The following is a 123,754-nucleotide window of genomic DNA, read 5'->3' on the forward strand; positions in this document are numbered from 1 at the left end:
CTGCTATGGACATCCACGTGTTATTTTTAAAACAATTGTTTATATTATACAATAATGGTGAAAACTTTTCAATGGCTTCAATTAGGCTTTCGTTGCACCAATTTGCGGCTGTTTCAAACTAAAATAGTACCCAATAATAGTGCTAACATTGTTCCAAAAAATGACAAATGGCTTCAATTGGGCCTTCATTGTCCAAAGGTTTCTCACCTCTATTGCCCCTGGACGCTGGTTGCCCTGATATATCAGATTTGTAGCCCTTTTGTACTTATTAGCCAATATTTGACCATTTTCGTCAAAGTTTTCTCCCTTAAAAGTTGGCTTTCCCCACTTTGTTCACCCTCTGAAAAAGTGCTTGCTACGTCACTGCCTCTAAGGGGTCAAAAACCCTCTCAAACACCCTCTCCTCCCCCACTTTTCTGATAGGGTGGACGTCCCTGTTGGTGCCACATGCGACGGATTCGCCGGTCATTTGTCGGACGTTGAACGATTGAATATAAAACGCCTGCAGGATTATTAGCGGCCACAACGCATAGAGAGACGAACGGGAATCGGACCCCCAAATCCGGACATTTGTCGGACGTTGACCCCCAAATCCGGTCATTTGTCGGACGTTGGACGATCGAATATAAGACGCCTGCAGGATTATTAGCGGCCACAACGCATAGAGAAACGAACGGGAATCGGACCTCCAAATCCGGTTATTTGTAGGACGTTGAACGATCGGATATAAGACGCCTGCAGGAGTATTAGCGGCCACAACGCATAGAGAGACGAACGGGAATCGGACCCAAAATCCCACCGAATCTTCTGCCGGACTGTCGACTGGTGATTTTTCCACCGAATAAAATATTTTTGTATTCGGTAATGTACGTTGATCCAGTCCGTCGTAGTGTGACAGACCTATAAGCAGTGGATAAGAGCAGTGGGAGATCTAGCTGGTGACTGGTGGAAAAAATGGCATATGTGATTGATTTTTGTCAAAACCCCGAATGTTCCCTTCATCCAATCAAAAAAGTCTTTATATCAAACGAAAGCTAACACTTCCCACTGAAAACACTTTTTTCATTCCCTCAACAGAATGACGCAATTCAATGTTTATAGCAACGCGAGTGTGAAAAATCAGTTGAGAACGACCTATTGAAGTACAATTTTTGACCAAGATGTAGGTTTTAAAAATCAAAAACCTCAAGTGTTCCTAGCCTTACAATATTTTTCAAATTTAATGTCATTAAATGAAAGAGAACATTTATACTGTCCATATACTAGCTTCCTTTCAATAAGCAATGGCCAATTCTCTTTAAATTGCAAATCGTCTGCAAAAAGTTACTATTTTCGCCTGTTTTGTCATACGGTTGTAAATTCAATGAACTATATGATTTTGCTAAAGAGCGCTTACAAATTGATATGATCCATCAATTCCTCTCTGCTATTGAAAACCAGGGTGTGTCGTCTGCATATCTGAGATTTGTGATCCGCTGACCGCCAATGGTAACACCTCCTCGGAAGTCTTCCAGAACACCTCGCATGATACTCTCAGCATAGATGTTGAAATGCTGAGGAGACAAAATGCACCCTTGTCTGACACCTCTGCCAGTTTGGAACCTGAGTCACCTCTACTCGTCCTGACTGAAGATCCCTGATCCTGGTTTATCGTGCTGATGAGCTTCACCATGCTTCCCTCATTATGTTCCGTAAGTCTCGATGGCTGACACAGTCAAATGCCTTGCTGTAATCGTATAGTGCAGGGCAATACAATAAGTATCGCTACTTATCGCTATGGTATTAAACTAATCATGCATCACGCATACTACAGCGAATTGGTGTATTTTCAATACCTGATCCCTTCCAAAATTTCACTGAATAACAGTAATAACATAATAAAAGAACACACACAAAAATAAATGGAGAGGTTATTATTTATTTTTGGAAAAACGTAAGTTCGGCGCTTTGTACAAATGAAATATTGTTTAACCTTCTTTATTTACATGTGTAAAATAGTTTCATAATTTTCAAATATCGTTAATTTCTTATTAGTTCATGATAATATTCTTTTTCCTATCATTTAATTTGAAATACAGCTGTAATTCTATTCAATAAACTGCATATTATTATGTTTTGTACAAAGCCACACTTCGGGGTGTGTTTGTGTGTGGGGGTGGGGGGGGGGTGTATGTGTGTGTGTGTGTGTGTTTTTTGCTGTGTTCAATTTTTATGTCAGCTTTGTAATAGTCGATCATGCATGCGATTCCAAAACAAATTAAGTATGGGTCAATAGTTACACAATGGGCTATTCCAGAAAATAGGCGCACACCCCTTGTAGAGGAGTAACTTTTCAATCAAAGAAATGTCCGGATTTCCAAGTCTGCTTTCTGAGAACGACTGGAATTCCAGTTGCCAATGTCACTTGATAAAGCTTGGAAATCTAATTAAATGAAGGAAAAATCACGGAAATGTCCAAAATTAGCTCTCAAATTCAGGATTTCTGATTTTGAACTATATTTCTGCCGGATTTGTTTTTGCCTTTGGGCACTTTGAAAGTCTGGATTTGCAACAGTCACGACTTGACAAAAAGTCCAGAAATCCGAACTCCTCTATAGGGGGTGTGCATCTATTTTCTGGAATAGCCCAATTAAGCTTCATTCACCGTTGAACGTTTATTGTTGTCGAGCAAACTTGAACTTGAGAAGAACTGAATAAAAATAAAAATGATAATGAAGGTATGCTTTGTTGTTGTAAAAGTGCGAAAATGGTACGTTGAAACGGTTCAATTGATGTTATGTTGCGCTTGATTTAGCATATTATACTACGTTCTACTTCGAATACAAGAATTTGTTAATTTTTGCCACTGAGGCTATGTGGAATTTGTTTGACCATGTTGATGGTCAATTTATTTTTGACATTCGAGTGTATTCTTCGTTCATAAAATTCTCCTAATGAATCCAAGCTTTTGCAGAATTTTGAGTGACAGAAAAATACAGAAAACAAAGCCGGGAAACAGAGGACCGATCTACGGACCCGCGACCGCATCGCGATCGCGACTTGTGCGTTTCATAGTCAAAGCAGCGCTATTCAATCATGAAACGTAAAGTTTGCGTTATTGGTGCCGGTATGATTGGACTCTCCACTGCCGTTTGCATTATCGAGCAAATTCCCGACGTAGAAGTCACCATAATTGCCGACAAGTTTACACCCGAAACTACCGGGGACGGAGCAAATGGAGTATGGTCTCCGGTTCTATCTGGTCAGACTCGCCAAGACCTTATAAAGTAAGTATGGGTACTATTATGTTTTGGGGTCGTTACGAGCATGACAAGGGCAAACTGTATGTGGAAAAGCCCGTAAATGTTTTTGTTTTGTTTTGTTTTGTTTTGTTTTGTTTTGTTTTGTTTTGTTTTGTTTTGTTTTGTTTTGTTTTGTGTTTGTTTGTTTATTTGTTTGTTTGTTTGTTAAGAATTTAAAGAAGCAAGATCATCGTAGAGACTTCCAATAAGATTCAGTGTTTTGTCGATTTATTAACAGGCGTTGGGGCAGTGTGACTTGGGATCATTTGACTGACTTGTTACGTTCTGAAGACGCAGGACTTGCTGGTATTGAATTAGTTCTCGGTTATCAATTGCACACAAGCCAAAAAGAAGTAAGTCAGTACCGTTTATCATTTGAATATTCATAATAACCTAATAATGTGATTTAAGTCTACAATATCACACTGGCATCAAGAATTATAAAATAATATAAATCATATAAACCTAAATCATAATGTGGAAGAAAACAAGCAAAGTTTGTGGGGTGCGTATGTTTATGGGTAGGCAAGTGCGTCAATCCGAAGTTGATCGTTGGGGGGGCACGATTTTTAAAATATGACGGGGAAGCTGGCCTCTCGTCGCCCCGGCTCGTCGCGCTCAAGCGAGCAAGAGACTCGGTGCCCATGGACAAGGAGCAATGCGGGGGCCCCTTTAACATATCCTTTATCAGCCCTTCCTAACCCATATAGTCGTGAGTGTGATGTACCATGTATAATTGTATGAAATAGGGGAAGTTACCTGTATAATCATGCAATGATGGAAATCCACTATACATGCTATATGGAAATAACAACATCATTTATCAAGACTATCTATGTCAAGAGGAAATTCCCTGAGACTGTAAAGAAAGATGATGACATCACGGGAAAAACCCACAGGAAGTGATGTAAGGTGAAATGTTAATGTCTATTATTAGCACATTGGGAAAATCTGTTACGAGTCTTACTTCACTCAAGGCCAAAATCACCTTTTACCCGAACTCACACGAATGCACAACACAAATACACTGTTTGATTAAGCTAACAAAATCTAAGTCTTTAATTGAAAGCAAGTTATGATTGGTACAATATATGACAACAAATGCACATACACAATAATCAAATATAATCACTCTTTAACTATTTAGTACTTAGCCAGCATTCTTCTTCTTGGTGATCATAAAGAGTTCTTGCAATGTTCTGGACGGCTGATGTAATATATCCTTATTCACTTGTCCTGCGAAAATCAGCGAAGTCCAGTGTACACTTGCGTTTATAAATATCCTTGCATATGAAATCCGCACACAAAAATGGCGTTGCTTTCTACAACCCGTTATCTCCTTGCGCTGCCTTCTCCAAACGCTTAACTCCTTGCACTGCTTTCTCCAAAAATTGTGCTATTTCCATCTTTCACACAATATCTTCAGGAAGCCGGATTGCGATGCAGTTGTCCCCACTTATATTGACAGTTGTGTTGCTCCATTAACCAGACTTCAGCCTACAATGATGTTGGCCAGGAGCGTTGAAGTGATGCAGACAAAGAACTAATGATTTTGTAAGATGGGCAAAATCAGCATAGGCGTAGATCGCGGGGGGTGGAGGGGGGTACAATATTTTGATAGAGGGGATTGTCCATACAATCATCCCACAATGTTGACGCCTGTATATGTGTTTCTGCCCAAATTAACCCCATTAACATCATTTGTGGCCATTTTAGCCACAAAAGTGCTAATTAAATTGGTTCCACTTTTGCGCCATATTTGACCAGTTTAGTTTCAATATGGTAAAATTTTTCGCGCGCATTTGTACCATAAAGTTGTTCTGTCGCCATTGATCATTAGCACCAATTGAGATTAGTCATAGGGCAGGGTGGCAAGTCAGTCCTCTCCTCCTGCCAGGGGCGTAGCTAGAGCATCAGGGGCCCATGGACAAGGAGCAGTATGGGCCCTTTTAACCAGAGCGGGATTTACCTTATGGGGGCCCTGGGCCATGCCACAATTTGGAGGCCTCGAACTCACGTGCCGAGGAAGGCATGTGCACTCATGACATTGGCCAAGTTTTGGTTTACGTATAATATAGAGGGGGACTAAAATATTCTGTTCCAATGTTACTAGGACATTTGCGCGCAAAGCACGTGAAAAAATTCAATTTCAGACTATTTTAGTCCCAGATCAACATGAATTTCGTTATTTGAATGCGCGCGAAGCGCAACATTTTTTTACGATTTTGCCCTATTTTGGCCTAAAAACATAATGTTATTGAGGTTAAAAGAAAGATGCATAGGGCAATTTTGGTTCATCTGGCCCAACATGCCCAATGGTAAATCCGGCCCTGCTCTCCACTATCAGCCCTTATTTAATTTTAGCTTTTGTGCTCGGGGCCCCTGAACCCTCGGGGCCCATGGACTTCGTCCACCCTGTCCCCCCGCTTGCTACGCGCCTGCCTCCTGCTCAGTCGACAGATATGTTGTGACAAAATTTACGACATGCATCTTCCTTTTGGTCTATTTTAGGCCCAAAATTAACCCCATTTTGGCTCATTTGGTATTAAAATGCCAAGTTGCCGCGCGCTTCGCGCGCATTTATCCCAGTAAAGCCATTCTGTGAGTAGATCTGCGAGACGTACCCTTGAAATTCCCTTTCCAACATGAACACGAATCTCAAAAAATGAGAGTTATAATTCCATTCTTTCTATAATGTATATGAATGCTGGGGCATCAGCTCCTCCTATGCCTGGAAAAATCGGCATAAAACTTGTGTATTGGATCAAAATACCGGGAATAAATTAACCAAAAGTTGTGAAAGGCCTATGCAACTTCCTTTGGCACGATTTGTCCTCAATTGTGTTCATTTTAGTATTGAAATTGCAATTTTGCGCGCATTTGCCCCGATAATGTTCCTTTAGTAGCAGATAAGTGGGACGTTTCGGAAATTTTATCCCTGGCTCAGTGACTCCGGTACATTCCCCTTTGAATTTTAGCTTTGAAATAGCAAATTTCCGCGCGCTACATGCGCACTTTTCACATTTTTATGCGCTTTTCCCGATAAAGGAATTCTGGGGACAGTTCGAAAAACTTCTATCCGAAAAGCCAAATGTGGCAAATCATGTTGCCGTGCCCAGGGACCATCAAAAGGTAAATCCGGCCATATACCAGAAAAAATTATTCTTGCCGCCACCCCCTGAGAAAATGGTCTAGCGACGGCCCTGCTGGTGGCAGGGTGAGACTCTGAATCTTAATTTATATAGTCTCTCTCTTAAGGTCCGTTCATGCTACCACCCCATTTGCGATGCGTTGCTTTGCGATGCCGATATATCGATTACTTTCGCATTTCCAAGTTAAAATGTATTTAACTTTATTGCGATATCGCAATGCAGTAGTTTGCAATACGATGCATGCAGTGCGGCAACGCACCGCGTCGCAAATCAACGCATCGCAAATGCGGTGCTAGCATGAACGGACCTTGATTCTCGCCTTTTTGTCATAACTCTTTGGTTTGGTTTGTTAATTGTACTGACAAGGAACCCTTTTGGAAGGACATTGTACTTGGGTTTCGAAGGATTTCTAGGAAAGAAATACGAACGGTTTTCCCGATAGATTGTGGATTCACGTGAGTATATTTGTATTAAAGATATATATATCTTCGTAAAGGTGATTTTAAAGATGAATAATTTCCATTCAGTTGATGATCGAGGAACGGATGGCTTTAAATACAGGAGAGCGTTTTCTTTTTCTGAAAGCGCATTTTAATGGGGGGGACAATAGAATGTATAAAATTCAGCTCAAGTTCAACTTCTTGGACTTTCGGTGTATTATGACTTGGAACATGAATTGTACACGCTGACTTGTAATACACTGTATTCTATCCGCAAATAAGTTCATCAGGATTGTCAATAAAACAGATAATTGAAAGATTCTTGTAAACAAATCCTATATTTTGGGTTGATGTTACGTACCTCAATGACAGTTTCGTGCTAAGACTTAGCACTTTCTCAAATTGACTGACCAATTCCTGCACCATGAAGGCTGCTTCCGGTTGGAGCTGACGTTGGTGGCGCTGTTAGGAGTTGGTCGTAGATGTGCGGTAGAAAGTAGTTCCCCTCGTCTCTGTTGAGTGTTGAATACACTGTATTCTATAGTGCAAACTAGTTGACGAGGATCTGTTACTTCTTGTCAGTATTATTTTATTCAATCAATGGTAAGACGGTTTTAACACATCTTTTAATCTCAGGCATGGCTTTTCCTTTAATACCATCGTCACTGAATGGTCCAAGTATTTGCCTTGGCTGACAAAAAGGTAAAAGACATTTTTTTTATTCATAACAGCAAAACATACCTCAAAAATACATACGGCACCTTTATGAAGCATTCTCAAAAAATCTGTAACATGTTTATCATGTTTATTAAGGGATGAAATCAAAACTCAACCGGCGGTTGCCCGCCGGTTTCGCACGTTTCCGTCCGGTTTCCATTGTATAGAACAGTAGAAACCGGACGGAACCAGCGGTCAACCGCCGGTCGAGTTTTGATTTCATCTCTAAGCTAATAATCGCTGACCATTTGTTGCCAATGACAAAGGTAACCGCTTTACAATTCCTACCCGGTTTAATCTCTTTAATTTTACAATATAATATTCGTGAAATCATTCCGAAGAACTTTTAAAAGGGCAGGTCTATTGCAAAAACAAGTTTATCTCTATTCGAAGAGAATAATTATTACATTACAAGTTAACACTGGTTGCAATTTTTATGCGTATTTCTCCTGAAACAGGAGATATTGTGTGGGTAAAGTTCATCCTCGTACGTGTTCTTCCCCCGTTTGAAACGTACGTGTTCCCCCCCGTTTGGCTGATGACGTAGGTAAATGAAGCGGACACTATTATCATGCTCTCATCATGCATACAATCACAATCACTTTGACAAGTTTGACATTAGCAACAATGAGTTGTACTATCATTTACCATAACAATGCTGCATAACAATATGCAGACCATTGTTCTCATTTCGGGAACAAAGCCCACACAGTATTGTTACTATGCGTTTGCTTTGTAATATTTCATCCAACTGAAATTATAATAACTATAGCAGTGCAATATACAGGGTAATCAGACACGTGAGTTTGCGGACTTAACACGGTTTGTATGCTAGTCTCAGATGAAATTCTAAGCTCAAATTATGTATTTATTTTTTAGGCCTAGTATTTCTCATGATATTGATATACATATGATTTGTAATATCACAATTTACTAATATATAAAAAAAGAAGCGGCTGATTTTATCCATATGTTTAAAAACCATTAAATTTGTAATACTTAATTAGGCGTTTTTTCTGTGAACAACAACAGTATACGTTCTGTCCATTGAGAGTGTTTATAGTCCCTTTTCTCAAAGCGGGCACATCTCATTTCATGACGTCGCCTTTTTTCTAGGCCAAATCTGTCTCGTTCGAAAGAACTCACTGCTTAAGTTGTTTTTTGCGGAATATCAATTTTAAACGTCTTATTTTCTCAAAAAAGGAGTCATTTTAATTGTCCTCATAATATTAGCTTGCCAATGATATCATGTTGTTTTTGCAATAGACCTGCCCTTTAAGGTAATTAATGCATTCGCGAATCACATCAGGGATTGTCAGCTAAATTACTTAGCACTGTTTGCTATTCAAGACACAAGATTGCAGGTATTAAAATCGAGTTATTGCTGATCTGGACGAAGCTCACTCTCAAGTCTCCTGCTCACTATCAAGGTAAACTGAACAACGCCTTCCCAATTGACCTTTTCGGTAAATCCCATGAGCCTTTGCAAGTACACCCGAGATGTCGTCATTTGACGTCACGCCCCTGCGCCGATGTGCACATCGTTTAGCGGAACATCGTTCTGTGCATTACAAGTCGGCGTGACGTCAAATAACGACATCTCAGGTGTACTTGCAAAGACTTGTGGGATTCACCGAAAAGGTAAATTATATGAAGGTTGAGCCTCTACATTGTTTGGTTTTTACAGATTTCAACATAAAGGAGGTAAAATTCAGTGTCGTCGAATCTATTCCATTGGAGAGGTAATCACAACTAAAGACTTTCTATATTAATCATCGTTTAACCAAAAACAACGCACAGACGTTGATCCACAAGCCTCAGCACACTTTACAGGTTAACGCTGACCACTACGGTCCCACATTATTCCATAAACCATTTAACAACAATTCAGGGACTTTGCTGCTACAAGAGCGCACACCCTAGACATTCCACAAATAATCTTCGCAACCAGGATCAGCTCCCCGAGTTTCGTACGGGTTACAACGAGACAATTAGCAGTAAGTTCCTTGTCCAGGGGAATTTCAAGCTAACTCAATTTTCCACGAGATCGTACTAGGCACCGCCAGGGTTCGAACCCGCAACCTCTCGCACCATAATCGAACGCCTTATCTATTGAGCTAACTTGACTGCTTGACCCAAAGGGGCACTGACAATTTGCAACATCCAAATTTGCAATCCAGGTTTTGCACTAGGTCTGGTCCTAATTCAAACTTTCATGTTTGCTTATCCTATCTCTTTCAAGTTGGACAAGATCTTTGATGTTGTAGTGAATTGCTCTGGTGTCAACGCATATCATCTGGTAAACGACGAAGAGGTTACTGCTATAAAGGGGCAAATGGTTAAGGTATGATTTGAGAATAATTTATTGTTGATTTAAAATATATGGAATCTGTTTTTACGGCGTGATATGGACATAAGAGACCGTTCACAAACACTTGTTAGGGGGCGTGATGCAAAATGGGGGCCCTTAAAAGTTTTGACCCTCCTAAGGGGGCCCTGAACAAAAATGACCACAAATTTTCTCGGGAAAATTGAGTTTATATGCTTTTCTGTACAATTTTCACGTCAAAAAGGGGGGGGGCCTGAGATTTTTGAGATCTGAAAGGGGGGATGGCAATGAATTTTTTTTGCATCAAGTGTTTGTGAACGGTCCCTAACTAGATATTGCTGAGGATTCCGGTTGAGCACATGTATATAGTTCTCAGACTACCAATGCAGAGTGGCCGATTTTGTTTTTCTTCACAGTGACAACATCCGTCAGTGTTCTGAACGATTTTGAAGGTGCAGATGAAGATCACTTATTTAAATTGAAAAGCAAAGGCACAAGGACTGAGCCTTGGGGCACACCCGAAAGAACGGAAATGAATTCAAACTTATTACTGAAGAAAACATCCAATTGGAAATGGGCGATGAGATCCATTTAACTATGGAACCTGTAAAACCATAAGTGCATACGCGATCCCGAATTCATTCTATTCCGCTCACAAATGGCTTCATGTAATGTAGATGAACAAGGTCTCCGTCCCCGAGAAGAAACCATCAAAAGATGGTCTCGAATATGAAACAGCATGACTGCGGTGCAGCAACATGAGGATTTTAGGATCGTAAACCATTAGAAACGAGACTATATAATCGTTTTGGCTACGACAAAAGACGAACAACTTTGTTAATACAAGTAATCATTTTTGAGAAACTTAGCTTTCCAGTGAGCATCATAACTATGTTTGCTTTTTGGGATGATGACACTTGTTACTGAGATTACGGTAGTTGTCATTTGTTTATATAGGTCCAATCCTTCATATGTTTTGAGGTTTTTTCAGGAAACAATAATGTGCGTCGTTCTTTCCTTTAATAGGTTCGCGCACCTTGGCAAAAGTTTTACGCAAAGTCAGAGAATTCTGAAAATGGTGTGGTTACAAATGTGACACCAAAGTAAGTATAGTCCATCTTAGGTAAAGCAATACTGCGAAACGGCTAGTCTAATTACCCCGACTTATAAATGCTTAAGGGTTCGGATAGCTACGTTTGCGCAGCTTTTTTTGTGGGAACTGAGAGCACATCAGACACAGCAAATTGTATTCTGAATACGAGGAAAGTCCTTCCGATATCAAATAATTTTTTTTTTAATTCGCGATACAATACAAATGTTATGGCAAATTATTAAAAATTGATATTGTCGACATATTTTACTGTTTGAAGATCAGTTTTTGGTTGATACGATTTTGATTTAGCAAAAGTGTCTTGAGTCGGGACCAGGGCCGCCATAAACTTTCCAGAGCTTACAACTCCTTACTGCGTCAGTGCGAGACATGTGACTCAGCTCACGTCACGGTCCGGCGGTCTCTGACCAGTAATGAGCATCATTCACTACTGTCTGTCCAATTAACTTAGATACCCAGTTTTTGTTACTTATTTGAAAAATATCCACTTTCAAAGAAAGTCATGAAAGAAAAGTGTTAACAAAGCATTGAGTGAGAGTTTACCTGAAATTCTATTGAAATTGGAAGGTTTTTCTCAACACTTTGAAAATAATCGCGGTATTTGAATCTTCTTCTGTGCATGCTTGTGGCTTGGCCCAATTCTACAATAAATACAAATTGTATGCCCTATGAATGCTCTGATGTTATTGGTGAGGAGTATAATCCACAAGACACTCCAGACGCATAGTATTTTGCGCTATCATTTGTTATAATGCACCAACATTTGAGTTATTGTGAATTTGTTTTCCAAAGTGAAACCTTTTCGAAATAAATCATAAAAACCGGGCCTCTAAGTTAATTGGACAGACAGTAGTCCATCAACCGAGGGAAAAGGAATAGTGATACTGATAGGTCTACTTTCCGAAAGCTCTCAGGTCAGCAAGTTTATGCTTTGAGCACAGAACTGTTTAACTTTCTTCATGTGATTTTGATTTTGTTGGCTTCCTCCTATAGGTCTGGCCATGTTGTTTTAGGTACAACACGAGATTTTGGAAACTGGGATACAGACATCCGTCGCGATATCAGTATAGATATTTATAACCGTTGCTGCAAACTTGTTCCAAGTTTAAAGGTAGGCATAGTTATATAACTGGATTATGATATCTTTTCTAATTAATAAATTACCATGACTGTGTTGCTATTTTAATTGGCGCAGTGCAATGGTTAATAACGTAGACCAATGGTTAAATCAAAATACCTTTTTGGCAGATACAAAGACACATTATAAATACCAAAATTACTACCTTTTAACTCTTGAATTATTTTTTGTCACACGGTTGTTTGATGTGTTCATTTATTATTATTATAACGTTCAATTCTAGGCCTGAATAATCCCAACTGTTATTACACTGTATATATACACATATATTTTGTAGCAATTTTAACATAGATTTTCGTTTCTATATCAAATTATCCATCTTTTTCTGCTTTTTTGTGGTAATTTTTTTTCTGTGCAAATTGAGGGCGCTATTTACATATATTTTAAAATTCAAATTAGCCAAATAATATAAGTTATACCTTACATTTCGTGAAAAAAAGTTTTTTGAAAATTCCATTGTCATTTCTTAGTCTGTTTGCTGATGTTCTAATTCTATTTTACAAAGGGGCAAAATGAGATTTTAGGTAAATAGCGCCACCATTGTTCAACTTTTCTTTAAAATGACTCAGGTTTACATGCCATCAAACAACCGTGGTCACGCGAAGTTTTCCTAATAAGAAGATGAAAGACTGCAACATCAAATGTTAGCTGCATATCATATCAAATCACTTTCATCAATTGACTTTTTGGTGAAACATCCAACACAATTGGTTGTTTAATTTGAGAAATTACATTTGATGTTAACTATAGGGCACGTTGGCGCAACGGTACGGGCTCTGCCTTGTAATCGGTGGATTGCGAGTTCGAACCCCGGCGGTGCCATCGTGTTGTGCTCTTGGGCAAGGCGCTTTACCTTACTTGCCTCTCTCTACCCAGGGGTGAAATGGGGAGCTGTTATGAATATTGTCCATTGAGCGCCGCCCAAAGGTATGAGCATGCCTTGGGCATTGTATGGCAGCTGACATATTCTAACGACAGCGGAATAAATGTAAAGCGCTTTGGTACATGTACACATGTGAAAGGCTCTGTATAAATACCAACATTTATTTATTGATTGATTGATTGGAGCATTACATGTATAGTAGATCTATTCTTGAGACGGTAAAGGAGACGGTAAATACCCTACTTGATTAAAGTAATAAGATATAGAGTATAGACTATATCTTATGTCCAAGTAAATGAATTGTTGAGTTGCTTGAACAGTAATTTAATTTATACAATTAAAAACAGGGAAAATATGACACAACATCCAATGGGGGAGTAACACAAAATATATAAACAGAGTTAAAAACCCGACGTTTCGAAAAGACAAAACTTTTCTTTTTCAAGAAGTAAAAAAGGAGACCTGCTCTCAATATAGTGGAGACCAGCTCTGATCATAAAAAGAAGAAGAAAATAAAAAGCTGCATTGACTAAAACATTGATTAAGCAGCAGAAAATAAAAGATATCTAAATAACAGTAGAGCCTAGAGTGGGTTATAAAAACCATCACATTAGGCAAAGTATGCAGAGCCAAATGGGAAAAAAGACTGGGGAAAGGCACACAAAACATATGGTAGGCCAAGCAGCACAAAAAACATATGGTAGGCCAAGCATATGTTTTTACAGTCAACAGTCTCTATATCATTCTACATGTACCTCCTTTCGCCCTTTTGCAACATCCTCCCCTTTGCCAATTGGCTGCCCCCTTGATTGCGAAAGTCTAGTTACGCCACTGTTTTTGAGAAAGAAATAACAACATTACGACGTGACAGAAATCGTATATTATGGCTTTAATTTAAATTTTACATTATCATGTCTTCCCAAGAATGCAGAAATTATTGGAGAATGGTCCGGTTCGAGGCCAGGAAGAACATCTGTTCGGTTAGCAAGAGAAAATATGAAGTTTGGATTGCATATATTACCGGTAGGTACTTTATTAGAAAGATAATATCTTAGAGCCGGCCGGCCATGTACAATGTCAGTGATTCAGTAAATCACACCCCCACACCCCCACACCCTCACCCCGCCCCTCCACACACACACCCACCCACACACCCCCACCCACACACGCCAAATCATCAACAATCTTTTTTCATTTTTGTGGAAAGTGTAGATGTGCTAACATACTGTGCAAGTGAAGGGACCAAATGAAATTTTAGTCAATGTTGGAGAAGTTTGTACGTACGTACTCTCTAAATTTTTATACGCTCTCCCTTTAAGAATTGAGCACTTTATTCAAAAGATAGTCTACCTATGAGTAAAACGTTGTTATTACGCTCCAGTTTTGTAGTTGAGCACTTTCTGACTATCTCCGATAGACAAACTGACTCTGGGATAGACTTTGGCTGTGTTGACACCATGGAATGTATGTTCGTTCACATCCCCAAGAGATGGTAGTCCCTCCAAAGCATTTCATCGTGTTGTCTGACGATTACCCTTTTAGGCATGAAACTCAGAGTAACGACTACCTATACTGGAATGTCTGTTCTTTAAATTTTTATACGTTCAAATAGGGGGTAGAACTAAATTCACGGTTTTTGTTTAGCCACGCAAACCTATGACAAAATTATCATGAGAATACATTTGTACAATTTACAATAATTCATAAACCATTATTAAATGAACATTGATTCATAAAAAATATTACATAAAACACGTTTATTAATTCGCGATATGCATTGTTTTAATTTGTCAATATATAAAAATAAATATTCTATTTGGTCATATAAATATAATATTGACATATTTTCTTCATGTACATGATACTTCTTTTCAGGTCGTGCACAATTACGGTCACGGAGGTTCAGGGATAGCACTTCACTGGGGATGTGCGCTAGATGCGACTGAGTTGGTTAGACAATGTCTACAAGATCTGTCAAACTTTCCTTCGAAGTTGTAAATGAAATGATGTATATAAGACCGGGATATAAGATTAGGGTAAAGGCTAAAATTAGGGGTCTTTTAGTGAAATATGAGACATGTTTTCTAGATATTCACAGAAAATTGCATGACGATACGATTTTGCGAACGAAACATATGTACCGTTCTTGAGTTATTACCAAAAAGGTCGAAGGTCAAGCGTTGACCTCTAAAGACTTTTAAGAGGGCGCTAATAATATCTGCAGACAGAGCTTGACTCGAATTCTATGTTGGGTTAAATGCGCGATTAAATAGCTTTTAAATGATCGGCTTTCCATTGTATACCATTTCGTTATGAAATAAATGTAACCCTTCAATTTATTGTGTGCAAATTTCAAGTGTGTACGTGACTTTTTAGCATCTAATGTACCGAGCTCAGGTGAAATTTAGCTAAATCTGGTGGTGTCAAATTTTGCTGTATCAGCCCTTCTGAATGATAGGATTCTATTCAAATTTGAACAGATAGATGTGCATCAAACCACGATTTGTCATCATTTAAAATACTGAGATGTTAGTTAACCAAGATTAACAATCCGGGGGGGGGGGGTACTCAGTACACATGACCATACGGGGACGTGCCGCAAACATGGGTGGCATTTTCAGCCTTTTGGTATATCAATGACCCCTTTTTCAAAGCCTATTTTGGTATATTAATGGGTCCTTTTTTCAAAATTTTCTCAATTTTTTCGGAAAATAGCCCAATTTTTCCTTAATCTAGCCAAAATTTTCAAAATTGTCCCAAAATTTTGGGAAAATTTGTAGAAAGTAAGACAATTTGGGTTAAATTTGGCCGAAATTTTTGACTTTTGGTATATCAATGGGTCCAAATTTCTTGAAATATTGGTATATTTATCGGTCCACTTTCAAATTCTCAGCGGCACGTCCCTACCAAAACCAAACTTGAGTACCCCCCGGGTTAACAATCAAGTATACAATTGACAATTAACTATATGTAACCAGCCGTGAATCTTAAAATGCTGCCCCACGGATATCCTAGGAATCCCGGCCACGTCACTTGCCCAATTTTTTGGTACATTTGTGTCAATATTGTGTGATTTTCTTTACCTACCTATAAAAATCAACGATTCATGCTGGGATTGATATTTTTCACACGATGACACGAATACGAACACACAGACAAATACGGCGCCATGATGCAAGGTCACGAGACGTGTTAAATACGTACTGACTTGTATTTCATATCTTATACCATGTATACCCGTCATGCATTTTCATCGTATTATTGACACTGCTATGACAAAAAGACATTCCCTTATCAAATTAGAAGTCTTTCTTGGAAAAACACATCACTGCTGCTTGATGGGATCATAGTATTTGATCCATTTCTAGCGGTCGTGATCGTGCTAGAGGGCGTTTTTAGTCTCTTCAACAGGTTTGTGTCAAGAAAAAGTTGACAAAATAAGGGTCCGATTAAATTTTGGTGTACCATATTTTACACTAATAGGCTATAGCTTTAACAAAAGTGTACATGCATGTTGTCCAAACTAGAAACCAAAACGGCCACTATATTTTATATCCATATCACAAATAGACAATAATAGCCGACGTGGCACTAAAATAATTTTTAGGCGACCCCCCCCGCGGATCTTCCCCTAATAATTATACCGTGTGTCTTGTCTAGTTTGTGGAAAGCGAAGAAAAGGAGTGCAAAAAGGAGTCAAGAGATGATACAAAGGAGGAAAGTGGAAATAGAAGAAGAGACAAAAAGAGGAAAAATCTACATAGAAAAAAATTACATAATTTCGCCGCACCAGGAGCTACGACCCTGCTTGACAGATATAAAAAACGGCAATTATGCATGCAACATTTTTCGCAGTATGAGAAGCACTTTGAAACAATAGAGGCCGTCAGCGTGACGTCATATGCCGCCATCTTGTGGGTACACGCTGTGATGGTCGTTCGATCTCCATACATGCGTGAACAGCAAAATCACCGTGTCGATGCGTGATAACAGCTGCGTGGCAAGCTGCGCCCTACGCGTAGTGTCCGACGCATAAACACGCGTATCATTTGTACCCACAAGATGGCGAAAGGCTGACGGCCTCTATTGATTAAACAACTGCAATTACACCCAGAGGTGTATTGTACAAAAGCACTGTCATTTTATGTGTAGGGGTACGTCTGTTAAAAGATCTGTGAGAGCAGTATATCTCGCCTAGCACAGGCTCTGTGCTGTACTCTGGTACCTTATAGTATGGTGGTCCAACATGTCCAAGCAAGATATTCTCGCTGTTCGAGAGGCGTCGCGGTTTGTGAACGGGGCTAGTTCTAATCTCGCCCAAGAAAGTGCTGAAGAAGTGCCAAACCTGTGCTGGGTTATTTGCAGCAGGCTACCAGTTGCTACTGAATCACAGTATAATACACCTTTTGGCTGTTTGCACCATACCACAAGATTTCGACATTTTGGGGAAAATGCCATAAAACTTCGACATAGTTCAGTAGAACATTGAACTCCTCCAAATGGTCACCATAAGATTGTAATCCAGTCACAGACGCTGAAATAAAAGCCTGTGCAAGTTCATACTTTGACCCACTTATTGACTATTGTTAACACATCAAAGCAACTGGCCTTATTATACTCCATCCAGTCCATGGCTTACATTATTTATTAGGTTGACTTTGACTACACATTGAAAATGACGTAATATTCTTAACTGATTATGGACCAATTAATGTCGTTCACATTGACATAAGCTTGTGTTTTAATTACATGATGCAGTCATGTCTACAGTAGAATTCACCACGACCTTTGCAGGACTTAAATCCCATTAAAAGCTATTAAACCAAGATAACACTCATTGAAGACAGCTCAACTATGTTAACATGTTAAATCAGATCTTCTCTGGTTAAATCCACACTACACATGTTTCTGTTTTACCTGTGCAATGAGCTGGTATTATAGTTTCAGTTGGGTGAACGATTATAAAGCAAACGCAACGTAACAATATTGTGCGCGCCTTTGTGTACGAAATGAGACAATAGTGTGCATATTGTTAACCAGCATTCTTGAAAATGAGAAACATAATCGTTGCAGACTTAACACGGTTTGGAAATAATTTCTTCATATTTTTTGGTGCTGTCGTTTACATATCCTTCCTAAAACACCAAAGTGCGAGTATTTCCAAACACCTAAATTAGCTAAATATTTAGGACATGTTACAAAACTATATTTTCTAGAATTTCAGAGAATACTTTAAATATTGGCCGGTTGTTTTTCACACAGTGACGTTAACTAGGCAATGCCCTATTACCTATAACATACACTAAAACACCAAAGTGCGAATATTTCCAAACACCTAAATTAGCTAAAAATTTAGGACATGTTACAAAACTATATTTTCTAGACTTTCAGAGAATACTTTAAATATTGGCCGGTTATTTTTCACACAGTGACGTTAACTAGGCAATGCCCATAGGCTATAACATGCACTGTTTGTAGAGGTCACACGTCAATGGGGAGAATACTGTGTATTCATTATGTATATGAAAAAGGACAGAAACTGCAGTATGATCAATTTTAGTACAAATTGATACGTAACTGATTAAAATCGCTCAATTTTTCACAAAGTTGGCCCACTGACCAGTGATGTATCGTTCGAGTCCGTACTCGGACTCGAGTCCGGACTCGAGTCCACTTTTTGTTGGACTCGGACTTGGCTAAAAAAAAAAAAAAAAAAGACTCGGCTCGGCTCGGATATATTACATAGGCCTATATGCTGCACGCAGCCTAGTGACACTTCTCTAGTCCCTGAGCGCAAAGTTTACATGTAGTGTGCCACACACACACACAAATAACCCCACATGACTGTTGTCTGATACAGGTGGTCTGGTACATGTAATTCTTACCTTCGGGAGTTACCTGTTTATGGGTCTTTGAAGAATTAAAGTGTGTACAGTTGGATGGTTGAGTTGGGTTGAGTGGTGGGGTGAGTGGGGTGGGGTGGGTGTGTATAGGGAGAGCGGTGTATGGTGTGGTGGACATAGTGAGTGACCTTTGGTCAATGACCTTCTTTTTCTACAATTTTATCATCAAAATGCTATAAAAAAAACTTTGAAATATTCTTTTTTTTCAGCAAATTTGTATTGTAAATTTGAAACAAAATATAAAATTTTGCTCCATTTTCGGAAATAATGACCCATTTTTTCAAAATGTCATACCAAATGACCCCCTTCTTTCAAAATGTTATACCCAATTACCCCTTTTTCATTTTGTTATACCCAATGACCCATATTTATACAAATGGCTCCTACTAAGCAATGCCAGTAGGGTGATACCTACCACATTAAAGTTGAATGACCCCCGCCTCCCCCCCCCCACCTCCGGGCATGGACTCGAGTCCGGACTTTGGTGTTATTTTTGCTGAACTCGGACTTGGCTCGGACTCGGCACCCCCGGACTTGGACTCGAACAAAAGGACTCGGACTTGGCTCGGACTCGGATACAAATGGACTCGGCTCGGACTCGGACAAGCTGGACTCGGGTACAAGTCTGCCACTGACATATAGCTATGATATTAGTAGTTAACTTTTTAGCTACAGTAGTTAACCCCTTAGCTTAGCCTTTTAACTGGGTTTTTTTTAAAGACAGTTCTTGTTAGACACTTTGTACTTTTAGACAAAGTACAAACTCTTTCATGCGTCAAGATATGTCATGATTAAAATGCATCAATACTGATTTATCGCTTGATTGAAATTTATGTACAATATCATGCATTTTGCGAGATGTTTATAGTACCGGTACAGTATAACAGATTAATCGTGAACATATCATGAAATAATTTATTGTTGTGATGTATTAAAATAACAACATTAATGTTGTGTTTTAGTTTCCATTTTTACATAATACGTACATTTTTATGTACATAAATTTTGATCAAGGTTCTTCGTTTCATTTATAATAGTATTATTACATGTATTATTCATTTAATCACTCAACATATTGAGCAAAATATTATAGTAATCTATTAAATTAGGCTTGTACTTTCGGGTTTCAGCACTTTCATGAAGTTCATTCAAAATAAGAGTTTATACGTCGTCAAAATATTAATAAGGGTTGTTGTTTGTTTACACGGTCAAAAGCAGATCGGGGAAATGCCACTTCCTCTATAAAAAAAAAGGGGACATGTTTGTTCTACGATTTTGACTCGCATATTTGCACAGTTTCTGAATCTGAGGACCCCCCCCAATGATTAAAAGGGTCGTATTTGCCGTAAAATTTGGATCCGCCCCTTGTTACAGACGTGGGCCTACTCACTCAGACCAACGTGCAACTTAACCGTCGTACTGTGTTTACTAAATCCCTTGCCTCAACTGTGATAAATCATATATTGGAGAAACATCGAGACTTTTTGGTACCCGACTCAAAGAACACAAAACAGAAGCTGATAAAGCTTCAAAGAAAGCATTCACCAGAGCGCAAAGACGGGGAGAATATATCTGCTAGACCACGTAGCTGAACAAAACCATGAAATCGGATGGGAGGAAGACATAGAACAGAACAGAAAGAGGAGACACATACAAGAAGCCATCTGGATAAGAAAGAGGGGCACAAAACACTCAACAGAGACGTGGAGAACTACTTTCTTCCGCATATTTACGACCAAGTCCTAACAGCGCCATCTATAAGCCTGCTCCAAAATCGGAAGCAACCGACGATGTGCAGGAATTGGTCAGTCAATTTCAAAAAGTGCTAAGTCTTAGTTTTGGTTTGTATAAAAGAACTTTGAAATATCGGTTCCTAAACTGTTTTCATATGCATTGGGCCATGTGAAATGGTTATCACGAAAAGGAATGCTGAAGTGTCGATGAAGTGTTGAGTGCCCTCAAAAGCGCGAGAAAAATTTGATATTTTACCTGAAAGTTGGCGTAAGAAAGGCTCTACAAGCATCTCAACTGTATATGTTAAGCACGGATTTTCAATTGTCACTGCACGGATTTTTAATCTCACTGCACGAACGTGCCAGGAAGCACGTTAAAATAGCCCCTGATCAGTTGCGATCCTTTCACTGCCACCAATAAACACTAGATTGAAATGGTCCAGCGACGAGCAGCACGCTTCATCACTAACACCTATAGCTGGGACAACTTCTGTCACCACCCTTCTTCAACAACTTGGCCTACCAACCCTGGAGGAAAGGAGATACATACAACGCCTCACCCCCGGGGGGGGGCACTTCCATGACAGATATGCATCATGTGCCTCGGGATAGACCCCCTTTTTCAAACCAGCTTGTACCCAATGACCCCCTTTAAAAAAATTCATGTACTCAATGACCCCCTTTTCTATTTCCTGCTATACCCAATGACCACCCTTTTAATTCCCAAATTTAGGTGGTATTTGTGTTTTCCTCCAGAAATAATGAGATTTTTCACATTTCCAAGGTGGCCAAGTTGTTTTTACGCAGTTTGGCACTTATTTATGTGTACTTAATGATACTCTTTTGGCAAAACCTGTACTCAATGACTGACTCCCATTTTACTTTTTGTTACCCCAATGACCATCCTTTTTTCAAAGTTTCATACCGAATGATCCCATTTTTATTCAGGTTGTGTACTGAATGACCCCATAATTTTGTAATTGTACATTTGACCTGAATGCCCCCTACTTTTAACATGGCCGAGGCACATCCCTGCCATTTCAGATAGGGAGTGGCTCCCCGGGGCCTCACCAACTTTCACAAGATTATCAACAGCCAGATCGATGTAAAATTACCTCCAGAAATAGTCACCAGTAAACATAGGCGTAGATCCGGGGGGGGGGGGGGAGGGGGGATTTATATATTTTAATACTTTACCAGGGGGGATGCTCCCCAGCAAACACAAAACGTTTTCGACATCATTCACAAAAGGTTAGAAAAGATTGTCAGAAAACGTTTAAATGTCGGGTTATATAAAGGGTATATTAAGAGTATAAAACGTTTTCATAACCTTAAAAAACATTTTTTGATAATCTACTGCTCAGCAAACAAATATGTTTTACAGAAAACGTTTAAATGTCGGGTTATATAAAGGGTATAAAAACGTTTTAATAACATTCCAAAAACATTCTTGAAAACTTGATACAAAACATTCTAAACAGAATGTTATTTTGGGAGTTGAAAAAATATTTTGCGAAAAATGTTTGCCTAAAATATTTTCAATAACGTTTTAAAAACGTTTTCATGACCTTTATATAACCCGACATTTAAATGTTATTAAAAGGTTTTGAAAAAACATTTTAAGAACATTTCTGTGTTTGCTGGGTTCAAATATTTTAACATAATGTTATTTAAGTATTGACACAATATTTGGCAAAAATGTGTGCAAAAATAGTTTACAATAACATTTTTTGAAAACATTTAAAAAATATTGTTGTAGTGTGTTTTCATACAAAACGTTATGAAACGTTATCATGACCTTTATATAACCCGACATTTTAATGTTATTAAAACGTTTTTACCTAAACCAAAAGCCAAAATATAACTTATTTAAAACGTTTTTAAAACGTTTTTGTGTTTGCTAAGGTCCATACAATCATCCCCCAATGTTGACGCCTGAATATGGGTTTCTGATCAAATTTATAAAACCTCATATTTGCCCATTTTAGCCCCAAAAGTGCAAATTTTCGCGCGCTTCGCGAGCATTTATTCCGCTTTTGCACCATATTTCATCAATTTAGCTTCAAAATAGCAACATTTGCGCGCATTTGCACCATCAACTTATTCTGTCGCCAAAAAGTACTGCATTCATTATATTTCCAAAAAATTTTCTAACCCCATCCCCCCAATGTCAAAAAGAAATCTGCCAGGAAACCAGAAATCACAACTAGACGTTCAAAACCAAACTACCTTCAGGTACCCTTCACTAGCACCAAGACCCACAAGCACTCTTTCTTCATCCAGACCAGTCATGATTGGAACGATCTTCCGCAGCACATCACAACCATTGCCGAGACTAAACAATTTACTGAAGCCCTTAGATCCTTCAAATGTCAATAATCTGCTCATCCACAAGTTCTTCCAAGCTGAGTGTTGTTCCAATAGGAGCTAATCAGCATTTTATATCAATATCAAGACCTATATTCGCCGTAGAAGTGATGATGTAACAGGATTAAGTACCATAGGAATATGTTAAAACAATTTTTGAATATATCGCCCTGCACTATAAGCAGGTTGCACGCAGGACCTATGTATACCTGCAATTATAAATTGAATACAATACCGCTCTTTTCAAAGATACTAATCTTACAGGTGCGAGTGAGCAGCATGATATGAACATTATTTGTTTACATTTAATATTATTACTCTGTTGAGCTACTAGTGTCACTTGTAATCAGTTTCAGTTTCAGTTTATTTTCACCAACCATACAATATTATACAAACGAAATAATGAAAGAAAACATTGGTGGGGAGACCAAAAAGAGCAAGGCTCGAAATGTATGGTCACCCTAGAAGTTGCAAATGATGTTAATTATAGATTACTACCTTAAATAACTACTAAAAACATGACAACTACAAACACGGAACAGGACTGGGTAAGTGCAGAACAGGACCGGACAGGACATGTGCAATAAACACTAATGTGAAGGCAGTGATGATGGCATATATAGCAAAATTCAAATTAACTATAAGTTACAGGTATGAAATAAACAAACCAATTAAGTTACTGATAATATGACAACAGATATGACTTATATTTTCTTTTAAATAAATACAGTGATTTGGCATTCTTTAACTCATGTAAAATTGTATTCCAAATCAGAGGACCTTGTCTTCTAATTGTATTTCTTGCTAAATCAGTATTGAAATTATACGGACGATAAAATGAGGATATGCGGGTGGGGTAGCTGTGAAAGGACCTGTTTTGAATGAAATAATCGGCAAAATTAACAGGAAGGTTATTGGAAGCATAATTGTGCATAAATGTACAAAGGGTCAATTTGTGGATATCATAAATAGTCAGAGTATTAAAATTCTTAAATAAAGGTGGAGTATGCTCGAGCCAGTGAGAATTCGAGCAGATCCTCATAATTCTTTTTGTTTTAGATGGATTGAGTGGAGATTGGTGTTATTTGAATCTGCCCAAATTGAATTACAATAAGATAGGTAGGGAAGCACAAGAGTATTGTATAATGAAAACAATGTTTTGGAAGGGAGAACTTCTTTAAGGCGATACAAGATACCACAATACTTAGATAAAATATTAACAACATTTGAAGTATGTTTTGACCAAGTTAAAGACTCGTCTAAGAGAACTCCAAGGAACTTTGTTTGGGAAACTCTGGAGATTTTGACTCCGTCAATGAAAATATTTAAATCATTATACACACGATTACTATACCTGTTTTTAAACATAATGTAATTTGTTTTGTCTACATTTAACGACAACTTATTTGATTTAAACCATACAGAAAGCTTATCTAATTCCTGGTTAACAATAGTTATTAAATCAGGGAGGTTAGCATGCGAAACAATAACATTTGTGTCATCTGCATAGGTTACAAAAGCAAGTTTATCAGAAGAAAAAGCAATGTCATTTAGGAAAATGATGAAAAGTAAAGGGCCTAAGACTGAACCCTGGGGCACACCACATGTTATATTACGATATGATGAGTTACATTCATCTAAACAAACATACTGAATTCTATTGGTAAGGTAACTCTTGAACCACTCGAAGGCACTTCCTCTGATACCATAATGATGTAGTTTATCAAGAAGAATGTGATGATCAATCGTGTCGAAGGCCTTCGAGAGGTCCAAGAAGATGCCCATTGTATGTAATCTTTTATCAAGGTCTGTAGCAATCTTATCATAGGCGGTAATGAGTGCCATGTAAGAGGAGAGCTTTTTTCGGAAACCAAATTGACAATTATGAAGCAAATTATGACATTCAAGAAATTTATACAATATTTTATGAATAATACTTTCAAAAATTTTGGAAAACACAGGTAAAACAGATATAGGACGATAATTATTACATAAAGTAGCATCAACAGATTTGTAAATAGGAACGACACGTGCAATTTTAAGTTCATCTGGTACAATACCTGAGCTGATAGACAAATTAAAAACATGACATAAGGGTATTTTAATTAAATCAATAACAATCTTGACAATGTCTGGTTTAACGTCATCAAAACCACTGCTAGTACCAGCTTTAAATGAAGAACAAATATCAACGACTTCCTCAACATCAGTTGGAGATAAGAAAAGAGAGTGCATAGGTGATGGAACTGAATTGAGAAAATCATTGAATTTTGTGGGAGTTGAAGGAATATTACTAGCTAAATTAGGACCAACATTAACAAAGTAATCATTTAAACCATCAGCAATTTGCTGTGAATCAGAAACAATAGAACCATTAATGACAAAAGAATCAGACAAAGGCTTCTTCCTTCTATTACCTAAAAGATCATTCAAGACACCCCAAGTCTTTTTAAGATCACGTTTGTGGACATCAAGTAAGTTACAGTAATACTGCTTTTTAGATGCACGAATAACAGAGGTCAGTTTGTTCTTATAATCTGACAAGGCACGCTTGTTAGAAGCAGTTGGTGATGATCTATACTTTCGATAGAGTTTGTCCTTTCTGCTGATAGACCTAAGAATTGCCTTGGTGATCCATGGTTTATGAGGAATGCCTTTAGCCTGAGAGGTACGTTTGCGCTTAACAGGAAAAGAGCGATTGTACAAATCATTGAATTTTGTAACAAAATTGGAATAGGCTTTCGTAGGTGATGAATCATTCATAATATTATCCCAATCTGTGAGCTGAAGATGATTCTTAAAGCAATTAATATTATCTTGATTAAATGTGCGACAATTGATAAATTTAGGACTATGTTTATGTAAATCAATAGCACCAGTAACTTGAAATACGGGATAGTGATCGGTAATGTTATTAACAAAAATACCCGACTTAATCTGCTTACTAAGAACATTTGTGAATATGTTGTCAAGAATACTCGCAGAGTTATTAACAATACGTGTAGGACGGTCTATAAGTAGAAACATATCATGAGAATAAAAATTATTGACAAATTCATTAACCTTGTTGTCGGTGTCATAATGAAGAATATCAAGATTGAAGTCACCAGAGATGTAACACAATTTATTTTCAAGTGAAATACGATCGAGACAGTTAGACAAATCAGAATTAAAAGAATCAACATTAGTACGATGGGCACGGTAAACATTACCAACAATGATGTTTTTGAATTGTGGAGAAATGATTTCAACAAAAATGGATTCAGAATGATCAATATCATTACGATCGGCTTGAATCAAATTTAAATCGGGTCTGGCTTTAAAAGATAATGTATTATGAACATAAAGAGCAGCCCCGCCACTTCTCCTACCTTGACGAGAGCTACTTATCAAATTATAATTGGAAATGTCAATCAGGTTTGAATGATCCTCCTTGAACCAGGTCTCGGACAGGGCAATAATCGAAAACGTGAAATTCAAATTTGAAATGAATGCATTGATAAAATCCTGGTTCTTGTTAAAACTACGTACATTTAAATGCAAAATAGAAAACCCAGCTTTAAGGGGGTACTACACCCCTGCCCAATTTTGTGCCTATTTTTGCATTTTTCTCAAAAATTATAGCGCATTGGTGACAAGTAAAATATGTATATTATAGGGGCAAGGACTGCAACTACTGCACTGGAAATCTTATTTCAGCACAGACAAGGCAAGTAGTTATTGATTTATTTAATCAATAAATCAATAACTACTTGCCTTGAGTTGCTGAATTTTCAGTGCAGTAGTTGTTGTCTTTGCCCTATAATATACATATCTTACCTGTCACCAATGTGCTATAATTTTTGAGAAAAATGCAAAAATAGGCACAAAATTGACCAGGGGTGTAGTACCCCCTTAAACGACAAGTTAAAGTCAGATGAAGGATCAAACACATAGTTGCAAGAATTTAAAATGCCAAGGTTTTGAAGGTAATCATGCGATTTGTCATTAATACCAACTTCAAATAAGAAAGGATTGAATTTTAAATCTAACATCTTATTATAATCATAAGAATTATTGAAATAACGAATAGTAAACAGAAATTCACCATCATCAAGAATGTGATTAAATGGGAAAATATCACCAGAGCATTTGTAACAGAACCAATTGTCGTCTTCAAGATTACCATAAACACATCTTTTATGATACAGCTTTACAGAACTTACATTGAATAGAATTGCAATTCACCTTATAAATAAATACACTTATTACATTGATTACACTCAGCCATCACACTACCAACATATAACAAAGAAACACAAGAAACAAAGAAACAAAAATATGGTACACAGACAATAGACGAAAGAAATAAAAAAATGTGTGCAAATTATATGACAGGAAAACAAATTAAAAAAAAAATACACGAAGAAAATCGAAAAATCTAAACAAGAATATGAAATAATAAGAGAATAAATATATGCAAAAATAAAACTGGGTTGGCGGGTCGGGGACACGGCCAGCACAAAAATGTGGATGATTGATGAAATAAAATATGAACTAGTGGCAAATGGTGGTCATAGACCACAAACCTAGCTGGGGCATGTTGGTGTTGTGGAGGTATCTGACCCCTACAAAATGTTCCAAAAATGCTCCCCTGGTCATGGGGTTTGTTTTCACCGAGTTTGAGTTCCGTACTCCTAACAGATGTCAAAAAATTCAATTCTAAGATTTGACCCCAGATGACCTTTGACCTGACCTATGCATGATGTTCCCTAATGTACCCCCGGTCTTGAGGTTTGTTGTCACGATGTTTGAGCCCCGTCCGTACCTCTTACAGATATCCAGAAAATGAAATTCTACGATTTGACCCCAGATGACCTTTGACATGACCCTTGCAGTGTTCCAAAATGTTCCCCAGGTCAGTAAGTTTGTCGTTGTGGAGTTTGAGCCCCATACCCCTAACAGATGTTCAGAAAATGCATTTAGAACGTTTGACCTCTACATGACCTTTGACCTGACACCTGCAAAATGTTCCCCTGGTCATGAGATTTGTTGTCACTGAGTTTGAGCCCCATACCCCTTGCAGATATCCAGAAAATGAAGTTATAAAGATTTGACCCCAGATAACCTTTGACCTGACCCCTGCAAAGTGTTCCAACATGTTCCCCTGATCATTAAGTTTGTTGTCACCAAGTTTGAGCCCCGTACCCCTTACAGATGTCCAGGAAATGCGTTTCTAAAATTTGACCTCTGCATGACCTTTGACCTGACACCGCAAAATGTTCCCCTGGTCATGAGATTTATTGTATCGAGTTTGAGCTCCATACTCCTTACAGATGTCNAGATAATGCAATTGTAAGATTTTNCCCCCTTAATGACCTTTGACCCCAAGTCTGTGTGCAAGGTATGGGCACTGGGTAAAAGCCGATGCACATGTGTAAGTGACGTCATTGTGCTATGTAATATGTGGCAGAAGAAGCATTTTGGAAGTATTTGGTTAAATACCGGAAATGCCCCCTTAATGACTTTTGACCCCAATTCTGTTTGCACCCTATGGGCACTGGATATAGCCGGTACATATGTACAAGTTACGTAATTGTAGGGTGTAACATGTAGGAAGAGAAGCATTTTGAAATTTGTTGACAGAAGAAGAAAGAAGAATCGGATAGCATTACAGTACCTAGCTGGGGGTGTAAACCCCCCAGCTAGGTAATGAATGAATGAATATATAGAATAACGATCCGGGTACCACGGGAACGTACTACTAGTACTACGGTGTCTGATCTCCGCCAAATTCCCCCATTTATTATTTATTCCTCGATTTTTAATTACCCCACCCCTTTTTGCAAAAAGGGGGGAAGTCAAAAAAGGGGAACTATTTTAAAAAGGGGAAAGGAAAAGGGGGAATGAATAAGAAAAGGGGGGATTTGGCGGAGATCCGGGTACCACGGGAACGTACTACAGCAGTACGATATATTCAAAATTTGTTTTAACCTTTTCCTATGGTAGTTAATCCTGTTACATCTTCACTTCTACGGCGAATTAAACTAAATCTAATCTGAAAATCTGGAGGAATTCGATCAAATTTAAGCAAGAGACAACAAAAAAACGAAAACGATCTTGATGGTGTTTAAACTAGTTTACATCGTGTAACGTTCATTTGTTTTTACGACAAGGCATAACTGGGTATTAACAGCAGAGACAAAAATCATTTAGAAGCTGCTAACGAGGAAGAACCCAGAAAGCGATTAACCTCCCTGCTGAAGCTGGCCATCGGTCTAATGGCTGGGATTTTGGCAGGAAGAGAATTCCATAATTGGGCTGTAGATGGCAGAAATGATCTTTCATGGCTGACAAGGTTTGATCTTGGGTCTGGGACCTGGGGTCATGGCCATGGATGTCTGGCATCAGCTGGCATAATAACTCAGGGGCCTCCTTGTAGAACATACGATGGAAGAGGGTGGCTGCTCCAACTGCCCTGCGGTGGTTCAATGGCTGAATACGATGATCTTCATACTCATTCGTTGGCAAATGACACGCTTAGCTCTACATGATGCAGTCATGTCTACAGTAGAATTCATCTCGACCTTTGCAGGACTTAAACCCCATTAAAAGCTATTAAACCAAGATAACACTCATTGAAGCAGCTCAACTGATTAAATCAGATCTTCTCTGGTTGTGCACAAGTGTCTGTTTTACATGTGCGACATCGCAATAAAGCTGGTATTATAGCTTCAGTTGGGTAACCGATTATAAAGGAAAGGAAACAATGGTATGTGTACCTTTGTTCACGAAATGAGACAATGCCCTGCTTTTTGTTAACCAGCATTCTTCAAAATGAGCAACATAATGATTGTTGACTTAAGGGCTGGGGTATGAACGTTTGGACAGTATTTATTTTGGGACACTAGAGCACATCAGACATATCGAATTGCATTCTGAATACGAAGAATGTCATTCTGATATCAAATATTTTAATTTTTGAAATTCGCAATTTAATACACATTTTATGGCAAATCATTAAAATTGATATTTTTGATATTTAACAGTACTTGAGTAAACTTTATAAATCTGATGATTTATACTTAAAGTGTATGTAGGTGGGATGAAAAGCCGACGATCAATTGAAAATTTTGACCTTTCGTATTGAAGATATGGATTTTTTTTCCCCAAAACACCAAAAAAATTATGTCTTTTGGGGAAAAAAATCCATATCTTCAATATGAAAGGTCAAAATTTTCAATTGACCGTCGGCTTTTCCTCCCTGCTACATACACTTTAAGAATATATCATTAGATTTATATAATTTACTTCGAGGACTGTTATATATCAAAATTTGAAAAAATATCAAATTTTTATAACTTGTCATATAATTTGTATTACATTGTGATTTTCAAAAATGAAAATTATTTGATATCAGAAAGACATGCTTCGTATTCAGAATGCAATTCGATAGGTCTGAGGTGCTCTCATGTCCCACAAAAAATACTGTCGAAACGCAATAAACGCTCATTTTAGATCCCTTAACACGGTTTGGAAATAATTTCTTCATATTTTTGGTGTTATCTGTCGTTTACATATCCTTCCTAAAACACAAAAGTGCGACCCTCTCCAAACATCTAAATTAGCTAAAAATTTAGGACATGTTACAAAACTATATTTTCTAGAACCTATTTAGAATAGTTTAAATGTAGCTTGTACCGTTTTTTTGTGGCATCCTTCAGAACGGAGCGGTCCGTTACCAATATAGCTCAATATTTTCGGTCAAATCTCCATTCAATTAACACGGGGAGTTGGCTAGCTATGAGCTAGCTATGCTTTGCCCTCACTCATATTCTACGAAAGTGCGACCCCTTCTGAACATCTAACCTAGCTGTAATTTTAGGTCATGTTAGAGAAATATATTTGCTAGAAGTTTGGAGAATAGTTAAAATATTGGCCGGTTATTTTTCACACAGTGATGTTAACTAGGCAATGCCCATATACCTATAACATACACTGTTTGTAGAGGTCACGCGTCAATGGTGAGAGCACTGTGTATTGTGTATAGAAAAACGGACAGTAACTGCAGTATGATTTTGGATGGAGTCAAGCTGAGCTAGCTATACGCTAGTGAGGTGCTGCTTGCCATTCAAAATAAAAAAAACCGACCTTCACATCATAAAATGGCCATAGTACATGTACATCGTTTGTGTATTTATGGCGGCTGTCTTAAATTTTTACGTCAGCTTTATAGTCGATCATGCATGCGATTTCAACAATTAAACATGGGTCAACGATATAGTTCGAATGTTGAAATATAATTATTTTTAGCAATACCATATAATTTTTACACTGACGCCATATACAGAGTGTCCAAAAAAAACATCCACAGAACCCTCATTGTGACCTCTTTTTCTCCTATTTCATAAAAGTTGATCAAATATATTTTGGTATGTAAAGAAACCGCTAACTCTAATTAAACCGAAACAAATATTTCAATCGACTCACAACTTTTGAAGATATGCCCTTTTTATGTACCCGTTTTTCACTCTGTCCACGGAGGAGGTTTAGCTACTCGTACCATGCACGAATATTAAAGATTTCTTATGATAACTTTATAAAATAACTTTATTTAGGGAATGAGCTTTATCGGTGGGCTTATGGGCTATGGATTTTGTTAAGTGTCATTAATATGTGGGTGTGGGATGGGACTTCTTTGGCTATACTAGAAGTTTTTTCTTGGTTATTTGTGCCTTTCATAGTGCAGTTCGCCGTGACCTTCCCAGCCATAAACCCGCTTAGTGAAGATTAAACCGAGATATGCAGTACTAAACCATTATAGTAATTGATTGTCCAATGCAAATTTATTACCACGTGATAATATTAATCCAATGAGCGATCGAATTGTCCGCTAAGGTCGACTAATCCAATCGATAATGACGCTATTGACATGTACGGGCGGAGCTCCACTGACCGAGTTTTGGGGTATTTTTCAATGGTTTGCTGTTATTTACTCATCAAGGCGGTCCCCCGTTATTATAAGGACTATGCTAATAAATGATATAAAGATTGACATTGTGATGTGCCCTGAGTAATATAATTTGATGATTTATCTCTGTTTACAATTAAAATCTATTTTATGAGACATTTTAGGGATTCCCCTTTCTTGCATCAACTTGATCAAAAACAAATCGAATCATTTCTAATTTTGGATCATATGGGAATACCCCTAGAGATTGTAAAGTGAAGATGGTGTCACGGGATTCCCCTCAGGATGTGATGTCAGGGGATTCCCCTCAGGAAGTGATGAAATGTGAAAGGTTAATGTTATAATTAAGACTTGGGAATTTCCCAGACTGCAGAATAATAGTGTGAAGGTAGTAATAGCCTATTGATAGAATGGGGTTTTTCCCAGTGCTTGATATATAAGAAAATGTAAACACAATTATTGACACAGTTTATAGTGTAGATCTGGGCTAGCTAGCTAATATGCTTACAGTCCAATTCCTTCAAAGAAAGGAAATTGCTAACCAGAAATATTTTACGTAGTGAATGCACTACTGCCTGCCAGTGTTGTCGGAGAAGATCTAGAATACGTCAAAGAACGTACTTCTTCCAAGAAAGGAATATATATTCTTCTGCCGATTTGCTGAAGTCTGGTTAATGGAGCAACACAACTGTCAACTGCATCGCAGTCCTGCTTCTTGAAGATATTGTGTGAAAGGTGGAAATAGCACCATAGCAGCGCAAGGAGTTAAGTTTGGAGAAAGCAGCGCAAGGAGTTAAGTTTGGAGAAAGCAGCGTAAGGAGATAACGGTTTGGAGAAAGTAACGCCATTTTTGTGTGAGAATTTCATACGCAAGGATATTCATAAACGCAAGTGTTCACTGGACTTCGCTGATTTTCGCAGGACAAGTGAATAAGGATATATTACATCAGTCGTCCAGAACATTGCAAGAACTTTATGATCACCAAGAAGAAGAATGCTGGCTAAGTACTAAATAGTTAAAGAGTGATTATATTTGATTATTGTGTATGTGCATTGCATTTGTTGTCATACATTGTACCAATCATAACTTGCTTTCAATTAAAGACTTAGATTTTGTTAGCTTAATCAAACAGTGTATTTGTGTTGTGCATTCGTGTGAGTTCGGGTAAAAGGTGATTTTGGCCTTGAGTCAAGTACGACTCGTAACAACATGTAGAGAATAAACCATACTTGATTGATAGAAAGTACTAAATATGTACCTATTACGGTTTCGTGACACCCCTCATCCAAATGCGACCAAGCTAGGGCGGCCCGGTGAAGCAAAATGTGCATTGGAATAACATGGGAGTTTGGATATAACGGTAGGATTTCTTTCTCATACAAAATTAATGTATGGTCCCCCGTTATTAAAGCTTGTACCGGGTTGAAAATTCAGATATTTTGAAAAGAATAAGTAATTGAAACATAGAGCAAGTACTAAAATCATAGCTTTTATACTTTTTGATATATGATGCTAATTTGTTCACCTCCTATATCTACAACACAGTGTTGTGTGCATACATGTAGGCAAAAATAACTGCATGATGATTGTTTAATTATGTTTCTCACTTTCTTACTTTGTTGTTTCTTGCTTTCTTTTTATCTACAACATAAGTTATTATTCTTTTGGTTTGTCTTTGGTTCTTCTGAGTTTACTGTGTTGCTCTGTCCTTTACCTGGCTGCCTCCTTGGCCAAGTCCTAGTCCTAGTCCTCATTGCATCAATTACGTTGCGGACCGTCCTTGTGTGTCGGATACTTGCAAATGCAGCAAGTAATACGTTTGCAAAGATCTTGGAGGCTAGCTGGTGGTCCTAGCTCATAGACGTCGCTTTGGGATTTTGGTCCGACCAAAAGGAAGAAATCAAGTGGTCTGAGGTCTGGTGATCTTGCAGGCCACTCCAAAGCATGATCCATCCCAACCAATCTGTTTGGTATCCTTGGACAGAGTGAAAAACGGGTACATTGCTTTAAAAGGGCATATACTCAAAAGATATGAGCCGATTGAAATAATGAATTGTTTTGGTTTATTAAAGCTAACGATTAAAGGTTTCTTTACTTACCAAAATATATTTGATCAACTTTTATGAAATAGGAGAAAAAGAAGGCGCAATGAGGGTTCTGTTTTTTGAGGGCACACCCTGTATATGGCAGGCCTTGCCGTTTGAGGCGAGCGGTCGCTCTCGCTCGCCACTGCTCGTCCAAACTCGATTTCTAGTGAGCGATTTTCCACTCGCCATAGGCACTAAATATCACTCGCTGCGAATCTAACAAAAAAAACAGCCATCGAATCAGCCAATTCAGCATTTAATCGATTCTGTGCCCCCTCCAAGCGGATAAAGTCACAATTTATTCTCTACTTGACGCTAACACCCTGCCGCCATACGGCCAATACGCGCCAGCGAGCAATAAACCAACACGGGGATCCTTTGAAATATTTCGGCCTTGGTAAGACAGATTCTTCGCCGGCTGCTTTTGTCATCAAATAGCAAGATCACGGGACGGTCATTATCCCAAATAACCGGTTAAACATGAAGATAGATTATTAAAGTATGAATATCTGCAATTGATTCTTGTATTGGACTCTTATTATGAGTTTGAGGGCCAATTAAAAAAAAAAGATAATTTTTTGCCCCGGGGGACCCACTCAGATATATTATGAGCTACGCATCCGCTTTTAATAAACATGTGGGAAAAGGATCGGATTTTCGCCATCGCACATCGTTTTGGGAATAAGGGGTAAATTTTGCACTGTTTTGACATTAATGGTGTGTTCTTTGAACAACGCTCATCGCCATTTAGGCCTAGGGTAATGTTTTTGGACCTTCATTTAACATTGTCACTTTTGATGGATTTTACCCCAGAGCGTTCTGCAATATCCGCCTCATTACGATTTTTATATCCTACACCACAAGACCTTGTGACTTTGTATATATCGTCGCTGTGCGACGTGTATATATAAAAGCTATTGTTGAGATTAATTTTTAGTCTACGCACTATGTTATGATATATATTGAAAGTTCCACGTACTTTTAGGTTTTCCAGCAAGGGCCGTTTGGTCTAGTGGTTAGCTCTCTCGCCTCTCACGCAGGCGTTGGGGTTCAATCCCTGACTATGTCAGTAATTTTTTCACAATAAGAGCTAAAAACGCACCTCGGCTCGGGAAAAATTGCGTCCAACGTCCAGGCAGTGTTGCCGTCATATTGTCTGTTTTGCTTACGATATTGACTGTTGCCGCATTGAATGACGTCGGCCACCGTCGTCTGGCAAAAATGATGCCTACCAAACCTAATACCCTTGAACATAGACCCCTGGCTATGCGCTCTGTAGCCAGACGCACCTATAGGCCCTAACCCCAAACCACCCCTCACCACAGCCCAAAAAACATTTCACATCTGGATTATACCCAAAATAAGTAGTATTTGTGACAAAAGCGGCAATTCGACCACTCGCCTAGCATCATGCTAGCGAGAGTTAAACACTCGCCTTTAAAATCTAGACGACAAGACCTGATATGGCGTCAGTGTAAACATTAAAACTTATAGTATTGCCAGGGATGCAAATTGTGCGGGAGCGGGGAGCACCGCTCCTAGGAAATGAGAGTCAAAATTGAGGAAATAATGCCATGAGAAGAAAAAGGAAAGAGAGGAAAAATGAGGGCGCTAGAGAGACGAAAAGAAAAGAGGAGAGGAAGGAGGAAAAGAGGAAAGAAAAAGAAGCAGAGTGAGATACAAGATAATAGGGAGAGCTGTGAGGCAGTGGAGCTACTGATTGGAAGAGAGGAAATCTTTAACAACGCTGGTTGTGCAAAATTTGGAGGAATTCACATTATTGTTCAAGAAATAAGATCAAAAAAGAGGAAGTTGTTGGTGTTAGAATATATGGAAATGGGATATGAGGAAATTTACAATTCATCACCATATGAGATTTAATGTAATTAACAGGAAAAAAAAGTCAAGTTGGATGAAGGCAGGTGGAAACAGGGCAAATATCTGAGGAAATTTATAAAGAGGCGGCAATCATATCTGAGGAAATCTATAGAGAGGCAGCAATGTGGATTTTATGAGAACATAAGGCATGAATGAATTCAGTGTATCAATACTAATGCTACTGAGAAGAGGACAAACTGGAAAATATTGAGGAAATTTAAAAAGAAGAACCATAAAACACTGAACAAGTTGTGCTCCCTTTGACAAAAAATGAAAGAGAAAATGGGGGGGGGGGTAAAGAAAGGAGCCTCCGTCCCACCAATATTGACCCCAAACTAGTGTAAAATGCCAATTTTTTTTGCGCGCTACGCGCGCACATTGTCAGTATAAGGCCTTTTTTGGAAGCTCAAAGACTCAAAGACAGCTGTGTACTCTCAGACATGCATGTAGTAAAATTGCAATAACTTTGTAATTATTTGCGCAAGACATATAAAAGTATACATTTTTATGAAGACAAGACATCAATAAATCTTAATATAAATATAGATTTGGGGTAAAAACAACAATTATGAAGAAAATCACAAAAAAGTGAGTTTTGGCAATATTTGTTAGGTACATCATAACAAAAAAACACTCTTTCCAAAATATTTTATTTTGTTTTTAGCTCAATCTTGAGGCTCCATTCCAAAAACGGTTTTTTAATTTTTTTGATAAATACATCAATTATGAAGAAAATCACAAAAAGTGAGTTTTTGGCAATATTTGTTAGGTACATCATAACAAAAAACACTCTTTCCAAAATATTTTATTTTGTTTTTAGCTCAATCTTGAGGCTCCATTCCAAACACGTTTTTTTAATTTTTTTGATATTGGCCTTATTTTTTGAGATATTGACCATATAAGGCATCAAATTGAACTTTTTAAAATTCACAAATGACTATTTGCACAAAATGATGCCTAAAATCGGAAATAGACCAAAATATAAAAAAATGAGAAAACCGTTTCTTGAGTCGATCATGCTTTTACGATGATCATATTTGCTTACCTATAGATGCTGTATTTATTGAGTTATCGTGTACCTAAATCGTCATTTTACCGAGAAAATGAACATTGAAATAATGGCCGTTGAAGTTTAAAGTAGTCACATTTTGCACTTTCATCGAATCTCACAGGAGAATGCGGCAGTTTTCGTTTTTGTACCTATTATTACGTGAACATCGGGTAAATCCACAGCCCCTTGAGAAGTTTGAGCGAAATCCATTCATAACTTGATATTTAAATCGGGGGAAAGAACTTGCAAAAACCCACATTTTATCAGCTAAAACGGAGCCATTTGACCGCTAGGTTTTTGTGAAATCAGTGCTTCCGCGGTGCTTCCATACGATGCGCCGCGCATGCAGATAAGCGTCGCGTATGCGTAGCGTATTTGTGCGTTAACAAATTGCGCGATTCGCAACGCGATGCGCTGTTGCGCGCGTGTACCCTGCTGGTACAACAAAGATTTTCTTTCCTTTTCAATTTCAAACACGAGTGGAATAGTGAAATAAAATCCTTAAAATATTGCAGTTGGAGTTTACAAATCTGGATTTTCATTCCTTGTATTTATAAAAACATAACAAAGTACAAACATATAAAAAAAACTCAATTTCGCGTAAGAAACAATGTCTAGAGTACACAGCCGCGTTAAGATAGAGTCGCTCTAAAAATACACGTTATGTTTTAACATTCTCATCTTTTGAAGCGCAGAATAAAGCTATTTTATGCATGGGATGATTGAGGAAATCTTGAGCCTAAAAACTTTGCTCCTGAGGAAGAAATCACAATTTGCACCCCTGAGTATTGCTAAAATTATCGTTGATCAGATTCTCCTTGTGAAAAATTAAAATAGATCATGCATGAGATCAAGAATTAAACATGGGTCAACGAATTTTTTAATAATGAATTCTAACAATACCATATAGGCCTATTTTTAATGTTTCCAATAAGACCATATAATTTGTGTGATGGTAAATTTATTATTGACACTCGAATGTATTGCACTATTATATTTGACAAAATTCTCCTGGTGAAAAATTATAATACGTCGTAGATGTATGTGATTTCCGGGTCAACGATAGTTCGAATATTCAAATATAATTAATTTTAGCAATACCATATACTTTTTTAATGTTTCCACTGAGGCTATATAATTTGTTTGATGGTCAATTTATTATTGCCACTCGAGTAAATTGCACAATTTTATTCTTCGTTAATAAAATTCTCCTATAAAAGCCCGATTGGGCTTAAACTTAGCACAGTAAAGGCCCAATCTACCGCGATCGCAACTTCAACTTCAAAATCTGAATAACAAGCTCATGCGCGTTTTGATGGTCAAAGCAGCGCTATTGAATCATGACACGTAAAGTTTGCGTTATTGGTGCCGGCATCATTGGTCTCTCTACTGCCGTATGCATTATCGAGCAAATTCCCGATGTACAAGTCACCATAATTGCCGACAAGTTTACACCCGAGACTACCGGGGACGGAGCAAACGGAGTATGGTCTCCAGTTCTCTCTGGTCAGACTTGCATAGACGTAATGACGTAAGCGTGAATACTATTAAGGGGTGGGGTATGAACGTTTGGCCAGTATTTATTGTGGGACATTAGAGCACATCAGACATATCGAATTGCATTCTGAATACGAAGAATGTCCTTCTGATATCAAATAATTTTGATTTTTTGAAATTCACAATGTAATACACATTTTATGGCAAATGATTACAAATTGATATTTGTGATATTTAACAGTACTCGAAGTAAACTTTATATGATTTAAACTTAAAGTGTATGTAGCTGGGATGAAAAGCCGACGATCAATTGAAAATTTTGACCTTTCGTATTGAAGATATTGATTTTTTTCCCAAAACAAAACACCAAATATGAAAGGTCAAAATTTTTAATTGATCGTCGGCTTTTCCTCCCAGCTACATACACTTTAAGAATATGTCATTAGATTCATAAAATTTACTTTAAAGCAGATACATATTTTTTTGTTCTTCTTTTGGGTGGGTGGATCTTTTTTTAAAATTATTATTATTTATTTATTTATTTTATTTTTTATTTTAAAGAGGCAAGATTATAGCAGAAATCTCCGATAAGATTCGGTGTTTTGTCGATTCATTAACAGGCGTTGGGGCAGTGTGACTTGGGATCATTTGACTGACTTGTTACATTCTGAAGACGCGGCACCTGCTGGTGTTAAGTTAGTTCTCGGTTACCATCTCTATACAAGCCAGAAAGAAGTAAGTACCGTTTATCAATTTAAATTATTATCTGTATAAAAATGTGGTTTTACGCTACAATATCACACCGGCATAAATAAATATCTCTCTTATTTTCGCCTCTGTTATTATAACTCTTTGGTTTGTTAATTGTACTTCTGGCATTCTGAATGTAGCCGCTGTCTCTCTTATTTTCGCCTTTGTTGTCATAACTCTTTGGTTTGGTTTGTTAATTGTACTTCTGTTCTGAATGTAGCCGCTGTCTCTCTTATTTTCGCCTTTGTTGTCATAACTCTTTGGTTTGGTTTGTTAATTGTACTTCTGACATTCTGAATGTAGCCGCTGTCTCTCCTATTTTCGCCTTTGTTGTCATAACTCTTTGGTTTGGTTTGTTAATTGTACTTCTGACATTCTGAATGTAGCCGCTGTCTCTCCTACATTCGCCTTTGTTGTCATAACTTTTTTGGTTTGGTTTGTTAATTGTACTTCTGACATTCTAAATGTAGTCGCTGTCTCTCTTACTTTCGCCTTTGTTGTCATAACTCTTTGGTTTGGTTTGTTAATTGTACTTCTGTTCTAAATGTAGTCGATGTCTCTCCTATTTTCGCCTTTGTTGTCATAACTCTTTGGTTTGGTTTGTTAATTGTACTTCTGTTCTGAATGTAGTCGATGTCTCTCCTATTTTCGCCTTTGTTGTCATAACTCTTTGGTTTGGTTTGTTAATTGTACTTCTGACATTCTAAATGTAGTCGATGTCTCTCTTATTTTCGCCTTTGTTGTCATAACTCTTTGGTTTGGTTTGTTAATTGTACTTCTGACATTCTAAATGTAGTCGATGTCTCTCTTATTTTCGCCTTTGTTGTCATAACTCTTTGGTTTGGTTTGTTAATTGTACTTCTGACATTCTAAATGTAGTCGATGTCTCTCTTATTTTCGCCTTTGTTGTCATAACTCTTTGGTTTGGTTTGTTAATTGTACTTCTGTTCTGAATGTAGTCGATGTCTCTCTTATGTTCGCCTTTGTTGTCATAACTCTTTGGTTTGGTTTGTTAATTGTACTTCTGACATTCTGAATATAGTCGCTGTCTCTCTTACATTCGCCTTTGTTGTCATAACTCTTTTGTTTGGTTTGTTAATAGTACTTCTGTTCTGAATGTAGTCGATGTCTCTCTTATTTTCGCCTTTGTTGTCATAACTCTTTGGTTTGGTTTGTTAATTGTACTTCTGTTCTGAATGTAGTCGATGTCTCTCTTATTTTCACCTTTGTTGTCATAACTCTTTGGTTTGGTTTGTTAATTGTACTTTGACAATCTGAATGTAGTCGCTGTCTCTCTTACTTTCGCCTTTGTTGTCATAACTCTTTGGTTTGGATTGTTAATTGTACTTCTGTTCTGAATGTAGTGTCGATGTCTCTCTTATTTTCGCCTTTGTTGTCATAACTTTTTGGTTTGGTTTGTTAATTGTACTTCTGACATTCTGAATGTAGTCGCTGTCTCTCTTACTTTCGCCTTTGTTGTCATAACTCTTTGGTTTGGTTTGTTAATTGTACTTCTGACATTCTAAATATAGTCGCTGTCTCTCTTACTTTCGCCTTTGTTGTCATAACTCTTTGGTTTGGTTTGTTAATTGTACTTCTGTTCTGAATGTAGTCAATGTCTCTCTTATTTTCGCCTTTGTTGTCATAACTCTTTGGTTTGGTTTGTTAATTGTACTTCTGAGATTCTGAATATAGTCGCTGTCTCTCTTACATTCGCCTTTGTTGTCATAACTCTTTTGTTTGGTTTGTTAATTGTACTTCTGTTCTGAATGTAGTCGATGTCTCTCTTATTTTCGCCTTTGTTGTCATAACTCTTTGGTTTGGTTTGTTAATTTTACTTCTGACATTCTGAATATATTCGCTGTCTCTCTTACTTTCGCCTTTGTTGTCATAACTCTTTGGTTTGGTTTGTTAATTGTACTTCTGTTCTAAATGTAGTCTATGCCTCTCTTATTTTCGCCTTTGTTGTCATAACTCTTTGGTTTGGTTTGTTAATTGTACTTCTGACAAGGAACCTTATTGGAAAGACATTGTACTTGGATTTCGACGGATTTCAACGAAAGAAATACAAACGGTTTTCCCAGTAGATTGTGGATTCACGTGAGTATTTTGTATTAAAGCTATAATTATATCTTCGTGAAGATGACTTTCATGAAGCTGAATAATTTACATTCAAGTTAATTAGCGAGTAACGATTGACTTTTTTTTACCAATGAAGGACGTTTTTCATAGCGCATCAGAGTGCACTTTATCCTATTGGGAAAAACATTTAGTTGAAGTCCATCTTCAGGGACTTTTGGTATAAGATCCCGATCACTGAATAAAGCATTGTGAATGAAGCAGTGAATGAAGATCGTCTTCTTTAGTGGCGTGGTAGGACTGTTTGTCAGGGGCCATTAATTCGGCCCAATTTTACCGGGATGATATCTGCGTGAACATTTTCGGTTTCATACTACACTAAGCCAAAAAAGAAACTTGTAGTTTTTCACAAGGTCATATCTTAAAATCCTGTGCATCAAAATGAGCCAAAATTACACACAGGACCGGGACACATGATTACTTCAATACTCTACTATAAACAGGCAATTGTCCAACTGTGTGTAAATCCTGTGTATAATTTTGGTTCATTTTGATGCACGGGATTTTCAGATATGACCTTGTGAAAAATTACTATAAGTTTCTTTTTTGGCTTAGTGTATTTAGAGTAGCCTAAATGTTGATATAAATAAGATCATTTACATTGTTTTATACCCAATTCCAGGTGTTTACAGAATTTGTGCATATCTAAACAGTACTCAGAATGAATATTTACGGTTTTATAAGGGCACGGTGGCGCAGCGGTACGGGCTCTGCCTTGTAATCGGTGGATTGCGAGTTCGAGCCCCGGCGGTGCCATCATGTTGTGCTCTTGGGCAAGGCACTTTACCTTACTTGCTTCTCTCTACCCAGGGGTGAAATGGGGAGCTGTTATGAATATTGTCCATTGAGCGCCGCCTAAAGGTATGAGCATGCCATGGGCATTGTATGGCAGCTGACATATTCTAACGACAGCGGAATAAATGTAAAGCGCTTTTGTACATGTGCACATGTGAAAGGCGCTGTATAAATACCAACATTTATTTTTTTAATAATTATTTTAACACATCTTTTAATCACAGGCATGGCTTTTCTTTCAATACCATCGTCACAGAATGTTCCACGTATTTGCCTTGGCTGACAAAAAGGTAAAAGAAAATTATATTGTACTAAAGAAAGTTCATGGCATTATAGCAGCAAAATAATACTTCAAAAATGGCACGTTTCACTATGAAGCATTTGGAAAAAAAAAATATTTTAATCAATCTCTATAATCAGAGATTAGCCCGAAGAATTATTTTCATAACTAAACGCTTGTTTATGCCCGAGGGCCGCTACATTTCAGAATATTTTGTGATTATTTATTATATGATCATCAAAATAATACCCAGTATTAAACGTCTATTTTGTTTTCCCTTGCCCCGCGATTGCACATACGGGCCACCGGGCATTACCTTGCTTATGCCCGGCTCTCGACCAATCACGTGCGCTGTTATATATGATCCACTTGTATTGGACGATCCATGTCTGCTTTTCAATACATAAGGTTGCAAGTTATTCAATGGCTGATCTGGTCGAAGCTCACTCTCATATTTTTTACTCACAATGGTAAAATGAACAACGTTTTTCCAATTATGTTGAGTCTCTACATTGTTTTGGTTTTTACAGATTTCAACAAAAAGGAGGTAAAATTCAGTGTCGTCGAATCTGTTCAATTGGAGAGGTAATCAGAACTAATCTTCCTAATAACTTTCGTTTAATAAAAGGGACATTGCAAATTTGCAAACACCGTTTAGGCCAAAATAATGGGTTCGGTTGCGCATCGTCCATCATGTACGCTTTTACTGCCTCAGGCACATTATTTAGGTGTGAAGGATTACCCTTTATTTTTAAAGGCAATACACCTCATGAAACAAACCATCCTGGAATATTAAGAATGTTCTATCCTGCACTCATGCCCATTTAAACTTTAATTTTTGCTTATCTATCTTGTTAAAGGTGGACAAGATCTTTGATGTTGTAGTGAATTGCTCTGGCGTCCATGCATATCATCTGGTAAACGACAAAGAGGTTACGGTTATAAAGGGACAAATGGTTAAGGTATGTTTTAACAACAGCTGCAGAGCATGTGCAGAGTGGCCGATTTTATTTAAGTGACAACATCAGAGTCAATCTCAATAGATATAAGAATGATGTGTCGGTCAGTGTACTGAATGATTTTGGAATGAAGGTGAAGATGGAGTTCATTTACATAAATTGGAAAGTAAAGGCACAAGGACTGAGCCTTGGGGTACACCTGAAAGAATGGACATGAATGATTAAGACTTATAAGAATGATGTGTCGGTAGTGTACTGAATGATTTTGGAATGAAGGTGAAGATGGAGTTCATTTACATAAATTGGAAAGTAAAGGTACAAGGACCGAGCCTTGGGGTACACCTGAAAGAACGGACATGAATGATTAAGACTTATGACCGCAGAAAACATCCCGTTGTTTACTAGAATTGGTAAAATGACTAACAAATAATTAAACCCACTTAGTAAATCCATCAGCAATAACAGCGAGCCGTCAATAGAAAACGAGAATCTATAATAGAGCACGCTACTGACAAAAGCCCAACAATATTTTAATAGATGCAGTCATTTTTGGAAAACTTAGATTCCCAGTAGTTTTCAGTGAGCATTATAATAATTATGCTTGTCTTTTGGCATAATTAAACTTGTTATTGAGATTACATTAGTTGTCCCTTGTTCATATTGGTCCAATCATTCATATATTTTGAGTTTCTTTAAGGGGGTACTACACCTATGTGGTAAATTTTTGACTATTTTTGCATTTTTCTCAAAAAATAATTACACACTGGTAACAAGACTCAAGACAAGCGGTTCAGTATATATGATAGGAAACGAGGTACATCCTAGCTGTACCTTATTTCTGGTCATAAATAACAAACCGCTTGTCTTGGGTCACTGAAATTCCAGTGTAGTAATTGGATTCCTTGCCCCTATAATATACATAACTTTTGTTACCACTGTGTTATTAGTTTTGAGAAAAATGCAAAAATAGACACAAATTTATCGAGGGTGTAGTACCCCTTAAGGAGACAATAATGTGCGTCGTTCTTTTCTTTAATAGGTTCGCGCATCTTGGCAAAAGTGGTACGTCTCAGCAAAATCTAAAAATGGTGTTGTTACAAATTTGACACCGAAGTAAGTATTGTCTATCTTCTAGGTAAAGCAATACTGCCAAACGGTTAGTCTAATAACCCCTACTTACGTATAAATACTTAAGGGCTCAGATAGCAACGTTTGCACAGTATTTTTTCTGGGACATAGAGCACATCAGACATATCAAATTGCATTCTGAATACGAGGAATGTCCCTCTAGTCTGATTTTTTGAAATTCGTGATATTATACACATTTTATGGCAAATTATTAAAATTTGATTTTTTTTTTTTTTTTTTTTTTTTTTATATTTAACAGTCCTCGAAGTAACTTAATTAATCTAATGAATATGTACTAAAAGTGTATGTAGCTGGAAGGAAAGCCAACGATCATTTACAAATATTGACCTTTCGTATTGAAAGTACACATTTTTTCCCCAAACATTGTAGGTCTTTTAAATGATCGTCGGCTTTTCCTCTCAGCCACATACACTTTTAAGTACATATCATTAGATTTATAAGTTTACATTGAGGACTGTTAAATATCAATTTTTAATAATGTGTTGCCATAAAATGTGTACTATACCGAGAATTAAAAAAAAAATCAAAATTATTTGATATCAGAAGGGCATCCCTCGTATTCAGAATGTAATTCGATATGCCTGATGTGCTCTCATGTTCCAGAAAAAATACTATGCAAACGTTGCTATCCGAGCCCTTAAGTATTTATAAATAGGGGTAATTAGACTAGCCGTTTTGCAGTATTGCTTTACCTAGATAGACAATAGACTTCCATAGTAAAGACTTGCGACTAATGGAGTTCCATTATAGAAGAGCCCCTCGGGGCATGAAAGTAAAGTGAATGAAATGACGGACTGCCCTTAAGTATAAAATGGGTGAAGGATTGTTTGTAATGAAATTTTCATATTTTCATCCCGTCACCCGTTTCATACTTTTAGATTTAACAATTTATTCGTATACATTTTATTGTGTCAAATACAGCTTAAAGGAGTATTTCGTGATCCTAGCATCCTCTATTTATGTCATTTGTCATTAGATATCCACGAAAAAAACCTATTCCCAAAATTTCAGTTGATTCCGATTTTGCGTTCGCGAGTTATGCATGATTATGTTTATTACACTGCTCCATAGACAATGCGTTGTAATTTCGTTCTGGTGCACCAGAACGAAATTCAAATTTCACGATATCTTTGCTAAACGAATTAATCTGCAAGAAATATTTTGTACATAAACATTATGTAGCCAGAGGTTTACAGTGATGTAAAAATCTCAACTTTTTTTTGAGAAAAGTGGGGGGATGAGGCTGTGGATCACGAAATGCCCTTTTAAAACGTTTTATATACGGCATAAACTTAATAACAAGAGATGGTGCTATCACTGCACTAAAATGATTCATATGATCATTTTAAGACCATTCGGATTAAAATGTTCATTTTAGGGAGACTGTGTTTGGTTTCCTCCTCTACATTTTTGTAGGTCCGACCATGTTGTTCTTGGTTCAACCCGGGATTTTGGAAACTGGGATACAGACGTCTGTCTCGATGTCAGTATCGATATTTATAACCGTTGCTGCAAACTTGTTCCAAGTTTAAAGGTAGGCATAGTTAAATAACTGGGATATGATTTTTAAGTTCCTTATTACAGACTTGACATTTAATATGGAATATTTTTCGCAAAATTCCAAGACTTGTCTGGACGGAGTCTGCATAGACCGCACGGGCTAAATAGTAATTGGGGTATGTCGGGAGATGGTATCAAATAATTGTTTGATAGAAAATGTGCTTTCCATATGTTTACATTATGGTGCTCATAATGTAGTGAATTTGCCTAAAATGGCGGATTTAGGGAGGCTGAATTTGAGCTTTGTGGGGACACAATTTCGTACTTTATGCAACATGGTTCTGTTATTATCAAATTTATAGGGGTTTGAGGTGATATTTCTTAAACTTCGTCAGCAACTGGCATTCATCACAGTTGAAATACACTTACAGTATACCAAGTTTTTGAAAAGGGGAGGAGCTTAAAATTAGGGCTCTTAAAAACTGTACGTACTCAGAAAGTTTGAATGGCCACCTGCGGTCAAATGTTATAAACTTACGGTACAAAAACAACTGTGCGGATTCCTGATTGTCCAATGAACCCACACTGTTTCTTTGTCTACAGTAAGTTGATAACAATTGGCCCCAGGGGACCATTCAAACTTTCTGAGTGCGTACCACTTTTAAGGGCCATATTTTTAAAGCTTCTCCCCCTTTCAAAACTGGTAGATTACAAGTGCTTTTCAGTTCTGATGAACTTATTGGTATTTAGGTTCAGTAAAATCGACTCAAACCTCATTAAATTTGCTAATATTAGAATAATGTTGCTCAAATTAAGACATTTTACCACCACACAAATCAAATTCAGTCTCTTTAAATCCGCCATTTTAGGCTAATTTACTACATTATGAGCGCCATAATGCAAACTAATGGAAAGCACATTTTCTGTCAAACAATTATTTTACATCATCTCCCGACACTCCCATTAATATTTAGCCCGTGCCGTTTATGCAGACCTCTACCAGACCAGTCTTGGAATTTTGCGAAAAAGTATTCCATATTAAATGTCAAGTCTGTAATAATTACTACCATGTCTGAGTTGCTGTTTTAATTGGATCAAGGTTAATTCGCCGTAGAAGTGACGTAATTAATCGGATTAACTACCATAGCAATAGATGAATACAATTTTGATATAAAATTGGATCGATTGAGCCCATATTTATTGGTCGAGCTATGAGTTTTAAAATATTGGACGAGACGTAGTCGAGTCCAATATTTTAAAACTCATAGCGAGACCAATAAATATTGGGCGTAAAGCATCCAATTTACTTCTGAATCGAACGTGGGGACATGGGTAAAGCCTGAATATAGTAAATTATAATTACCTTCATTTAAATATTTATGATACTTTTATTAAAACAAAATATTCAAGCGATGATAGTGTGTAATATAAGAAATATAAAATTTCACTATTTTCAGAGAAAATAGTGTTTTTAAAACAACGATAATTTGTTTTCTGCATAGAGGTTGATTTATTAATTGAATTGAGCATGCGTGTTGAGAAATTCGTTCGTTTGGGGCACTGAAAATTCCCTTTAAAAGGAAAGACCGGAGGGAAAGCTTAAAAGCAATAAATATATAGTATATAGTAACTCGGGAAAAATGATCCCTGACTCTTGGGGAGTATGAAACCGCAAAGGTCATGTGAGGTCAAAGGTCAGGTCAAATTTGAAGTTGCTCCGATTGGGCTGTAACTCGGGGGAAGTGATCCCTGACTCTTGGGGAGTATGAAACCTCAAAGGTCATGTGAGGTCAAAGGTCAGGTCAAATTTAAAGTTGCTGCGATCAGGCTGTAACTTTGGGAAAATGATCCATGACACTTGGGGAGTATCAAACCACAAAGGTCATGTGAGGTCAAAGGTCAGGTCAAATTAGAAGTTGCTCTGATTGGGCTGTAACTCGGGGGATATGATCCTTGACTCTTGGGGAGTATGAAACTGCAAAGGTCATGTGAGGTCAAAGGTCAGGCCAAATTTGAAGTTGCTCCGATTAGGCTGTAACTTGGGGACAATGATCCCCGACACTTGGGGAGTATAAAACCGCAAAGGTCATGTGAGGTCAAAGGTCAGGTCAAATTTAAAGTTGCTTCAATTGGGCTGTAAGTCGGGGAAATGATCCCTGACACTTGGGGAGTATAAAACCGCAAAGGTCATGTGAGGTCAAAGGTCAGGTCAAATTTAAAGTTGCTGCGATCAGGCTGTAACTTTGGGAAAATGATCCCTGACACTTGGGGAGTATCAAACCACAAAGGTCATGTGAGGTCAAAGGTCAGGTCAAATTAGAAGTTGCTCTGATTGGGCTGTAACTCGGGGGATATGATCCTTGACTCTTGGGGAGTATGAAACTGCAAAGGTCATGTGAGGTCAAATGTCAGGCCAAATTTGAAGTTGCTCCGATTAGGCTGTAACTTGGGGACAATGATCCCTGACACTTGGGGAGTATAAAACCGCAAATGTCATGTGAGGTCAAAGGTCAGGTCAAATTTAAAGTTGCTTCAATTGGGCTGTAAGTCGGGGGAAATGATCCCTGACACTTGGGGAGTATAAAACCGCAAAGGTCATGTGAGGTCAAAGGTCAGGTCAAATTGGAAGTTGCTCTGATTGGGCTGTAACTCGGGTAAAATGATCCTTGACTCTTGGGGAGTATGAAACTGCAAGAGTCGTGCGATATGTCGAACTTTTCCTCCGGTCGTAAGGAACAAAAAGGTCAGTGGCCGCATATCTGTAGGATCATTGGTTAATGAGATATATTCACTTTTTGTACTTAGTGCACCTAATCCTGTATCTTTTAAACCAACTATCCTAAAGAGTCTTGGAACACGAATCGATTGGCGCGAGGTTCATATTGGTGCGTATGCACCAAATATGTATCTTGTTATGTTTGGATCCAAATTACACACTTGGATTCAACAAAACATAATAATGAATAATAATGCCCTGCACAATGTACATTGGGTACCTATGCATTGAACCACAGATGTCAAAGAACAGGGATAACTCGCACCTGCTTAGTATACTGCGCCAATAAAGTATCCTTACACTTGAAAAAATAATCACAATTTCTAAACTGAACAATATTGGGGTAAATTAGTTTTTTTAATAGATGCACTATCCAATCCTGCACATTATGACACCACATTGAATCCAATGTGACCTCAAGAAGTAAAGTTACAAGCAATTGAATAGACGAAGGTCCAGTTTTAAAAGTGGCAAACTATAAACACCACAATTACAACCTTTGCATGTTTTGCATCACCTTTTCTAAAATATTTTATGAATGTTATCAAAACGTTTTAATACCCTTAAGGGATCTGGAATGAGCGTTTTGAGCGTTTCGACAGTATTTTTTGTGGGACATGAGAGCACATCAGACATATCGAATTGCATTCTGATTACGAAGAATGTCTTTCTGATATCAAATAATTTTCATTTTTTGAAATTCAAGATATAATACAAATTTTATGACAAATTATAAAAATTTGATATTTTTCACATTTTTGATATATAACAGTCCTCGAAGTAAATGTTATAAATCTAATGACATATTCTTAAAGTGTATGTAGCTGGGAGGAAAAGCCGACGATCAATTGAAAATTTTGACCTTTCATATTGAAGATATGGATTTTTCCCCAAAAGACCTAATTTTTTGGTGTTTTGGGAAAAAAATCCATATCTTCAATACGAAAGGTCAACATTTTCAATTGATCGTCGGCTTTTCATCCCACCTACATACACTTTAAGTATAAATCATCAGATTTATAAAGTTTACTTCGAGTATTGTTAAATATCAAAAATATCAATTTTTAATCAATTTGTCATAAAATGTGTATTAATTGCGAATTTGAAAAAAAAATCAAAATTATTTGATATCAGAAGGACATTCTTCGTATTCAGAATGCATTCGATATGTCCGATGTACTCTCATATGTCCCACAAAAAATACTGTCGAAACGCTCGAAACGCTCATTCCAGATCCCTTAATTTAACATTTACCAATCATGTCTTTCAAGAATGCAGAAATCATTGGAGGATGGTCCGGTTTGAGACCAGGAAGAACATCTGTTCGGTTAGCGAGAGAAAATATGATGTTTGGATTGCATATATTACCGGTAGGCCCACATAAAAAAAAAAGTAATTCAGTAAATTTTAAGGAACAGCGTTGCACACTGGTTTAGGTCTTTGCCTTTGGTGCGAGAGGTCCCGGGTTCAATTCCCCGCAGGACCAAAAAAAAATCCGCTCTCCATGTGGTTCATCTGGTAGTGGCGGGGCAGATGATCCATGATAAAAGATCTCGTTACAGTTGGTTCCGATCAGGGTAACGGCCGATTGTCGGCTACACTTGCCTGTCCTGTAAAAATACCCCGACCAGCTATAGGGGGGTTGCAGTCTAAGCGGGAGGATATAAAGACATGAACAAGGCGCTCGGTGGAGCTCTGATCCAATTATTTCCTGAGCTTGCCAATCTTATACACACCATAAGAGGTAGACCGACACACATTGCGACAATGTTGTTTCATCGGTAAAATACTATCTATAATGACAACAAGGTTTTTAGCTGAAACTGAGGAAGACTGTAATTCAGCACCTCCAAGTAGGAAGAGGTGATGACTTGCGGAATTTCGACCTGACATGTATTATTTCAGTTTTGGTATCGTTAAACTATTTTAACGTGCCTCCTTTCGTGCAGTGAGAATAAAAATCCGTGCAGTGAGAATTAAAATCCGTGCTTAAAATATTTCTACACAATTCAAGTTTCAACAAGATAAATGACCAGTAAATTAAAGCAGTTCCTCCACCAAATGACAAAGTAAGACGGATGGAGTCGGAAAATCCTATGCAAAGGTTTAGTTTGTGGTAATCAGTTAAGGGGGTACTACTGTCACCCCTGCCCAATTTTGTGCCTATTTTTGCATTTTTCTCAAAAATTATAGAGCATTGATGACAAGTAAGATATGTATATTATAGGGGCAAGGACTACAACTAGTGCACTGGAAATTTTATTTCAGCACAGACAACAGTTGTGGAGTTACAGTCAAAAATGAGGGAAAACCAATATTTGATCAATAAATCAATAACCCTTGCAAATAAAGAAATATGATTTTGGATAAATAGCGCCATCTATAGTTTGCATTTAGTTAATAATGAAGCCAATTCTATATACATCAAACAGCCGTGATCTATACCGGGTGGAAATTGACCAAAATTATCCTGTGCATCTTTTAATTCTTGCCAAAAATATTGAAAATGGCTCCATGTTAACATTTAGTTCATAAACAGTGTGTTTAATCTTTTATAATAAAATGTGTATGCCACTTTGTCCAAGTTTATAACATAATTTGCCGATATCTTCTATTCACATTTGAGTCACTTAAGTTGCGGATTTTACAGAAATCTTCTATCAGATTTTTCAGAATTTATACCACTGTGTAACATTTTAAGAAAGTGACATTATAAGCGCCTGTGTGCATTTTATGCAAGTTTTCAGAGTTTGTATGCGTTTTTGTAGTCTGATTTTTTTAAAAACATAATACTGTTTAACTTGATATCAGTAAACCAATTGTGTACTTTCATCGAGCTGCAGCAAGGTAACAAAACGTCAATTTAATGGATTGACGTTTTAAATGAAAAGAAATTAATTTTACAAAGACTGTAATTATATGAAATTGTAGGCACATTTTGCATTTTATGCAATTATGCACAGTTTTTCTTCGTTTTTACATTCTCATTAACATTTTTAAGCATAATACCGCTAACGTTATGTAGGGCTGATAAGACCCCTTTTTCAGCGTCGCTCTCACCCAAAGACCCCATATTTTTTTTACGAACACATGCTCTGTCACCCGAAGACCCCCTATTTTTCCATTTGATCTGTCACCCAAAGACCCTTATTTTTCACAGCAACTTTCATTTTAATATCACTGATTTGTTACTTATTATGAAAAACAAAGAAATTTGAAGCCATATAGAAGTAGAAATTCGATATTCGAGGTTTCTGTGGTCCTGTTGCGGCTCTCACCCAAAGGTTCATGTTCTCACCCAATGACCACATATTTTTACATTTTGCTCTCACCGAATTCCAAAATCATGCTCTCACCCAATGACCCCATATTTTTTACATTTTGCTCTCATCGAATTCCCCTTACTGCGAAAGTGCCAGCCCTACACCTATATCCATTTCATATTGAAGTGCCCCCCAGATGAAAACTACATTTTTTTTAAAGTAACTCCAACCAATCTATTTTCTGATTACCATGTTATAAAACACAATACCGTTAATTTGACATGTTTGTAAACCTGGTGTACTTTCATCGAGCTGTAGATAGGCTCATAAAATGACAATAAAAATTGAGTCATGCACTTTCAAAATTTGATGCAGCTATTTAGTTATGATAGAAAAATAATGGGAATGTTGGTCTAACGAACCGTTTGGTTAACATGTACGAGTATTATCATTTGCAATATTCTTAATTGTGTGACCAAGCAAGCTCAGCTGCCGAGGAATGATCAGGCATGGCAACAGAATCAGAAGAACTGAGTTGGTTAACAATGCGCAAGGCTCTTCTTGATGATAGGAACACTTGGATTGCTGAAGATTAAGAGATTCATTGAACAGTTTACACTGGTTCTTTGTAGAGCTGCTTATCAATTTCAAGACCACTCTTCCTCATTTTGCGCTCAAAACGTTGTTTTTATCTTTTAGATTCACGAAGTTCCTCTGTGAACCACGGAGCTTTGGGTCTGATAGTCATTTGAAGATCTTTGGAAAACACATTTTCTAATATCTTTTATAATTATTATTAAAAGCAAAAAAATAAATAAATAAATAAATAAATAAAATGAGCAAACTCAAATACTCCAACATTGAATGGTTAGACCTGTGCGAAGTCTCTGAATTTTCTGACTGCATTAATTGTAGAAATCATGCACAATCTTTGCATGTTTTTGGCCCATTTTCACTGAAATTGCAAAGCTAAAATAAATTAATATTTGTTGCCAGTTAGAACTAATTGACTTAATTTGTCAATATAATTGTTTACAAGAATAAACATTTACAAATGTTTTTATTTTTATATTGACAAATTTTCATTTTGCACTACTTGTTGCTGTTCTTTTCAGGTAGTGCATAATTACGGTCATGGTGGTTCAGGGGTAACGCTTCACTGGGGATGTGCGCAAGATGCAACTGAGCTGGTTCGACAATGTCTCCAAGATCTGTCAAACTTTCCTTCAAAGTTGTAAATGAATTGAATAAAATAGACAACTAATGACTAAGATTTGATTTGATTTTCATAACTGACACATTGTATTGATCCGTCCTCAATGTTGAGGCCAATAAATGATCGGATTCACGGACTAGCTTTAAGGGATCTGGAATGAGCGTTTTGAGCGTTTCGACCGCATTTTTTGTGGGACATGAGAGCACATCAGACCTATAGAATTGCATTCTGAATACGAGGAATGTCCTTCTGATATCAAATAATTTTGATTTTTGAAATTCGCAATGTAATACACATTTTATGTCAAATGTAATACACATTTTATGTCAAATGTAATACACATTTTATGTCAAATTATATTTTTCACATTTTTGATATATAACAGTCTTCGAAGTAAATTTTATAAATTTAATGATATAGTCTTAAAGTGTATGTAGCTGGGAGGAAAAGCCGACGATCAATTGAAAATTTTGGCCTTTCATATTGAAGATATGGATTTTTTTCCCAAAAGACCTAATTTTTTTGGTGTTTTGGAAAAAAATCCATATCTTCAATACGAAAGGTCAAAATTTTCAATTGATCGTCGGCTTTTCATCCCACCTACATACACTTTAGGTAGAAATCATCAGATTTATAAAGTTTACTTCGAGTACTGTTAAATATCAAAAATATCAATTTTTAATGATTTGCCATAAAATGTGTATTACATTGCGAATTTCAAAAATCAAAATTATTTGATATCAGAAGGCCATTCTTCGTATTCAGAATGCAATTCGATATGTCTGATGTGCTCTAATGTCCCACAATAAATACTGTCCAAACGTTCATACCTCTTCCCTTAAGGGTATCCCCAGCAAACACAAAACGTTTTGGACATCATTCGCGAAAGGTTATAAAAAGTTGTCAGAAAACGTTTAAATGTCGGGTATAATATATTGAGGGTATAAAAGGGGTATAAAATGTTTTCATAACATTAAAAAACATTTTGTTAAACACTTACTGCAAATATTTTAACATAATGTTATCAAAGTGTTGACAAAATATGTTTGCAAAAAATAGTTTGCAACAACATTTTGAAAACATTTTAAAAATATCGTTGAAGTGTGTTTTCATACAAAACGTTTAAAAATATTTTCATGACCTATATAGAACCCTACATTTTAATGTTATTAAAACGTTTTACCTAAACCCAAACCTAAAATATAACTTGTTTAAAACGTTTTTAAAACGTTTTTGTGTTTGCTGGGTCTAATGTTTTGCGTACAGTGAAGAAGGCCGGGAGGATTTACTTTTATCATAATAAAAAATGTATTTAAAGAAAGCAAAGACGGTTTGGGGAACATTTTAGTGTAATGAATGACTGACGTAAATCACGTAATTGTAAACAATGGAAAAAAATCATGATCCATAAAAAACCCAACCTTTTATGTCAATTGTAAATATAGCATAAGTACATCAAAAACGGTTAAAAAAACCCGTACCATGATCTGTTTTTCTTGTTTGTTTTTTTACAAATGTGTGCCCCCCCCCAAAAAAAGAAGAAATAATTTCGTCATTTATCAAAACCAAATGCAGCATCGATTAAATTTTAGAAGCGCGTTTTGGGGGGAACATTTTGGCGAATCTTGCATGACAAAAAACTGTTTTGTTATAATATCGATATCTTGATTGATCTATCTATGCCCACATTATTTCTCAACTTTCTGCCACTCGCTATCCCATTTTAATTTCACTCCAAATTGAAGCTTCTATTGCAAAAATTCGTTTATTATAATAGCCTAATTGCGGACGTGGTTAACGCGGCTGTGTACTCAAGACATTGTTTCTTTCGCGAAATTTAGTTTTTTTGATATGTTTGTACTTTGTTATGTTTTTTATAAATACAAGGAATGAAAATCCAGATTTGTAAACTCCAACTGCAATATTTTAAGGATTTTATTTCACTATTCCACTCGTGTTTGAAATTGAAAAGGAAAGAAAATCTTTGTTGTACCCGCAGGGTACACACGCGCAACAACGCGTCGCGTTGCGTATCGCGCAATTTGTTAACGCACAAATACGCTACGCATACGCGACGCTTATCTGCATGCGCGGCGCATCTTATGGAAACACCACGGAAGCACAAAACCTAGTGGTCAAATGGCTCCGTTTTAGCTGATAAAATGTGGGTTTTTCAAGTTCTTTTCCCCGATTTAAATATCAAGTTATGAATGGATTTCGCTCAAACTTCTCAAGGGGCCGTGGATTTATCCGATGTTTATGTAATGTAAGGTAGAAAAATAAAAACTGCCGCATTCTCCTGCGAGATTCGATGAAAGTGCAAAATGTAACCACTTTAAACTTCAACGGCCATTATTTTAATGTTCATTTTCTCGGTAAAATGACGATTTAGGTACACGATAACTCAATAAATACAGCATCTATAGGTACGCAAATATGATCATCGTAAAAAGCATGATCGACTCAAGAAACGGTTTTCTCATTTTTTATATTTTGGTCTATTTCCGATTTTAGGCATCATTTTGTGCAAATAGGCGTTTGTGAATTTTAAAAGTTCAATTTGATGCCTTATATGGTCAATATCTCATAAAATAAGGCCAATATCAAAAAAATTAAAAAAACGTTTTTGTGGAGCCTCAAGATTGAGCTAAAAACAAAATAAAATATTTTGGAAAGAGTGTTTTTTTGTTATGATGTACCTAACAAATATTGCCAAAAACTCACTTTTTTGTGATTTTCTTCATAATTGTTGTTTTTACCCCAAATCTGTATTTATATTAAGATTTATTGATGCCTTGCCTTCATAAAAATGTATACTTTTATATGTCTTGCGCGAATAATTACAAAGTTATTGCACTTTTACTACATGCATGTCTGAGAGTACACAGCCTCCTTAATTGTAGTCACGTTATTGCATAATTATGATAATCGCTTTTTGAGATCAAGTCATTGCCTAAGTTCTTCCGTTGCCTTGTCGAACAGGGCACTAGACTTTGAATTTTTCAAACCTGATGGGTTCGAGTCCTTGTTTTTTATTCAAATCTGATGGGTTCTAAGTTTTGTATAATATACACATGGATTTTTTTTTCTCTAAATTCGCCTGGAAACCAAGGGAGAACAGTCAGTGTATTGATTGGTCACCCCAGGTTAAATAAGAAACAAACAAATAAATAAATAAATCGTTTTACAAATGTATGTTGTTTAATTGTTGTTGTAGTTATTGTTGTATATTATTATGTAATCAGGGTAATAATAAAAGCATTAGGCAACGAAAAATAAACCTGTTCTACGGGCCCGATCGACCCAGAATTTGCGTTTTGGAGACTTCTTTTAAAACACAATTTTTAATAATGTAAAATCAGCCGTTCTATGGCCAAATTTTGGCTGAATATTTTTTTAATGTGTCAAAAAAGATTGTTTTCAGATTCTTCAGATTTTGGTGATATTTTAGGGTAATTTCAGCATCCAGAAAAAAATGTATACTGTTTTGTGAGGCGATCTTTTAGGAGAGAGAAAAAAATCTTAATGCTATGTTTTATTTTGTGAGTGGTTTTCTTTGTTTTATATTGTTTTGTGAGGCGGTCAATTTTAGGAAAGAGAAAAAAATCTGTTTTCTATTATTTTGTGAGTGGATATCTTTTGTTTTATATTGTTTTCTGAGGCGATCGTTTTTAGGAAAGAGAAAAAAACCCTGTATTTTATGTTTTCTATTATTTTGTGAGTGGTTTTTTTCTTTGTTTTATGTTGTTTTGTGAGGCGGTCATTTTTAGGAGAGAGAAAAAAATCTTAATGTTATGATATGTTTTTTATTATTTTGTGAGTGGTTTTCTTTGTTTTATATTGTTTTGTGAGGCGGTCAATTTTAGGAGAGAAAAAAAAATCTTAATGTTATGTTTTCTATTATTTTGTGAGTGGTTTTCTTGGCTCGTTGGATTCGTCTATAGACGAATCCAACAAGCCAAGTGATGGTCAAAATTTATTCGGCCATTATACGCTGGTGAAGTTACGAAATTAATCGGATTAATTACCATAGCAATAGGTGAAAACAATTTTGAACATATCGCGCGGTGCTACAAGCAGGTTACACTCATCACCTGTACTAGTGTGTATGTCTGCAATCATAGATTGAATACAATACTGGTCTTTTCAAAGATACTAATCTTACAGGTGCAGCATGATATGGTTCAATGAAGGTACCGCCTGAACGTATCAGTGTATAACGCGGTATAAAAATTGTTTTCACCTATTGCTATGGTAGTTAATCCGATTATTACGTAACTTCGCCAGCGTATTGGAATAAAACAGGAGGATGTGAGTTCATAAGGGCAATGTCGGGGATTATAGGTCACAATCGATGTGGAGAGATGAGAGGTCCGACCAACAGCCATAGCGAATGGTTCATGTTCAACTAATTCCAGCGGACGGTCTGTGGCTAGTAAGGAATCGTCTTTGACCACATGCGCAGATCTGTCTCGTCAGGAAGATATTTAATATCCCGAATTTATAATAGGCCTATGCCTACCAGTTCCATCGTATAACCGATCTGCTAGAGAATATTTGTTACCATGTTTAATAAATTCGTATTTATCGTATAATAAAATGTAGCCAAATGTATATTATGTGTCACACGGTTTTCTGCTGAACCACTAGCAGGCTATGTTACCACATCTATGACAATGACAAAGGTGAATTTTGATGATTTTACGATCGTCCGGATGAGCAAATCACTGAATGGGTCTTTAGTTCCTCCTCTCCTTATCCTGCCAATATTATATGAATCAAAGAAAAATAAAGAAAAAATAAAATTAAACAAGAAAAAAAGACAAAGAAAAGAAACAATAAAAGAAAAACAATAGAACAAATTAAACTAAATATGAAAAAAAAAATGATCACGAAAGGAGTCTTTAGAAAATGCAAGAAAATATAAATGAAAAGTTTGAACTATATTTTGTTTGTGTGACCGTGATGAGGCTCGAACTCACCATCTTCCGATCTAAAGAACCAAAGTCTTATGCCTTACCAAGTGAGCTATGCTCGTGAGATGCGAAATAAAGATAAAATAATACATTGTATACCTGCTTGTGTCGGTAAATGATTTGCTCAAATTCCATAATGATATAATATTGTGGAGGGCGCTAGCGTGAAATATGCTATCATCACAGTCGCTACTATTCCTTGTAGACGGGTTTCTACGGTATTTTGTTTTGGTTTAATTTGGGACTATATGCGTTAATTTGGGACTATATGAGATTCTAAATGCTAGGCCTATCTTCAGTAGATATAGTGAAAAAATCCTAAAACGCGCAAGGTTACTCTGCGCGAATAAAAAAAATCGGCAGTAGGCCTATATGCCGCGCTATTTAACGCGGCTGTGTACTCAAGACATTGTTTCTTTCGCAAAATTGAGCTTTTTTGATATTTGTTACTTTGTTATGTTTTTTATAAATACAAGGAAAGAAAATCCAGATTTATAAACTCCAACTGCGCCATCTTATGGATTTTATTTCACAATTTCATTCGTGTTTGCAATTTTAAAAGAGAGAAAAACTATGTTGTATCAGCGGGGTACACGCGCGCAACAACGCATCGCGCTGCGTATCGCGCCATTTGTTAACGCACAGATACGCTACGCATACGCGACGCTTATCTGCATGCGTGGCGCATCCTTTGGAAACACTAATTTCAAGTGGTAAAATGGCTCCGTTTTAGCTGATAAAATGTGGGTTTTTTTCAAGTTCTTTCCCTCGATTTGAATATCAAGTTATGAATGGATTTCGCTCAAACTTCTCAACGGGCTGTGGATTTCCCCGATGTTCACGTAATATAAGGTAGAAAAACGAAAACTGCCGCATTCTCATGTGAGATTCGATGAAAGGGCAAAATGTGACCACTTTAAACTTCAACGGCCATTATTTCAATGTTCATTTTCTCGGTAAAATGACGATTAAGGTACACGATAACTCAATAAATACAGCATCTATAGGTAAGCAAATATGATCATCGTAAAAAGCATGATCGACTCAAGAAACGGTTTTCTAAATTTTTTTATATTTTGGTCTATTTCCGGTTTTAGGCATCATTTTGTGCAAATAGTCATTTGTGAATTTTAAAAAGTTCAATTTGATGCCTTATATGGTCAATATCTCAAAAACTAAGGTCAATATCAAAACAAACAAAAACCGTTTTTAGAATGGAGCCTCAAGATTGAGCTAAAAACAAAATAAAATATTTTGGAAAGAGTGTTTTTTGTTATGATGTACCTAACAAATATTGCCAAAAACTCACTTTTTTGTGATTTTCTTCATAATTGTTGTTTTTACCCCAAATCTCTATTTATATTAAGATTTATTGATGTCTTGCCTTTATAAAAATGTATACTTTCATATGTCTTGCGCGAATAATTACAAAGTTATTGCACTTTTACTACATGCATGTCTGAGAGTACACAGCCACCTTAAAAAAGGAGGGGAAAAAGAAGTAAAAATAGAGAAACAGGCAGATGCGAAAAGTGATGAGTCTGTAATATCGCTTCAAACTTTCTGATCGGCACTGATGTATTGAGAAAAACTCGCCGCTACATGATGAAGTAAAATGTAGAGAAAATAATGTAAAACATTACTTCTAGAGTAGAAAGATGCAATGAATCGGGATGAGATTCTAAATGCTATCTTCAGTAGATATAACGAAAAAATCCTAAAACGCGCACGATTATTACGTAATTTCGCCAGCGTATAGGCCCGGGCGTATAGGGGTCGCGTTTTGGCCATAAGTCGAGTTAGATCCAACTTTGAAATATATATTTGGTATCATCTTAACTAGAACAAAATTCTGCATAACATTTCTGAAAATGACTACACATTTTAGGTCTACATTTTTTGAGAAAATTAGTGCTATATAAAAAGGCCACATTTTCCCGTGTTTACATCCGACTGCTAACCGCGTTCTGACCTCGTTTGTTCATGCGCACATAATCGTAAATATCACTCAAATTTTCGCATTTTGTTTTCAAATTTGTAGAGATCACATTCATAAGTTCTAGTAAAACACGATTTTCAACACTAAAATTGTTAATATTGTGCCGATTTTCTAGAATTTTTATGCAAAGTTTGGGACTATAGGCGTGATAAACCTTTACGGGAAAGCGCTTCACAGGCGGATTTATTGAACCCTAAAGCGATATATATATAGAATCATGTTACTGTGCTATCTTCTGAAGATCAAATTAAAATTTCAAATGTTGCTACATTTTGTTTTGTTTTATAATTTTAATTGCATGTGGTTTTTTGTTTTACCTACTGAATACTAGTATATAACTGAAATAAAATGCAGGCCTATGCTTTCATTGTCCCCTGCGCGAGATGTATATTTTCGAATCGAATTAGGCCTACTGGTGCTATATCTACTGAGAATCAAATTAAAATTTCAAATGTTACGATATTTTGTTTTGGTTTAATTTGGGACTATATGCGTTAATTTGGGACTATATGAGATTCTAAATGCTAGGCCTATCTTCAGTAGATATAGTGAAAAAAATCCTAAAACGCGCAAGGTTACTCTGCGCGAATAAAAAAAATCGGCAGTAGGCCTATATGCCGCGCTATTTAAAAAAGAGGGAAAAAGAAGTAAAAATAGAGAAACAGGCAGATGCGAAAAGTGATGAGTCTGTAATATCGCTTCAAACTTTCTGATCGGCACTGATGTATTAGAAAGAAAAAACTCGCCGCTACATGATGAAGTAAAATGTAGAGAAAATAATGTAAAACATTACTTCTATAGTAGAAAGATGCAATGAATCGGGATAAGATTCTAAATGCTATCTTCAGTAGATATAACGAAAAAATCCTAAAACGCGCACCGGCGGCTACTCTGCCGGAATTTAAAAAACCGGCATTCGGCCTATATGCCGCACTATTAAAAAAAAAAAGTGGCAAAAAGAGGTAAAAATAGAGAAACAGGCAGATGATAATCTCTGCTTTATAAGTGCCGTTTTAAATTTTGGCTAGCTTCGTCATTTTTACATTTCTTTATAGCTCTGCAGACGGCCTAATGCTGATTTTTCTCTGAACGCGCAACCCCGTTTAGTGTAGTTTTGCCGTTTCGCGCCGTACTGAATCATCATCTACAACGCATGCTCTAGGCAATGGGTTTTTATTTTTTTAATTTTTATTATTATTATTTTTTACTTTTTTTGCTTGCTATCTTCTGAAGATAGCAATTTTGGTCAACTTCGTCTTTTTAACATTTCTTTATAGCTTTGCATTCGGCCTAGTGCCGATTTTTATACCAAAAGAAAATGTGGCGAGACATGCCGTAATTTGCTCGATTCTGGTGCCGGTGTCTATAGAGCTCCTGCATTGATTTACATGGGTAATATTAAAATTGAAATATCTCAAAAATAGAATACCGTATGACGCTGAAACAAACTTTGAAATAAAGCTTTTACATTTCTCTATCTGTTTTATGTCTTTTTGGTGTTTGTCGGATTCGTGTGATTTTGCTATCAACTGCAGATAGCCCAGATTTAAATGCCCGTTGGTTGTCGTTTTTGTCTGCTGAACGAGATAAAGGGTACAAAAAGATTTCCAGAGGCTTTACGTGCTAAATACGCCGTAGAAGTGACGTCATAATCGGATTAACTACCATAGCAATAGATGAATACAATTTTGAATAGGCCGCCCTGCACTACTAGCAGATTGCACTAATCACCTATGTATGACTGCAATCATAGATTGAATACAATACCGCTCTCTTCAAAGATACTTATCTTACAGGTGTGAGACACACCACTCTTCGCCATACATACATTCTCCCAGCCACATTTCCCTAACATAATATGAAATTTAAAAAAAAAGGAAATTTAATTTATAGGCAGAGGCGAGGCTCGAACCCACGCTGCATTGCGCCGCTATCACGTATGCCATATGACCAGCGCCTTAGACCGCTCGACCACGAAGGACTTGATAGTGTCATCATGAAAATTTAAACATATAATATTAATAAATCCCAACTTCATTACTACATCATATTTTGGAATTTTATCTGCTTAAAACATTAATGTGTATTATAATAAAGCTACCATTATTTATATTGTTGAATTCTCAAGCGCATAGAGACAATTAATACGAGGGCTATATATACATGCACAATACATAAAATCGATTTTGATATCGGCCACGTGCTCTGCTGTGCATGTGGTTTCCCGCAGTGGCGGAAGTTGTATTACGAAGTGCATCCGAACTCCATTTTGAAGCAAATGTTTTTGACAAGGCATTGGATTGTTCCAGTTTGCATCCTAAATCCACATTAGACCCTAATTTTATTTACGAAATCAAAAGATTAGATTATCATAACAACAAAACGGTAATCTTTTGTCGGGTCTAATGTGAAAATTACATGAAATAATTAGAGTTTTTAGAGAATTTATTATCACTAATTCCAAAAAAAAAATGGCGTATATAAGATTGAAATAAATTCTCTACCTTCTATACTAGATCAATTGTGACGCAAGTTGTTATCAACATTTTTGTGATAGATGTACAGTTAATATTCATATATTCCATTACCTATCTGATGGTACAGTTTTACACAGAAAATATTTATTTGAAAAACCTGCCACTCGGCTTTTTCCGGAAAGGTCACAGGGTCGTCGTGACCTGTGCAATAATTACAATTAAAATTTTTCTTATTCTAACAGCAAGCGTTTCTAAAATGCATTATGGCGAAATGTGGTGTAGGTGTGAGAGATCAGCCTTTCTTTGACATCTATGGTTCAATGCATCGGTACCGTGTGAATGTTGTAGTGCAGGGCGGTAAAGTCAAAATTGTATTCATCTATTGCTATGGTAGTTAATCCGATTAACTACGTCACTTCTACGGCGTATAGGGGTCGCGTTTTGGCCATAAGTCGAGTTAGATCCAACTTTGAAATATATATTTGGTATCATCTTAACTAGAACAAAATTCTGCATAACATTTCTGAAAATGACTACACATTTTAGGTCTACATTTTTGAGAAAATTAGTGCTATGATAAAAGGCCACATTTTCCCGTGTTTACATCCGACTGCTAACCGCGTTCTGACCTCGTTTGTTCATGCGCACATAATCGTAAATATCACTCAAATTTTCGCATTTTGTTTTCAAATTTGTAGGGATCACATTCATAAGTTCTAGTAAAACACGATTTTCAACACTAAAATTGTTAATATTGTGCCGATTTTCTAGAATTTTTATGCAAAGTTTGGGACTATAGGCGTGATAAACCTTTACGGGAAAGCGCTTCACAGGCGGATTTATTGAACCCTAAAGCGATATATATATAGAATCATGTTACTGTGCTATCTTCTGAAGATCAAATTAAAATTTCAAATGTTGCTACATTTTGTTTTGTTTTATAATTTTAATTGCATGTGGTTTTTTGTTTTACCTACTGAATACTAGTATATAACTGAAATAAAATGCAGGCCTATGTTTTCATTGTCCCCTGCGCGAGATGTATATTTTCGAATCGAATTAGGCCTTCACTTGCTATATCTACTGAGAATCAAATTAAAATTTCAAATGTTGCGATATTTTGTTTTGGTTTAATTTTGGACTATATGCGTTAATTTGGGACTATATGAGATTCTAAATGCTAGGCCTATCTTCAGTAGATATAGTGAAAAAAATCCTAAAACGCGCAAGGTTACTCTGCGCGAATAAAAAAAAATCGGCAGTAGGCCTATATGCCGGGCTATTTAAAAAAGGAGGGGAAAAAGAAGTAAAAATAGAGAAACAGGCAGATGCGAAAAGTGATGAGTCTGTAATATCGCTTCAAACTTTCTGATCGGCACTGATGTATTAGAAAGAAAAAACTCGCCGCTACATGATGAAGTAAAATGTAGAGAAAATAATGTAAAACATTACTTCTAGAGTAGAAAGATGCAATGAATCGGGATGAGATTCTAAATGCTATCTTCAGTATAGATATAACGAAAAAATCCTAAAACGCGCACGGCTACTCTGCCGGAATTTAAAAAATCGGCATTCGGCCTATATGCCGCACTATTAAAAAAAAAAAAGTGGCAAAAAGAGGTAAAAATAGAGAAACAGGCAGATGATAATCTCTGCTTTATAAGTGCCGTTTTAAATTTTGGCTAGCTTCGTCATTTTTACATTTCTTTATAGCTCTGCAGACGGCCTAATGCTGATTTTTCTCTGAACGCGCAACCCCGTTTTGTGTAGTTTTGCCGTTTCGCGCCGTACTGAATCATCATCTACAACGCATGCTCTAGGCAATGGGTTTTTTTTTTTTTTAATATTATTATTTTTATTTTCTTTGCTTGCTATCTTCTGACGATAGCAATTTTGGTCAGCTTCGTCATTTTAACATTTCTTTATAGCTTTGCATTCGGCCTAGTGCCGATTTTTTATACCAAAAGAAAATGTGGCGAGACATGCCGTAATTTGCTCGATTCTGGTGCCGGTGTCTATAGAGCTCCTGCATTGATTTACATGGGTAATATTAAAATTGAAATATCTCAAAAATAGAATACCGTATGACGCTGAAACAAACTTTGAAATAAAGCTTTTACATTTCTCTATCTGTTTTTTGTCTTTTTGGTGTTTGTCGGATTCGTGTGATTTTGCTATCAACTGCATATAGCCCAGATTTAAATGCCCGTTGGTTGTCGTTTTTGTCTGCTGAACGAGATAAAGGGTACAAAAAGATTTCCAGAGGCTTTACGTGCTAAATAGGGGTCGCGTTTTGGCCATAAGTCGAGTTACATCCAACTTTGAAATATATATTTGATATCATCTTAACTAGAACAAAATTCTGCATAACATTTCTGAAAATGACTATACATTTTAGGTCTACATTTTTGAGAAAATTAGTGCAATATAAAAAGGCCACATTTTCCCGTGTTTACATCCGACTGCTAACCGCGTTCTGACCTCGTTTGTTCATGCGCACATAATCGTAAATATCACTCAAATTTTCGCATTTTGTTTTAAAATTTGTAGAGATCACATTCATAAGTCCTAGTAAAACACGATTTTCAACACTAAAATTGTTAATATTGTGCCGCTTTTCTAGAATTTTTATGCAAAGTTTGGGACTATAGGCGTGATAAACCTTTACGGGAAAGCGCTTCACAGGCGGATTTATTGAACCCTAAAGCGATATAGGCCTATTATATAGAATCATGTTACTGTGCTATCTTCTGAAGATCAAATTAAAATTTCAAATGTTGCTACATTTTGTTTTGTTTTATAATTTTAATTGCATGTGGTTTTTTGTTTTACCTACTGAATACTAGTATATCAAACTGAAATAAAATGCAGGCCTATGCTTTCATTGTCCCCTGCGCGAGATGTATATTTTCGAATCGAATTAGGCCTACTGGTGCTATATCTACTGAGAATCAAATTAAAATTTCAAATGTTACGATATTTTGTTTTGGTTTAATTTGGGACTATATGCGTTAATTTGGGACTATATGAGATTCTAAATGCTAGGCCTATCTTCAGTAGATATAGTGAAAAAAATCCTAAAACGCGCAAGGTTACTCTGCGCGAATAAAAAAAATCGGCAGTAGGCCTATATGCCGCGCTATTTAAAAAAGGAGGGGAAAAAGAAGTAAAAATAGAGAAACAGGCAGATGCGAAAAGTGATGAGTCTGTAATATCGCTTCAAACTTTCTGATCGGCACTGATGTATTAGAAAGAAAAACTCGCCGCTACATGATGAAGTAAAAATGTAGAGAAAATAATGTAAAACATTACTTCTAGAGTAGAAAGATGCAATGAATCGGGATGAGATTCTAAATGCTATCTTCAGTAGATATAACGAAAAAATCCTAAAACGCGCACGGCTACTCTGCCGGAATTTAAAAATCGGCATTCGGCATATATGCCGCACTATTAAAAAAAAAAGTGGCAAAAGAGGTAAAAATAGAGAAACAGGCAGATGATAATCTGTGCTTTATAAGTGCCGTTTTAAATTTTGGCTAGCTTCGTCATTTTTACATTTCTTTATAGCTCTGCAGACGGCCTAATGCTGATTTTTCTCTGAACGCGCAACCCTGTTTAGTGTAGTTTTGCCGTTTCGCGCCGTACTGAATCATCATCTACAACGCATGCTCTAGGCAATGGGTTTTTTTTAAATTTTTTTTAATATTATTATTTTTTACTTTTTTTGCTTGCTATCTTCTGACGATAGCAATTTTGATCAACTTCGTCTTTTTAACATTTCTTTATAGCTTTGCATTCGGCCTAGTGCCGATTTTTATACCAAAAGAAAATGTGGCGAGACATGCCGTAATTTGCTCGATTCTGGTGCCGGTGTCTATAGAGCTCCTGCATTGATTTACATGGGTAATATTAAAATTGAAATATCTCAAAATAGAATACCGTATGACGCTGAAACAAACTTTGAAATAAAGCTTTTACATTTCTCTATCTGTTTTATGTCTTTTTGGTGTTTGTCGGATTCGTGTGATTTTGCTATCAACTGCAGATAGCCCAGATTTAAATGCCCGTTGGTTGTCGTTTTTGTCTGCTGAACGAGATAAAGGGTACAAACAGATTTCCAGAGGCTTTACGTGCTAAATACGCCGTAGAAGTGACGTCATAATCGGATTAACTACCATAGCAATAGATGAATACAATTTTTGAATAGGCCGCCCTGCACTACTAGCAGATTGCACTAATCACCTATGTATGACTGCAATCATAGATTGAATACAATACCGCTCTCTTCAAAGATACTTATCTTACAGGTGTGAGAGATCAGCCTTTCTTTGACATCTATGGTTCAATGCATCGGTACCGTGTGAATGTTGTAGTGCAGGGCGGTAAAGTCAAAATTGTATTCATCTATTGCTATGGTAGTTAATCCGATTAACTACGTCCCTTCTACGGCGTATCCGCTGGCGAAGTTACGTAATTAATCGGATTAACTACCATAGCAATAGGTGAAAACAATTTTGAACATATCGCGCTGCACTACAATCAGGTTAAACTCATCACCTGTGTATGTGTGCAATCATAGATTGAATACAATACTGGTCTTTTCAATGATACTAATCTTACAGGTGCAGGTGATTAGCATGATATGGTTCAATGCAGAGGTACCGCGTGAACGTATCAGTGCAGCGCGGTATATTCAAAAATTGTTTTCACCTATTGCTATGGTAGTTAATCCGATTATTACGTAACTTCGCCAGCGTATAGGGGTCGCGTTTTGGCCATAAGTCGAGTTAGATCCAACTTTGAAATATATATTTGGTATCATCTTAACTAGAACAAAATTCTGCATAACATTTCTGAAAATGACTACACATTTTAGGTCTACATTTTTGAGAAAATTAGTGCTATATAAAAAGGCCACATTTTCCCGTGTTTACATCCGACTGCTAACCGCGTTCTGACCTCGTTTGTTCATGCGCACATAATCGTAAATATCACTCAAATTTTTGCATTTTGTTTTCAAATTTGTAGAGATCACATTCATAAGTTCTAGTAAAACACGATTTTCAACACTAAAATTGTTAATATTGTGCCGATTTTCTAGAATTTTTATGCAAAGTTTGGGACTATAGGCGTGATAAACCTTTACGGGAAAGCGCTTCACATGCGGATTTATTGAACCCTAAAGCGATATATATATAGAATCATGTTACTGTGCTATCTTCTGAAGATCAAATTAAAATTTCAAATGTTGCTACATTTTGTTTTGTTTTATAATTTTAATTGCATGTGGTTTTTTGTTTTACCTACTGAATACTAGTATATAGCTGAAATAAAATGCAGGCCTATGTTTTCATTGTCCCCTGCGCGAGATGTATATTTTCGAATCGAATTAGGCCTACTGGTGCTATATCTACTGAGAATCAAATTAAAATTTCAAATGTTACGATATTTTGTTTTGGTTTAATTTGGGACTATATGCGTTAATTTGGGACTATATGAGATTCTAAATGCTAGGCCTATCTTCAGTAGATATAGTGAAAAAAATCCTAAAACGCGCAAGGTTACTCTGCGCGAATAAAAAAAAAATCGGCAGTAGGCCTATATGCCGCGCTATTTAAAAAAGGAGGGAAAAGAAGTAAAATAGAGAAACAGGCAGATGCGAAAAGTGATGAGTCTGTAATATCGCTTCAAACTTTCTGATCGGCACTGATGTATTAGAAAGAAAAAACTCGCCGCTACATGATGAAGTAAAAATGTAGAGAAAATAATGTAAAACATTACTTCTAGAGTAGAAAGATGCAATGAATCGGGATGAGATTCTAAATGCTATCTTCAGTAGATATAACGAAAAATCCTAAAACGCGCACGGCTACTCTGCCGGAATTTAAAAATCGGCATTCGGCCTATATGCCGCACTATTAAAAAAAAAGTGGCAAAAAGAGGTAAAAATAGAGAAACAGGCAGATGATAATCTCTGCTTTATAAGTGCCGTTTTAAATTTTGGCTAGCTTCGTCATTTTTACATTTCTTTATAGCTCTGCAGACGGCCTAATGCTGATTTTTCTCTGAACGCGCAACCCCGTTTAGTGTAGTTTTGCCGTTTCGCGCCGTACTGAATCATCATCTACAACGCATGCTCTAGGCAATGGGTTTTTTTAAATTTTTTTTAATATTATTATTTTTTACTTTTTTTGCTTGCTATCTTCTGAAGATAGCAATTTTGATCAACTTCGTCTTTTTAACATTTCTTTATAGCTTTGCATTCGGCCTAGTGCCGATTTTTATACCAAAAGAAAATGTGGCGAGACATGCCGTAATTTGCTCGATTCTGGTGCCGGTGTCTATAGAGCTCCTGCATTTATTTACATGGGTAATATTAAAATTGAAATATCTCAAAAATAGAATACCGTATGACGCTGAAACAAACTTTGAAATAAAGCTTTTACATTTCTCTATCTGTTTTATGTCTTTTTGGTGTTTGTCGGATTCGTGTGATTTTGCTATCAACTGCAGATAGCCCAGATTTAAATGCCCGTTGGTTGTCGTTTTTGTCTGCTGAACGAGATAAAGGGTACAAAAAGATTTCCAGAGGCTTTACGTGCTAAATAGGGGTCGCGTTTTGGCCATAAGTCGAGTTACATCCAACTTTGAAATATATATTTGATATCATCTTAACTAGAACAAAATTCTGCATAACATTTCTGAAAATGACTACACATTTTAGGTCTACATTTTTGAGAAAATTAGTGCTATATAAAAGGCCACATTTTCCGTGTTTACATCCGACTGCTAACCGCGTTCTGACCTCGTTTGTTCATGCGCACATAATCGTAAATATCACTCAAATGTTCGCATTTTGTTTTCAAATTTGTAGAGATCACATTCATAAGTTCTAGTAAAACACGATTTTCAACACTAAAATTGTTAATATTGTGCCGCTTTTCTAGAATTTGTATGCAAAGTTTGGGACTATAGGCGTGATAAACCTTTACGGGAAAGCGCTTCACAGGCGGATTTATTGAACCATAAAGCGATATATATATAGAATCATGTTACTGTGCTATCTTCTGAAGATCAAATTAAAATTTCAAATGTTGCTACATTTTGTTTTGTTTTATAATTTTAATTACATGTGGTTTTTTGTTTTACCTACTGAATACTAGTATATAACTGAAATAAAATGCAGGCCTATGTTTTCATTGTCCTCTGCGCGAGATGTATATTTTCGAATCGAATTAGGCCTACTGGTGCTATATCTACTGAGAATCAAATTAAAATTTCAAATGTTGCGATATTTTGTTTTGGTTCAATTTGGGACTATATGCGTTAATTTGGGACTATATGAGATTCTAAATGCTAGGCCTATCTTCAGTAGATATAGTGAAAAAAAATCCTAAAACGCGCACGGTTAGGCCTACTCTGCGCGAAAAAAAAAAAATCGGCAGTAGGCCTATTATATGCCGCGCTATTTAAAAAAGGAGGGGAAAAAGAAGTAAAAATAGAGAAACAGGCAGATGCGAAAAGTGATGAGTCTGTAATATCGCTTTAAACTTTCTGATCGGGATTGATGTATTAGAAAGAAAAAACTCGCCGCTACATGATGAAGTAAAAATGTAGAGAAAATAATGTAAAACATTACTTCTAGAGTAGAAAGATGCAATGAATCGGGATGAGATTCTAAATGCTATCTTCAGTAGATATAACGAAAAAATCCTAAAACGCGCACCGGCGGCTACTCTGCCGGAATTTAAAAAACCGGCATTCGGCCTATATGCCGAAAAAAAAAAAAAAAAAAAGTGGCAAAAAGAGGTAAAAATAGAGAAATAGGCAGATGATAATCTGTGCTTTATAAGTGCCGTTTTAAATTTTGGCTAGCTTCGTCATTTTTACATTTCTTTATAGCTCTGCAGACGGCCTAATGCTGATTTTTCTCTGAACGCGCAACCCCGTTTAGTGTACTAGTTCTGCCGTTTCGCGCCGTACTGAATCATCATCTACAACGCATGCTCTAGGCAATGGGTTTTTTTTTTTTTTTTTTTTAATATTATTATATTTTACTTTTTTTGCTTGCTATCTTCTGAAGATAGCAATTTTGGTCAACTTCGTCATTTTACCATTTCTTTATAGCTTTGCATTCGGCCTAGCGGCGATTTTTATACCAAAAGAAAATGTGGCGAGACATGCCGTAATTTGCTCGATTCTGGTGCCGGTGTCTATAGAGCTCCTGCATTGATTTACATTGGTAATATTAAAATTGAAATATCTCAAAAATAGAATACCGTATGACGCTGAAACAAACTTTGAAATAAAGGTTTTACATTTCTCTATCTCTTTTATGTCTTTTTGGTGTTTGTCGGATTCGTGTGATTTTGCTATCAACTGCAGATAGCCCAGATTTAAATGCCCGTTGGTTGTCGTTTTTGTCTGCTGAACGAGATAAAGGGTACAAAAAAGATTTCAGAGGCTTTACGTGCTAAATAGGGTCGCGTTTTGGCCATAAGTCGAGTTACATCCAACTTTGAAATATATATTTGATATCATCTTAACTAGAACAAAATTCTGCATAACATTTCTGAAAATGACTACACATTTTAGGTCTACATTTTTGAGAAAATTAGTGCTATATAAAAAGGCCACATTTTCCCGTGTTTACATCCGACTGCTAACCGCGTTCTGACCTCGTTTGTTCATGCGCACATAATCGTAAATATCACTCAAATTTTCGCATTTTGTTTTAAAATTTGTAGAGATCACATTCATAAGTTCTAGTAAAACACGATTTTCAACACTAAAATTGTTAATATTGTGCCGCTTTTCTAGAATTTGTATGCAAAGTTTGGGACTATAGGCGTGATAAACCTTTACGGGAAAGCGCTTCACAGGCGGATTTATTGAACCATAAAGCGATATATATATAGAATCATGTTACTGTGCTATCTTCTGAAGATCAAATTAAAATTTCAAATGTTGCTACATTTTGTTTTGTTTTATAATTTTAATTACATGTGGTTTTTGTTTTACCTACTGAATACTAGTATATAACTGAAATAAAATGCAGGCCTATGTTTTCATTGTCCTCTGCGCGAGATGTATATTTTCGAATCGAATTAGGCCTACTGGTGCTATATCTACTGAGAATCAAATTAAAATTTCAAATGTTGCGATATTTTGTTTTGGTTCAATTTGGGACTATATGCGTTAATTTGGGACTATATGAGATTCTAAATGCTAGGCCTATCTTCAGTAGATATAGTGAAAAAAAATCCTAAAACGCGCACGGTTACTCTGCGCGAATAAAAAAAATCGGCAGTAGGCCTATTATATGCCGCGCTATTTAAAAAAGGAGGGGAAAAAGAAGTAAAAATAGAGAAACAGGCAGATGCGAAAAGTGATGAGTCTGTAATATCGCTTTAAACTTTCTGATCGGGATTGATGTATTAGAAAGAAAAAACTCGCCGCTACATGATGAAGTAAAATGTAGAGAAAATAATGTAAAACATTACTTCTAGAGTAGAAAGATGCAATGAATCGGGATGAGATTCTAAATGCTATCTTCAGTAGATATAACGAAAAAATCCTAAAACGCGCACGGCTACTCTGCCGGAATTTAAAAAATCGGCATTCGGCCTATATGCCGCACTATTAAAAAAAAAGTGGCAAAAAGAGGTAAAAATAGAGAAATAGGCAGATGATAATCTGTGCTTTATAAGTGCCGTTTTAAATTTTGGCTAGCTTCGTCATTTTTACATTTCTTTATAGCTCTGCAGACGGCCTAATGCTGATTTTTCTCTGAACGCGCAACCCCGTTTAGTGTACTAGTTCTGCCGTTTCGCGCCGTACTGAATCATCATCTACAACGCATGCTATAGGCAATGGGTTTTTTTTTTTTTTTTTTTTTTTTTTTAATATTATTATATTTTACTTTTTTTGCTTGCTATCTTCTGAAGATAGCAATTTTGGTCAACTTCGTCATTTTACCATTTCTTTATAGCTTTGCATTCGGCCTAGCGGCGATTTTTATACCAAAAGAAAATGTGGCGAGACATGCCGTAATTTGCTCGATTCTGGTGCCGGTGTCTATAGAGCTCCTGCATTGATTTACATTGGTAATATTAAAATTGAAATAGCTCAAAAATAGAATACCGTAAGACGCTGACACAAACTTTGAAATAAAGGTTTTACATTTCTCTATCTCTTTTATGTCTTTTTGGTGTTTGTCGGATTCGTGTGATTTTGCTATCAACTGCAGATAGCCCAGATTTAAATGCCCGTTGGTTGTCGTTTTTGTCTGCTGAACGAGATAAAGGGTACAAAAAGATTTCAGAGGCTTTACGTGCTAAATAGGGGTCGCGTTTTGGCCATAAGTCGAGTTACATCCAACTTTGAAATATATATTTGATATCATCTTAACTAGAACAAAATTCTGCATAACATTTCTGAAAATGACTACACATTTTAGGTCCGTTTTGTGATAATTAGTGCTATATAAAAATGCCACATTTTCCCGTGTTTACATCCGACTGCTAACCGCGTTCTGACCTCGTTTGTTCATGCGCACATAATCGTAAATATCACTCAAATTTTCGCATTTTGTTTTAAAATTTGTAGAGATCACATTCATAAGTCCTAGTAAAACACGATTTTCAACACTAAAATTGTTAATATTGTGCCGCTTTTCTAGAATTTTTATGCAAAGTTTGGGACTATAGGCGTGATAAACCTTTACGGGAAAGCGCTTCACAGGCGGATTTATTGAACCCTAAAGCGATATATATATAGAATCATGTTACTGTGCTATCTTCTGAAGATCAAATTAAAATTTCAAATGTTGCTACATTTTGTTTTGTTTTATAATTTTAATTGCATGTGGTTTTTTGTTTTACCTACTGAATACTAGTATATAACTGAAATAAAATGCAGGCCTATGTTTTCATTAATGTCCCCTGCGCGAGATGTATATTTCGAATCGAATTAGGCCTACTGGTGCTATATCTACTGAGAATCACAAATTAAAATTTCAAATGTTGTGATATTTTGTTTTGGTTTAATATGGGACTATATGCGTTAATTTGGGACTATATGAGATTCTAAATGCTAGGCCTATCTTCAGTTGATATAGTGAAAAAAATCCTAAAACGCGCACGGTTACTCTGCGCGAATAAAAAAAAATCGGCAGTAGGCCTATATGCCGCGCTATTTAAAAAAGGAGGGGAAAAAGAAGTAAAAATAGAGATACAGGCAGATGCGAAAAGTGATGAGTCTGTAATATCGCTTTAAACTTTCTGATCGGGATTGATGTATTAGAAAGAAAAAACTCGCCGCTACATGATGAAGTAAAATGTAGAGAAAATAATGTAAAACATTACTTCTAGAGTAGAAAGATGCAATGAATCGGGATGAGATTCTAAATGCTATCTTCAGTAGATATAACGAAAAAATCCTGAAACGCGCACGGTTACTCTGCCCGAATTATAAAACCGGCATTCGACCTATATGCCGCACTATTTAAAAAAACGGGTGGAAAAAGAGGCAAAAGTAGAGAAACAGGCAGATGATAATCTCTGCTTATAAGTGCATTTTAAATTTTGGTCAGCTTCGTCATTTTTACATTTCTGTATAGCTCTGCAGTCGGCCTAATGCTGATTTTTCTCTTTCTCTGAGCGCGCAACCCCGTTTAGTGCTAGACTAATTCCGATCAGCCGTCTACACTTCGCATGTACTGTGTATGCTTCGTAGTGACGACTGATTATCTTACAGCCAATATCCTGACGGACTTCTGAAAACTATGCAATGCGACTTTGGTTGTGCGCCGTAGCGCGACTGACTAGCGGCGCCCGTGTACCGCGTCGCTGTACCGCGCCGCTGTGACAAGATCGCGCTCTGAACTTCTAAAAACAACAAACTCGGTCAAAAGGTCAATTTGGACACAACTGCGCACGCTCTATGCCACAGGAATCCTGTTGCAAAATCCGTCACTTTTTTCCACGTAGTTTTCTCAGTCGTCAATCCAGACGGTTGACGACTGAGGGCAGCAGTCTAGTTTAGTGCAGTTTTGCCGTTTCGCGCCGCACTGAATCATCATCTACAACGCATGCTCGGCAATGGTTTTTTTTATATATTATTTATTTTTTTTGCTTGCTATCATAGCAATTTTGGTCAGCTTCGTCATTTTAACATTTCTTTATAGCTTTGCATTCGGCCTAGTTTCTCTATTTTTACCTCTTTCCCCCCTTTTTTTTAAATAGCGCGGCATATAGCCGAATAGTATACTTCTATGTGATCGCAGCCTTAGATTCTTGAGATATTTCAATTTTAATATTACCCATGTAAATCAATGCAGGAGCTCTATAGACACCGGCACCACAACGCATGTACATTCGTCTAGAGGCGCGAGATATCATTGAATTGACTTGAGTAGTCCAACAAGAATCAATTAGAAAGTGGTGACTTTTATCAAATTAGTGCAAACTCATTCAAACAATAATATTACTAAGCCTAAACCGTTAAACGTGTAAGGATTTGGCTGAAAAAGGACCCCTAAAAGGCGATGCATTTTGAAAAAGTACCCCTTTTTCAAAAAGACGTTAACGATCGACACTAAAAAAAAAAAAAACTACCCTTTTAGACCGTTTTTCTTTTTAAAGCCCCTTCAGAGGGATATGCCTACAAATGTTTAGCGCCCCTAGCATCAGCCCCCCCGCTTTACAAGAGTTTGTGAATGGTCACCAGGTGTGCCATTATGATTGACCCGGGGCCATTGAGTACACATAAAAAAGTGCCAAACTGCGAAAAAACATACACAATTGACCACCAGTTCCCAACAATTATGAATGAACCTTTACATGAAAATCAATATAATTTTTTTTAACAGCTCATAAGGTACAAAATATATAATCAACAGGTATAAAGAGACAAAGACGACGGACAAAGAAATCGTTCACTCTCGCTCACATACAAAACACAAGCACCAGTCTCTTGTCAGACAAGCACTCACACGGCCACACCCATCATACCCACAGTGTTGATGATGCCAAGACAATCATATTATATGTTATATTATCACAAAAAATAATGAAGAGAGAAATCACGAGGCTTCAAGATCAAGGGTCCATTTCTTAAAGTGCTGTCTGAGCTTCCCCTTGCTTTCAGCAATTTTATACTCACTATTCTTCTTAACTTTAACCAAATTTAAAAAGACAACAAAATTGGGGTTGGTTTGCTGGAATTTGCATCTGTGAATATAAAATTTCAGGCACAGAAAAAGAAAATTAATACAGCTATCATGTTCTGAGATATCTAAAATACCAAACATTTTTTCGAAATTTGAAAAATTAAAAGATTCCCCTGAAACATTATTAATTAAAAACCCTAAATTATCCCACAAGGGGGAGACTTTTTCACATTCACAAAATAAGTGTAAAATGGTTTCAGGAAATTCATTACAAAAATAGCAATTAGGAGAATCAGCTCTACCAATTTTATGGAGAAACTGGTTGGTACAGATTGCCCTGTGAAAGAGCTTAAAATAAAATGACCTCAACTGTGTTTCAATGGTGCATTTAAAGTTAGCACTATGAATACAATTCCAATCCACTTCATCCAAAACGAGCAGAGAATCAGCCCATTTATTTTCAACCTCAACAGCAGCATGATCCCTCAAAATAGAGTAAACATACTTAGGAACTTTATCTTCACTCACCAGAGAAGCTGAGATTTTATTGAAAACATTTTCATGAATATTCTTGGGGTTCTGAAACCAGTCCAAATAAATACCATTCATTAAATAATTATACTTTCTCCTGTCATTAAAGGGGATGTCAAACTCAACAACTAAATCTTCGAAAGTTTTAACTAAATAATTGTAACCAAAGTAAAGATAAGAAATATGATGAATTCCTTTCTCGTCCCACACTGGGTAAAAAAAGTACTTTTTTGTTTTCAAGCGGACATTCTTATTCCACCAAATGGGGTCCTGAAGATGGAAATTGGACCAGCCTAAATCTTCAAGAATTTTGTTCTTGTATAAATACCACAATTAATTACTTTCAACTAACTGGCAATTGGAAAGGGTATTTAGAACAGAATTTGGAGCATCAGATCTCAACAAGAGACCTGGGCCTCAAGGAAGAACAGATGATTAATTGTGTTTTCAACTGATTGAGTGTCCCAGGTTAAAGAAGAAATAAAACAAACAAACAAACAAACAAGATTGTCCAATCAGGATGGAATTTTTTCAAAACAGACATTTCAAGGGTTTTCCAAAAACTGAAATAGTTAGGATCAAGCCACAAGCAGCTATTTAATCCAAATGAATTTTTGCGCCTGGGAAAATAAAAGAGGGTCAATCATTCGAAGACCACCCTTATCATAATCATTACACAAAATGTTCCGCTTAACTCTGTCATTACCACCATTCCAAATAAAGTTATAAAAAAGACGGTTTAATTTCTTGAAGAATGTTTTAGGAATATCAATACAAAGCACTGAAAAAAGATAGAGAAGCTGTGGTAACAACAATGATTTTATAACAGCAACTTTGCCCAAAAGAGATTGTTCAATCTGATGAAGTTTGGGGATAAAATTAAGCTCATAAAGAGAATTAGTATTCAGAGAAAAATTAATGTTTTGAAAGTGTTGGATTTCCACTTCAGACCGGCTTCCTCAAAAGGACAAAAATCTGTGCCCTTCAAACTACCAATATGAATGGCTTCGGACTTGGACACATTTATCTTACAACCAGAGAAAGAGGCAAATTTATCAAGAGTACTGAAAAGGGATTGAAAAGATACCAGATCCCCTTGTAAGAAAAAAAACGACTTGGCCACATTGGAATATGAATCAAAACAATAATATGGGAAGCAACTGAATGTTTTCAGCGGGTAGTTTGATAAGGGGCTGTGCAATAATTATGAGCCCTGGGGAAGGTAAAATTGGTGGGGGGGGTGGGGCAAGCATTTTTTTGCCAGCCGAGAGGTGGGGGCAAGCGATTTTTGGCACATATTCAAGGGCGACTTTTAAATAAAACACTCTAAAAAGGCTTATGAAAACAGTTCAGAAACGCTTTAATATGCAAATAATTTTCCTGCTCGCTACCAGGGCTATGACACTCTATTCACGTGGTTTCTTTTCCAACGCTAAAAGATTACGAATTTTGGTGGTTTGTAAATGAAAAGTGTCCACACTATCGATTGATTACGTAACTGTTATGAATAATTTATTAGTTTTTCAATGCAATCGCCTCGACCCATTAATACATATTATCTGTATTTATCAAAGTACTTGGAATAGCAATCTGGTGAGTTCACTGAACTACGCCCAAATACTGATGGAGTTTTAATGGCGCTAATCCTCTCCATACACAGATGAACAAACACAATAGGAGAAGGTCAACACATATGACCTCCTATATGACATGTTATATGAGATGTACAACAACCTGAATATCATAAAGATCAGTGTTCGTTTGTGCATATGAACTGCATATTTGCAATACTAAATATTACTCGTTATATATTATGTCAAATATTGGTATTATGACAACACGGTATATACATTGTATATAAAACAACTAATAGATCCTACTATCATGGCGTCAGGTCATTGGTTCATCATATCCCGTATGTTTCTTAAAATTCATTCATATTTGAGACACATTTCTGTGCCCATTTTATAGGCGTACAGGTGGATCCGGGTTTTTTTGTCATTTTCATTTCTTTTTGATGAAAGAATTAAGGTTTTCCACTGCACGGAGGCCACTATGTGATACTAATTTAATGCTATTTGTAAATGAATGCGGATTCCCGGTTGTTGTTTTTCCACAGTGTGACAACTGTCCACCCATCCAGACAACATCATCACATAATAAAACGTCTGTATTTGTACGATGAGTAAATATTAAACTGAACTTTGCCTTGGAACATTGTGTAAGACGGTGTAAGATTTTGTGGGCGCCCTCAACATTATTATCCTCTTTGTATCCGTAAATGACATGGCATAGACTGTGTGAATTCTATGAAGACTACTTATACATGAGGTCATATCCATGGACACAAGTAACGATAATTGACAACACGATACGCGACTGTATTTAGGGAGGCTAACCACTAATAATTAATAGGCCCTAATGCCGGGTAGGGCCTACTCCTGGGCGACTCGTGTGGGCAAGGACGCTTAGGACGGTGACCAAATGAGTCTCAAATTTCACCCGGGAGGGGGGCGGGGCACTCAAGTCCTATGATAATGTAGGCCTATACGCATGTGTGGCCAACTTTTTAAACACCCCCCTAAAACGAGTTTTACCTTACCAGCAAATTTAGGATCAATAGGCCTTAGCTAACTTAATACACTAAAGGAAGTTTTGGATGAGAAAACGGACATTTTGATGAGAAACGGCCAAAATGGTGAGAATTTAAATTTTCTCATTCTTTTGGATGAGAAACTTCCTGGTGTGTGTGTCAATCATTATTATCTTATTAAAATCCGGGACTTTGGTTGACCTGTGCTGGACTCCAGCACATGTTAATGACGCAAAGACAGTTGTGGTAACACCATGGTCGCAGACCTGCAAAAAAGCTCAAAAACAGATAGTAATGAAACCAGTTTTTATTTTCCTTGCTCTAGCGAGTTCACAGAGAAGGTGTTTCTAGTACAATGCAGCGTCGGACTCTAGCTGAGAGCGTAGCCTGAGTCCAAACGGACTCCAAGAAGGGCTCTCCATACACAAATGAACAAACACAAAGGAAAGTAGTCTCCTCCGTGACCAGCTTGATTTCGATGGAGCGAAACCAAATTGGCTGCAGAGGAGACGGGTATTTTTGCCATGCAAATGAGGTGAGTGCCCTCTCTACTCTCTGTCGCTACGCTCGCAACATATACTGTAAAACACTTTAATTTCGCGGCAACTTTATTTCGCGAATAGCCAATAAGCCACATTTTCGCGGCACTTTAATTTCGCGAATAAAAAAAAAATTCCACCTCTTCAATGATGAGATCACCCTGCAAGGAAAAGTTTGTATCATCTGTATCAATTCGGCCTGATCTACAACCATGACTTTGGTCTTCTTTGTGTTCAAGACCAGTCCGCTCAGTTCGCTTGCTGCTTCCAATGATTGGCTACAAAACGATTCTCTTATAAATGCATCTACGCACAGTTTTCACCTCGATACACCCAAGTGCACAGATTTTCCAAGCACAGCGAGTCTAGCCTCTACACAGTCTGTGTTTATACTACACGGTTGAGTGCATAGCATCATGATGCGCCTGTCACACTACACCGAATAGGTCTTCCGTACAAGAAACGGATGGTATTTTAGTAAATCCGTTGTTGTTCGTCAATGATCGTTTTATGTTCTTTTTATGTCCTGCTATCATCCGCCAAATGCGTTTCGTGTTAGGCGATGTTCGTTGTCCGTCGGCAAGTTTTGTGCATGCACAAAACTTGAACGGAGTGTACCGAATACACATGTTCGGTATTTATCCGATGTGTGTTCGTATGGTGCTGCATATTGCCGGAGTTTGTTCGCTCTCCTTTCGTTCATGTTCGTTCTTTGTTCGTTGCACTCGGCCCGTGTTCGTTGCAAATACGTTCCTGTGAGGCCTTCACCACCGGATAGCATATTTTTACATTCGGTGATGTACGTTGACCCAGACCGTCTTAGTGTCAAACTACACCGGATCGGTCTTCCGTATAAGAAACGGATGGTATTTTAGCAAATCCGTTAGTGTTCGTCAATGTTCGTTTTATGTACTTCATATGTCCTGCTATTATCCGCCAAATGCGTTTCGTGTTAGGTGATGTTTGTTTAGTCCGTCGACAATACGTTTCAAGTTTTGTGCATGCACAAAACTTGAAACGGAGTGTGCCGAATACACATGTTCGGAAGTTGTCCGATGTGTGTTCGTACTGTTCTGTATAATACCCTGGGTTTGTTCGTTATTCTTTCGTTTATATACCGCAGGTGTTTGCAAGGTTTCGCAGGCGCTTGTGCCGGATGTAGGCCTATGGCGAACATGTGCATCGATCATGGGGGGCTTTCTGAAGGGTGTGTGACGCAATATCATATTTCCCCAGTACTTTAGTGACTGACAAGTAGAAAAAAGGGGAAAGGAGAGAAAAAGAAAAGAAAGTGAGAAGAGAAGAGAACAAGTTAAATTGCACGTAATTTAGTAGGCCCATGCATGTAAGTAGTATTGAGGGAGGGGCACTTTCTGAAGGGTAGAGGACGCAATATCAAATTCCTACCAGTTTTAGTGATTGACAAGAAAGAAAAAGAAGAGAAAACATGGAAAAGGTTAAATTGTACGTTATTGAGTAGGCCCAGGATAGTAGTAAGCCTAAGTATAGGCCTGTGATTATTATAGGCAGTGCTTAAATGTGGTTCCTTGGCCCAAAAGCCTGTGAAAATTACTGCCGGCCCGTCGATATGTAGGGCCCGTGACATTTTGTCACCAAAGTCAGTATTTAAGACGGACTTAGGTCTATTACTGACTTTAACATATCAATCCATGCATGCTTTACCTGAAATTACGAGTCTGAAGTCTTATATCTAAGTGTCAGTGGATCAGTGTAACATTTTAAATTTTGCAAATTCAGTTCGGGCCTTCTTTGTTTTTTGTTTAAGGCAATAATAGTGTAAAAATGATGCACCAAAAACAATTATCCAAATGGTGCATTTTTAAAACTAAATTTTTACACAATAGGCCTAGGCCTAATAATGTAAATAGGCCCTACAGTCCCCATGCAAATGGCTTCAATTGGACCTTCATTTTGAAAAATGGACAAGTCTTCCTTTTTGCTTCTGCTATGGACATCCACGTGTTATTTTTAAAACAATTGTTTATATTATACAATAATGGTGAAAACTTTTCAATGGCTTCAATTAGGCTTTTGTTGCACCAATTTGCGGCTGTTTCAAACTAAAATAGTACCCAATAATAGTGCTAACATTGTTCCAAAAAATGACAAATGGCTTCAATTGGGCCTTCATTGTCCAAAGGTTTCTCACCTCTATTGCCCCTGGACGCTGGTTGCCCTGATATATCAGATTTGTAGCCCTTTTGTACTTATTAGCCAATATTTGACCATTTTCGTCAAAGTTTTCCCTTAAAAGTTGGCTTTCCCCACTTTGTTCACCCTCTGAAAAAGTGCTTGCTACGTCACTGCCTCTAAGGGGTCAAAAACCCTCTCAAACACCCTCTCCTCCCCACTTTTCTGATAGGGTGGACGTCCCTGTTGGTGCCACATGCGACGGATTCGCCGGTCATTTGTCGGACGTTGAACGATTGAATATAAAACGCCTGCAGGATTATTAGCGGCCACAACGCATAGAGAGACGAACGGGAATCGGACCCCCAAATCCGGCCATTTGTCGGACGTTGACCCCCAAATCCGGTCATTTGTCGGACGTTGAACGATCGAATATAAGACGCCTGCAGGATTATTAGCGGCCACAACGCATAGAGAAACGAACGGGAATCGGACCTCCAAATCCGGTTATTTGTAGGACGTTGAACGATCGGATATAAGACGCCTGCAGGATTATTAGCGGCCACAACGCATAGAGAGACGAACGGGAATCGGACCCAAAATCCCACCGAATCTTCTGCCGGACTGTCGACTGGTGATTTTTCCACCGAATAAAATATTTTGTATTCGGTAATGTACGTTGATCCAGTCCGTCGTAGTGTGACAGACCTATAAGCAGTGGATAAGAGCAGTGGGAGATCTAGCTGGTGACTGGTGGAAAAAATGGCATATGTGATTGATTTTTTTTTTTTTTTCGAATGTTCCCTTCATCCAATCAAAAAAGTCTTTATATCAAACGAAAGCTAACACTTCCCACTGAAAACACTTTTTTCATTCCCTCAACAGAATGACGCAATTCAATGTTTATAGCAACGCGAGTGTGAAAAATCAGTTGAGAACGACCTATTGAAGTACAATTTTTGACCAACATGTAGGTTTTAAAAATCAAAAACCTCAAGTGTTCCTAGCCCTACAATATTTTTCAAATTTTATGTCATTAAATGAAAGAGAACATTTATACTGTCCATATACTAGCTTCCTTTCAATAAGCAATGGCCAATTCTCTTTAAATTGCAAATCGTCTGCAAAAAGTTACTATTTTCGCCTGTTTTGTCATACGGTTGTAAATTCAATGAACTATATGATTTTGCTAAAGAGCGCTTACAAATTGATATGATCCATCAATTCCTCTCTGCTATTGAAAACCAGGGTGTGTCGTCTGCATATCTGAGATTTGTGATCCGCTGACCGCCAATGGTAACACCTCCTCGGAAGTCTTCCAGAACACCTCGCATGATACTCTCAGCATAGATGTTGAAATGCTGAGGAGACAAAATGCACCCTTGTCTGACACCTATATCACCTCTACTCGTCCTGACTGAAGATTCCGGATCCTGGTTTATCCCGGGTTTATCGTGCTGATGAGCTCAAGTTCATCACGTTTCCCCCATTATGTTCCGTAAGTCTCGATGGCTGACACAGTCAAATGCCTTGCTGTAATCGTATAGTGCAGGGCAATACAATAAGTATCGCTACTTATCGCTATGGTATTAAACTAATCATGCATCACGAATACTATAGCGAATTGGTGTATTTTCAATACCTGATCCCTTCGAAAATTTCACTGAATAACAGTAATAACATAATAAAAGAACACACACAAAAATAAATGGAGAGGTTATTATTTATTTTTGGAAAAACGTAAGTTCGGCGCTTTGTACAAATGAAATATTGTTTAACCTTCTTTATTTACATGTGTAAAATAGTTTCATAATTTTCAAATATCGTTAATTTCTTATTAGTTCATGATAATATTCTTTTTCCTATCATTTAATTTGAAATACAGCTGTAATTCTATTCAATAAACTGCATATTATTATGTTTTGTACAAAGCCACACTTCAGGGGGTGTTGGGGGGTGGGGGTGTGTGTGTGTGTGTGTTTTTGCTGTGTTCAATTTTTATGTCAGCTTTGTAATAGTCGATCATGCATGCGATTCCAAAACAAATTAAGTATGGGTCAATAGTTACACAATGGGCTATTCCAGAAAATAGGCGCACACCCCTTGTAGAGGAGTAACTTTTCAATCAAAGAAATGTCCGGATTTCCAAGTCTGCTTTCTGAAAACGACTGGAATTCCAGTTGCCAATGTCACTTGATAAAGCTTGGAAATCCAATTAAATGAAGGAAAAATCACGGAAATGTCCAAAATTAGCTCTCAAATTCAGGATTTCTGATTTTGAACTATATTTCTGCCGGATTTGTTTTTGCCTTTGGGCACTTTGAAAGTCTGGATTTGCAACAGTCACGACTTGACAAAAGTCCGAAATCCGAACTCCTCTATAGGGGTGTGCATCTATTTTCTGGAATAGCCCAATTAAGCTTCATTCACCGTTGAACGTTTATTGTGGTCGAGCAAACTTGAACTTGAGAAGAACTGAATAAAAATAAAAATGATAATGAAGGTATGCTTTGTTGTTGTAAAAGTGCGAAAATGGTACGTTGAAACGGTTCAATTGATGTTATGTTGCGCTTGATTTAGCATATTATACTACGTTCTACTTCGAATACAAGAATTTGTTAAATGTTTGCCACTGAGGCCATGTGAAATTTGTTTGATCATGTTGATGGTCAATTTATTTTTGACATTCGAGTGTATTCTTCGTTCATAAAATTCTCCTAATGAATCCAAGCTTTTGCAGAATTTTGAGTGACAGAAAAATACAGAAAACAAAGCCGGGAAACAAAGGACCGATCTACGGACCCGCGACCGCATCGCGATCGCGACTTGTGCGTTTCATAGTCAAAGCAGCGCTATTCAATCATGAAACGTAAAGTTTGCGTTATTGGTGCCGGTATGATTGGTCTCTCCACTGCCGTTTGCATTATCGAGCAAATTCCCGACGTAGAAGTCACCATAATTGCCGACAAGTTTACACCCGAGACTACCGGGGACGGAGCAAATGGAGTATGGTCTCCGGTTCTTTCTGGTCAGACTCGCCAAGACCTTATAAAGTAAGTATATGGGTACTACTATTATGTTTTGGGGTCGTTACAGAGGATGATTTAAGGAAGCCCCATCATGCACTGTAAAAGTGTTATAACTAGAGTTTCAACTGCCACTTTACTTTTCAAATCCCATTGAACTCCGTGCAAAAGATGGTGTTTTAGAATTGCCCGTGTGTCATTATTACTTGGTCGATTTCAGATCTAAAGTGATGTATGCATGAAGGATAATTCACACCTTCTGTAGATAACATAAAATGTGAAATCGACCAACCTTTTGAAGGTGCTTTTGCTATAAATATATCTGTCCAAATTCAAATTTAACCATGCACGTGTGTATGCAGTGGGCGGGCAGTGGTGTCATGTTCACTCACACAGCTGTGCTAACCGCAAGACTTGCTGGGAAGTGCTTAAATCATCCTCTGGGGTCGTTACGAGCATGACAAGGGCAAACTGCAATGTGGAAAAAATGATGAAAGCCGGAAAATGTTTTTTGTTTTGTTTTGTTTTGTTTTGTTTTGTTTTGTTTTGTTTTGTTTTTTGTTTGTTTGTTTGTTTGTTTGTTTATTTGTTTGTTAAGAATTTAAAGAAGCAAGATCATCGTAGAGATCTCCAATAAGATTCAGTGTTTTGTCGATTCATTAACAGGCGTTGGGGTCAAGCAACTTGGGATCATTTGACTGACTTGTTACGTTCTGAAGACGCAGGACTTGCTGGTATTGAATTAGTTCTCGGTTATCAATTGCACACAAGCCAAAAAGAAGTAAGTCAGTACCGTTTATCATTTGAATATTCATAATAACCTAACAATGTGATTTAAGTCTACAATATCACACTGGCATCAAGAATTATAAAATAATATAAATCATATAAACCTAAATCATAATGTGGAAGAAAACAAGCCAAGTTTGTGGGGTGCGTATGTTTATGGGTAGGCAAGTGCGTCAATCCGAAGTTGATCGTTGGGCCGGGGGGGGGGGGGGGGGGGGGGGGCACGATTTTTTTAATATGACGGAGAAGCTGGCCTCTCGTCGCCCCGGCTCATCGCGCTCAAGCGAGCAAGAGACTCGGTGCCCATGGACAAGGAGCAATGCGGGGGCCCCTTTAACATATCCTTTATCAGCCCTCCCTAACCCATATAGTCGTGAGTGTGATGTACCATGTATAATTGTATGAAATAGGGGAAGTTACCTGTATAATCATGCAATGATGGAAATCCCCTATACATGCTATATGGAAATAACAACATCATTTATCAAGACTATCTATGTCAAGAGGAAATTCCCTGAGACTGTAAAGAAAGATGATGACATCACGGGAAAAACCCACAGGAAGTGATGTAAGGTGAAATGTTAATGTCTATTATTAGCACATTGGGAAAATCTGTTACGAGTCTTACTTCACTCAAGGCCAAAATCACCTTTTACCCGAACTCAAACGAATGCACAACAATATGGGTTTCTGCCCAAATTAACCCCATTAACATCATTTGTGGCCATTTTAGCCACAAAAGTGCTAATTAAATTGGTTCCACTTTTGCGCCATATTTTACCAGTTTAGTTTCAATATGGTAAAATTTTTCGCGCGCATTTGTACCATAAAGTTGTTCTGTCGCCATTGGTCATTAGCACCAATTGAGATTAGTCATAGGGCAGGGTGGCAAGTCAGTCCTCTCCTCCTGCCAGGGGCGTAGCTAGAGCATCAGGGGCCCATGGACAAGGAGCAGTATGGGCCCTTTTAACCAGAGCGGGATTTACCTTATGGGGCCCTGGGCCATGCCACAATTTGGAGGCCCCGAACTCACGTGCCGAGGAAGGCATGTGCACTCATGACATTGGCCAAGTTTTGGTTTACGTATAATATAGAGGGGGACTAAAATATTCTGTTCCAATGTTACTAGGACATTTGCGCGCAAAGCACGTGAAAAAATTCAATTTCAGACTATTTTAGTCCCAGATCAACCTGAATTTCGTTATTTGAATGCGCGCGATTTTGCCCTATTTTGGCCTAAAAACATAATGTTATTGAGGTTAAAAGAAAGATGCATAGGGCAATTTTGGTTCATCTGGCCCAACATGCCCAATGGTAAATCCGGCCCTGCTCTCCACTATCAGCCCTTATTTAATTTGAGCTTTTGTGCAAGGGCCCCTGAACCCTCGGGGCCCATGGACTTCGTCCACCCTGCCCCCCCGCTTGCTACGCGCCTGCCTCCTGCTCAGTCGACAGATATGTTGTGACAAAATTTACGACATGCATCTTCCTTTTGGTCTATTTTAGGCCCAAAATTAACCCCATTTTGGCTCATTTGGTATTAAAATGCCAAGTTGCCGCGCGCTTCGCGCGCATTTATCCCAGTAAAGCTATTCTGTGAGTAGATCTGCGAGACGTACCCTTGAAATTCCCTTTCCAACATGAACACGAATCTCAAAAAAGTTATAATTCCATTCTTTCTATAATGTATATGAATGCTGGGGCATCAGCTCCTCCTATGCCTGGAAAAATCGGCATAAAACTTGTGTATTGGACCAAAATACCGGGAATAAATTAACCAAAAGTTGTGAAAGGCCTATGCAACTTCCTTTGGCACGATTTGTCCTCAATTGTGTTCATTTTAGTATTGAAATTGCAATTTTGCGCGCATTTGCCCCGATAATGTTCCTTTAGTAGCAGATAAGTGGGACGTTTCGGAAATTTTATCCCTGGCTCAGTGACTCCGGTACATTCCCCTTTGAATTTTAGCTTTGAAATAGCAAATTTCCGCGCGCTACATGCGCACTTTTTCACATTTTTATGCGCTTTTCCCGATAAAGGAATTCTGGGGACAGTTCGAAAAACTTCTATCCGAAAAGCCAAATGTGGCAAATCATGTTGCCGTGCCCAGGGACCATCAAAAGGTAAATCCGGCCATATACCAGCAAAAATAATTCTTGCCGCCACCCCCCTGAGAAAATGGTCTAGCGACGGCCCTGCTGGTGGCAGGGTGAGACTCTGAATCTTAATTTATATAGTCTCTCTCTTAAGGTCCGTTCATGCTACCACCCCATTTGCGATGCGTTGCTTTGCGATGCCGATATATCGATTACTTTCGCATTTCCAAGTTAAAATGTATTTAACTTTATTGCGATATCGCAATGCAGTAGTTTGCAATACGATGCATGCAGTGCGGCAACGCACCGCATCGCAAATCAACGCATCGCAAATGCGGTGCTAGCATGAACGGACCTTGATTCTCGCCTTTTTGTCATAACTCCCGGGTCATAACTCTTTGGTTTGGTTTGTTAATTGTACTGACAAGGAACCCTTTTGGAAGGACATTGTACTTGGGTTTCGAAGGATTTCTAGGAAAGAAATACGAACGGTTTTCCCGGTAGATTATGGATTCACGTGAGTATATTTGTATTAAAGATATATATATCTTCGTAAAGGTGATTTTAAAGATGAATAATTTCCATTCAGTTGATGATCGAGGAACGGATGGCTTTAAATACAGGAGAGCGTTTTCTTTTTCTGAAAGCGCATTTTAATGGGGGGGACAATAGAATGTATAAAATTCAGCTCAAGTTCAACTTCTTGGACTTTCGGTGTATTATGACTTGGAACATGAATTGTACACGCTGACTTGTAATACACTGTATTCTATCCGCAAATAAGTTCATCAGGATTGTCAATAAAACAGATAATTGAAAGATTCTTGTAAACAAATCCTATATTTTGGGTTGATGTTACGTACCTCAATGACAGTTTCGTGCTAAGACTTAGCACTTTTCTCAAATTGACTGACCAATTCCTGCACCTTGACGGCTGCTTCCGGTTGGAGCTGACGTTGGTGGCGCTGTTAGGAGTTGGTCGTAGATGTGCGGTAGAAAGTAGTTCCCCTCGTCTCTGTTGAGTGTTGAATACACTGTATTCTATAGTGCAAACTAGTTGACGAGGATCTGTTACTTCTTGTCAGTATTATTTTATTCAATCAATGGTAAGACGGTTTTAACACATCTTTTAATCTCAGGCATGGCTTTTCCTTTAATACCATCGTCACTGAATGTTCCAAGTATTTGCCTTGGCTGACAAAAAGGTAAAAGACATTTTTTTTATTCATAACAGCAAAACATACCTCAAAAATACATACGGCACCTTTATGAAGCATTCTCAAAAAATCTGTAACATGTTTATCATGTTTATTAAGGGATGAAATCGGTTTCGCACGTTTCCGTCCGGTTTCCATTGTATAGAACAGTAGAAACCGGACGGAACCAGCGGTCAACCGCCGGTCGAGTTTTGATTTCATCTCTAAGCTAATAATCGCTGACCATCTGTTGCCAATGACAAAGGTAACCCGCTTTACAATTCCTACCCGGTTTAATCTCTTTAATTTTACAATATAATATTCGTGAAATCAGTCCGAAGAACTTTTAAAAGGGCAGGTCTATTGCAAAAACAAGTTTATCTCTATACTATTCGAAGAGAATAATTATTACATTACAAGTTAACACTGGTTGCAATTTTTATGCGTATTTCTCCTGAAACAGGAGATATTGTGTGGGTAAAGTTCATCCTCGTAGGCCTACGTGTTCTTCCCCGTTTGAAACGTACGTGTTCCCCCCCCCGTTTGGCTGATGACGTAGGTAAATGAAGCGGACACTATATCATGCTCTCATCATGCATACAATCACAATCACTTTGACAAGTTTGACATTAGCAACAATGAGTTGTACTATCATTTACCATAACAATGCTGCATAACAATATGCAGACTATTGTTCTCATTTCGGGAACAAAGCCCACACAGTATTGTTACTATGCGTTTGCTTTGTAATATTTCATCCAACTGAAACTATAATAACTATAGCAGTGCAATAAACAGGGAAATCAGACACGTGAGTTTGTGGACTTAACACGGTTTGTATGCTAGTCTCAGATGAAATTCTAAGCTCAAATTATGTATTTATTTTTTAGGCCTAATATTTCTCATGATATTGATATACATATGATTTGTAATATCACAATTTACTAATATATAAAAAAAAGAAGCGGCTGATTTTATCCATATGTTTAAAAAACCATTAAATTTGTAATACTTAATTAGGAGTTTTTCTGTGAACAACAACAGTATACGTTCTGTCCATTGAGAGCGTTTATAGTCCCTTTTCTCAAAGCGGGCACATCTCATTTCATGACATCACCTTTTTTCTAGGCCAAATCTGTCTCGTTCGAAGGAACTCACTGCTTAAGTTGGTTTATGCGGAATATCAATTTTAAACGTCTTATTTTCTCAAAAAAGGAGTCATTTTAATTGTCCTCATAATATTAGCTTGCCAATGATATCATGTTGTTTTTGCAATAGACCTGCCCTTTAAGGTAATTAATGCATTCGCGAATCACATCAGCGATTGTCAGCTAAATTACTTAGCACTGTTTGCTATTCAAGACACAAGATTGCAGGTATTAAAATCGAGTTATTGCTGATCTGCACGAAGCTCACTCTCAAGTCGCCTGCTCACTATCAAGGTAAACTGAACAACGTCTTTCCATTGACCTTTTCGGTAAATCCCATGAGCCTTTGCAAGTACACCCGAGATGTCGTCATTTGACGTCACGCCCCTGCGCCGATGTGCACATCGTTTAGCGAACATCGTTCTGTGCATTACAAGTCGGCGTGACGTCAAATAACGACATCTCAGGTGTACTCGCAAAGGCTTATGGGATTCACCGAAAAGGTAAATTATATGAAGGTTGAGCCTCTACATTGTTTGGTTTTTACAGATTTCAACAGAAAGGAGGTAAAATTCAGTGTCGTCGAATCTATTCCATTGGAGAGGTAATCACAACTAAAGACTTTCTATATTAATCATCGTTTAACCAAAAACAACGCACAGACGTTGATCCACAAGCCTCACCACACTTTACAGGTTAACGCTGACCACTACGGTCCCACATTATTCCATAAACCATTTAACAACAATTCAGGGACTTTGCTGCTACAAGAGCGCACACCCTAGACATTCCACAAATAATATTCCCAACCAGGATCAGCTCCCCGAGTTTCGTACGGGTTACAACGAGACAATTAGCAGTAAGTTCCTTGTCCAGGGGAATTTCAAGCTAACTCAATTTTCCACGAGATCATACTAGGCACCGCCAGGGTTCGAACCCGCAACCTCTCGCACCATAATCGAACGCCTTATATATTGAGCTAACTTGACTGCTTGACCCAAAGGGGCACTGCAAATTTGCAACATCCAAATTTGCAATCCAGGTTTTGCACTAGGTCTGGTCCTAATTCAAACTTTCATGTTTGCTTATCCTATCTCTTTCAAGTTGGACAAGATCTTTGATGTTGTAGTGAATTGCTCTGGCGTCAACGCATATCATCTGGTAAACGACGAAGAGGTTACTGCTATAAAGGGGCCAATGGTTAAGGTATGATTTGAGAATAATTTATTGTTGATTTAAAATATATGGAATCTGTTTTTACGGCGTGATATGGACATAAGAGACCGTTCACAAACACTTGTTAGGGGGGGCGTGATGCAAAATGGGGCTCTTAAAAGTTTTGACCCTCCTAAGGGGGCCCTGAACAAAAATGACCACAAATTTTCTCGGGAAAATTGAGTTTATATGCTTTTCTGTACAATTTTCACGTCAAAAAGGGGGGCCTGAGATTTTGAGATCTGAAAGGGGGATGGCAATGAATTTTTTTTGCATCAAGTGTTTGTGAACGGTCCCTAACTAGATATTTATGAGGATTCCGGTTGAGCACATGTATATAGTTCTCAGACTACCAATGCAGAGTGGCCGATTTTGTTTTTCTTCACAGTGACAACATCCGTCAGTGTTCTGAACGATTTTGAAGGTGCAGATGAAGATCACTTATTTAAATTGAAAAGCAAAGGCACAAGGACTGAGCCTTGGGGCACACCCGAAAGAACGGAAATGAATTCAGACTTATTACTGAAGAAGAATCCATATGGAAATAGGCGATAAGATCCATTTAAAGGGGCACTTCGTGATCCACAGCCTCATCCCCCACTTTTCTCAAAAAAAGTTGAGATTTTTATATCGCTGGAAACCTCTGGCTACATAATGTTTATGTACAAAATATCTCTTGCAGATTAATTCGTTTAGCTAAGATATCGTGAAATTTGAATTTCGTTCTGGTGCACCAGAACGAAATTACAACGCATTGTCTATGGAGCAGTGTAATACACATAATCATGCATAACTCGCAAACGCAAAATCGGAATCAACTGAAATTTTCGGAATAGGCTTTTTTCGTGGATATGTACTAAAAAATGTCATAAAAAGAGGATGCTAGGATCACGAAATACTCCTTTAACTATGGAACCTCTAAAACCATAAGTGCATACGCGATCCCGAATTCATTCTATTCCGCTCACAAATGGCTTCATGTAATGCAGATGAACAAGGTCTCCGTCCCCGAGAAGAAACCATCAAAAGATGGTCTCGAATATGAAACAGCATTGCAACTATGACTGCGGTGCAGCAACATGAGGATTTTAGGATCGTAAACCATTAGAAACGAGACTATATAATCGTTTTGGCTACGACAAAAGACGAACAACTTTGTTAATACAAGTAATCATTTTTGAGAAACTTAGCTTTCCAGTGAGCATCATAACTATGTTTGCTTTTTGGGATGATGACACTTGTTACTGAGATTACGGTAGTTGTCATTTGTTTATATAGGTCCAATCCTTCATATATGTTTTGAGGTTTTTTCAGGAAACAATAATGTGCGTCGTTTTTTCCTTTAATAGGTTCGTGCACCTTGGCAAAAGTTTTACGCAAAGTCAGAGAATTCTGAAAATGGTGTGGTTACAAATGTGACACCAAAGTAAGTATAGTCCATCTTAGGTAAAGCAATACTGCGAAACGGCTAGTCTAATTACCCCTGACTTAATGCTTAAAGGTTCGGATAGCGACGTTTGCACAGCATTTTTTGCAGGACTGACAAAGAGCACAGCAAACACAGCAAATTGTATTCTGAATACGAGGAAAGTCCTTCCGATATCAAATAATTTTGATTTTTTTTTTAAATTCGCGATACAATACAAATTTTATGGCAAATTATTAAAAATTGATATTGTTGACATATTTTACTGTTTCAGATCAGTTTTTGGTTGATACGATTTTGATTTAACAAAAGTGACTGAGGGTCTTTTTATCTTTTCAGTTTTCGTAAGTCTATTGTTCAGAAATGAAAATGCAAGGGATTAAGTGAGTTGATCTGTAACTTGAATTCATTGTTAACTTTGAAGTACCAATCAGCTTATTTCAACAGAGGACGTGGATGCCTGTGTCAATAAAGGCTGGAGAGACAAGATTATGGAACACCGGTGTTTTTAATGGCCTAGCGCCCTCTCGTCTTTGATGTTGTTAAATCGATTCATATTTTTTCTGGTAAAAACGTTGAAAATAAGCCCTAAAATAACAAAAGGACCGCTTATGGGCCTGTCGCGCCCCAATAAATCCTGGCTACGGGCCTGTGCAGAGCCGCGGTGTCGCCCTTCACTCGTATCAACGTCTATCTCCTTATTTTGCTTCCTCCTCCCCCAGGCGTAAGTACATATACACCAAACGCAAGTCAATTGAAGCCGTACAACTTATCGCGAATTTTGGACCGTAAAATTTAGACTCTTCTTCCAACCCTCTCATCTTAGGTTTTCATATCAGAAATTAACATAACTTACCAAAAACGAAAACAGACATTCACTTGCTTCAAACTATTGGTAACTAACAAAAGGCTAGACTAAAAGATTGGTCACACCTAGCAGACTAACACTTCAGAATAACAATGCGAAAACGAATACGGATACGGAAACAGAAACTGAAAAGATAAAAGGACCCTGGGTCGGGACCAGGGCCGCCATAAACTTTCCAGAGTTTACAACTCCATAGTAGGTGCGAGACATGTGACTAACGTCACGGTACGGCGGTCTCTGACAGGTGGTGGATGACGTGCATTCTCTAAATTCAGTAAATTTTCATCGTCAACCGTGTAATTGAATGGGATTATTTTGAAATTTTAAAACGCTTGAAATATCACAAACAAATAGGCCTATGTTGATAAATAATATAAATACAAGCTAAAACCGTTGGGGTTCGATAATGAACCCCACAAAACTAACCGAGTATATGGAAAATGCCATACGGCCGGGCGGTTTCACGAGTTGCCGGCTCGATCATGTCATCCGCCGCCTGGTCTCTGACCAGTAATCTTGGTAATTAAGCATCATTCACTAGTCCATCAACCGAGAGAAAAGGAATAGTGATCATGGTGATACTGATACTTTCCGAAAGCTCCCAGGTCAGCAAATTTATGCTTTGACTAACCCCCTATTTAACTTTCTTCGTAGGTCTGGCCATGTTGTTTTAGGTACAACGCGAGATTTTGGAAACTGGGATACAGACATCCGTCGCGATGTCAGTATCGATATTTATAACCGTTGCTGCAAACTTGTTCCAAGTTTAAAGGTAGGCATAGTTATATAACTGGATTATGATATCTTTTCTAATTAATAAATTACCATGACTGAGTTGCTGTTTTAATTGGCACAGTGCAATGGTTAATAACGTAGACCAATGGATAAATCGAAATATCTTTTTGGCAGATACGAAGGCACATTATACCACAATTACTACCTTTTTGACTCTTGAATAATGTTTTTGTCACGCGACAAGTTGTCCTAATAAGAAGATGAAAGGCTGCAACATCAAATATTACCTTCATATCATTTCAAATCATTTTCATCAATTCTCGCGTTTCACAATACGATGCGCCGCCAGCGGTTGCTTTTGGCAGTCAAATTTTCGACCCCAGAGTCGACATCGCCGTTCTAGCTGCTATTGAATTCTCACGCGAGTGTGATAATAAATATTTTGAAAACAGCTCCACGAAAGATTCCCTGTGATCAATAGATAGAAAATGGATCTATAGTTGTAAATTGTTGTTTTAGTGTGTATTCGCATGCAACATCATTATAATGACATTTAAACCCACAATGATGCATGTTCATGTATTGTATTCGTATTACGCGGGCTTTGGATGTCGACTCATTTTCCCATGATGCACTGCGTATTTTGGCCTCGACCCAGCGACCGCTGGAGGCGCATCGTATTGTGAAACGCGAGAATTGACTTTATCTCTATTGGTGAAATTTCCAACACAAAAATTGGTTGTTTAATCTGAGAAATTAAATTACATTTGATGTAGCATTACATGTATACAGTCAGTCCACTCTAAAGTACAAAGTACAGACGCGGACGCACACATTGTGCTGACTTTGTAGGCACGCATACCTGCAGCAGAGACGCAGCACTATGCACTGTTAACGCGCTGTATACGCGCGCGTTGTCACAACTGTAGTAGATCTACTCTTGAGACGGTAAAGGAGACGGTAAAATACCCTACTTGATTAAAGTACAAAGATATAGACTATATCTTATGTCCACGTAAGGGACGCACCATTATAATTAAAGACAGAGATAAAACAAATTTATCGTGTCTGATGTCAATTACGATCCTTGATTGGTTTACACAGGTTAATAGCGAGTAAAGGAAGACCGATCTATCTGGTGCTGATCGGAGAAAAGGAATAACAGCAAATGGCGAAAAAATACGTACTTTTACAAGGCAAAAAGCAGCTTTTCTAGGCATTGTTGACATGGTGCCTTCGCAAAAGAAAGTTTCCTACTATAAAGACCTAACTTTTGAGATGGTTTGCATGTTTGTAGGTGCAAAATTAATAATAAGGCGCCCGGTTATACCGCCGGCGCGTTCAGCAAGTCATCATCACGACATTTGTAAACAAACCTGCTCGAGTTTGATTGGCAGATGACGTCAGACGCGATAAATTCTTTTTATCTCTGTCTTTAATTATAGACTTCAAGGTTGGGGTTAGGAAGTTTTGAAGGAAAAAAGCTTCCCCCACTATATGAGCAAAAAAAACTTTCCCCACTAACACTAAAAAAAACCACCTTTCCCCACCTAACTATGTATAAATGCATAAAATTATAAAAAAAAACTTGCCGCGGCGGCGAAAAAAAATTCCCCGACCCCAACTTCCTAATCCCCCCTTGAAGTCTAACGGTGCGTCCCTAAATGAATTGTTGAGTTGCTTGAGCAGTAATTTAATTTATACAGTCAACAGTCTCTATATCATTCTACATGTACCTCCTTCGCCCTTTTGCAACACCCTCCCCCTTTGCCAATTGTCCCCTGGCTGCCCCCTCGATTGCGAAAGTCTAGTTACGCCACTGTTTTTGAGAAAGAAATAACAACATTACGACGTGACAGAAATCGTATATTATGGCTTTAATTTAAATTTTACATTATCATGTCTTCCCAAGAATGCAGAAATTATTGGAGGATGGTCCGGTTTGAGGCCAGGAAGAACATCTGTTCGGTTAGCGAGAGAAAATATGAAGTTTGGATTGCATATATTACCGGTAGGTACTTCAGAAAGATATTATCTTACAGCCGGCCATGTACAATGTCAGTGATTTAGTAAATCACACACACACACACCCCCACCCCACACACCCCCACCCCACACACACACACAACCACCCCCACCACAGACCCTTACCCCCACACCCACCCACCCCCACACACTCCCACCCCCACACGCACCACACACACCCCCACCCACACGCCAAATCATCAACAATCTTTTTGCATTTTTCTGGAAAGTATAGATGTGCTAACCTGAGACGAATATTCGTCTCAGGTGCTAACATACTGTGCAAGTGAAGGGACCAAATGTGACTATCTTGCCATTTTAGTCAATGTTGGAGAAGTTTGACTCTCTAAATTTTTATACGCTCTCCCTTTTAGAATTGAGCACTTTATTCAAAAGATAGTCTAACTATGAGTAAAACGTTGTTATTATGCTCCGATAGACAGACTGACTCTGGGATAGACTTTGGCTGTGTTGACACCATGGAATGTATGTTCGTTCACATCCCCAAGAGATGGTAGTCCCTCCAAAGCATTTCATCGTGTTGTCTGACGATTACACTTTTAGGCATGAAACTCAGAGTAACGACTACCTATTCTGGAAGGTCTGTTCTTTAAATTTTTATACGTTCAAATAGGGGGTTGCACTAAATTCACGGTGTTTGTTTAGCCACGCAAACCTATGGCAAAATTCTCATGAGAATACATTTGTACAATTTACAATAATTCATAAACTATTATTAAATGAACATTGATTCATAAAAAATATTACATAAACACGTATATTAATTCGCGATATGCATTGTTTTAATTTGTCAATATATAAAAATAAAAATTTATTTTTTCATATATATAATATTGACATATTTTCTTCATACATGTTTCTGTTCTTTTCAGGTCGTACATAATTACGGTCACGGCGGTTCAGGGATAGCACTTCATTGGGGATGTGCGCTAGATGCGACTGAGCTGGTTAGACTATGTCTACAAGATCTGTCAAACTTTCCTTCGAAGTTGTAAATGAAATGATGTATATAAGACCGGGATATAAGATTAGGGTAAAGGCTAAAAATAGGGGTCTTTTGGTGAAATATGAGACATGTTTCTAGATATTCACAGAAAATTGCATGACGATACGATTTTGCGAACGGAACAGAAGCACTTTTTACTATCGCTATGAAAAATCTCGGCCCAGTATTATTCGATCACACGAAGTGACTTTCCAGGGGCCGGCGCCACCCCAATGGTTACGTTCACAAAATAGTGTAAATATAACTGAAAATGTGTGGAATTGTTGTCTTTCTGATATTTTGTAAGTTAACACAATTTGTTTTGAATTATTTTTTCCAAACACACACATCTTCTTGAAAGTGAAAGACGCTATAGTCTAGTGCAAACGGTGGCTTCCCATGCAACATTATTAATGTATTCCACTGGTCACAAGGATTCAGAAAATGTCACAGTTTAACAGAGATAAAAAGACTAGTTTGCGTCTGACGTCACTGTCAATCAAATTCTCTATGATCCTTGATTGGTTAATAGCGGGCACAAGGTAGGTCGATTTATCTGGTGCTGATCGGAGAAAAGGAATAGCAGAGAATGGCGAAAAATTACGTACTTTTACAAGGCAAAAAGCAACTTTCCTAGGCATTGTTGACATGGTGCGTTCGCGAGAGAAAGTTTCCTACTATAAAGACCTAACTTTTGAGATGGTTGGTATGTTTGTAGGTGCTAAATTAACAATAAGGCTCCCGGTTTTACCGCCGCTTTCAGCAACTCATATCATCACGACACTTGTAAACAAACCGTGCTAGAGTTTGATTGACTGATGACGTCAGACGCAAACTAGTCTTTTTATCTTTGTCTTTTATTATAGAATGTTATTACCAAAAAGGTCAAAGGTCAGCTTTCCAAAGTATACCATTTCGTTATAAAATAAATGTAACCGCTCAATTTATTGTGTGTAAATAATATTTTAAGTGTGTACGTGACTTTTTAGCACCTAATGTACCGAGCTAGCTCGGGTGAAATCTAGCTAAATCTGGTGGTGTCAAACAGGAGTTACCTGTTTATGGGTCTTTGAAGAATTAAAGTGTGTACAGTTGGATGGTTGAGTTGGGTTGAGTGGTGGGGTGGGTAGGGTAGGTGTGTATAGGGAGAGCGGTGTATGGTGTGGTGGACATAGTGAGTGACCTTTGGTCAATGACCTTCTTTTTCTACAATTTTATCATCAAAATGCTATAAAAATATGCAGAAACTTTGAAATATTCTTTTTTTTCAGCACATTTGTATTGTAAATTTTCAAATTTGAAACAAAATATAAAATTTTGCTCCATTTTCGGAAATAATGACCCATTTTTTCAAAATGTTATACCAAATGACCCCCTTCTTTCAAAATGTTATACCCAATGACCCCTTTTTCATTTTGTTGTACCCAATGACCCCTTTTTTATACAAAATTAATAGGCTCCTACTAAGCAATGCCAGTAGGCAGATACATGTCACATTAAAGTTGAATGACCCCCCGCCGCCCCCACCTCCGGGCACGGACTCTGACCGAGTCCGGACTCGAGTCCGGACTTTGGTCTTATTTTTGTTGAACTCGGACTTGGCTCGGACTCGGCACCCCCGGACTTGGACTCGAACAAAAGGACTCGGACTTGGCTCGGACTCGGATACAAATGGACTCGGCTCGGCTCGGACTCGGACAAGCTGGACTCGGGTACAAGTCTGCCACTGACATATAGCTATGATATTAGTAGTTAACTTTTTAGCTACAGTAGTTAACCCCTTAGCTTAGCTTTTAACTGCGTTTTTTTTTAAAGACAGTTCTTGTTAGACACTTTGTACTTTTAGACAAAGTACAAACTCTTTCATGCGTCAAGATATGTCATGATTAAAATGCATCAATACTGATTTATCGCTTGATTGAAATTTATGTACAATATCATGCATTTTGCGAGATGTTTATAGTACCGGTACAGTATAACAGATGAATCGTGAACATAATTATCATGAAATAATTTATTGTTGTGATGTATTAAAATAACAACATTAATGTTGTGTTTTAGTTTCCATTTTACATAATACGTACATTTTATGCACATAAATTTTGATCAAGGTTCTTCGTTTCATTTATAATAGTATTATTACATGTATTATTCATTTAATCACTCAACATATTGAGCAAAATATTATAGTAATCTATTAAATTAGGCTTGTACTTTCGGGTTTCAGCACTTTCATGAAGTTCATTCAAAATAAGAGTTTATACGTCGTCAAAATATTAATAAGGGTTGTTGTTTGTTTACACGGTCAAAAGCAGATCGGGGAAATGCCACCTCCTCTATAAAAAAAAAGGGGACATGTTTGTTCTACGATTTTGACTCGCATATTTGCACAGTTTCTGAATCTGAGGGGACCCCCGAATGATTAAAAGGGTCGTATTTGCCGTAAAATTTGGATCCGCCCCTTGTTACAGACGTGGGCCTACTCACTCAGACCAACGTGCAACTTAACCGTCGTACTGTGTTTACTAAATCCCTTGCCTCAACTGTGATAAATCATATATTGGAGAAACATCGAGACTTTTTGGTACCCGACTCAAAGAACACAAAACAGAAGCTGATCATAAAGCTTCAAAGAAAGCATTCACCAGAGCGCAAAGACAGGTCCCGGGGACAGGTCTCCGTTACGGGGAGAATATATCTGCTAGACCACGTAGCTGAACAAAACCATGAAATCGGATGGGAGGAAGACAGAGAACAGAACAGAAAGAGGAGACACATACAAGAAGCCATCTGGATAAGAAAGAGGGGCACAAAACACTCAACAGAGACGTGGAGAACTACTTTCTTCCGCATATTTACGACCAAGTCCTAACAGCGCCATCTATAAGCCTGCTCTAACATCGGAAGCAACCGACGATGTGCAGGAATTGGTCAGTCAATTTCAAAAAGTGCTAAGTCTTAGTTTTGGTTTGTATAAAAGAACTTTGAAATATCGGTTCCTAAACTGTTTTTATATGCATTGGGCCATGTGAAATGGTTATCACGAAAAGGAATGCTGAAGTGTCGATGAAGTGTTGAGTGCCCTCAAAAGCGCGAGAAAAATTTGATATTTTACCTGAAAGTTGGCGTAAGAAAGGCTCTACAAGCATCTCAACTGTATATGTTAAGCACGGATTTTCAATTGTCACTGCACGGATTTTTAATCTCACTGCACGAACGTGCCAGGAAGCACGTTAAAATAGCCCCTGATCAGTTGGGATCCGTTCACTGCCACCAATAAACACAAGATTGAAATGGTCCAGCGACGAGCAGCACGCTTCATCACTAACACTTATAGCTGGGACAATACAACTTCTGTCACCACCCTTCTTCAACAACTTGGCCTACCAACCCTGGAGGAAAGGAGATACATACAACGCCTCACCCCCTGGGGGCACTTCCATGACAGATATGCATCATGTGCCTCGGGATAGACCCCCTTTTTCAAACCAGCTTGTACCCAATGACCCCCTTTAAAAAAATTCATGTACTCAATGACCCCCTTTTCTATTTCCTGCTATACCCAATGACCACCCTTTTAATTCCCAAATTTAGGTGGTATTTGTGTTTTCCTCCAGAAATAATGAGATTTTTCACATTTCCAAGGTGGCCAAGTTGTTTTTACGCAGTTTGGCACTTATTTATGTGTACTTAATGATACTCTTTTGGCAAAACCTGTACTCAATGACTGACTCCCATTTTACTTTTTGTTACCCCAATGACCATCCTTTTTTCAAAGTTTCATACCGAATGACCCCATTTTTATTCAGGTTGTGTACTGAATGACCCCATATTTTTGTAATTGTACATTTGACCTGAATGCCCCCTACTTTTAACATGGCCGAGGCACATCCCTGCCATTTCAGATAGGGAGTGGCTCCCCCGGGGCCTCACCAACTTTCACAAGATTATCAACAGCCAGATCGATGTAAAATTACCTCCAGAAATAGTGACCAGTAAACATAGGCGTAGATCCGGGGGGAGGGGGGATTTATATATTTTAATACTTTACCAGGGGGGATGCTCCCCAGCAAACACAAAACGTTTTCGACATCATTCGCAAAAGGTTAGAAAAGATTGTCAGAAAACGTTTAAATGGTAAAAACGGTTATATAAAGGGTATATTAAGAGTATAAAACGTTTTCATAACCTTAAAAAAACATTTTTTTGATAATCTACTGCTCAGCAAACAAATATGTTTTACAGAAAACGTTTAAATGTCGGGTTATATAAAGGGTATAAAAACGTTTTAATAACATTCCAAAAACATTCTTGAAAACTTGATACAAAACATTCTAAACAGAATGTTATTTTGGGGTTGAAAAATATTTTGCGAAAAATGTTTGCCTAAAATATTTTCAATAACGTTTTAAAAACGTTTTCATGACCTTTATATAACCCGACATTTAAATGTTATTAAAAGGTTTTGAAAAAACATTTTAAGAACATTTCTGTGTTTGCTGGGTTCAAATATTTTAACATAATGTTATTTAAGTATTGACACAATATTTGGCAAAAATGTTTGCAAAAATAGTTTACAATAACATTTTTTGAAAACATTTAAAAATATTGTTGTAGTGTGTTTTCATACAAAACGTTATGAAACGTTATCATGACCTTTATATAACCCGACATTTTAATGTTATTAAAACGTTTTTACCTAAACCAAAAGCCAAAATATAACTTATTTAAAACGTTTTTAAAACGTTTTTGTGTTTGCTGGGTCCATACAATCATCCCCCCAATGTTGACGCCTGAATATGGGTTTCTGATCAAATTAACCTCATATTTGCCCATTTTAGCCCCAAAAGTGCAAATTTTCGCGCGCTTCGCGAGCATTTATTCCGCTTTTGCACCATATTTCATCAATTTAGCTTCAAAATAGCAACATTTGCGCGCATTTGCACCATGAACTTATTCTGTCGCCAAAAAGTACTGCATTCATTATATTTCCAAAAATTTTTCTAACCCCATCCCCCCAATGTCAAAAAGAAATCTACGCCACTGCCAGGAAACCAGAAATCACAACTAGACGTTCAAAACCAAACTACCTTCAGGTACCCTTCACTAGCACCAAGACCCACAAGCACTCTTTCTTCATCCAGACCAGTCATGATTGGAACGATCTTCCGCAGCACATCACAAACATTGCCGAGACTAAACAATTGAATACATGAATACAAAAGCCACCTAAGTCCATGCGAAGTTATTTTGAAAGAAAAACCTGTGTATCATTTTAATTCCTTCAGTTAGATTTACCTGGTCAATATGGTAAGTTTTACGTGCTAATGAGTGGATTAACCTGTATTAGGTATGACGATTAGCATTTCAGGGACTTCGTGGGGTTCATTTTAAATTTTGGACTTTGGTTTTTGAATCATATACAAAGACAACAATGTTAGAATGAGATTACCACTAGTAAGATAATACAAAATAAAGCACACAGGTATGTATAATGTTGATAAGCATTCTGCCATGTAATATAAACCACACACTTTCCTTTATTAAACCCATTTTTGTTCAAAAGTCATTCTCCAGCAATGAATGTGTTACAAGTGGACTTTTATACATACTGGATTTCAATCAATGTGTTACAAGACTCAAATCATGGAATTGGGTGATTCTTTCATACATGCTATTTTTCACATGCCCAATAGACACAGAGGATGAATTTGAGTTGTTCTTTCATGCATATAACAGGCCTATGTATAGCAACAATTTCCCATGCTTAACTCAATTTGGCCAAAGTATGGACTTAGGTGGCTTTTGTATTCATATATTCAATTTACTGAAGCCCTTAGATCCTTCAAATGTCAATAATCTGCTCATCCACAAGTTCTTCCAAGCTGAGTGTTGTTCCAATAGGAGCTAATCAGCATTTTATATCAATATCAAGACCTATATTCGCCGTAGAAGTGATGATGTAACAGGATTAAGTACCAAGGAATATGTTAAAACAATTTTTGAATATATCGCCCTGCACTACAAGCAGGTTGCACGCAGGACCTATGTATATCTGCAATTATAAATTGAATACAATACCGCTCTTTTCAAAGATACTAATCTTACAGGTGCGAGTGAGCAGCATGATATGAACATTATTTGTTTACATTTAATATTATTACTCTGTTGAGCTACTAGTGTCACTTGTAATGTGGATGATTGATGAAATAAAATATGAATGAATGAATGAATATATAGAATAACGATCCGGATACCACGGGAACGTACTACTACGGTGTCTGATCTCCGCCAAATTCCCCCTTTTATTATTTATTCCCCGATTTTTAATTACCCCACCCCCTTTTTTTTTTTTGTTGTAAGTCAAAAAAGGGGAACTATTTTAAAAAGGGGGAATGAATAAGAAAAGGGGGATTTGGCGGAGATCCAGGTACCACGGGAACGTATTACAGCAGTACGATATATTCAAAAATTGTTTTAACCTTTTGCTATGGTAGTTAATCCTGTTACATCTTCACTTCTACGGCGAATTAAACCAAATCTAATCTGAAAATCTGGAGGAATTCGATCAAATTTAAGCAAGAGACAACAAAAAAACGAAAACGATCTTGATGGTGTTTAAACTAGTTTACATCGTGTAACGTTCATTTGTTTTTACGACATGGCATAACTGGGCATTAGCAGCAGAGACAAAAATCATTTAGAAGCTGCTAACGGGGAAGAACCCAGAAAGCGATTAACCTCCCTGCTGAAGCTGGCCCTCGATCTAATGGCTGGGATTTTGGCAGGAAGAGAATTCCATAATCGGGCTGTAGATGGCAGAAATGATCTTTCATGGCTGACAAGGTTTGATCTTGGGTCTGGGACTTCCACTGCTAGGTCATGGGATCTCACAGACCATCGCAACCTGGGGTCATGGACATGGATGTCTGGCATCAGCTGGCATAATAACTCAGGGGCCTCCTTGTAGAACATACGATGGAAGAGGGTGGCTGCTCCAACTGCCCTGCGGTGGCTCAATGGCTGAATACGATTATCTTTATACTCATTCGTTGGCAAACCAATGACACGCTTTATAGCTCTATTTTGGATGGAGTCAAGCTGAGCTAGTGAGGTGCTGCTTGCCATTCAAAATTCAAAAAATCGACCTTCACATCATGAAATGGCCATAGTACATGTACATCGTGTGTGTGTTTATGGCGGCTGTCTTAAGTTTTTACGTCAGCTTTATAGTCGATCATGCATGCGATTTCAACAATTAAACATGGGTCAACGATATAGTTCGAATGTTGAAATATAATTAATTTTAGCAATACCATATAATTTTTTTAATGTTTACACTGACGCCATATACAGAGTATCCCCCAAAACACCCACAGAACCCTCATTGTGCCCTCTTTTTCTCCTATTTCATAAAAGTTGATCAAACATATTTTGGTATGTAAAGAAACCGTTAACTCTAATAAACCGAAACAAATACAGGGTGTCCCAGAATGATCTGTACCGGGAAAGATGGAATTTTTTAGGTATGAAGGGCATGTTGAATGGTCATATTATTTTGCATTTTAAGTTCTACATATATTTAGCTTTCTCAGATTTTTTAGATTTTAAAAATTGGACGTTTCTAGTAGAAGTTATAGAAGATTGCGTAAAAATGGTGAATTCTAAGTTTTGACAACGCAACCTATTTTGAAAATCGGTAACATTACTAACCGTTCAGCACAAACTTATTTGGAAAAAGTTATGCAGGTATTTTAGTTGTGCCCTGTTCATATTTCCACTAAATAGCCGATATCTATCTATTATTTATGATGTTACGAAGCAATCATTATATGGAATTAAGGATTTGTGGCCTAATCCCATTCTCTCTTTGGCGGTAGTTTTAAATATAGTTATTGTGGTGTGAGGTCCATGTCATCTGAAATGCCTGCAGAGATCGAACTGGTTGTGGTACAGAAAAGACGGCTCCTCAATTTACTGTAACAGCGTGGATTTCTCTCAAAAACTTACTGGCAAACGGGCAGCTATGTTGAGACGCAAAGAAGATTCATTAGACGATAGTGTATAACGTAAAGAAGTTTGACGAGCACGGAACTGTCAGGAATCGGCTGAGTGAAGCTTCAGGTGCTCGTAAGACTGTAAGAACTAGAGCGAACATTGCAGCTGTCCGGCAAGCTTTAAGGCGCAACCCCAACACTAGTTGTCGTCGAAATGATGTGCCAAACATCCCATGTTCTTCATTTAATCGTATCGTGCCATTTTTCAAAGGTATGCGAGTCGTTTTTCATCGATTTTACATTATTGCATGCCACGTCAAAACAAATAAAGGTAGCGTGCTGAAATTAACAGAATAAGTAGGAGACATGTCCAACATTATAATGCTGGTATCAAAACTCGATACATTGCCCGTCTTCTATTTTTAGTTATTTTTGCAAACACGGTACAAATCATTCTGGGACACCCTGTATTTCAATCGACTCACAACTTTTGAAGATAGGCCCTTTTAAAGAAATGTACCCGTTTTTCACTCTGTCCACGGAGGAGGTTTAGCTACTTCAAAGATTGAAAAGGAGTACTCGTACCATGCATGCACGAATATTAAAGATTTCTTATGATAACTTTATAAAATAACTTTATTTAGGGAATGAGCTTTATCGGTGGGCTTATGGGCTATGGATTTTGTTAAGTGTCATTAATTTGTGGGTGTGGGATGGGACTTCTTTGGCTATACTAGAAGTTTTTCTTGGTTATTTGTGCCTTTCATAGTGCAGGTATGTCCACGGCAAATTCACCGTGACCTTTCCAGCCATAAACCCGCTTAGTGAAGATTAAACCGAGATATGCAGTAAACCATTATAGTAATTGATTGTCCAATACAAATTTATTACCACGTGATAATATTAATCCAATGAGCGATCGAATTGTCCGCTACGGTCAACTAATCCAATCGATAATGACGCTATTGACATGTACGGGCGGTGCTCCACTGACCGAGTTTTGGGGTATTTTTCAATGGTTTGCTGTTATTTACTCATCAAGCCCCTCCCTCCCCCGTTATTATAAGGACTATGCTAATGATATAAAGATTGACATATAGAGAATAAACCATACTTGATTGACAGAAAGTACTAAATTTGTACCTATTACGGTTTCGTGACACCCCTCATCCAAATGCGACCAAGCCAGGGCGGCCCGGTGAAGCAAAATGTGCATTGGAATTACATGGGAGTTTGGATATAACGGTAGGATTTCTTTCTCATACAAATGTATGGTCCCCCGTTATTAAAGCTTGTACCGGGTTGAAAATTCAGATATTTTGAAAAGAATAAGTAATTTTAACATACAGCAAGTACTAAAATCATAGCTTTTATACTTTTCGATATATGATGCTAACTAGTTCACCTCCTATATCTACAACACAGCGCTACCAGTAGGGGTCAATTGCCTATTGTGAGTGCCCCTTTGTTGTGTGCATACATGTAGGCAAAAATAACTGCATGATGATTGTTTTATTATGTTTCTCACTTTCTTACTTTGTTGTTTCTTGCTTTCTTTTTATCTACAACATGGTCCTAGCTCATAGACGTCGCTTTGGATTTTGGTCCGACCAAAAGGAAGAAATCAAGTGGTCTGAGGTCTGGTGATCGTGCAGGCCACTCCAAAGCATGATCCATCCCAACCAATCTGTTTGCTATCCTTGGACAGAGTGAAAAACGGGTACATTGCTTTAAAAGGGCATATCCTCAAAAGTTATGAGCCGATTGAAATAATTAATTGTTTTGGTTTATTAAAGCTAACGATTAAAGGTTTCTTTACTTACAAAAATATATTTTTTTTAAAAAGGGTTCTTTTTTGCCCCGGGGGACCCACTCAGATATGTATGAGCTGCGCATCCGCTTTTAATAAACATGTGGAAACAGGATCGGATTTTCGCCATCGCACATCGTTTTGGGAATAAAGGGGTAAATTTTGCACTGTTTTGACATTAATGGTGTGTTTTTTGAACAACGCTCATCGCCATTTAGGCCTAGGGTAATGTTTATGGACCTTCTTAACATTGTCAATTTTGATGGATTTTCCGAGAGCGTTCTGCAATATCCGCCTCATGATTTTTATATCCTACACCACAAGACCTTGTGACTTTGTATAATCGTCGCTGTGCGGCGTGACTTATATAAAAGCTATTGTTGAGATTAATTTTTAGTTTACGCACTATGTTATGATATATATATTGAAAGTTCCACGTACTTTTAGGTTTTCCAGCAAGGGCCGTTTGGTCTAGTGGTTAGCTCTCTCGCCTCTCACGCAGCGCGTCGGGGTTCAACCCCTGACTATGTCAGTAATTTTTTCACAAGAAGAGCTAAAAACGCACCTCGGCTCGGGAAAAATTGCGTCCAACGTCCAGGCAGTGTTGCCGTCATATTGTCTGTTTTGCTTACGATATTGACTGTTGCAGCATTGAATGACGTCGGCCACCGTCGTCTGGCAAAAATGATGCCTACCAAACCTAATACCCTTGAACATAGACGCCTGGCTATGCGCTCTGTAGCCAGGCGCACCTATAGGCCCTAACCCCAAACCACCCCTACTCACCACAGCCCAAAAAACATTTCACATCTGGATTATACCCAAAATAAGTAGTATTTGTGACAATTCGACCCGGCAATTCGCCCACTCGCCTAGCATCATGCTAGCGAGTGTTAAACACTCGCCTTTAAAATCTAGACGACAAGGCCTGATATGGCGTCAGTGTAAACATTAAAACTTTATAATCATGGTATTGCTAAAATTATCGTTGATCAGATTCTCCTTGTGAAAAATTAAAATAGATCATGCATGAGATCAACAATTAAACATGGGTCAACGAATTTTTTAATAATGAATTCTAGCAATACCATATAGGCCTATTTTTAATGTTTCCACTAAGACCATATAAATTGTGTGATGGTAAATTTATTATTGACACTCGAATGTATTGCACTATTATATTTGACAAAATTCTCCTGGTGAAAAATTATAATACGTCGTAGATGTATGTGATTTCCGGGTCAACGATAGTTCGAATGTTCAAATATAATAAATTTTAGCAATACCATATACTTTTTTAATGTTTCCACTGAGGCTATATAATTTGTTTGATGGTCAATTTATTATTGCCACTCGAGTGAATTGCACAATTTTATTCTTCGTTAATAAAATTCTCCTATAAAAGCCCGATTGGGCTTAAACTTAGCACAGTAAAGGCCCAATCTACCGCGATCGCAACTTCAACTTCAAAATCTGAATAACAAGCTCATGCGCGTTTTGATGGTCAAAGCAGCGCTATTGAATCATGACACATAAAGTTTGCGTTATTGGTGCCGGCATCATTGGTCTCTCTACTGCCGTATGCATTATCGAGCAAATTCCCGATGTAGAAGTCACCATAATTGCCGACAAGTTTACACCCGAGACTACCGGGGACGGAGCAAACGGAGTATGGTCTCCAGTTCTCTCTGGTCAGACTTGCATAGACGTAATGAAGTAAGCGTGAATACTATTAAGGGGTGGGGTATGAACGTTTGGCCAGTATTTATTGTGGGACATTAGAGCACATCAGACATATCGAATTGCATTCTGAATACGAAGAATGTCCTTCTGATATCAAATAATTTTGATTTTTTGAAATTCACAATGTAATACACATTTTATGGCAAATGATTACAAATTGATATTTGTGATATTTAACAGTACTCGAAGTAAACTTTATATGATTTAAACTTAAAGTGTATGTAGCTGGGATGAAAAGCCGACGATCAATTGAAAATTTTGACCTTTCGTATTGAAGATATTGATTTTTTTTCCAAAAACACCAAATATGAAAGGTCAAAATTTGTAATTGATCGTCGGCTTTTCCTCCCAGCTACATACACTTTAAGAATATGTCATTAGATTTATAAAATTTACTTTAAAGCAGATACATATTTTTTACTTCTTCTTTTTGGGTGGGTGGATCTTTTTTTTAAATTATTATTATTATTTTTTTATTTTTTATTTTATTTTAAAGAGGCAAGATTATAGCAGAAATCTCCGATAAGATTCGGTGTTTTGTCGATTCATTAACAGGCGTTGGGGCAGTGTGACTTGGGATCATTTGACTGGCTTGTTACATTCTGAAGACGCGGCACCTGCTGGTGTTAAGTTAGTTCTCGGTTACCATCTCTATACAAGCCAGAAAGAAGTAAGTACCGTTTATCAATTTAAATTATTATCTGTATAAATATGTGGTTTTACGCTACAATATCACACCGGCATAAATAAATATCTCTCTTATTTTCGCCTCTGTTATTATAACTCTTTGGTTTGTTAATTGTACTTCTGGCATTCTGAATGTAGCCGCTGTCTCTCTTATTTTCGCCTTTGTTGTCATAACTCTTTGGTTTGGTTTGTTAATTGTACTTCTGACATTCTGAATGTAGCCGCTGTCTCTCCTACATTCGCCTTTGTTGTCATAACTTTTTTGGTTTGGTTTGTTAATTGTACTTCTGACATTCTGAATATAGTCGCTGTCTCTCTTACTTTCGCCTTTGTTGTCATAACTCTTTGGTTTGTTAATTGTATTTCTGTTCTGAATGTAGTCGATGTCTCTCTTATTTTCGCCTTTGTTGTCATAACTCTTTGGTTTGGTTTGTTAATTGTACTTCTGACATTCTAAATGTAGTCGATGTCTCTCTTATTTTCGCCTTTGTTGTCATAACTCTTTGGTTTGGTTTTGTTAATTGTACTTCTGTTCTGAATGTAGTCGATGTCTCTCTTATGTTCGCCTTTGTTGTCATAACTCTTTGGTTTGGTTTGTTAATTGTACTTCTGTTCTGAATGTAGTGTCGATGTCTCTCTTATTTTCGCCTTTGTTATTATAACTCTTTGGTTTGTTAATTGTACTTCTGGCATTCTGAATGTAGCCGCTGTCTCTCTTATTTTCGCCTTTGTTGTCATAACTCTTTGGTTTGGTTTGTTAATTTTACTTCTGTTCTAAATGTAGTCTATGCCTCTCTTATTTTCGCCTTTGTTGTCATAACTCTTTGGTTTGGTTTGTTAATTGTACTTCTGACAAGGAACCTTATTGGAAAGACATTGTACTTGGATTTCGACGGATTTCAACGAAAGAAATACAAACGGTTTTCCCAGTAGATTGTGGATTCACGTGAGTATTTTGTATTAAAGCTATAATTATATCTTCGTGAAGATGACTTTCATGAAGCTGAATAATTTACATTCAAGTTAATTAGCGAGTAACGATTGACTTTTTTTTACCAATGAAGGACGTTTTTCATAGCGCATCAGAGTGCACTTTATCCTATTGGGAAAAACATTTAGTTGAAGTCCATCTTCAGGGACTTTTGGTATAAGATCCCGATCACTGAATAAAGCATTGTGAATGAAGCAGTGAATGAAGATCGTCTTCTTTAGTGGCGTGGTAGGACTGTTTGTCAGGGGCCATTAATTCGGCCCAATTTTACCGGGATGATATCTGCGTGAACATTTTCGGTTTCATACTACACTAAGCCAAAAAAGAAACTTGTAGTTTTTCACAAGGTCATATCTTAAAATCCTGTGCATCAAAATGAGCCAAAATTACACACAGGACCGGGACACATGATTACTTCAATACTCTACTCTAAACAGGCAATTGTCCAACTGTGTGTAAATCCTGTGTGTAATTTTGGTTCATTTTGATGCACGGGATTTTCAGATATGACCTTGTGAAAAATTACTATAAGTTTCTTTTTTGGCTTAGTGTATTTAGAGTAGCCTAAATGTTGATATAAATAAGATCATTTACATAGTTTTATACCCAATTCCAGGTGTTTACAGAATTTGTGCATATCTAAACAGTACTCAGAATGAATATTTACGGTTTTATAAGGGCACGGTGGCGCAGCGGTACGGGCTCTGCCTTGTAATCGGTGGATTGCGAGTTCGAGCCCCGGCGGTGCCATCATGTTGTGCTCTTGGGCAAGGCACTTTACCTTACTTGCTTCTCTCTACCCAGGGGTGAAATGGGGAGCTGTTATGAATATTGTCCATTGAGCGCCGCCTAAAGGTATGAGCATGCCATGGGCATTGTATGGCAGCTGACATATTCTAACGACAGCGGAATAAATGTAAAGCGCTTTTGTACATGTGCACATGTGAAAGGCGCTGTATAAATACCAACATTTATTTTTTTAAATAATTATTTTAACACATCTTTTAATCACAGGCATGGCTTTTCTTTCAATACCATCGTCACAGAATGTTCCACGTATTTGCCTTGGCTGACAAAAAGGTAAAAGAAAATTATATTGTACTAAAGAAAGTTCATGGCATTATAGCAGCAAAATAATACTTCAAAAATGGCACGTTTCACTATGAAGCATTTGGAAAAAAATATTTTAATCAATCTCTATAATCAGAGATTAGCCCGAAGAATTATTTTTCATAACTAAACGCTTGTTTATGCCCGAGGGCCGTTACATTTCAGAATATTTTGTGATTATTTATTATATGATCATCAAAATAATACCCAGTATTAAACGTCTATTTTGTTTTCCCTTGCCCCGCGATTTCACATACGGGCCACCGGGCATTACCTTGCTTATGCCCGGCTCTCGACCAATCACGTGCGCTGTTATATATGATCCACTTGTATTGGACGATCCATGTCTGCTTTTCAATACATAAGGTTGCAAGTTATTCAATGGCTGATCTGGTCGAAGCTCACTCTCATATTTTTTTTACTCACAATGGTAAAATGAACAACGTTTTTCCAATTATGTTGAGTCTCTACATTGTTTTGGTTTTTACAGATTTCAACAAAAGGAGGTAAAATTCAGTGTCGTCGAATCTGTTCAATTGGAGAGGTAATCAGAACTAGTCTTCCTAATAACTTTCGTTTAATAAAAGGGACATTGCAAATTTGCAAACACCAAATTTGCAATCCATCTAGCGCATACATTCGCAGTAATATGGTTCATTAATGTTTTGTGTTGTCGGATTATCGCGCAGTAAAATAACGTTTAGGCCAAAATAATGGGTTCGGTTGCGCATCGTCCATCATGTACGCTTTTACTGCCTCAGGCACATTATTTAGGTGTGAAGGATTACCCTTTATTTTTAAAGGCAATACACCTCATGAAACAAACCATCCTGGAATATTAAGAATGTTCTATCCTGCACTCATGCCCATTTAAACTTTAATTTTTGCTTATCTATCTTGTTAAAGGTGGACAAGATCTTTGATGTTGTAGTGAATTGCTCTGGCGTCCATGCATATCATCTGGTAAACGACAAAGAGGTTACGGTTATAAAGGGGCAAATGGTTAAGGTATGTTTTAACAACAGCTGCAGAGCATGTGCAGAGTGGCCGATTTTATTTAAGTGACAACATCAGAGTCAATCTCAATAGATATAAGAATGATGTGTCGGTCAGTGTACTGAATGATTTTGGAATGAAGGTGAAGATGGAGTTCATTTACATAAATTGGAAAGTAAAGGTACAAGGACTGAGCCTTGGGGTACACCTGAAAGAACGGACATGAATGATTAAGACTTATGACCGCAGAAAACATCCCGTTGTTTACTAGAATTGGTAAAATGACTAACAAATAATTAAACCCACTTAGTAAATCCATCAGCAATAACAGCGAGACGTCAATAGAAAACGAGAATCTATAATTGAGCACGCTACTGACAAAAGCCCAACAATGTTTTAATAGATGCAGTCATTTTTGGAAAACTTAGATTCCCAGTAGTTTCCAGTGAGCATTATAATAATTATGCTTGTCTTTTGGCATAATTAAACTTGTTATTGAGATTACATTAGTTGTCCCTTGTTCATATTGGTCCAATCATTCATATATTTTGAGTTTCTTTATTAAGGAGACAATAATGTGCGTCGTTCTTTTCTTTAATAGGTTCGCGCATCTTGGCAAAAGTGGTACGTCTCAGCGAAATCTAAAAATGGTGTTGTTACAAATTTGACACCGAAGTAAGTATTGTCTATCTTCTAGGTAAAGCAATACTGCCAAACGGTTAGTCTAATAACCCCTACTTATGTATAAATACTTAAGGGCTCAGATAGCAACGTTTGCACAGTATTTTTTCTGGGACATAGAGCACATCAGACATATCAAATTGCATTCTGAATACGAGGAATGTCCCTCTAGTCTGATTTTTTGAAATTCGTGATATTATACACATTTTATGGCAAATTATTAAAATTTGATTTTTTTAAATATTTTTTTTTTTTTTTGATATTTAACAGTCCTCGAAGTAACTTAATTAATCTAATAAATATGTACTAAAAGTGTATGTAGCTGGGAGGAAAAGCCAACGATCATTTACAAATATTGACCTTTCGTATTGAAAGTACACATTTTTTCCCCAAACATTGTAGGTCTTTTAAATGATCGTCGGCTTTTCCTCCCAGCCACATACACTTTTAAGTACATATCATTAGATTTATAAGTTTACATTGAGGACTGTTAAATATCAATTTTTAATAATGTGTTGACCTAAAATGTGTACTATACCGAGAATTTTAAAAAAAAATCAAAATTATTTGATATCAGAAGGGCATCCCTCGTATTCAGAATGTAGTTCGATATGCCTGATGTGCTCTCATGTTCCAGAAAAAATACTACGCAAACGTTGCTATCCGAGCCCTTAAGTATTTATAAGTAGGGGTAATTAGACTAGCCGTTTTGCAGTATTGCTTTACCTAGATAGACAATAGACTTCCATAGTAAAGACTTGCGACTAATGGAGTTCCATTATAGAAGAGCCCCTCGGGGCATGAAAGTAAAGTGAATGAAATGACGGACTGCCCTTAAGGCAGCACACCACTAAATCCTTCCGCATTTGGTGTAACCCTTGATAGTCCCGGTAAACATAGGTCGGTAGTGCAAACAAGTGGGTGTCCCTTGGGAGCAAGATGAGTAGCCATGATTGTTTATTATATTTAAATTAAAAGATATGCAATTGGTAAATGTTCAGAATATCACAAAATGGTGCATCTTGATCTGGTCAAAAGTTTGACTCCCAAAACTAATCCGCGTACGGACATGGTAAGGAGGCATTCGTGCAAGCTGAAAATAAGGGTGGCGCTGTTCAAGTCCCCGTAGCTTAAAAAGTTAGTCTCAACTTGTGTCAAAAACCCATTTTAAATTAAATTTTAATCTTTATTTAAGACATTGGTGCTACCAAAATATGAAAAATGGTTTTACATGGGGTAGAAAAACAAACTTACTTTCATGTATATTTACACGTATTTCAATGGGAGTTTATTTAGTGGTGTGCGCCCTTCGAAGACTCATTTTTTTTTTTTTTGGGCATGATTGATACCTGATTTTAAGTGCCAAAAAGTTGAGATTTTTGCCTGAAACTTTTCTATTTGCAAAGAAAAAATGTCTGTTTTCTGTTACCGTCTACAAATACGCGATTTCATTCTTAAACGCACACGAAATTGTCTTCAAAACACAAGTTCCCATCGAATTGACAATTTAAGACCGTGCTATAGAAATGAGCTATTTTGGCCTTAACATCATAGGAGTGGTCACTTTTGATTATCCGGCGCAGAAAAAGTGAAACATCTTTGAAATTATTTTGATGCAAAATGTAATTATACGAACAAAACTCGTATATTAAAAGTTTTTAAAATAATCACTGACCATTTAATTGGGTCGCAATAGACTTTGAAAGTCAATGCATGCTTTTTTCGTAATACACGGCCCAAAATGCCGGTATTTTTAAGATATTATCAAATATTCAATTCCCAAGAGAGAAATATATCAAACAATTTGAATGATGGGTTTTCTTAATTTTAGATCTTGCCACAATAATACACACAACTTGGAAAATGAACATTTTAAAGTGCCAAAATGACGTTCCATCTACCCATACCCCCAAACTTTAGAACATAGGCCTTTGGCATATCCGTATATACTGCATGATAAAGAGTGGGGGGGGGGCGGAATGCTCACATACTGTTTGTCCACCTTGTCATATTTATGATTGTGAATATTTTTGAAAGAAATCAATCACTTTTCTGATATCAATGGGAATATAAATACAGTTTAACATGGCCTACTATGTTGCTCTGGCCCTAGAATTCTCCAAAGGGCAAAAAGTAGCACATTTTTACTAGGTGCGAACTTGTTTGAAGCGCTGTTTTATAACTTTGGAGCGACTAGCAATAAAAGAAATGACACTTTTTTAAGATGTTTAACACTGATTCCAAAAATAAAGAAAAACAAAAATATTTTGTTCTTAGAAGGCAGCACACCACTAAATCCTTCCGCATTTGGTGTAACCCTTGATAGTCCCGGTAAACATAGGTCGGTAGTGCAAACAAGTGGGTGTCCCTTGGGAGCAAGATGAGTAGCCATGATTGTTTATTATATTTAAATTAAAAGATATGCAATTGGTAAATGTTCAGAATATCACAAAATGGTGCATCTTGATCTGGTCAAAAAGTTTGACTCCCAAAACTAATCCGCGTACGGACATGGTAAGGAGGCATTCGTGCAAGCTGAAAATAAGGGTGGCGCTGTTCAAGTCCCCGTAGCTTAAAAGTTAGTCTCAACTTGTGTCAAAAAACCCATTTTAAATTAAATTTTAATCTTTATTTAAGACATTGGTGCTACCAAAATATGAAAAATGGTTTTACATGGGGTAGAAAAACAAACTTACTTTCATGTATATTTACACGTATTTCAATGGGAGTTTATTTAGTGGTGTGCGCCCTTCGAAGTATAAAATGGGTGACGGATTGTTTGTAATGAAATTTTCATATTTTCATCCCGTCACCCGTTTCATACTTTTAGATTTAACAATTTATTCGTATACATTTTATTGTGTCAAATACAGCTTAAAGGAGTATTTCGTGATCCTAGCATCCTCTATTTATGTCATTTGTCATAAGATATCCACGAAAAAAACCTATTCCCAAAATTTCAGTTGATTCCGATTTTGCGTTCGCGAGTTATGCATGATTATGTGTATTACACTGCTCCATAGACAATGCGTTGTAATTTCGTTCTGGTGGACCAGAACGAAATTCAAATTTCACGATATCTTTGCTAAACGAATTAATCTGCAAGAAATATTTTGTACATAAACATTATGTAGCCAGAGGTTTCCAGTGATGTAAAAATCTCAACTTTTTTTGGAGAAAAGTGGGGGGATGAGGCTGTGGATCACGAAATGCCCTTTTAAAACGTTTTATATACGGCATAAACTTAATAACAAGAGATGGTGCTATCACTGCACTAAAATGATTCATATGATCATTTTAAGACCATTCGGATTAAAATGTTCATTTTAGGGAGACTGTGTTGGTTTCCTCCTCTACATTTTGTAGGTCCGACCATGTTGTTCTTGGTTCAACCCGGGATTTTGGAAACTGGGATACAGACGTCTGTCTCGATGTCAGTATAGATATTTATAACCGTTGCTGCAAACTTGTTCCAAGTTTAAAGGTAGGCATAGTTAAATAACTGGGATATGATTTTTAAGTTCCTTATTACAGACTTGACATTTAATATGGAATATTTTTCGCAAAATTCCAAGACTTGTCTGGACGGAGTCTGCATAGACCGCACGGGCTAAATAGTAATTGGGGTGTGTCGGGAGATGGTATCAAATAATTGTTTGATAGAAAATGTGCTTTCCATATGTTTACATTAAGGTGCTCATAATGTAGTGAATTTGCCTAAAATGGCGGATTTAGGGAGGCTGAATTTGAGCTTTGTGGGGACACAATTTCGTACTTTATGCAACATGGTTCTGTTATTATCAAATTTATAGGGGTTTGAGGTGATATTTCGTCAGTAACTGGCATTCATCACAGTTGAAATACACTTACAGTATACCAAGTTTTTGAAAAGGGGAGGAGCTTAAAATTAGGGCTCTTAAAAACTGTACGTACTCAGAAAGTTTGAATGGCCACCTGCGGTCAAATGTTATAAACTTACGGTACAAAAACAACTGTGCGGATTCCTGGTTGTCCAATGAACCCACACTGTTTCTTTGTCTACAGTAAGTTGATAACAATTGGCCCCAGGGGACCATTCAAACTTTCTGAGTGCGTACCACTTTTAAGGGCCATATTTTTAAAGCTTCTCCCCCTTTCAAAACTGGTAGATTACAAGTGCTTTTCAGTTCTGATGAACACTTATTGGTATTTAGGTTCAGTAAAATCGACTCAAACCTCATTAAATTTGATAATATTAGAATAATGTTGCTCAAATTAAGACATTTTACCACCACACAAATCAAATTCAGTCTCTTTAAATCCGCCATTTTAGGCTAATTTACTACATTATGAGCGCCATAATGCAAACTCGATATGTCCGATGTACTCTCATGTCCCACAAAAAATACTGTCGAAACGCTCGAAACGCTCATTCCAGATCCCTTAATTTAACATTTACCAATCATGTCTTTCTAGAATGCAGAAATCATTGGAGGATGGTCCGGTTTGAGACCAGGAAGAACATCTGTTCGGTTAGCGAGAGAAAATATGATGTTTGGATTGCATATATTACCGGTAGGCCCACATAAAAAAATAGTAATTCAGTAAATTTTAAGGAACAGCGTTGCACACTGGTTTAGGTCTTTGCCTTTGGTGCGAGAGGTCCCGGGTTCAATTCCCCGCAGGACAAAAAAAAATCCGCTCTCCATGTGGTTCATCTGGTAGTGGCGGGGCAGATGATCCATGATAAAAGATCTCGTTACAGTTGGTTCCGATCAGGGTAACGCCCGATTGTCGGCTACACTTGCCTGTCCTGTAAAATTACCCCGACCAGCTATAGGGGGGTTGCAGTCTAAGCGGGAGGATATAAAGACATGAACAAGGCGCTCGGTGGAGCTCTGATCCAATTATTTCCTGAGCTTGCCAATCTTATACACACCATAAGAGGTAGACCGACACACATTGCGACAATGTTGGTTCATCGGTAAAATACTATCTATAATGACAACAAGGTTTTTAGCTGAAGAGGAAGAATGTAATTCAGCACCTCCAATGTTCACAGTAGGAAGAGGTGATGACTTGCGGAATTTCGACCTGACATGGATTATTTCAGTTTTGGTATCGTTAAACACAGGCGCTATTTTAACGTGCCTCCGTTCGTGCAGTGAGAATAAAAATCCGTGCAGTGAGAATTAAAATCCGTGCTTAAAATATTTCTACACAATTCAAGTTTCAACAAGATAAATGACCAGTAAATTAAAGCAGTTCCTCCACCAAATGACAAAGTAAGACGGATGGAGTCGGAAAATCCTATGCAAAGGTTTAGTTTGTGGTAATCAGTTAAAGATTCATTTTGCATAAAAAATCAAGCAATACCTTTTCTCCTCAATTTTTTGGTCACGCGTGGGGGAGAGCCCGCCGGGACGAGCAGATGCACAAAAAGGCGTGGAGGGGGAAGCAGAGTGTCCCTCAGACAGCTTTACCGGAGTAAGCTCTATCTATACCGGGTGGAAATTGACCAAAATTATCCTGTGCATCTTTTAAACACTTTGATTCTTGGCAAAAATATTGAAAATGGCTCCATGTTAACATTTAGTTCATAAACAGTGTGTTTAATCTTTTATAATAAAATGTGTATGCCACTTTGTCCAAGTTTATAACATAATTTGCCGATATCTTCTATTCACATTTGAGTCACTTAAGTTGCGGATTTTACAGAAATCTTCTATCAGATTTTTCAGAATTTATACCACTGTGTAACATTTTAAGAAAGTGACATTATAAGCGCCTGTGTGCATTTTATGCAAGTTTTCAGAGTTTGTATGCGTTTTTGTAGTCTGATTATTTTTTTTAAAAACATAATACTGTTTAACTTGATATCAGTAAACCAACTGTGTACTTTCATCGAGCTGCACCAAGGTAACAAAACGTCAATTTAATGGATTGACGTTTTAAATGAAAAGAAATTAATTTTACAAAGACTGTAATTATATGAAATTGTAGGCACATTTTGCATTTTATGCAATTATGCACAGTTTTTCTTCGTTTTTACATTCTCATTAACATTTTTAAGCATAATACAGTTAACGTTATGTAGGGCTGTTAAGACCCCTTTTTCAGCGTCGCTCTCACCCAAAGACCCCATATTTTTTTACGAACACATGCTCTGTCACCCGAAGACCCCCTATTTTTCCATTTGATCTGTCACCCAAAGACCCTTATTTTTCACAGCAACTTTCATTTTAATATCACTGATTTGTTACTTATTATGAAAACCAAAAAAATTTGAAGCCATATAGAAGTAGAAATTCGATATTTGAGGTTTCTGTGGCCCTGTTTCGGCTGTAACCCAAAGGTTCATGTTCTCACCCAATGACCACATATTTTTACATTTTGCTCTCACCGAATTCCAAAATCATGCTCTCACCCAATGACCCCATATTTTTTACATTTTGCTCTCATCGAATTCCCCTTACTGCGAAAGTGCCAGCCCTACACCTATATCCATTTCATATTGAAGTGCCCCCCAGATGAAAACTACACTTTTTTAAAAGTAACTCCAACCAATCTATTTTCTGATTACCATGTTATAAAACACAATACCGTTAATTTGACTTGTTTGTAAACCTGGTGTACTTTCATCGAGCTGTAGATAGGCTCATAAAATGACAATAAAAATTGAGTCATGCACTTTCAAAATTTGATGCAGCTATTTAGTTATGATAGAAAAATAATGGGAATGTTGGTCTAACGAACCGTTTGGTTAACATGTACGAGTATTATCATTTGCAATATTCTTAATCGTGTGACCAAGCAAGCTCAGCTGCCGAGGAATGATCAGGCATGGCAACAGAATCAGAAGAACTGAGTTGGTTAACAATGCGCAAGGCTCTTCTTGATGATAGGAACACTTGGATTGCTGAAGATTAAGAGATTCATTGAACAGTTTACACTGGTTCTTTGTAGAGCTGCTTATCAATTTCAAGACCACTCTTCCTCATTTTGCGCTCAAAACGTTGTTTTTATCTTTTAGATTCACGAAGTTCCTCTGTGAACCACGGAGCTTTGGGTCTGATAGTCATTTGAAGATCTTTGGGAAACATATTTTCTAATATCTTTTATAATTATTATTAAAAGCAAAAAAAAAAAAAATTAAAAATAAATAAATAAATAAAATGAGCAAACTCAAATACTCCAACATTGAATGGTTAGACCTGTGCGAAGTCTCTGAATTTTCTGACTGCATTAATTGTAAGAAATCATGCACAATCTTTGCATGTTTTTGGCCCATTTTCACTGAAATTGCAAAGCTAAAATAAATTAATATTTGTTGCCAGTTAGAACTAATTGACTTAATTTGTCAATATAATTGTTTACAAGAATAAACATTTACAAATGTTTTTATTTTTATATTGACAAATTTTCATTTTGCACTACTTGTTGCTGTTCTTTTCAGGTAGTGCATAATTACGGTCATGGTGGTTCAGGGGTAACGCTTCACTGGGGATGTGCGCAAGATGCAACTGAGCTGGTTCGACAATGTCTCCAAGATCTGTCAAACTTTCCTTCAAAGTTGTAAATGAATTTAATAAAATAGACAACTACTGACTAAGATTTGATTTATCAGAGGCCCTGCATGTGACGTATCATCCCGTAAATATGGCGGACTACTCAAATGCATTCAACAAAAGCATGATTGCAATCTACCGTGACAGTTCGTCTCACACACATAACCCTGCACTACGATCAAATAGGTTGATGACAACATTTGATTGAATGGACTGCACTCCGCCATAACTACGGTGAAGGACACCGGTTCAAATCCTTTGTTTGGAGCCAATCGATAATATCATGCAGGGCCTCTAATAACTGACACATTGTATTGATCCGTCCTCAATGTTGAGGCCAATAAATGATCGGATTCACGGACTAGCTTTAAGGGATCTGGAATGAGCGTTTTGAGCGTTTCGACCGCATTTTTGTGGGACATGAGAGCACATCAGACCTATCGAATTGCATTCTGAATACGAGGAATGTCCTTCTGATATCAAATAATTTTGATTTTTGAAATTCGCAATGTAATACATTTTATGTCAAATGTAATACACATTTTATGTCAAATTATATTTTTCACATTTTTGATATATAACAGTCTTCGAAGTAAATTTTATAAATTTAATGATATAGTCTTAAAGCGTATGTAGCTGGGACGAAAAGCCGACGATCAATTGAAAATTTTGGCCTTTCATATTGAAGATATGGATTTTTTTCCCAAAAAGACCTAATTTTTTTTGGTATTTTGGAAAAAAAATCCATATCTTCAATACGAAAGGTCAAAATTTTCAATTGATCGTCTTTTCAACCCACCTACATACACTTTAAGTATAAATCATCAGATTTATAAAGTTTACTTCAAGAACTGAAAAAAAAAAAAAATATCAATTTTTAATGATTTGCCATAAAATGTGTATTACATTGCGAATTTCAAAAAATCAAAATTATTTGATATCAGAAGGCCATTCTTCGTATTCAGAATGCAATTCGATATGTCTGATGTGCTCTAATGTCCCACAATAAATACTGTCCAAACGTTCATACCCCTTCCTTAAGGGTATCCCCAGCAAACACAAAACGTTTTGGACATCATTCGCGAAAGGTTATAAAAAGTTGTCAGAAAACGTTTAAATGTCGGGTATAATATATAGAGGGTATAAAAGGGGTATAAAATGTTTTCATAACATTAAAAAACATTTGTTAAACACTTACTGCAAATATTTTAACATAATGTTATCAAAGTGTTGACAAAATAAAAAAAAAAAAATAGTTTGCAACAACATTTTGAAAACATTTTAAAAATATCGTTGCAGTGTGTTTTCATACAAAACGTTTAAAAATATTTTCATGACCTATATAGAACCCTACATTTTAATGTTATTAAAACGTTTTACCTAAACCCAAACCTAAAATATAACTTGTTTAAAACGTTTTTAAAACGTTTTTGTGTTTGCTGGGTCTAATGTTTTGCGTACAGTGAAGAAGGCCGGGAGGATTCACTTTATCATAATAAAAAATGTATTTAAAGAAAGCAAAGACGGTTTTGGGGAAAATTTTAGTGTAATGAATGACTGACGTAAATCACGTAATTGTAAACAATGGAAAAAAACCATGATCCATAAAAAAACCCAACCTTTTATGTCAATTGTAAATATAGCTTAAGTACATCAAAAACGGTTAAAAAAACCCGTACCATGATCTGTTTTTCTTGTTTGTTTTTTTACAAATGTGTGCCCCCCAAAAAAAAAGAAGAAATAATGTCGTCATTTATCAAAACCAAATGCAGCATCGATTAAATTTTAGAAGCCCGTTTTGGGGGGAACAATTTGGCGAATCTTGCATGACAAAAAACTGTTTTGTTATAATATCGATGTCTTGATTGATCTATCTATGCCCACATTATTTCTCAACTTTCTGCCACTCGCTATCCCATTTTAATTTCACTCCAAATTGAAGCTTCTATTGCAAAAATTCGTTTATTATAATAGCCTAATTGCGGACGTGGTTAATTGTAGTCACGTTATTGCATAATTATGATAATCGCTTTTTGAGATCAAGTCATTGCCTAAGTTCTTCCGTTGCCTTGTCGAACAGGGCACTAGACTTTGAATTGTTCAAACCTGATGGGTTCGAGTCCTTGTTTTTTATTCAAATCTGATGGGTTCTAAGTTTTGTATAATTATATATATACACACATGGATTTTTTTCCCTCTAAATTCGCCTGGAAACCAAGGGAGAACAGTCAGTGTATTGATTGGTCACCCCAGGTTAAATAAGAAACAAACAAATAAATAAATAAATCGTTTTACAAATGTATGTTGTTTAATTGTTGTTGTAGTTATTGCTGTATATTATTATGTAATCAGGGTAATAATAAAAGCATAAGGCAACGAAAAATAAACCTGTTCTACGGGCCCGATCGACCCAGAATTTGCGTTTTGGAGACTTCTTTTTAAACAAAATTTTTAATAATGTAAAATCAGCCGTTCTATGGCCAAATTTTGGCTGAATATTTCTTTTAAATGTGTCAAAAAAGATTGTTTTCAGATTCTTCAGATTTTGGTGATATTTTAGAGTAATTTCAGCATCCAGAAAAAAATTTATACTGTTTTGTGAGGCGATCTTTTAGGAGAGAGAAAAAAATCTTAATGCTATGTTTTATTTTGTGAGTGGTTTTCTTTGTTTTATATTGTTTTGTGAGGCAATAATTTTTAGGAGAGAGAACAAAAATCTTATGTTATGTTTTCTATTATTTTGTGTGTGGTTTTCTTTGTTTTATATTGTTTTGTGATGCGATCATTTTTAGGAGAGAGAAAAAAATCTTAATGTTATGTTTTCTATTATTTTGTGAGTGGATATCTTTTGTTTTATATTGTTTTCTGAGGCGATCGTTT

At 37.2% G+C, this 123,754-nt stretch overlaps 3 protein-coding genes and 1 long non-coding RNA gene across 4 annotated transcripts; all 4 read left to right on the top strand.

Moving 5' to 3' along the window:
- The first annotated feature begins 38,285 nt into the window (after positions 1-38,285).
- LOC140166664 (D-aspartate oxidase-like) lies at positions 38,286-53,551 on the top strand. The gene is made up of 10 exons (XM_072190161.1): positions 38,286-38,552; positions 39,139-39,253; positions 41,280-41,368; positions 42,427-42,492; positions 43,013-43,067; positions 43,343-43,444; positions 44,481-44,554; positions 46,007-46,124; positions 50,138-50,236; positions 53,245-53,551. Exons 1-10 carry the CDS (start codon positions 38,362-38,364, stop codon positions 53,365-53,367), a joined length of 1,032 nt encoding a protein of 343 aa, XP_072046262.1. The 5' UTR covers positions 38,286-38,361; the 3' UTR covers positions 53,368-53,551.
- Positions 53,552-84,515: 30,964 nt separating this feature from the next.
- On the top strand, positions 84,516-92,316 carry LOC140166665 (D-aspartate oxidase-like). The gene is made up of 7 exons (XM_072190163.1): positions 84,516-84,835; positions 85,475-85,589; positions 88,122-88,210; positions 88,833-88,898; positions 90,587-90,641; positions 91,142-91,243; positions 92,242-92,316. The coding sequence occupies exons 1-7, from the start codon at positions 84,645-84,647 to the stop codon at positions 92,314-92,316; spliced, it is 693 nt and encodes a 230-aa protein (XP_072046264.1). The 5' UTR covers positions 84,516-84,644.
- Positions 92,317-94,228: 1,912 nt separating this feature from the next.
- Positions 94,229-97,336, top strand: LOC140165327 (uncharacterized). Its single transcript, XR_011860681.1, has 3 exons — positions 94,229-94,318; positions 96,194-96,292; positions 97,200-97,336. It is a non-coding gene; the product is annotated as an uncharacterized lncRNA (long non-coding RNA).
- An 11,270-nt stretch (positions 97,337-108,606) lies between these two features.
- LOC140166666 (D-aspartate oxidase-like) lies at positions 108,607-121,163 on the top strand. The gene is made up of 8 exons (XM_072190164.1): positions 108,607-108,835; positions 109,418-109,532; positions 111,555-111,620; positions 112,557-112,658; positions 113,248-113,321; positions 116,694-116,811; positions 117,783-117,881; positions 120,763-121,163. Exons 1-8 carry the CDS (start codon positions 108,645-108,647, stop codon positions 120,883-120,885), a joined length of 888 nt encoding a protein of 295 aa, XP_072046265.1. The 5' UTR covers positions 108,607-108,644; the 3' UTR covers positions 120,886-121,163.
- Positions 121,164-123,754: the final 2,591 nt, after the last annotated feature.

This window comes from Amphiura filiformis, chromosome 12 (genome assembly GCF_039555335.1).
Source record: "Amphiura filiformis chromosome 12, Afil_fr2py, whole genome shotgun sequence".
Taxonomy (NCBI): Eukaryota; Metazoa; Echinodermata; class Ophiuroidea; order Amphilepidida; family Amphiuridae; genus Amphiura; species Amphiura filiformis.

Excerpts from the sequence above, each read along its gene's own strand:
- LOC140166666 (XM_072190164.1), top strand. The coding sequence starts at position 108,645 with ATGACACATAAAGTTTGCGTTATTGGTGCCGGCATCATTGGTCTCTCT. Across the intron at positions 109,533-111,554 it reads TCTATACAAGCCAGAAAGAA|GCATGGCTTTTCTTTCAATA; the intron begins GTAAGTACCGTT and ends TTTTAATCACAG. Across the intron at positions 113,322-116,693 it reads GTTACAAATTTGACACCGAA|GTCCGACCATGTTGTTCTTG; the intron begins GTAAGTATTGTC and ends TACATTTTGTAG.
- LOC140166664 (XM_072190161.1), top strand. The coding sequence starts at position 38,362 with ATGACACGTAAAGTTTGCGTTATTGGTGCCGGCATCATTGGTCTCTCT. Across the intron at positions 39,254-41,279 it reads TCTATACAAGCCAGAAAGAA|GAACCTTATTGGAAAGACAT; the intron begins GTAAGTACCGTT and ends ACTTCTGACAAG. Across the intron at positions 46,125-50,137 it reads AACTTGTTCCAAGTTTAAAG|AATGCAGAAATCATTGGAGG; the intron begins GTAGGCATAGTT and ends ATGTCTTTCAAG.
- LOC140166665 (XM_072190163.1), top strand. The coding sequence starts at position 84,645 with ATGAAACGTAAAGTTTGCGTTATTGGTGCCGGTATGATTGGTCTCTCC. Across the intron at positions 84,836-85,474 it reads ACTCGCCAAGACCTTATAAA|GCGTTGGGGTCAAGCAACTT; the intron begins GTAAGTATATGG and ends ATTCATTAACAG. Across the intron at positions 90,642-91,141 it reads GAATCTATTCCATTGGAGAG|TTGGACAAGATCTTTGATGT; the intron begins GTAATCACAACT and ends ATCTCTTTCAAG.